General features: G+C 32.7%; 5 protein-coding genes and 2 long non-coding RNA genes across 12 annotated transcripts; 5 read left to right on the top strand and 2 right to left on the bottom strand.

Annotated features, from left to right (window-relative positions):
* The first annotated feature begins 18,898 nt into the window (after positions 1-18,898).
* Positions 18,899-20,643, top strand: LOC121119695 (uncharacterized). The gene is made up of 4 exons (XR_005864822.2): positions 18,899-19,034; positions 19,112-19,176; positions 19,237-19,348; positions 19,408-20,643. It is a non-coding gene; the product is annotated as an uncharacterized lncRNA (long non-coding RNA).
* Positions 20,644-85,924: 65,281 nt separating this feature from the next.
* Positions 85,925-112,023, top strand: LOC121119343 (monocyte to macrophage differentiation factor 2). Of its 2 annotated transcripts, XM_040713987.2 has the most exons (7): positions 85,925-86,530; positions 86,654-86,733; positions 86,795-86,930; positions 87,012-87,099; positions 99,498-99,655; positions 102,470-102,722; positions 110,627-112,023. In XM_040713987.2, the coding sequence occupies exons 3-7, from the start codon at positions 86,884-86,886 to the stop codon at positions 110,843-110,845; spliced, it is 765 nt and encodes a 254-aa protein (XP_040569921.1). In that variant the 5' UTR covers positions 85,925-86,530; positions 86,654-86,733; positions 86,795-86,883; the 3' UTR covers positions 110,846-112,023. The 2 variants fall into 2 exon arrangements, with proteins under 2 accessions (XP_040569921.1, XP_071745293.1); XM_071889192.1 differs by lacking the exon at positions 86,654-86,733 and having other exon boundaries at positions 86,200-86,530.
* A 7,750-nt stretch (positions 112,024-119,773) lies between these two features.
* LOC121120156 (uncharacterized) lies at positions 119,774-122,487 on the bottom strand. 5 transcript variants are annotated; one of them, XR_005864921.2, is made up of 3 exons: positions 121,849-122,252; positions 121,548-121,789; positions 119,774-120,274 (listed from the first exon to the last, which is right to left on the bottom strand). XR_005864921.2 is itself a non-coding variant. In XM_040715000.2 (3 exons), the coding sequence occupies exons 2-3, from the start codon at positions 122,131-122,133 to the stop codon at positions 121,661-121,663; spliced, it is 414 nt and encodes a 137-aa protein (XP_040570934.1). In that variant the 5' UTR covers positions 122,134-122,214; positions 122,286-122,487; the 3' UTR covers positions 119,774-121,660. The 5 variants fall into 5 exon arrangements, 2 of the variants coding, with proteins under 2 accessions (XP_040570934.1, XP_071745294.1); XR_011780615.1 differs by having other exon boundaries at positions 119,774-120,265; XR_011780616.1 differs by having other exon boundaries at positions 119,774-120,224.
* Positions 122,488-123,387: 900 nt separating this feature from the next.
* On the top strand, positions 123,388-127,470 carry SMC3 (structural maintenance of chromosomes 3). The gene is made up of 3 exons (XM_040714997.2): positions 123,388-125,194; positions 125,258-125,416; positions 125,489-127,470. Exons 1-3 carry the CDS (start codon positions 123,539-123,541, stop codon positions 127,277-127,279), a joined length of 3,606 nt encoding a protein of 1,201 aa, XP_040570931.1. The 5' UTR covers positions 123,388-123,538; the 3' UTR covers positions 127,280-127,470.
* Positions 127,471-127,549: 79 nt separating this feature from the next.
* LOC139905660 (uncharacterized) lies at positions 127,550-130,814 on the top strand. The gene is made up of 2 exons (XM_071889191.1): positions 127,550-128,027; positions 128,091-130,814. The coding sequence occupies exons 1-2, from the start codon at positions 127,724-127,726 to the stop codon at positions 130,727-130,729; spliced, it is 2,943 nt and encodes a 980-aa protein (XP_071745292.1). The 5' UTR covers positions 127,550-127,723; the 3' UTR covers positions 130,730-130,814.
* A 985-nt stretch (positions 130,815-131,799) lies between these two features.
* LOC121120155 (DNA mismatch repair protein Msh6) lies at positions 131,800-135,079 on the top strand. The gene has a single exon (XM_040714998.2). The coding sequence runs from the start codon at positions 131,942-131,944 to the stop codon at positions 135,017-135,019; it is 3,078 nt and encodes a 1,025-aa protein (XP_040570932.1). The 5' UTR covers positions 131,800-131,941; the 3' UTR covers positions 135,020-135,079.
* Positions 135,080-136,478: 1,399 nt separating this feature from the next.
* On the bottom strand, positions 136,479-138,680 carry LOC139905837 (uncharacterized). The gene is made up of 2 exons (XR_011780913.1): positions 138,559-138,680; positions 136,479-138,430 (listed from the first exon to the last, which is right to left on the bottom strand). It is a non-coding gene; the product is annotated as an uncharacterized lncRNA (long non-coding RNA).
* Positions 138,681-144,179: the final 5,499 nt, after the last annotated feature.

The raw sequence follows: 144,179 nt of genomic DNA, 5'->3' as shown, positions 1-144,179 counted from the left end.
ACTCAAATGCATTATTATATATATATTTGAACTAAAATGTTTTGAAACTATGTTATCACTAGAGATGGAATTTTTGTAAGAGCACGAGAAGAAGGTGGTAGCTAGACATATGGTATTACTGAATTAAGAACCTTGTTAATATTATTATTGTAGGGAAGATATTGTAATTATATTTTTTTTATTATGCATTTTAAGATAATTTACACAAAATATAGGTTAGAATTCTTCAATAGAAGGTGATATTAACACCACAACGACCTATTAAATAATGAAAAAAAAGAGAGTGAGAAAAAAAAAAAGAGCACACGCCTCAACAGTTTTTTCTTTTTTAATTGCAAAACTTAGTCTTTTCTTTACACGAATCCCTTTTTTACTTATTACATCGTTATACAATCTTATTTCCATATTGTAGATAAAGATTAACTATAACAATGGGAAGACAAAAATATTTTTTTATAACTGTTCTATTTTTCTGGTCTCTAATCGATCAAAAAAATTATTATAATGGTATAAATTTATCCATTTTTAGGGATTTTTTATTTAATTTAATTCGAATATCAGTGTTTATTATTTGTATTAAGTAGTATTGAATGAAGATCTTTTTATTTATTCTGAAGCTTTCATCAAGACTAATTGAACATTTATCTATTTTTGGGACTGATATATTTATAGTGAACAATTATAAATCAATAGCTTAAGTTAGGGTGATACCCAGTTGCATTGTTAGGAAGTCCTTCACCCCCCCTCCCTAAAAAATAACATATATATTAAAAAAATAAAACTATTAAGCCCCCAAATAATCAAAACTAGCATCGCTCCTAATGACAATATTGTGAAAAATTAAGGCTATTATATTTTTGAGCGCTTCAACTGTTTTTCTTCTTGTGCAGAATATGAAAAGATAAACGGAATGGGTCTAAATCCACTTCAAACAGTTATAGATCCGTTTATTAGAAGTAAATTCTTATAATCTGTCACTTCTTTTAATAATAGTCACATCAGATAAAAATATATTGTAAAACTATTCTATGGCGTCTGATCTTTTCATTAAAATGTTCAAATCTCTTATAAACAACATTAATGTTATATTATTCTTTAATGTTCCCACCATTAGATTGAATGAATTTTCCACAATAAATATCATTTGTCTGGTAAATTGAAAACCTGCATTTTGCTATATCCATTCTCATATATGATTATTAATATGCCCATATATTTGTCTAGACCAGTAATTCTCAAGCTTTTTAAATTGCAATAATATCCTGATCTCCAGGTAACACCATTATTTAAAACAGTTAAAATTTGACGATTTTAGAGAAAGTTATACAACATTTTGTATAACCTATTTTAAATTAAATACACATTTTTATTTGATCTTCAGAGGTGGGCATTTGCACTCAAATATGTGCAAATCTACATTGACTCCAGACTATATGTTGAAGCTCACAACTCAAATCAATATCACATTGATCACATAATCAAAGAATTGTGTCAAAAGCCTAATCAATTTTTTCAGTGGATATAAAATATCCCAACTCTGATGCTCTTCTTTTAAATAGCTTATTTGCATGATCTTTCTATATGTAAAAACTTCCTCCTTCCTATTGAGGCCTCCTCGTACACCTACATAATTGTTCAAATAAAAATAAGACGGATCCACATTTTGACTCGGTTCGGACCTTGAAACGTTAATATTTGAGTAAATTGGGTTTACTCGAACTTTCGGATTCAGATCACAAAAAACTAAAATTAGACGAATTATTATTTCGAAATTTATTAGCAATTTAAACTTCGGGTACACACACAAAATTAGGTGGAAACTTGTTTTATATTTTATGAGCATTTTAATCAAAGTTCGGACCCAAACAAAATAGAATCGGATCAGGCTTACATTTTCACTGATATCTGATGCCGAAAAAATACATAACTCAATGTTAATACTATTACTATTTAAAAATAATTATTAGAACTTTTTTTTATAATAACCTTTACCATTAACCTTTATTGCATCTTGAAACATTAGAGGATATCCTTCAAAAAGAAACAGAAAAAGATTCAAAAATAGTAGATAGTTTGTCAATTCTTCCAACTATGGAATTATTATTGAATAATTAATAGCTGATAATTGTTCACCGCTTAATATGGAATTATTTGTATTCCGAATTAAAAACATGAAAAATCATTTTTAATTGGTATACATGACACCCTTTTAGTTTCTTTAAAATTAAGTACTAAGCAAATCTATTAGCTTTTTAAAATCTAAAAAATCCATCTGATATTTTGTATGATCCCTAAAAGTTCAAGCACCCGAAGCCAATTTGGATCTTGGATCTTTCCGGTTAATTCAACTTTACTTTTAACCTACCTCGGTACATTGTTTTCGGATCCAGGACCCGTTCTATATCTAGTTCAAGTATCACTAGTAGTACACGTACCACAGTTTATGAGCCACTGGTCTAGACTATGCAATTGAAAAACTGCAAGCTTTAAAAATCATTAATAAAATCTAGGATAAAAGATATAAAACAAACCCATTATATAATTAAAAAAACAAAAACAAGTTTGAAATATATTGTCTGTCAACCTCAATAGTATTACGTCTTTAGGTACTTGATGAAATATATATAATTTAATAGCCTCTGATAATGCTCAATATCTGTAATAAATTGTGACAATTAATTTATCAAATCATTTTTCATAATGTATCGATACATATTAGAACTCGGGAATATTGATTTTTTGAAGACCCATACTAATTATTCGAAGGTTAAAAAATTGATAACGGATTAAAATAACGTCTTTTTTTCAAATTAACCTATGGAATTCCAGGAAAAACAATTAATCAAAAGTTAAACGTCGTACCAAAGTAGATCATAATCATTAAGGTATTTTGTTTATATTTCTTAGAAAAAACTTATACAATTGTGAGAAAATTTGTTAAAAAGTGATCATAAAATCTTCATTATAAAAATAAAATAAAAATAAGCAATAAGCGTAGCATACTATCTTTCACAACTCTGAACATGTTAAATTTCGAGTCAAATACAAGTCGCAACCTTTCAAAAAAGGGATTTTAGTCATGTTCCCAATTTTGCAGAAACTATGGGTGATTTTAGCGTGAACAAAGCCTGCAAGAATGATTAAAGTATAGAGCCTTTTTATTTCCTTTTTTTACCATATTTTTTAGAATCTTTTTCTTAAACAATTTTACCTATTTAAATAAATATATATATATATATTCTTCTCAAACAACCTTTTTATAATAAATTGTGAACATATTTCATAAATGAAGGTTTAAAAAAAAAAAAATTATAGCCTTTTCTAGAATTTTATAGAATTTTCATAAAATTCTTCCTATAATTGTATAAAATATGACCTACCACTACGTAAAAATAAAAGAAACCAAAAAATGACATTCACCCTTTGTTGAATATTTGGTAGAAAAACTACTGAATTGTCATGACGTTTCATTAGATTAGGTTCAAGCCCATAAAACCATTGTAACAGCTTTGAAAATATTAAAACACTTTTTCGATTACAGAATTAAAAAAATCACGCAGACCTAAGGCCCTATTTTATACCAACCCATAAAACCGAAATTTTGAAACCGAATACTAATATTTTATGAGGGAAAAATATAAGTGTATCTAGGGCAAAGTATATCCTAATGTGATCAAAAGAGTCTTTATCCATCACTATCATTATTGTACAGTGCGCGTAAGTAAATCGTACGGCACTGATTAGAGCTCCATAAAGCCATTATTACATGCAATTTTATGCTAGATTAATGATTAGAAATTGTTCCAAAATGAATCAGTTTCATACACTGTATGATTGATTGCGAGACGTCATCAAACTACGACAACAGAGGGAAAAAGGATTTCAGATCTTCTCTTCACCCATCACTCTGTAAAAGAGGTAGCGTGAATTCTAAATTACTCTGTTGACCTTGTCTGTAAGGCCAGAAGGTGCATTAACAGTGGTGAGAGGAAGTGGATGACACAGCAAGATTGTAACTGAAAAATTATTGACTTCAAGGGGATGGGGGTTTGAGATCAAGGAGTACCAGAAGGTTATGAAATAGGTTGTTAAGTTAGATACCAACTACCCAAAAGGGGATTACTTTTGGCAATAATAATAAGCCCCTAACCCGTATCAATTCAAGCTTGGTGAATGAAAAATCTCTCCGATTTTTGGCCTCCTTCATCACAGGACTCCTTGCTACCAGACAATGAGTTTTCGTACAGAGAAATCCCAGCAAAGTCCCCCACTGCAATGTTAATTCTCTGAAGGTACCATTAAGAAGGTGTTGGCTGATATGTCGAATGAATATATCATCAAGGTGTGTAAGGCCTTCAGGCCCATACTGGAGGCCATGTCGGCTGCAGAAAATGGAAATTTTGAGAAACAATTGTTGATACTATAAGGGATAATTATTATAATAAAAATGTTTCTGTACCTCTTGCTCTTGATGAAGTTGATTGAAATCTTATTTTCAAAAACGGTGCGGTTTGCTAATGGACACTTTAGGGTTAGTACAAATTATAAAAGACTATTGGTAAAAAATGGAGGTAGAGTATATGTTCATTGTATATACCTACAGAATATATATCATAAAAATAATCATGAATATTACTTGCTAAGGCATGAAGTTTGCCTGTGTGTGATCCTTTGTATAAATGGTATTGGTCGTGTGTATACTTAGTTAGGTAGACTTATAAGTTATAAACAACATATTATTTTAAATAACAAAAAGACATGTCCATTGAGACTTGATAGTTTGTGTGAAGTACCTACGTACATTCACAGTATATTGATATTTTATGTACAATATACATAGCTATTAGGGACTCTCGTTTCCCGGGAAATTCTTATTTTTCGGGATCTCGTTAGGTCATATCAAATACTTTATATCACTAATAGTACGTAGTTTCGTTTATATAGAACCCCTCCATTCCCACATTTTGAAATTCCGATAATCCGACCCCTGGTTTGGTCGGATCGACCAACAACAAAAAAATTAAATAGTCATTCATGAACGAGCGCACTTATGGTGGACCTGGGCATCGACTAATTCTGAAATACAAAGCCCGACCCTTGGTCTAAAAGACACTTCGCCCATCACTTGAATCCATCTATTTCAATGGATAAACCAAGTGACTCTTCAGTTAATATGATCTTAATTTAATTAAAAATAATAAAATGGCGGATTTTCTTGTTATTTCCTCTATGTGAAACCCTCGCATACATCCCGGACTCTCGGGAGAGAACCCCTAATAGCCATGTAGTATGTTCCTGCCTGTCAATGAAATTTCGTTTTTGTAGTTTTATTTTTGTTATTTATTTTTTTGAAAATTTATGATCAAATAATTTTTCTTTTTCTTTTCTAACTCATAAAATTATTAATTTATTAGCTGTGTGCAGTCTGAAGGCTCTTCATTGACGTGTTTGATTTGAAAAAAAAATGTAATATTATGAAAAACATTTATTTATTAAATTACGATAGACACTCTATGTTTACAAAGCTTTATTGTCGAATGACCAATATAATATTCGTTAAATTTACCCTAAAAAAATAAGCGAGTGAGCTGATTTAGTTTCTCTGATAGTTTATTTACTTTTTATTGCAAAGATAAAACATATGTGGCCCATCAGCACAAAAGCAAGCTCGGAGGATGATTGGTATCATAAGTATAGCTTGGATTTTTGTAAGAACGAAAGGAGAAGGCGAGAGTGAGACATGTGGTACTACTGAATGAAGACCATTGTGAATATCAGCTGCCTCTTATATATATTCAAAAATAATTCACTGTACTATTGCTATTTCTAATTTACAAGTTTCTCTTCTTCATAGCATCAGTTAATTTTCTCACCCAAAAATCATATTTTTTTATATTATTCATTTAAAAATTAAGTTTATACAAAAAAAAAGTTATAATTTTTCTTTCAGAGAGGTTTTAACACTACGACGACCGATAAAATAATGAAAAAAGAACACACACAAAACCATTTTTTCTTTTCTAAACTCTAAAAGTATTTTTTCCATTACACAAATTCCTTCTTTAATCATAGGTGAGTGCTACAAATGAAAAAAAATATTTGCCGAAATTAGCCAATGAAATAATTTGACGTATATTTTTATTGACGGTTTTTAGGTATTTTATTGAAGGAACCCAAGTAGATACGAATAATTGAACTTCTTTGTTGGGTAGAATTGGATATTTTAAAACCCGCAAGTAATCCGTAGATATACGCAATAATTACACAAAACCTTTAGAAATTCAGAATAATGCACTAATTCAACTAAGTTACTACTAATGCATAATGAACATAGACGCTACGTTACAACCAGAGCCCTTACTTTTTGAAATATAATGATGAGGAAAAGTTGCAAGAATATGTTACCGTCCATATTATGACGTTATGTTTATTCAACTTACTCATTAAACTCTTAAATGAGTTATGGAGACCCTGGTCAAAATTGAGAGGGCTGGGAAAAAAAAATCCAATTATTTGTGACGTAATTTCTTGATGAGTTTTCAAGCCAGATGATAACTTCACAAAAACTATGAATGGTTTTTCCCCTCAATCATTACTTTCGTATAACGGCGTTATCATTATTGTATCACACAACCTTACATTTGAAAAGAAACAAGGTGAAAAATGACCAGACTCATTCGTATTTAGCTGTTCAATAATTGTTGAGAATTGTTCACAGATTAAAAAGAGTATATTAGAATTTAATCAATCAACGTTCAAAACACTGATTAGGGAAAAATAAGCAGGAAATCCAGCATCTAACAACAAAATGCAGTGAGATATATGAACAAATATATCTGGGTAAAAACAGGTTTTCACGAATAGTGTTGTGTAGGTCCTTAATGATTCGGTCCAGTTCAGTTTGAGGACTAGTCCTTACGACTGTCAGTATTGGAAATGATTAAAAAAGAATAAATAAAATAAATTGACGTCATCAAGGACCGAAATTCATCAGTTTTAGAACTAATATGCAAGACTGAGCTGGACTGGACGGGTCTGTAGTATTCAGTCGTAAATAATGACAGACGCAACACTACTTACCAATATAAAAAGATCCGAATGTTTGCAGGTAATATACAAGGGTTTTTTAGATATATTTTTGGTGTACAAGCTCACGGCTAAGAATCTTATCCGTACCCATCCCTGTTATGAAGTAATATAATATATTGGACATTTATCATTTTTGGTAAAGATTGGCCACATTTGTATAATTATTATAGGTTTACTGTTTAAATTTACCTGGGCGTCATATTTTCTCTGTCTAACTCGAAATTGGAGACATTGACAGAGTATAGTTGAAATTTAATTATTGAAACGTTTTAATGATAAGGAAATGACTTTGCTTATTGAAACGAAGACACACTTTGCAAAACGAAGGATATATTATTGGAGTCAATCGATCAGAATTACTCGAATAAGTTTCCACGTAGGATTAGACAGTCATAAAAATTTGTACGGTATATTTCTATTCATTTATGTTTATAGTAATTTTCTGTTTGTGGAGTTAATGGATTTGATGATGACAATGAAGTTCTTCTCCATGATACCTATTACGTTCATCCTGTAACACTATAATGGTTCAAGGTAGAAGTAATAAATGGCGTAGTACTTGAGATATGATCTCCTCCGGACTTATCTCTCAGTCCACGGATTTACTCCGAGTCCCTCAAATACTTCATAAGAGACAAACTGACAAGTTTCTCCACATAATGAGACATTCAATTTACTTTCATTATCCTCCCAAGTGCTAACTGTCCCCATATCCTTCAAATCCTATAATATATTCACCAGTTTGCAATGTTATTTCCTTATTATTAAAAGGTTGCAATAATTAAAGTTCAACTATCCGCAGTCGATGTTTCCAATTTCGAGATGGAGCGAGAAAGTATGACGTACGGAAATAAATACAACAATGTACCCATTATTATAATTAATATTTTAAACCAAAAAGAATAAAGCAATTAACCTGCCTTTTTCCAAGTTATTTTTCAATTAATTCGCATGATTTACGTAGTTATTATTCTTTTTATTATTATTATTACTGCCAAAGTTTGGGTGAGCTTTTAAAACGTCATAAAAATGATTCATTGTTAGGTATTTATTTATCTCTTTTTTTTTTAAATAATAATAAAGGTCAGCCTCATTTGTAATGAGTGAAATTCTTATTATTAAACGAAGTGTCTGATTATAAGTGAAAAGCAATCCTACATATTAACATAATGACTTGGCATTTCTAGAAGTGGGAGAGGAAGAGATAAAGAGGTCAATGAGTGACCTTTTTATCTTTCACAAAAAAAAAAAGACACAATCTCTTCTTTTTTTCTGTTTTTTTAATTTTATGAACTCACAAATGTCTTTTTGTCTCGTTGTATTTTATTTTATTTTTTCTTTAAAAACATAAGAAAAATAAATATAGTTTTTTTTATTTTATTTTACGATTTCCATGTACTCCTTGACACTTTTTACAATTTATTTCCACATATTTCACTCCATGGTAGTGGTATAGCCAGTTTTTAGACCTGAGCAGGAGAATTAACTATTCAGAATCAGGATCTTATAACACGACGTGATCTTTATTGTATCTCTCATAACCTTTACTCCAAAAATAAGATAAATAAAAAAATGGACCCAAAATCAGCTAGGGATTAGTAAAGTAACACATTCCCATTACTAGGGCTGTATTGATCCTTAATGTGGGACTTAAAACCCTGTCATTGGTTCCCAATTAACTGCCTCGATTTTAAAACACTTTCTAACAGGCATAATTTTCACTTATATTATAGTAACGAAATATCTAAATTTATCATTTGAATAGTGCATGAGGAAACTAAAAAAAAGATATTATCTGCAGGATGGTATGAATGTTTTTAGCTTGTTGTTTGAACTAGTAGTTAAAAATAAATGGTACATCCCGAGAAGAATTTTCTCAGCGACCTCTATGTGATCAATACTTTTCTCCCGTGTACGGACAGATTAGTATATTATGGAAGCTGCATGAAATACACATAAATTAACAAGTAGATCATCCGTGGAGATTTGGATAGACTCTCGGTGTTGAGAATGGTACAACTCGATGCACTTTGAACAAGAAAATATTAGTTGGAGTATATCATTCATGATACCTGGCCAGAAATCCAGCAATCCTGCAGACCTCAAGTTCTGACTGAGCTCCATATTTCCAACTGGGGCATTTGGAAAACGAATGTTCGTGCACAGATATCGACAATGATATAGTCAGGGCCGTTGCTAGCTTTCATCATTTATCATCACTGTATATGATTACTCATATCAATTGGTTTATTTTTCATATATGTTGTGTACAAGTTGCAACTTGTATAATCAAATTGTACAAGTTGCAATTTCTTCGTCTTAACTGCATTATTTAATTACAATATTGAGCATTCTAATGCCCATACCCAAATTTTCATTTTGGTATATCAAAGGTAAAATGATAGTGGGCAATTTAACATTATAATCCGCTACAGAATACTTATATTTTAGTAATTTGTATATGAATTTGTCAATAATTACAACATTAATATTTCGGTCATCCATGGGATATTCAATATTTGAATTATCCTCATCCAATGTATTGTAAATCCTTTATTTAAATTGTTTATCTCAATTTTTGTTTGCAACTTGTGCAACATAAATATATATATATATGGTAAAAAAAAGTACTGGCGTCGCCGCTAGATATATTATAACAAGTATCTCCTTGTTGATAGATATTTAAAAAAAAAATATTATCATTCCGGCAGTTGTAATATTTTACCGTAAGAAGGCGCCACTCTCAGTCACTTTGTTTCCAAAATAATATAAGTAAACAAATTTCATACTCTATTAGTTTAGTAAAACTTTAAGTACCTTTGAAACACGTTAATATTTTGCCGTTATTCTTAATTTAGGCCTAATTAAAGTCTAAATTAGGCTTATGGAAATTATAAATATTGATTTTTGATTATGTCAATATTATTTATATCTATATTATAGAGTCATTGAACAATAACTGTTCTATGGGACAGTTTTTGCATCCGATTTGGGTATTCAACAATATTTTGGGACCAGTAAATCCCTCTTATTAGACTTGGACTTGCTTAAACTTAATTTTTATATTATTTTACAACCTTTTGTCCAAAAATATAAGGAAGAAATAACTCAAAATCAGTTGGTATTTGTAGGGCAACTTATTTGAACTACTTATTAGCGAAAAAACAAACTTGCCCTCTGACCAGAATAAAATATAGCCTTAGGTACGTAACTCAGAAATCTGAACAACCTTTATCTATATGTCTCCGTTTGTAAAATATATATCCTGTGTATGTGTTTTTATTAGCGGATGGACAGGCATGTACTATGATATTATATTATAGTTGATAAGCGAGTCGGTTTCTTCTAGAGAGATAATAGCAATGTCAAAATATATTTAAAATTATTATAAACTATTATAGGGCCCTATATGAAACAAGTCCTCAATCCCAGTCTTGGTAGGGATAAGGATAATAAATGAGACTAGCATGAGCTGATCCTGGGGCAAAGGTTAATCTAGAGCCCTTAGAACTTTTTCTTTCTATGATTTATTTTTGTAATTGTATTTATAATTATTTTTTTCTATTTGGTGTTGCCTAATGGTAGATACCACTATGACCACATAAGTTGCAGTGTTCTAGAAACATCCCTAGCAAGAGTTTGCCAATTATCGATTATTCTAAAACAAAATTAATAAGGTAGGTTAACGAATAACAGCTTTGATTTTTATTTTACATAACAATCCAACCGCAATGGAATGTGCTTGCAAATGCTTGCATACCCATCCATACCAAGAACCGGATGTGTGAGTCTTGAAGCTTAGAATAGTAAACAATTATACACACACTAGGCTTTGTTTATTCTCCTCTATATATAACTAATACTTCCGTATTTCTCTTTATTTGACTATTAAATTATATCTCGTAAATCAATATGTTATACTTTATACATTAGTATAGGGTGGACCGTCAAAATTAATATGGCTCTTTTTACTGGTCCCAACCAGTCTATTTTGCTCCCTTCATAATTTAAACTTCCATATGCAAAATATTTTTGACTTTAATTCATATTTTATGGTCTTTTCTTATTATTTTACCAAATATTGAAAAATCCCCCCGAAAAAAATTTGGAAATATCCAATATTTTCTAATATCATATAGTCATGTAAAATACCAACTAAGTCTGTAATTATACAAGGTATTTTATGAGTTTCAATAGATAATTTAATATTTATTGTATTTCAAAGTAATTTCTAGCAAAGAAACCATTATTAGGTGAACTCTTATCTTCTCTGAAGGGGATAGTTGAACGGAGCTTATGTTTTAGCCTATGTTTGTTTGTCCGACTGTGTTTGTTTGTCTATTGGTCACCTGGATTATGGTAAAAGTTAAAGATTGATTTTGATCTAACTTGATAGGAGTATTGTATATGGTCAGAGTAAGAGGCCATTAAAGTTTTGAGAGGTCAAGGTCAACGTGACACAAAACCTTAACTAAAAATTCATAATTAAACAAAACTTGGAGCATTTTGAGAGGCAAAGCTCCTTCTGTAGGTTTAATAGAGATGTTTCATATAGCAAATAATACAATTGAGGAAAAATTACGAGTTTTGTGCTAGAGCAAGTGAACATTCTAGTACATTCTACATTTCACATCTGTTTCGTAAAATAAAAACTTGAGCAAATGTTAAAAACTTCAAAATGTAAAAAAAAATCACAAATATTTTTGATCTGAAGAAAACAGTAGTTAAGTTGCTTTTAAACTACATATTCTGTTTGGATAATTCAAAATATATGTTTTTAATCAGATAACTGTGTTTCTATCATTAGATCTACTATTTTGACCGCGTTTCCAGATATGTTTTCACAAATAATAGCACGTTTTATGCTTTTGTAAAAGTTGAAAAGCCATTAAATATATTTTCACGCTTAGAACCGATTGGAGAGAGTAAATAAAATAATGAAGATAAATTATACCTAGAATGAACTTTCGGTAGGACTTAAACCCATTCAATTTTGTTCGTGGAGGTAATAAGTAGACAATAAGAGCCACCCTAATGTATTTACTAAGCTGTTCTGTAGATAATATGTCCTACTTTATTTTTTGGAATGGTAGTCAATGTTACGTGACTATTTCATGAATGGACATTGGACATTGTAGTTCAACGATAAAAGTCATACATGGGTACAAACAAGCAAAGAATTTTATTTTTTTGTCTCGTTCTCTAATTAAAATATCACTATTGTTTATGATGACAGAGGTAGAGACTCGAAGCAGTCTTCCGACCACCCATTGACAGGCATATTTGAATATTATATACATACATGCCTATATATGAATATATGTTGTATTCATAAGCAGAAATTCTCCCTTGTACGATCCAAGATGACTCATTGGATGGATAGCCGCTCTCTTTACAAGACTTTTTATGTTTTTAGGACCTCCATTTACTACATACTATCCTCCTCACTTGTGTTGAGTTTTGGTTCCAAAGTCTTAGATCGATCTGAAACTGTCATAATCAAGGCTCTCACTAAAAATGCCTACATTTCCCTACACTCAAAATCAGCATATATTTACGTATGGACACGTTTCTAGCTTTCAATAATTATTATTATTGGGGGGGGCTTAGCCCAAAAATTATCAACACAGTTATATAATTACTTATATAAATAGGTTAATTTTTATATATATTTCCAGAAGTTGCACGCATTGCAGGGCTGAAAAGAAACAAGGAATGAATGTAGAAGAAAAGAGACAGAGAGAGTGATGTAGAAAGATACAGAAGGATAAGAGATGCGGGGTGAGGCAGAGAGAAGGAGAGAGATATAGAAAGAGAGAAGGGAAATGATGCTTCAATTGGGACAATAAAGGGCTCTTAATGACCTCGGAGGCCATAAAAATATTGTAGGAGCATGCTTGGTTATCTTATAAGTCTCCTTGATAAATTTCAGACTTATTTTTTCGATTAAAACCAATGGGGGGGTCTTTGGAAACTTTTAAAGGGATGAACACTTTTATCCCTTTTGGTTCATAGGTTTATATCACTTCAACAAGAGTTAAACTTTGTTTCATTCCTTGGTAATCTGAGCTGTATTTCTTAATTGTTCAAGCCTCACATCCCTATTATTTAATCCTTGAAGATAGAACATTTAAGTATAAAGTAATTACAAGTGCTTGTGCTCATAAATGACGTAGAGTAACATTGAGGGTTTGTGGGAGAGTTATGAGTGTAAGTCCTTGTTGGGCTGAGAGTAGAATTGAGGATTAACAATGGAGTAATTTAAGAGGTATGAGATGATTTGCAAATTCCTTTTTTAATCAAAGATGAAGAGAAGTAATATTGCAAAAATTAAAGCTGATTAAATGGTTGTTGAAAAAAAAGGGAAGGAAAATGATTTTTGATCAAACAGGGAAACCGCTAATCATTGAGCAGACCTTAGACCCCTTACATTGCAAATTAAAAACAAGGTGCATAATATTTTTGTATGAGAAACCAAATATACAAATGAGAGCTATTATTTAGAACGGTACAAGATGCTTAAAAATGGCCAAATTTGAATTAAAATGACAATCATCTATTTTATTAGCTCTTCCTCCGGTCCATCACTTTCATGTTAAGGTAGTGTTCTGGAAACACTACAATGACATTACATCACAGGTTATTTTAATCCTTCCTAACTATTAAATGATGTAATTATTTCGTTTTGTCGTAGTCAAATTACGCATTTATTATGCGTTTAAGAGTTGTATTATGCGTTTAACTGCGGTCATTTGAATTTTATAATGTCTCACAGACGGAATACTTATAATTAATGAGTAATTTTCAATAAAAAAGACAATAATTACTTGTTCATACAAGTTACAACTTAAACAAAATCATAATTTGTACACGACATAATTATAACTTATAAACCTAAAAAATATGTAAGGTACACAAACAAATAATGTAGACAATGTTTGTGCAAAACTTTTTCACACAATATGGTCCCCTTCATTATAAATCACAGCCTTTACACATTGCCTGAAGGCCATGCAGGAGTTGATGACAAACTCCTCTGACAAGTTGTCCCTTGCAGCCACTTTGTAGGCCTTCAGTGAGTCCACATTTGAGTGTGAGGTCCTATTGGTTTCCCTCAAGTGCCTCATATAGAAAAGTCTAGTGATTTCATTTGGCGTGGAGGGGGGATATATCTCTTTGGACAGGAATCGAACCATGTTATCTGTGCATAATTTTTGGCCACTTGGCAAACGGTTGAAAGGGGGCGCCATCCTGAGCCCATATGTAGTCACCCTCCGCGTAGTTGGTCTTCAGCCATTGCAAAATTGTATACCTAAGCACCTTATAGTAGGCCTCCTGGCCGATTTTCTGTACGCCAAGGACTATTGTTTGGGCTGAATATTTGGTGTCGTAAATCCCTTGGGCATCTTCTTTTTATTCGCTAGCCATGAGTCGTTCCGGCTGTTGTGGAATCTTCACAATTGATCAATAGTGAAAATCTTCCTGTTCCAGGAAATTTTCACAATTTACCTCTTTGTCTTGATCCATTTGAGGATTTTCTTGTACCTTTCGAGCCTCCTGGCTTTCATACCCTCTGTCAGAAGGTGGCGTGGGACCCTTGTGAAAGAAACCTATCCCAAGTTGTGCTTTATAGCCCTCCTAATGGTTCTTGGAGCAATAGAGAAAATTGAGAAATAGAGAAATTGGCGAGGGGATTCATCGACTTAGTGGGATCCTCCTTTATTTTCTTCTTCTTCTTCAAACTTAATAAGAACTTTGTATCACTCTTTAAATTATGCCCTCCACATCCTGACATCCCGGAGAACTCTTCTCCATTTTTTTTCATCTTGACCAACATGAAAACCAGGCTACTAGAACACTTAACAATGTCCGTAATCTTCATCAATTCAACTCCAGCATCTAGGAGATCTGAGACGCGCTGCCTTTTTTCCCAGTTGCTCGCTCACGATGATGAAACAGAATATCAAATAATAATCAATAAACCTTTTCATTGTAATGAGAAAATGAACATAAATTAACAATCCATGTTTTACTTCCCTACCCTGTATGTGCTGGGTCCTTTTCTTTCCATTTTCAAAATTATATATTTTTTTAAATAATTTCACTTTTGTAAAAAAATAAGCGCATATTTTATCGAATGACGAAAAAATCTTTTTTATCTTACTGTTTAAAATGAACTTTTTTTTAGAAAATACATCGTCCAGGGCCTCTATGCACTATTCCCAGCAGAATAGTTTTTTTCTGAGAAAATAAAATATCAGGTGAAAACCAGACAGTTTTACAAACATTTATGAATATATGTGTCCGTCAACACAAAAACAATCTAGAATGATTTATCTGAACATTGGGAATCGATTATATTTGTATTCTTGACGAATTATCGTTAATTTCTATCAAATAAAGGTTTTAAACAAAAGATACAATTCTTGAGTATTTTGACTAACTCAAAATTTGAATAATAAGCCTCTAATGAAATTAAATATGTCTATGAAATATTGGGCTGTAATTATATACTAAATAAAAAAAACATTGGGATTTTCTCTTTTCCTGATTTGTGTTCAAGATGTTTTTTATTTTAACGCACTACATATTTTCATAGGTAGAAACTCTCCCTTTGACGGTGATTGCTGACTCATAGAATACCCCCTCCTTGCAGACTCTTTTGTTATTCCCGACCTCCATTTTATTACTTCTGTCCTTACTCTGTTCATAATAAAGCTTAGAACAAAACAAAACGAAACAAAAAAACAACCCCAAAACTATAAAAATTTAAAAAGTTATAAAAATCTTAACATATTATTCAATAATACCCCCACATAACTGTTATCTTTATGAGTCGTTTTCTTTTCTTCTTTGAGTTTGAAAAAGATGAAAAGAAGGGGAAAAAAGATTTTTGGCTTGACAGAATTTTAATTAATTTAAAGACAAAAAAGTCAAATCTTTTGATTTCCTAATTTCTATTTTCATATTATATAGGTATATTTTTGCATCACCCATAAGCAATATTATTTACCTAAAAAAATTCATGTAAACACAACAACTACATCTAATGGATGACTATTTACGGGTTGATTCAAGGATTTTTTTAAAAGAATAACATGAGGTTTTTTTACAACTTTATGTCACTTAATTCGTTTTGAATAAATTTAATTTAGTTATTGAATAAAATTGGATTGTTAAAATGATTATAGCAAAAAACATCACGCATAAAATTATTTCAAATTTATAAAATGAAGCTTGGATTTTTCACATTCCATGTTTCCAGATATAATTATTATTTAAAACCCAATTAAAGATTGCCCCTAAAATAATAGCGCTGTGTATCTGCAGAAACGTCGTGCCTGACGTTTAACAGTCCTTATAGTTTTTTTAGTGATCTATGTCAGCAGATAAGCTGTCTATCAAAGTTGGCATTGTATATTTGATTCACACTCACGACGATTTAGACCATTTTCATTTCTCTAATATTAATTTTTGATCAACTTTCTACAATCTACTTGTAAGAGATCCGTTTTAATTTATGCGTGACTTTTTTATACATTTAAATCAAATATAGATAATTCATGTAATTTGTTGATAAAATTCTGTTCATTGCTTATACAGAAAATCAATTTTTTTTAATTCAAAATTCATTACCCTACTGGACATACATTTTTATATAGCCATAAACAGAAAGACGTATGAGAACCTTACATATTTCAAGCAAATATAGGTATATATAAAATAATAATGCAGTAGTGAGATCCTGTTAACCGATAATTAATAACAAATTTTATTTTGCTGGTAAATGAGAGGATTGCAAAAACAACAAGAGCTTAAATATGTATGTATTAGTAATGTCGCAAATTGCAGGTCCAACCCACTTCGCAAATCAGTAAACTGAGAAAAGTGGGTTACTTGCTAACCGACTTTAAAAATATGTAAAAGAACCGATTCTGGAAAAATAAATTTTGCCGTGGAATCCTGAATTTGTACTGATCAGCCAAATAGAATCAAGTGTCATAATTCAACTAGTGTTTAATTCCTTCTTTAAGTCACCAGCCAAAAAACCTTTACGTATTGGCGGCCCGAGGATATTTCCAGCTCTAGAGTATAAAATTTACCTTCTAAAAGTTAGAGAAAACAAAAAGTTATCGAATATTTGTTAAAGGCACCCCTTGGGCCTTGGAAAATAACCTGATCTTCAGCTTCATCGGGTATTTCCGTTAAGAACCGAGAATTGTTGGAAAAAATAACTGTATAGAACCTCAAGTTAATGATTCTTTTACATCACTAATATATATGCATTATGCAGTAATCGCTAATTAGGGTTTAAAGCAGACAGGGAGCCATTGATAATTAATAATTAATTAATTCGAACATCGTCGTCAAGGGACATTTCTTATACACCATTTGCTTTGAGGGCACTGATATGTTTGGATTTAATAAAAAATAATATTGGGTATATTCATTGAGTGAATTCCTATTTATCCATTTCTAATATGAGGTAAATTCATGGAGTCACCTTATATTAACCCTAAAACAGCCGCTATATTAATTTGTGGTCAGAATTTTCTGTAATATAATTTTTGCTTTGTTCTAAAAACAAAAACAAAATTTTTTTCTTGTAAATCGGTCAAAATGAAGATTTTTGAGTTATTGTTAGGAAATTGACAATTGTTTTAATATTCAAATAAAGTGACCAACTGTTTTTGTTAATGCTTATTGAAAAAATGAATGACATTTTTGCAACTAAATGTTGTAATTTTTCAAAAAACTCATATGTAAATCTTTTTTTTTTTACGCTTGTAACAGAGAACCAAGTCAAATCAAGGTCTCCAAAACTTATGTATCAAATATGATGTGTATGGCGTTATTAAAGGGTTAACTGATTGATGATATGAGGTCAATTCATGGAGCAACCTCTTATTAATTAATAATTAACTTTGGATAGTTATATAGTGTAAACTTATATTTCTAAATAGTAATAGTATAATAGTCAGTAAATTATGGGGAAAACTCCTATTAATGAATATATAAAATCGGGTAAATTCATCAAGAAACCCCCTGATATCGGGTAAATACATATTAATGATTAAAAAAAGCTTGAAAAGTATTTAGTATTACTTAGAAATTATTTGGTAAATTCTTAAGAGTAAATTGTGATAAATTACTACATAATATCAGGTACATTTATGGAAAAACATTATTAATTAAGGAGTAATATCGGGTAAATTCATGGAGTAAACTCTTATTAAATCGTCTTTATTTGAATGTTTATTTTTGCAAACTTTATTTAAATATATTAATTTATATTATTGTTACTTGGGTCATATTACATATATGATTTTCGTTTTTTCCTCATCTTCTCCATATAAAAAGGATTGAATCAATAAATAAATATAATATGTACTTTGGGATTTACAATTGACATTTAGCATTATTTTTTAAGGTGTCATTCCTAACATATACACATATAATTGGTGAAATATGAGTCATTCTTTTGCTAATTTTATAGCTCTGTAAAAGATTACATCCATTATACGTATTATAGTACGAATCCAGGACTCTAAAAAGCCCTTCTTGCATTATATCCACAATAAAGAAATACGACGTCGTTCCTATCAAATGCGTTAAAGTTTTCGTTTAGCTAGAGCAAAGCCAATAATCAAAATAACAAATGAATTAAGAGTGTGTTGAGAACGTACTTAGGCACCTTCGGAGCTGGGTGTACAAAAAAATTCCGCGGTACTCATGGAGTAAAGGCGTACTCCATGCGTGCGATGCAGAAAAATCCGTCGTGATGCGCGTAAATAATTTAAATACCCGTCCATGGTGTAATTATTGTTTAGTGTTTCCTTGCAACAAGGATCGAGAGGAGGTCCCGGAGCTTCTCCGGCTCCTGCTGTTGTTTTTCGATAGAAAATCTTTAGTTTTTTTTAAAAGAAAAATAACATTTTCGAAGGGTAAGAGAGTCACATTACTATTATCAGTTCGTTAGTAAGGGAATCTTTATATTTAATATAATCCTCGATATTTACAGGATGGAGCCTCTCTGTCCTCTTCAATGGAGCCTTCCACACGATTTCTCACTCTTTTGTGTTTAAGGTACAATATATCCTCTTGCTAAGAGATTCCGTATTTTCTATTTTGCTTTTACCCTCTTAGAAATCGCGGATTTCCATTTGGAAGGATCTCCGATGTGGTGGAGGAGTCTTTGGGATCTCCTCTTTAAACTACAATCTCTCTCTTTCTTTCCCAAATCTTGGGACGTCATGAGGTTTGATCTTTAATATCCTTCATATATACAATTCCTTCACTTAGTTGTAATATTTCCAGAATGATGTCTCTACTTTGGTGTATTGATCGGGAGAGAAGACACATAATTACTACTACTTGAAGGAGGACGAGAGGATCATTCTCTATTTCTTCCTCTCATGATTGATTAATTAATTAATTGATTAAACCCTCTCTACTTTTATTAAAACGGCAACGAAATAGCTCATAGTCTGTGTATTTTTTTTTTTAATTTATGTTATTTCTCCCCATTCAGATTACTTAAGTTGGTTATTTTTTTTAAATATATATGAAGGAGGTGACACAATTGTCGGGCAAGAGTCAGTTTAAGATGTTTTCTGCTTGCTTTTTTACCTATATTTATATGCTGTCCTAACTCAAAAAAATAAAAAATACTTGGAAAGGAGTGACAATAGTAATAAATGCATAACATCAAATAAAATTCATACAAGGCAAAAATAAATAAACAGTACAGTTCAATAATTATAACATCTTCCCCCAAAATCCCTTTCAATTACTTTATATTTTTTTGTAGAAATGAAGCATCTTAAAGGACTAGTTACTTGGCAATCCGTGTCTTTCTCCACACACTTTTTCGTATTTTTTCTAGTTGGAATGATTTTAAATATTTATATTAATATGTGCACTCTTCAACCCCCCCTCCCCCACCATATCTTCTCGCCCTCATCTCTTGATGCCTTTCTTCGACCCCCTTCCCAGATCCATAATGACAAAGAACACATCACTTGTAAGCTCATTCCCCTCCTCGTCGATCAATTTCCACCAAGAGGAGATGAACTATTCCCCCTTAACATCAATTACTTTTCCAATGGGCTTTACTTGTGAGCTTCCGAGTCAATGGACAAAGAGAGTGGGCCGACTAGGGCTTGACTTTTTCAAGTGAGGTCTGGATAGGAATTTAAGGATTGTATATAGTTTTTTATAGAGGTTCTTCCTCAGTCCAGGAGGCGTTCGACATAACCGGCAGTCTCGAATATCTCCTGGATTGACTTTGTAAGGCCTTTCTAAACCCCCCAACTCGTACCCCCTTATATTTATAAATAATATATATATATTATAATTAACCCTGCTGTCAACGTAATTATATTTTATCATTTTATGTATCGTTTTGTTTTGTCTTGAAAAGCATATGGTAATATCGTATCATTATTTTTTATTATTTAATTGTTTCTTATACACACTTATTTATTATTATTATCGTTATTGACGTATCCCTGAGTTAAATTTGTATGAATAATAAAAATTAAACCCTGTAAATCATTTCGTCCATTCACTTCTTGTTTTTATTCCATCCTAAAAAACTATATAGGTACGAGCAAAGTGGTGAAACACATCGTTAGAAGGAGTAAATTCCTTGTCTGTGATAAATATTTCCCTTCCTTGAGATGTCGTTCTTTATCATTTTACATTTGTAGAATTCACTATAATTCAATTTAAGGAGTTAATCCATGAATTAATATTCAAATAGGGTCCTTTATGATGGAACTTAAAATATGTCCGTCGATTGTTATCGGTCCTCATTGGCCTTATAAGGCCAAACTAGATGATCAAAATAATGACGACGCCAGATTGTTGTTTTGATGGACAACTTTTGTGTCTGGTTCAAAAAAGATTAAGATTTAAGAGTACGGGAATTCTAAACTTTGGGACTCAATACCTATAATCAAGTATACACAAAGCTCCCAATCGGTAAAGAAAAAACAGAGTATGGCGATTAGAAAAGGAAAAACAGTTGATGCGGTTGCTCTTTCTTCTTTTTGTTCATTATTTAAAAAAATAAAAGAATTCTAAAAGAAGAATTATTGCCTTTCTTTGGTGTAAATTGCATAAATGTATGGTCAAATAAATGTATATGAATTGAAATATAGTTATAATATTTTCCCTGTCCTAATTTTCAATGTAGAAAGTTATTTTCTTGATAAAAATAATTCATTTTCTATCCTAATATCATATAACAGGCAACTGCATATTTGGACAAATATTGATAACAGCCTCTTGGTTTTATCATTTTTTGTATTATACCTTGGTACGAGCTACGTAGTGCATTAAAATATAGCCTAAATGTGTGTGAGTTTTTTTTTACTTGGCAACCTGACCAGTGTCTTTGTTGTCTTGTTTATTTTTCCAAAGGTTTTTCCATTATTCTTTAATTATTGAAGAGAGAACACTTAAATATAAATTCATTCCGAGTGTGTGTGTTCATGAATGACGAAAATGATTTGAGGATTTGTTGGGGAATTATAACTACTGTAAGTTCTGGTTGGACTCATAGTAGAATTGAAGATCAAGAACGGAGTAATTTATACATATGCCCCTCTTGATACAGAAAGAGATTTGTGTTTATTTCCTTCCTGTCGTAGCTAAAGCTTTAAAAAGAAGTAGTGAAACGTGTAAGTTAGCCTGATGACATATATATACTTTTCCTGCCCAAGGTGTCGCTTATTTTTATAGCAATTATGACTTTACTTAATAATTTTTCTAATTTTCTTTAATTCAACTATTTCTTTCTTTCGCAGAATTTGCCTTGTTAATTTAGGGTTAATTTATGGAGACTCCGTAACATAGAGATAAAATTACCAACCTATATAATAATTGGATCCACAACTTTTTGAATAAAAAGAGAAAAAGAGCGAATCGTCTTTCAGCTGCTGACCACAACATAAATACTTCTTCTACTTTTTTTATTTATTAAATAGATATAACATATAATATCAGTTGATGGTTGACTTTCCTTTTCTTTGCCTATTAAGTATCTAGTTAATGTATAGGTCTGTGGATAAAATGCAATCAGTGAGGATGTGAAAAAGTAGTGGACGCCCTCAAACAAGAAGAAATAGGTGATCAAAACATTTGAATTGTAATAGTTAGGGTTGTAAAAAACATAGAGGGTGCTTCAAATATTTTTTCACAATTATATCAATTTGGAAATGTCAATAGGCTAAAGAAGTGGAGTATTTTTTTTTCAGAGATCCTTTTATGAAGAATTTATTCCATTTTTAAATTTAAATATAATTTAATTCCGTCTTTCAAAATATTAATGATGGATTTGGGAGATAATTATTTATTCTTAAATTGAATAAGATTCGTGAGTATTCTAGGAACATTGATCCTTTGAATCCACTCACTTTCACGTTTTCTTAAATCAAATAATTTTGTGCCTGCATAACATTTTGAAATAGATTTAATTTGTTTGTGAATATATGGTTTGATTCAGGAAATGAATCAAAGACATGCTCATTTGAAGATTGAAAGATCTACCTATTTTTCTTAAAACCGATATTTTAAACAACAGCTAAACTAATACTATAAAACTATTGGAGCTTATACTATATACGGGAAATACTATGTTTTGGTCAACTAACTATATTTTTTCTCTAATCTGCTGTCGCAAGGACAAAGAATTTTCCTTTCTATTGCTCAGTGTCATCATTCTATATATTTTATCTCATTGCTCCGTAATAAGTTATGAGTGGAGGGATATTCAACCATAGATAATTATAGATTGCTTAAGGGCGCTATAGTCGCAGCATTTCATGTCAGCTATTGTCCGAGGCAGTAAATCAATCAAATTTATTATATTAAGGAAAGAAAACATGAAGTGATCCTACAATAATTTATACTTTTATAATAGTACAATAACTTTATGTATGACGTATATGTATATGAGTTATGAAGTATTATAATTTTGAATGAAGATGTCGCGGGGGTAATTATTATTTGTGTGTACTATTATTATCTATTCACTTATTTAATTTTGTATTGTCCAGATATTATAAAAGAAGTCCTTTATCCTTCCATGATTGAATTAAATAATTCAAATTAGTCTCCAAAATGGCTCATAGGTGTGCTGCTGGTCTGATAACTAATAAGCGATAAGTATAAATAGCTAATAAGATTGAATTCATAACTTAACTATACCCCCGACAACAGTTGATTCACTACTGCAGCACCATCAACTAAAACTTTGTCACTCTATATATTCTCTATGTATTCAACCCCCCTAGTGGACAAAAAAAATTATCAATACTACTACCTTGTACAAATGTTGATCACGTGGTCACGTTTCACGTTGTTGTTTTTTTAAATTTTATTTGTAGACAATCTAATAAAATGAGTTGTTGGATTCAGAGGATGAACGTAGAAATAATTATTGCCTATATCTTTGTTTATTTCCTTCTCCCCTCCTTCCTGTCCACAGCTGATTGTAGCTGATTCAATTAAACGTATTGAGAGCTAAGTCTCACTTCTCCAAAAATTTTGGGTATGCATATTATTTGTACATACTCGTAGGTCATATTTTATTCGAACTCTAATGATTTTTTGTTGTGGGCCATAAACGTAACGGTACATTCCTGGTATGTCAATCTGATTAAAAATTCATTTTCTACAAAAGAAAGAAAAGAGAAAGATTACTCTAGCAAAGGAAGAAAATAAATAAAGAGATAAGTCGATTGTTGTAGATACAAAAGTTGTCACCTCATAACTCAAATCCACCATTTCTGGTTCTTCTTCTTATTTTTCTTCATTATTATGTATGTAGATATTATTTGTTGATTCACAGGTATGGCTGTATTATTATACATATGACCTATAAATTGCTTATTTTGAAATAAACACGTAGTAACGATGAACATAGGTAGATTGTAGTGTTGAGACTACTCGCTCCAAAAACGAATTTTTTATTCAATTCAGTCAGAAAGGATTTTTCATAGACCGATATTTTGGAGGTCCAGACAGCAATCTCGGATTGTAGACTCAAATTTGTTCGTTTTCAAATCGTGGATCAATTTCTTTATCTCAATATTCAGGGTGAGGATTTTAAATCCGAAAGCAGTTTAGACTTAAATATCTTAGCAACCCTCAAATATATGTTTATGAAAGTGTGCAATCAGATTCATTCTACAAAAATGTATAAGGAAATATACAAAAACATTGATATGTCCTCCGAATACAAACGCTGTGCAGGCTTATTTTGTGACTCCGAGCCGGGTGCACACCAAAGGAGATTATTTATTTTACAAAGCTTTCCCAAATCAACAGCTCAGGATGTTTTCAAGGCTTTCAATGAGTCTGATAGGCCGGGAATACCTGCAAAAGGACGCATAATCGTTCTGAGAGATAAAAAAATGCACTTCAGACTTCCTGAAGCAAAATGCAAAGGAAATGTGACCTCCTAGATTGCCGGATATGAACCCCTTGGACTACTATGTGTGGGGTTTCCTGGAGAGAGATTCTAATATACATGCACATAGCATTGTTGACTCCTTGTAGGCTTTAATTCTCGAGGCAGTGGCCAACATGGACAAGGAGTTCATCATCAAGAGCTTTGCCAGGTTCAGGGCCAGTTTGTAGCCTGTAGTTGAAGCTGGAGGTGGTTGTTTTGAGTGATTGTCTTCACTAAAGTACCGCTTGAAATAAGAACAAAAGATTTTTGAATTGCTATATTCATTTTGAGATATAAATTGTATTATAAACTATCCTTAAATTTTTCAGATTTAAAATCCCCACCCTGTATAAACCGACTTTTTATAGATAAGGCTGGGCATATAGATTAGTCTGAAGGGAGGGCAGGAGTGAGACATAGGGTACTATTGATTGAAATACAGGGTGGCTGTAAATAAAGTTAAAAAAATTAAAGAAATGGTGCCACAATTATAATTTTATTATTTATAAGACTTTTGTATTGAAAATTGATAAATTGAGAATTCAATAACTAGTATTTTAGTTATTTAGTGTATTTTAGGTAGACTAGCTCTACACTAATAATAGTCCACAAATACTCTGGAGGAGAGGCAAGGTTTTTTCCGTAAAATTGAAAAAGAGAGCCCGGAAATTCTTTTTTTCCAAAATGTAAGAGTACTGAATGGATAGTGAGTCGAGTGTCAGGGATATTGTATGAGAGATACAGAGCTACATTAATGTCAAATCATTTTTGGTTTAAATATATGTGCCCCCATCAAGAAATGATTAATTTTACGATTATAAAAATAGTTAGCCTGCTGATAATTTTAGAAGTACAATGACTCTTTTATCCGGTGATATTTTAGATTGTCTTTATAAGATTTGTTGTATGTATTAAATTCACAATTCCATGCTTAAAAAAAAAAAAAGATAAAGAAGAATAAAGTTGTAACTATCGGCCTTATTAATGGTGAGTCATCCTTAGTCACTCCCTCTCCCCCCTAACAAAACTGTGATTATGACACAGTTTTTGAGATTCTGAAATAGGATAATGGAAGTAAAAAAGTGAAGAACCACTGATCTAAATCAAAGATAAGGAACATTCAGTAAAGATTGCACAAATAAGAGCTCATAATCATTATTACAACGTCCTTGCTTTGGCTTTTGATTATAACGAACTGGAAATGAATTTAAATGTTTATATTTTTTGAAAAAATGTACTTCCATATTAATGACTTTTTTTCATTATTTAATCAGGAAGACTCATAATTTATTATTGCAGAGATAAGTCTTATACACACATACTTAAAAGTTAAATCAAACCCCTCTGAGTCATCATTTGATGGGTTGGATATGATTATAGACATATAATGGAAATCCAAAATTGTTTGTTTATGGTTCCTTGCATCCTATTAATTATAATACATTGAAGAATATACTAGTAATGTTACGGATCCTTACATTGCGGATCTTTGCTCCAAGAGTTCCGGGTTCTTAAAAATCACCAGCAAAGTTTAATCGCTTTCAATCCTTTTCTTATCACAGCATCTATAACAGTTATGATTCGGTTCGGACTAGATTTCTCGATTAAACCGGGCGTTCACATCTTTCTTTGCCTCCATTTTCTGTAATAATAGAATTGATAGCAATTTTATTATTCATTTCAGTTAGAAAAAAATAAAAAAATCACAATTTGGAAAACATGTTTTTATATATCTATGGATGTCATTTTTGTAAGGAAAAAACTACCTTTAGAAATTAGAAGAGGAAAAACGATCGTTGCGTGTGCTCTTTTTTTATCATTATTTAATCGGTTGTGCTGCTGTTAATTACTTCATCTTAAGTAAGCCTTCTCGCCTATATTTGTTGTAAATTGTTCTTAAAATGCATACTAAATATATATATATGAATCTATATATAATTAAGATATTTTCCCTGCACTAACGTTATTTAAAATGTAGAAGGTTTTCCTTTGTATTGCAGTAATTCATTTTTTATATTTTGCATAGAACGGTAAAAAGGCAACGGGTCACAAGGGAGTAGAGGGTATTTGAACTGATTCCCTTCTGTCTAAATGAAAGGAGAGCACCCACTAGATGAATAATGGCCCTTCATTCTTTATGGTTGGTCGGTACAAACTCCTGGTTAAGGTATTTTACGCATTTTGAAAAATGGTTTGCTTTTATTTGTATAGGAATTTGCAAACCGGTTCAGACGTGCAACATCACTAGATATATATATGCATAATGGGTTAATGTTCCTTTTTTCGGGGGGTATTATTTATGGGTTTCCGACTCATTTTTATGACTTTATTAGACTTATTGTTATTAGTATAGTGTCTATTTAAGTTGAGAGAGAGAGGTGGGGGGATGGTCGTATTAAGTAGTCATAGCCTATAATTGATTTCAAAAAAGTTATTAAAAGTGTATGCCCTTTTTTTCTCTTTGAAAGGGCGTGTCACTAATTGCTTCTTTTAAGAAAAGAGATGATATCCTCATTTTTTGAAGAATTTCCTTTGAGTTAAAAAATAAAAACCATTTAAGCAAAACGTAATTGAAAAAAATCTCATTATTTACATACATATACATATACCTAATATGTACTTATGGCAAAGTCAAAAATCGATCAAGAAACGACCTTCCTCCCGGAGAAAATGTAGTTTATTTACGTATGTACGTACATCGTAAAGGACCCGAAATCCGTAGGTAGCAGTGAGTAAATTATTCATGCCAACTATTTAATAATATTGATGAGGCTGTTCATAGCTTAGCAAGAGCATATTCGAATAGAACCAATCAACGTTGTATAGAGCACAAAAAAATAACATGCTAAGAATTTATATTCTGTAGCTGTTATCCTTATTCTGTTATTTGTTAAACGAGAAGTATATGTACTGTAAGCACTAGTGCCCTTGCTCATGAAAGAAACTGAAGATTTGTTGGAAGTGCAAGTCTTTGTTATACTCGAAGTAGAATTGAGGATCGACATTGGAGTAGTTCCTACTTATGCTCTTACTACATATCATGGAGTGGGATTTGTGTTTATTCCGCTCCTCTGAGCTTATCTTTTCCAAAACATTATTCAAATTGTCCGGTTATCCAAGGAATGCTAAAACAAAAGGAAGTGCGTCTTAAAATCGTCCTCTCTTTTTCCCACACACAGAGGCTGTCATTCTTCCTTTTTTAAATTATATCAAAGGAAACCGTGGTTCACGCTAGTTAATTAATTTGTTTAGTTATTATTTAATTAATAATTACTCATGGTGCACAAGTGCTCTGCTTCTGGATGCAAGAAGGGGTATGACGGCATTACAAAGGATCCGGATGTGAGCTTTCACAGATTCCTCATAAGACTCCAAAAACCTACACAAATGGCTTAGGGCTATGCCAAGAGATACGATTGACTAGAAATAAAAGCAAATTCAAGACTTTGCAGTCAGTATTTAAAAAAAACTGATTCTATCACTGAATAGGTAGATCAATCCTGTAATAAAGGAAAATCACACCAATCTAAGCAATGCTCCCCAATACAGAGTATATTCGGAGAATGAAAAACAATAAGTTCTAGAGTTTCCAATGTTTATGGAAGAGACTGTTCTATCAGCATATGATCTTTTCGGAATCATTGCCCTCATGGTTCTTGTTGGTTAATACTCCAAAAGTTGCACTTGTCAAAATCATACATTCAGATAGGAAAGGGATATACATTGCTGCTTGCGTGGTGGAGGAAAAAGACCTCTCCTTCGGAATTTTCTGTAACAACATCAAGCTAAATAAGATCTTAGTATAACATTGCATAAATTCAAAAAATAAAATTAACTCCGTCACTGAAACCATCAACATTGCAGATTTTCTGGACCCTGTGGGTGGTCAAACAAGAGAAAGAGACACTTGACAACATTTTTGAAAGGCTTCTTATTTTTTCCAACTTGGAATAAATGTATCAGATTCAATCTTCCAAGCTCTCATTCATAATGGAGCAAATGTCCCATCTCTTCAAACAACCTAAAGGTAAAAGATATTCTTCTGGACTCCTTTCCGTTGCTTTGATATGTCAATACATCCAATGCTCTGTAACTTCCGTTTCCCAGATGTCTTAGGACCGCATCCATGGTGATTACGGTAGAATCAGGATTACCGTTATCTACGACCATCTGTACAAACCCGAAAAAAGATAAGACCTTAAATCTTATCCTTGAATGTAGATCAATATGATACGCAAATTATAGGTCATTTAAGAGTATTGTGGAAAATCTCTTAATTATAAAACTTTCTTTCCAGGATCTTCAACAACAGAAAGGAATTTGGTTTTCTATTGCTGGATATACTCGTGTATATGATTACAATTATTGTTAATACTCTAATAGAAATTTCTACAGAAAGAAAAATCAAAGTGAATAACAAAAATGACCTGTAGTTACCAAGAAATAGTTAGCATGGAAGATGCATTAATTGAAGATATCTGCCGTTAAAATAAAATAAAAAGATTATAGTTTATTGCAAAAAAAAAAATTATATATATATATATAATTGAATTCGTCATAGTCCTATCAATCTGTGATGCCTAATACCAACAAACATAATTTAGGAAATATAATAAATTGTACTAAAGTGAAAAGTTTTTTTATTGAACAAGCTTTTTACTGGATACTGTTTAAACGTAAATAGTTTCCTTATTTGACACAATTCAAATCATTCAAGTCGATCCATACAAAACCGAAAAAAGAATAATTTCTAAAATCTTATCCCTGAAAGTAGACCGATATGATTTGCAAATTGAGAACATTATTCCAAAATTTCCCCGCTAAATTACTTCCTCGTTTAGCCCAGCAAGGAATAGTATTTTTATTGTTGGATATCCATAACAATCATTATCCAAAAACTTGCTATGTCTGCACATCTCTCAATATATATCTCTATGATATGACCTCAAATCAAGTGATTTGTATAATAGTAAACGTTCAACTACCGTTAGTTATCAAAAGTAATTATTATTCCGTAAACTAGAAATGAACTTTGTTCATAAATAAAGGAAGCTTACGTGGAAGTGAGATACGTTCAAGTCGTTTAACAATGATCAGGGATTCATTTTACGTCGACAAATCTGTTCATACTAAATGTAGTCATTTTCTAGAATCACTTTATTCTTAGTTGAGGGTATTATCTTATGAAATACTTTCAACACCTTGCAAATCTGGTCACTGTTTTTCAACCTATATTCCTAAATTGCAATAAACTATTCAACGTTGTGATGAATAATTTTGCGTTGCTTACTGAATATTTGCCATAACTTCATTCGACCTAACAGATGATTGTACTTCTGTTATTAAATTTTTTAACTACACACGAAATAAAAACTATTTTAAAACTAATTTTAAAAAAAATATGCTAAATGAATATCGAAAGTAATATCTGCAATAATATAACATTATAGTTGATGTTTGTCCGTCTGTCCGTCCGCTAATAAAAAAGCATAATATAGGATATTTATTTCAAAAACGGAGACAGATACAGCCCTAAGACTTAAAAGAACAAGTTGTTCATAATTCTATGTTACGTACCTAAGGCCATGTTTCATTCTGGTCAGACCAGATTCCTGGGCTCTGGAGTACAAGTTTGTTATTTTGTGGATAAGTTATTTTTCTTTGTTCAGAAAACAAGATCGATTACGAGTATCTCAAAGGTGTTTTTTTTAACTATGGGTTGTAGATTCGAAAATTTACCCAAAAAATTAAAAATCCAAAAAATGAATTATTGAACTAATCAATTAGTTACATAAATCATACAAGTAATTTCTTATTTTTTTAGTTACAGGGAAAGAGATTGCCAGCTTTTGTGTGTGAGCGTGATGATTTCTTTCTTTTCCAGTTGTTTTAGTATTCCTTTGGTTAGCATAGAATTGTTTGGTTTATTTTTTCAGTATATTAGCACCTCATCTTTCCGACAATTCTACCAGTAAAGAGAAAAGAAGAACACATATCGACTGCTGCCAAAAAAGTATATATTTTTATGACAGTAAGCTAACACAAAGCTCTAAACCAAGAGGCGAAGGAGCTTCAAAAGATTTATTTCGATACATGAAAACTTTTTTTACACAAACTTTTGAGATACCAGAGATGATGTTACTTTATCATTTTCCATCATGTTGATTGCAACTTTTTCTTCTCTTTGCAAAATTTACTTTGTTAATTCAATTAATAGAGTCAATAAAGGTTGTACAGTAAGCCTCTGGTGGACAAAAAAGTTGTGGCGTAGCCAACTATACCTATTTGGGAAAATATAAATAGGATGAGAAAGGAATTCTATAATGAATCAACAGATATAGCTCAAACAAATATAAACAAAAAAAAACAACCTTCTCCTAGTGAAGCCTTATACCGGAATCACGAAAATGAAAAAAACACTGTTCAGATTCCAAATACAAAAAGTATCACTCCCGTCCGATGAAATATTTTTCACAAGTATACTCACCTATAACTTTTTTTTTGTTGTTGGCAACCTGAAGGGTGAATTTTCTGGTTCTAATGCTGCTGTAATTATTATTTAATTACCGTGGAGTGAACTTCCTTTTCTATGGCATAAAAGCTATCATAGATGGATCCGAAACCTGACTGAACATTTTCGTGTACTTATAAAAGATGAAGAGGAGTCACCCTGAGGATTTGCTACAGAGTTATAATTATAAGTCCTTGTTAGACTCAAAGTAGAATTCAGGATCGACAACAGAGTAATTCTCGTCAATGTCCTGGTTTATTTATTTTTCCCTCTCGTCACAACTGTTTGTAGCTGATCTTACGAAATTTCATGGCAGCTAAGTTGCTCTCCTCTAGAACATTCTTCAAATTGCGTGGGTTAACATTTTCATTTTTTTTTTTTAAATTTTCATTTTGATCTATGTAAACTACGTGTTTATTTATCATACTATTGAAAGTAATATAACTGACGGCAATTGAACTTTATAATGTGCCACAGAATACTTATATATTAGTCATATTTATTAAAATAGTCAAAAAATATTAACCGCTTCCTTCAATTGGCACAAACCATGTTCCCAACTATTGAATTATTTATTCAATAATTGTTAGAAATTGTTCACAACTGAACAAGAGCTAATTTGGTTTCTACCAATCAGGCACATTTAGAACACTGATTAGGGGGAAGAGAAGGATAAATATCGATAGCTGACAACTAAATACACTATATATTTGGTTCCATGGTTCAATTTCACATAAAGTTAAAAAGTTAAAATGTCTTTATTTTTTTGGGTTGTTTGTTTGTTTACTAACGATTAAAATCGAAATCCCTGCGCCATCTGGCGACTTTGCAAGGTTTGTTATACATATAATATTCACCTCATCCTCGTGTCTAAAATTGTGTTGTGTGAGAATATCTCATAATTAATTAATTTGCAAAAATTAAAAGATTATGGAAAAGAATCATGGCAAATCTTGTTTATATACTTACATCTTTTGCTTGTGTTTATGAGAGAAGACATAAGGAAATGATTTAAAAAAGGATTCTTAGATCTATATAATATATATAGTTATAAATTGAATAGAAACAAGTTTGATATTTACAACAGGAAAGTCTAAATTGAGTATAGCTAAATGATATGTGTATGTATGCTTTTAAAAATTATTTATCTTTTAAAAAAAAATGAATTGATATTTATGAGAAAGATTTTTAATTTAGGTTAAAGGTAGAAAAAGAGAGAGATTATTAATTAATATTAATCCCTTTGGTTACTTGGTGTTATAACTTATGTTATACAGGGTCGATTACATAGACAAATCCGGATAATTTTAAACACGCATTTAATACAAGGTGTAGAGAAAATAGTACTCTAAAATTATATATTTATATAATTGGGCATGAGCAAACTAGAAAAAAAGATATTATCATTTAGGTGTTTGTTGTTTAAAACATTGTGTATGCTCGATGTGAGTAAAATGCACATATATTGTATATGAAATAATTCAGGGACTTTTAATATTTTGCTCCAAGACATTGCCACTTACTTTCATTTTCTTTACAAACTAATAAAAGTATACACGGCTAATATCCCATTGAATCACCTTCTGCAAGCAATCATTCTCTTGATAAAAGGTCACAAAAATAATAGGCATTATGCATATCTGCAGAAAATATGGTGTCCCAATATTACTCTCACCGCTCCCATGGATACTTATGACCAATATAAAGACTGGGACTGGTCTTTAGGACTCTCAGTCCTTAACTTTCGGTCCTCGGATTTTTCCCCCTAAGAAAATCGATGGTTTATTAAGCCAAATACGATATACATTCAGAGCATTGATATCTTGCAAAAAATTCATTTTGTCCTTACATTGCAATTCATAACGAACATAAAATATTTAACTTAGTAATATAATTTAATCTATTACATAACAGAATAATTAAAAAATAAGAACCCTCAATGAAGTAAAAAGGGATCAATTTTAATTTCGTCCAGGACTGACAAATGGGTCTGGATTACACTGGATGGGACTGGACAGGACGTCGGTCCTAAATAAGGACCGATACAACACTACTCCCAGCTTCATCACTCGGAGTCCTCCTTTCATCGCTTCTATGAATGTGATGAATTTATCTTGAAATGAATAATTAGGGATTAACTTGGAAAAGAGCTCAATAAAGGAGATTGGTTATTGGTCACCAACGCGACTACTTGGGCTCACCTAAAAGGAGACACAGTTATCACTAAAGCGATGTGTAAATTATACTTTAGGAAAACTATGGGTTTAGTAATAAGGAAGTCAGGACTTGAGGGTTTTGTTGATAGGCAGTTGAGGGTGTTTCTAAATTCTATTCCGAGTTCAACAGGAACTTACCCTCCCGAGCAAACCCTCATTGTTACACTCTGTCTTTCATGAGCACACACAGTAGTATTTACTTTATACTTGGATGTTCCTTCCTCAAAAATTAAATATTATTAATAGCAACTTTAGAAATTAAAAAAGCCCTTTCAGATTGCCAACTAGAAAAAGCCACTCCCACTTTCTAGAGACGTAAGCCTGGTGCAACGTCTCCCGACCTTACTATCTTACCAGGGATAGATGAGAGATAGGCAGACACCATGAGAGCTGGCAGACAAAAGGTACCTCGAAATAAGTAAGGGTCCATTTCACAGTCAATATTGTCCAGTTCTTGTAGGGATTTTCTTCTTAGAAAAATCCATGATGTTTATTCCTTACTTTTTGTAAAAATAAACGTATTTTTCCGGTTAATTGATAAACAATATGCTGTGAACTGCAGTCACGCTAGCGCCGGTAAACTATTGCCATGACACTTTATTTACAATGGGTACTTGAGATAGATTTTTATGGTTAATTTTATATATTTATTTATCTAGAATTAATTTAAAATTTTATCTTTTGATATGTAACATAAAAGCAGTCTCGTTTTTTTTCCGGGAAAATCGATCAGTATGCGAAAATAACCTATAAAGTTATGATCTTTAAACAATATTAACAAATGTTTTTAATTGTTGGGATAAGCTGGGTTTTTAAGTACTTTATTACGTATGACAAAAATTAAATGTTCATACGATGTTAAATATAGAAATAGATAAACTTTGATAATGCAACTTTTAAGGTATTGCATTTTCAGTGATGACCATTATGAAAAAGCCTGAACTATAATAGTTTCATAACAACGAATAATACATTACTCATATAGGGTGCATAATGGCCTAAAAAAATCATATAATACTTTCTTGTGAAGTAAAATAACTAGAAAATCCTCAGCAACTTCTCTGATAGTTAAAAAAATTCTTCATTGCTTCAACATTTCATCTTTGGTTGAGCGAGGCTCCACATTGGCATCTTCCCAACCATCTAGAAAGAGTTTATACCACTTGTAATTTTTTTTTTAAATAGAACAGTTTCATCGTATGCCATTGTTAATATTTGAAGTGTTTTGGAGCAATTAATTTAATTTTGTGCACAAAATTTGTTGCAAATTCTTTGCTCCATGGTTTCCATTAGCAAAAAAACGGCCAAACACGCAAAATACTTCCAACCGTTATGCCTCTCACACACAAACTAAATATACTATATAGATGAAACAATAAATATTTATTCGTGGCGAGTGTACCAACATAAAAATTTGATAAGTATATTGCATTATTCTATTTTGACGATGTATTTTTACTACTTTAAGTGCCATTTTGGAGTCGAGGATAATAATTAGCTTATAGAAATGAACGATAATACGTCGATTTTTGCAAATGTAGTATAGTTTTCTCAATTTTGGGAAAAAATAATTCTAGCTTGCTTTTGTGTTGACGTAACTTAGGGTCCAATTTAAGCACTTTGTTTCACAATGAATGAAAAATTCCATGTCTACATACATAGTAAATACTTTCAAAATGTATTTAAAAAAATACAGCCATAAAACTTGTTTCGACTCCATTTTGTTCTTTCTCCCTCTCTACCTTGTTTGGATATAATTTAAGACAGTATTCGTTCCGGTAGGTTGATCAAAATATAGGTGGTGTATCATAATCATAATTACCTTGATTCACTCATTTGATTCATAATATATATAGTTAATGGATCAGCTTCACGAACGTTCAAAAATTCATTTAAGTAGTTTTCTATTTACGGAAATGTTTGGAACATTGTATGTACGTAAACGTAATGGATTTTTCTACAACTTTATATCCCTGGATGTACTTAATGTAGAGATTGATAAAGTTGTATATATAAGGCAATTAAAGGCAAAAACATTACGCATAAAGTAAGGTCAGATTTATAGTATTAGTTTATGGATTTACAAATACTATTATACTTGTTTGAATAGAAACTAAAAATCACAATACTACGAAATAAAATCAAAATCCTTAAACTGGTAATTTCAGATCCGGGTATTTTTGGATTCTTTTTTTAAATTATTCTAGTAATTTACTTAATTTTTGAACAATATTAAACAATATTATTATTATTATTCTCGATTGGTTCGTTCTTCTTTCAAATTTAATCATATCAAATATCAACAATTTGCCTAGGACTAGACTTGATATACTTTTTTGAAAACTTCACACTTATTCACGAATGAATAGGGTCTTTTTCACAGACAGTTCTTACAGTTTTCTTGTCTGTAATTTTTTAGTTTTAGGTTCTGCTATATATACGATCCTAGCATTGCGGAAAAAAAACTCGATAGGATTTCAAAGGATAATTATGGCTCCAAAAAATAATGAAATATCAAAAATCCAACCTCATATCAAAGTTTATTTCACAATAAATTAATTTCCTATACGTCATTTGAATTTTTCGACGGAAATTTGACTTCCTCTTAGTGTTTACAATTTGAGGTCCTGTCAGGTTTTGATTAGATAGAAGACACCCTAGTGGCTATTCTTACACATCAAACAGTCCCTATAAAGAATTATATAGAGGTAACAAGGAATGCAAAAATCTATTACATTACTTTCAGCTGCTAAATTAATATATTCCATATTTTATTATAGTTCGGTGATTGGAAAGTGTTGAATAGATCTTCCTGTAAATAAAATTAAGATAATGATTCTAATAAAAAAAATATGATCAAGAGAGAAAAACCTCCGCTTAAAATCAAATTGAGTTATTTATCTCACTATATTCCAAAATTTGTTCAAAAATATCTTCGTACCAAGTTTAATCAAAATCAATCATAACTTGTGCCTTAATACTGAGGACTAAACACCAAACAGACATTGAGGGGTAAAAACATAACTTTTTCAAGATTAGAATATGTATTCTGATCTATCAGGCTTTTAGATCAAGCAGCCATGTAAACATCATTGTCACGTCAATATATTTATTCACTATGTATATACCCCTAATCCATCACTAACTTAGACCTTTGATAATCTAAATTTGTTGTGATACAGTCATAGAATAGAATGCATCTCAGTGTTGAGCTATCTTTTTTACAATCGCATCAATACAAATCTTGTATTAATATAACACCTTGAAATATTCACCCCAGGCGGGATAATAAGAGATTATATTTACATTTTTGATCAGCTCTCAACCTATAAAAAGAACCGTGACCCACTTTTAAGTCGCGAACCTTCCATTCAGAAACATTTATTTTCACACTCATTGCTGAGCATAGTAATAATATTTTATATCTATATGAAATATAGATTCAGTCTAACAACCACCTGTTTTAAGAGTATCACCATACTAAGTGGTCATGTCCCTTTTCAAATTTAGAATTGATACAAAACAAGAAGCCTGGCTTAAAAGATTACAAGCACTATGTGTTCACTTTTTTAGTTTTCCTTGAAGACCGTTTAATACAGGTTTGAGTGTATGTGTAGGCTTAGGGCACCTTTATATTTGTACAAGACAATATTTATTTATGAAAAGAGATAAATTAAAAATAAATTTATTTGTCAGGGCTCCCCCAAAAAATTATTACACGCTAAAATATTCATATCAATGACCTTAATAATGAGGAGTTATACGATGTTTTTATACATTTTAACTTAAAAAAAGATATAAGTTCATTTATTGAGATAAAAGGCAAATTAATTTCAAATAAAATAGTCAATAAGTCATTCCCTTAGTATATATTTATACTCATTAAACTTATTTATACATCTAGGTACTAACTAGCTTTTATATATGACCCTGTGACGCACCTTTACATAGCATAAGGTACAATATTTATATCTCTAATGGACAATTTCATGATTTATGAATGGAATTATTTATTGTTGGTCCAGTATCAATACTTTTTTGACTTTTTGAATGCATCTGACGAATATTATTTTAGGGAATGGATATTACCTATATGTAGTGTTGTATTATAGGTCCTTATCTAAGACTGAGGTCCGGTTCAATTCAGTCCCATTTCTTGGTTCTTAAAGAAGGTTCGTGAAGTCATTTTGTTATAGTTCGCCAGTAATATAATTCATTCTAAGTAAAAGTTCGTATTATATTGCATTATAATGAAATCGGGGATATTTTTGCTTGATATTTGCAAGCTCATATCTTATACCGGATTGACAGAAAGTTCTCAGACAGTTTTCAAAATTAATCTGACATTGCTCAAAGTACTTAAATGTGCATATTTATTAAAAAACATTTCAAACAAACTTATTGATTAATCTATCATTTTCCTTTTTATCACTCAAATCTAAAGGCATGGCACGACGTTCTCACGTATTCAGTAGACATCCCCTCTTACACCTTCTAAATGCCTGTCTCATCTCCTTCACATAAATAGTTCGATTTTTACCACCTCAATTCTCGTTCAAATTTCGTAACATAAGAGATTCAAGTCCCGGGTGGAGGGAAGCCACATCTTCTTTATACAGAACCCACCATTCGGAAGATGATTTCCCTACCATATTTGTGTCGTCTTTGCAGTATGGACGATAGACCGATCTTGCTGGAAAAAGAAGTAGTGGTCCCCTAAAACCTGCAGAATCAATGGTATCACCCCTTTATCGAGCCTGGTGGTGTAGTCTTCCGCAAGATGGCGTTCTTGACCACAGAGGTGATGATCAAGGTCAACTTTCTTCAAGGCTTGTCATCCAGTCCATCCCCTTGCTCGAAACGTCCTTTAACTCCTTTGCTCCTTACTGACCCTATGTGTCTTGCAACTTCTGTTAGAGTTAACCTGGTGCGCAAGAGAGTACCAATCTTGATCTATTTTGGCAATATTTTGTAGTCGTTGTTGATTATGGCCAACTTTTTATTTTTTTAAAGTTGTAATTTATAGTAAGTGCTCAAATTTATATTTATTAACAGCTCCCACAATATCCTAATACTTAAAAGATATTGTGCTAAGTTATGCATGTTCGAGAACTTTCTGGCAAGCCGGAAATATCTTATTTGGATTAATAAACCAACAACATTTTTAAGAGAAATTCAGAACGGAAGGTCTTTAAGACTGACAGTCATAAGAATGGAGTTTATTGATTAAATAAAGACCAACATAACGCTATCTATATGTAGATACAATAGACTGTCCCATTGTTTGGGTTCATATCATCCCCCCTGCCCTGCCTTACTGCACAAACCAAATATTCTGGCGGGGAGAATCAAAATACTGTCCTTGACAAATGTTGTCATTATCATTGTATTCTTGAAGAGAGAACATCTAAGTATTAAGTAATGAATTTTACATATTTTCGAGCAACCAAAATGTACATTATTTTTTACTCGCTAGATGACTCTTAAGTTGAATCAATGTTACTTTTTAAGGGTTTCTACAAGTTAGCAATTTTTTTTTTTTGCAAAAGAAAGGAGTGTCAAATTGTGGCTGATAGTCACAAAATGGATTCCTTAATTTATTTAATGGAGCCCCCTTTTACGTTGAAGAAAGCAAGAGTTGATTTTATTATAAATACTACAGAGTGGTGTACAAATACATGTATATTAATCAGATACTAAATTCAAAATTATATACAAACTGGACAAATCCCGGGAAAACGTGATTCTTTGACCCTGGAAGAGAACCCCTAATACATATATATGGTATGTAATAACTTGTGATACGGTATGAAAAAAGTTTGCACGTACTATCTACTGCCTGAGGAATTTCTCAACTCAGACAATTCATGCTGAGTGTCTTCTTTTGATGGATCACCTTTGAGCACACCTTCGGTTAATTAAATACAGAGAACATGCTCAAAGAGTCAACTCAGTGGTATCTGATTAAGAAGTGGGAAAGTCATTTTTATCCATTATATCATCAAAAGAGTAAAGGAAGAGGCCATAATGACATAACTTCTTTTTTTTTTAAATCATATTTACAGTAGAATGACAATAAATCAACTTTTTTGGGAAAGTAAATGGCTTAGGTTAAAAAATGTTTCCTAATTGTACAAAAAATATTTGAGGAAAGTTTGAACAGTTTTGAAAAACGGCCCTAAATTTTTGAAGAAAAAACTGTGTATTTTCTTGAATACTGTCCATATACTTTAAATTATAGCTTTTTTATTTAAACAATAAATTGACCTTACTAAATTTACAATAAAATACATTAAATAATTATTTGAACAAAAATAATATTTATATGTTCAAAATAACGTCAATTGAAGCTCATACCCCTTTTTTTTTATTTCTTTAGCATATTGCAACCCAATTATTTGACTGATAAATATGATAATGTTTAATTACGTTTAAATGACATTAAATTCGAAGAAAAAAAAATTAATTACCACGGCCTTAGTGACCTTTTAATGAGCTTTCCTCAGAAATTAACCCTTTTAATTCTATTTTAACACATAAAACCAGCAATAAAAATCTAAGTAACCCTAGTCGAAGATGGTATCTACAAAAAAAAAAAAAAAAATCATTTGGATAAATTTTATTCATTTTTCATGATGATATATCAAATAAATGAACAAGTACTCACTTTATATATATTTACATATCTAGACACAAGATTAATTCAGTTTTAATTGTTAAATTGTCTATGAAAATTTATTTTCAAACCAGTAACTTAATATTTTTTATAATATCATAGATATAAATAATTTCTTATTGTAAGTTTTAGACAAATGCTAATTACTTTTGGTCAGTATTTTGTTATTGGAGTAGATCCTTCGATTGTCTTCCCCGACTAGTAGAAGATATTGAAGTTGTGAATTTGCTATTAACCCACTATATGTATTCTGTGACAAGAGCCACTCCTCTTTCAGTAAGATCATTCATACGTGGAGAGAATCAACTTTTTCCGATACCTCCATTTAGTCTATTCTACCACTCTTCCTAAGTGCTGCGTCAACTTCTAAAAACTATCAGGCAGCTCCAAAATTTCCTGATTTTTTTTTGACTTTTTCGTAACAAAGTATTAAAAAATTTTATGCTTAAAATCATTGCTTACGTTTTTTGTTTTCCTGTGCTTAACTTTGAGAGAGCTAATCATTTTTCTTTTTGTAGTTAAACTTACTCTATCATCGAAGAAAGTGAGTCGTACGAGTTCTTCCAACAAATACCATAAATGATTAGAAAATTTTAAGAAGCGGATTTGTAAATATGTCTATTAATTGAAGAATATTCGATTAACAACTTCAGTAGATCGTTCAAAGGAGAATTAGAGGCATGAGATGTATTAACTCAAGTTTTGATAAATACTCTTACTATGAAAACACAAACACACCGTAATCTTCGTTCTTCCCTTGGTGTCAATTTGAATTCTAATAATAATATGCAAATTTTGAGACTTTATATCACTTTTGAAAGCCAACAGACACGGTGCATCGCCAAGAAATATAATAAATAGTTTTAATAATTATCTATTTTCGTCTCTTTAATTTTTTTTTCAAGATTTTCTCTTGCAAATTAAATAGTACAATCCCGTATGCCTTCCAAAAGACTGTCCACCTCTTCATCTGCAATTCCAGGTTTATAGTTAGTTTTGTTGATCGATGAACAATTTTGTTTGAATTTATTGAACAAATGAGCATCTGGGGAGTATGTAGAACCCATACACTCTTGGAAAACTGTTTCAATAACTAATTCTATTATATCTCCAAGACCCATCCCAATTTGGATGTTCTGAGAGCTCCACAATTAGGGAATATCACCACATTCCCAAGAAAAATGGCCCGTGCCAACTGTTATACATTGTTCAATACACTCAAGGTTATAATTTCTGCAAAAAGATACTATTTTGAATATTTCTTTGTCATTTATTGCAATGATATTCAGTACTATTTATGGAAAATTTGTATGTTACTAAGCATAGAAAAAAAAAGTTATTTGCAATTATTCATTTTAGAGTAATTAAGGGTCCACCCTACAAATAAGTATTTCGTTTGAGAAAAAGTCAATTTTTATCACCCTGTAATCTGTCTTTGAAAAACACTCCAAATTTTAAAACAACCTCTACGATATATCATTTTCACTAATATCATAGTGAAGTACTTACATACTTTAATTTTAATTTATTAAAAAAGAAAAGGCCTATAACTAACAAGTATAAATTAGCCAAAAATGTTATTCTCTCTACAGTTAAGGCTATAGAGCGTTTGCACTGACGTCACAAATTGCGTCATAATTGAAGACGACGACATCTTGGGAGCTCTTGCTTCATAATTTTACTAGCTAAAATGAACAAATTTCCCATAAATATACATTAAAGTGTATTAAATAGCTATTCGAATAAAAAAAAAAAGCATAAAACTTGATGTAATGAATCCTATTTTATACCTTTTATAGTTAATAATACGTAGACTCAGCTGCTTTCAATAAATTAAGAGCATATATATAAAATACATAGAGTGCTTACGTTGATCGAGAGCAATGCAAATTTCTTGAAGCCGAGAGTTAGTTAATCAAAAATTGTAAATTAGAATAGGCACATAGTACAGGGCAAAACATCACTCAAATTGAGTTATTAATCTCAATTGGCTCCAAAGTTTTGATAGGCAAGTCACTCCAGCCAATCCACTACGGACACCCCAGCACCACCTCCAGATTTTGTAATGAATTATTTTAAACTTATATAAAACCTAAAGAGTTCCATAAAGAAACATATAATCAAATGTAAAATACAGTGAGGGTCGAATATCAAAATATTTAATATGCAATCTATGGTTTTAACATTCTACTATCATTTGAATGTGTTAATCAACTCAAGGAGATAAAATACAAAGAGGGATGATACTGAGCAATAACAAGGGAAATTGTTTGACGTCACGACAGCATACGAGAGAAAAAAGATAAATCCTAGACATAGTATTTCCTGCTATACGCTCCAACAATTTCACAGTATACAGGGTGTTCTCGATAAATTGGAACTATCTTAAAATTCAACCTGCTTGATAAAAATGGAATTTGGAGTGAATTTGTAAATATGAAAAAGTTAGACATGATATTAAACAATAAGTTTATTCAACATGTCCTCCCTCAGCAGCCACCATCTTCTCCGCCCTGTCCCTAAAGGATTTGCATGCTCTGATGTCTTCTGCGGTATCGACAGCATTCGTAATGGAGCCCTTCAGGGCCGTGATGCTCTTGTGGCTGACCTTGCACACCTCCCTCTCCTACTTCCCCTACCAGTAGTAATTACACGGATTGAGGTCGGGTGAGTTGGAGGGCCAGGTGTTGCGATCCTAAAAAGTGATGTCGTGGGAGTTGAAGAGGTTAGTGGTCCTCATGACGATGTGTGCGGGCGCGGAGTCTTGTTGGAATATGAACTGCCTCCCAGCGGCCGTATCCTTGGTCCAGGGAATGACGAACTCCTCCATGACTTCGCAGTACCTTATCGTGTTAACCCTTTCCTTGGGATTGAAGAAGAAAGGAGGCATCACCTCACCGGTGCTGCAGATGACACCCAGGGTCATCACGGAAGCCGGGAACTTTGTGGTGAAGACTGCAGGGACCTCTTCTCTCCTTGGCATACCACCTGTCATTCTGGATGTTGTTGCTTCTGTGGACAGTCCAGTTCTTCTCGTCGGAGAAGAAGATGATTCTTCCTCCATGGCTCTTCAGATCATTGAGGAGACACTTACCATTGGTGAGCCTGGTGACCTTCATGGATACCGTGAAGATGTATTGTAAGGCCATTCGGTATGACCTGTACCCGAGGTCCTTATTCACAGCCTTGGAGACCAGCTGCTTGCTCACTCCACGGTTCTTGGCCAACCTAGACAATGAAGTCCCTGGCGAAGCCTTGATGGAAATCCGGAGGCCTTCAAGGAAGCGGGGTGTGCAGATTCGGTCACTTCTCATGTTGTGGGCCTTGCGGCAGACCTTCCTCTCAACCTCTAACCTTGTAGATAGCAGAGGGCTTGTCTCCTGCGCGAATCAATTCGAGGATGGCGTCTCTCCTTGCTTGTTCCATGATGACTATTGTTTGTTGCCAAAACAATTGTGGTGGAAGTTATAGTGTATTGTTCACGCAACCTTTTATATTAGTATGATTTAACCCCGAATATCCACATTATGGATCTGGATGAAGTTTAAAGTAGTTCCAATTTATCGTGGAAGCCATCTGTATAGCCATTGTTAAAATATCGGTTGGAAGAAAAATAATTAGACCTTTCAATCAATTAATGATCGTTTGTTTTTTGAAGGCGTCCACTGCTTCTTCACATCATCTCTCTATGTTTTTAACTCTATGCTCAAGAGACAATACATGAAAACAGCTGAATGGAGAATACACAAAAAAGCCAAGCCTCCCCCCCACATTTATCTTTGCCTTGAGCTCCACTTATTGTAAAATCGGCGCTGCTTACGACAGTACCAGACTTAATTTTATTTGTGTCCATTTACGTCCCTACTTTTGAAACAAATAATTATCATATTTTAGAATAATAGAACCTTATTTTTTATTGTTATTTTATGACAGCTATTAAATTATGTTTAATTAAATATTTTATTATTTAATGTATGATGATACATAATTAACTATAATTTATGGGTTTTAATATTCAAGCAGTTTAATAGATGTTGTCAATCATTTCTGATGACACATTAAAACAATAACAAAATAGATGTCTTGGAATTTATTATATTTTATTACCTAATTAAGAATTATACTTAGAAATTTGATTTATCTAAATATTTATATATTTATTAAGATGGCGGCAATTTGAGAAAAGAATGATTTAATAGAAGGACTTCCGTGATCAAAGAGTCATTTTTGTTGATGTCTTAAATAAGAATCGCTTTCTGTTTCATTCCATCTTTAATGGACATTGATCGTTCAAAGGCGTGTAACTGAAGGCAATCTAAAAAGTGTAAATTCTTGCTGTTTTGTTTTAGTCTTGGTAGTTATACAGGATCTAACTGATTAATCCGGACAAAGTTTGACTTCATTATGATCAATAACGAAAGTAGTATGATCCAGGTCTACGGCCTTTATTTAACAATCTAAGCCAATAAATAATATTTTTTTCTATTCGTCAGCGCACAATCCTGTACCAGAAACGGATAAATATGTTTCTGACGCAAGAATGTTGTGGTACTCTCTTGGGGACTTTGGGGTATTTAGGGCCTCCAATTGACGTCGCACAACTTGTTCTGGTGCTTTAAAACGTCGTAGACGGTCCTTCTAGGAAACCCGGTGGAATATAGGATAGCCCTGGTGTGGTTTCCTACGCAATCTAATTCACCAAAAGTCGTTCTTCCCGTCGCTTCCATTGTTGTTGTAGAAATTGTGTCTGCAAAATCGGACTATATTTAACAATATAATCATAGAAATAACATATTATTCGATTCAACCACCACCATGTGCTCGATCATGTGGATAAAGCTAGCACAGGCGTTTTTAACGTGAGCAAGATCCAGCTTTTCGGCTTCACCCACAATGATGGCCTTCATAGAAGGTTAGGACTTGATACAGGTCTAGCCTTCTCACTCCTCCTATCCGTATAAGTCGAAGGGGTTCATTTTGGGAAGCTGGGGGCTAGATCACGATGTCCCAGCAAGCTGGGAAATTGGCTTGAAGCCAATCTAGTACAAATTTTGTGCTATGTACCGGTGCATAGTCTTATTACAACAAATACGGTCACCTAATGTTTTCTGGACATGGCGGAAGTAGTCCTCTTTGGTTAACCTTTGCTTTGGCTGGAATAAGAAGAATGGGATGAAGTCATGAGACAATGCCGAAGACCAAGATGGAATCTATGATAGCCTTAACATCTTTTCGTCCTCGAGCTAATTCAGCAATATTCACTCATTGCCTTGCTTTAATGCTTGTTTTCTAACATATTCGCGGCAAAAAGTGGACCCAAATGGTTTTTATTCATGACTCTCATTCTCTCCTCATACCTGGTCGTTAACTCGACCGTAATGCCCTCGTTATTCTGTATATTCAGGGCTCTCAATTTTTTAACATGACAATAGGCATTGCGTGAGATTTATGAGGCAAAATGTTTTTGTGACATAATAAAACATATGACGCCATACTTCAGAAATCAAAGATTAAAGTTTTGTGCCTAACTTTTCTTCGATAATTTAAAATATCCACGAATATTAGTTAAAGATTAAAATGGAGTGACACAGCTCAGTGGAGAACGCCCTCGCGTCAGATGATCCTCTTGAATCTAAGTAAGTTCGATTCATGGTCGCTCCTAGAGGAAAAAATGCACATGGTTAGGCTTGTAAATATTGAGCGTTTTTCGGTATGTAAAAAATGAAACCGAAAATGAACATTGTAACCCTGACAATTAGAATAATGCTTGCGCGGAGAATAGCTTAGCTGTCATGAAGTTTCCTTAAATTAGCTGCATGTAGCTGTGACTAGAAGAAAATAAACATAAGTACAACTCCGTAACAAGTAAGCACATAGGCAAGAATAAAAGAACAATCATAACAGCTTTAAAATCAGAAATCCCTGGATCCGATGTTCTAATCGTAATAGTATGATATTTACTTATACTTACTCGGTGCAACTCCATCTGACGAATTAAAGGAATAAAAAAATAAAAAAAAAGCTATTTTTGTAAACCCTCATTTGATTAATAAAACTTAATTTGGCTCCGATAAGATCTTACAAATAAAATCATATCAATTTATAAATTCTTTCATTGTGGTTTTGCTACTTTAAGTACAATTTATAGCAGTTTGTTGATAGAAATTGACAATAACTAGTCAAAAAGTACAAAATATTTAATCCAGACTCAACTTTAAGATAAATCGTTCTAGCTTGTCTTGACTGGCTACATTTACTAATCAACTTCTGTTTAAATACTAATGCTTCAAAATGGTGAAAATTAGTATAATAAAATCATATGGAGTTAAATGCACTACATAAATCATATTTAAACAACTCATCGATCAGAACAGGTGAGAAAAATGTGTCTATGGTATGAGATAAAAAAAAATGGATTCAAGAATAGGAAACGATTCTGAAATAGTGGTTATGACCCAAATATCAGTCCAAATCACTTAAGTCTGAACCAGGGGAAAATCGATCTTGGAACAAGTCTTAGCACTAGCAAATACCTTGTTATATTCATGGAAAGATTTAAAACAAGGAATGGAAATAAAAGAGTGAAAGTTGTTACTTGATTCTCTCAACTTGAACAATAATTATATTTTCATGTACATATATGTCTCAAGAAAAGTAATTTCTGAAAAATAAAGACCGACATATAAATTCACGCAGATGGATATGGTAATAACCTCTAAGTATTCATGACATTTACTTGTATATCATATGCACATAAGATACCTAACCTTTTGATATGTAGGAAATTATTTGCTTATGAAAATTCCACTGCTTGTACGTCGCTATCTTGAGTGTAACATCGCAGATCCTTTATTTCCATATTTTAAAACAAAAATAAACGTTAAAAATTAGGTCTGATCATCCTTTAAATAATGAAAAACAATAACCAATAGATGGGGCATGAATAGTTCATGCAGGGAGAATATGGTAAAATTATATTTAAACATACAGGGTAGGTCAGCAAAACGTGGACTCGAGAGATGGATTTAGAAATACATCACTAATTTTATTTTTTCAATAATAAGCAAAAAAAAATTCTTACAAAACATGCAGACAAGGTTTTTGCAAAACTTTTTTTCAGTCAATATGGCCACCTTCATTATCAATCACAACCTTTACAGATTGCCTGAAGGCGATGCAGGAGTTAATTACAAACTCGTCTGACAAGTTCTCCCATGCAGCCATTATGGAGGATTTCAGTGAGTCTACATTAGGTGTGAGGTCTGGTTGGTTTCCCTCTCCTAAGTTCCTCATATAGAAAAGTTCAGTGGGTTCAAATCTGTTGTTTAAGGGGGCCATATTTATTTGGACTAGAATCGAGCCATGTTATCTGCGCAGAACTTTTGGGTTTTGGCGGACGTGTGAGAAGGGACACCGTCCTGAGTTCAAACGTAGTTACCCTACGGGTAGTTGGTCTTCATCCATTTTAAGATGGGGTACCCAAGCCCCTAATAGTAGGCCTCCTGGCCGATTTTCTATCCAGTCTTGAAAAATAAAGGAGGCATCTTCTTTTATCAGAGGCCACAACGCCAAGGACCTTTGTTTCGGCCAGATATTTGGTGTGGTAAATCCCTTGGGCCTCTTCTTTTGTTTCTGCAAGCCAACAGGGGGTCCGTGGAATTGATCACCAGTAAAATTGCTATTGTCCAAGAAAATGTTTACAATTGACCCATTTGCCTTGATCCATGTGAGGATTTTCTTGCACCTCTCGAACGTCATGGCTTTCATACCCTCTGTCAGAAGATGGATTGAGGTCCTTATGAAAGAAAATAATCCCAAGTTGTACTCTATAGCCGCCATGATGGTCCTAGGAGCACCAGAGAAGTCCTTGACGAGGGATTCATCCACTTAATGGGATCTTCTTTTATATTATATTCAAATTTAACAAGAGCTTCGTATCCCTCTTTAAATTATCCCCTCCACTTCCTGACATCCTGGAAAGGTATTTTCCATTTTTTTCACCTTGGCCAGCTTTAACACCAAGCTCCTAGAACACTTAACAATGTCGTAATATTCATCATATCAACTCCAGCATCTATGAGATCTGAGATGCACTGCCTTTTTGCTTATTGCCCACTCATGATGATGAAATTACTAAATGATTAGTATAGTTGGTTTATGTAAAAAGGACGGCAAAAACAGAATATTAAAAATAAACACTAAACCTTTTGATAATAATGAGAAAATAAACTTTAATTAACAGTCCACGTTTTGCTACCCTACCCAGCATATTTTATTAATTAACTATGTATTTAAAAAAACCATCATTCAACACCACGAATATCTATTAAAGAATGATCAAAAATGAAACAAAACCGATATTACCTTTCCTTTTTAATCTCAAAACTGCTGTTTTTCTATGTGCTTCGCATTGGGATAGTGATCCAGTACCTAGGGATGGAATTTTCGGAAAAAGCAAGGAGAAGGGGGAAGCAAAATTTATTGTACCTCTGAATTAAGCCCCTTGTTAATATCAGCTGCATACTTTCAGCGGATTATAAAAAAAGTAGCATATGTACGATTAGTACATATAAACTGTGATATTTCATTTATTGATTTAGCTATCTAGTCTCCTTGAGCTCAAAAAAAAAAAATGTGTTTTGGGTATAGACTAAGCACCCCCCTCCCTCAAAAAATAAAATCGATACCTCTGTCTTAGCCTGACCATGTACAAAAGAGGTACCTATGCAAAGTTTCAGCCTTCTAGGTCAGACAGCGTGGGCACTCGAATAGGAGACACACACAAACTGTATTATATGGATGTAGATACGGATTACACACAAAATTAGGTAGGAATGCATCATTGAGAGATAGATGTGAACACCACGGCGATCTATTAAAAAATGAACAAAAGCACCAGCCGGGTTTTTTTTTTCTCCCCTTTTTAAAAAAATATGTGATTTTTCTCTACATTTACCTATCTCTCGGTATGGATAGAGGCGTATGAAATATGACCTAGAACGCTTCTGCGATCTTTCGTAGATGCAACTTGAAGAAGGTTTTTTGTTTGTTTTTTCCAAAGCTGTTTTTATAATTATTTCATTCTTGAAGAGGGAATATTGAAGGATGTATAAAGTAATCACAAGTGTTGGTGCTCATGAATGACCGAGAGTAATGATAAAGATTTGTTGGGGATTATAAGTGCTTGTCCTTATTGGATCCACCTCGGATTAATTCCGGCCTATCATGTCTTTTGCTAGATACAGAGTGGGATTTATGCATATTTGCTTTCTCTTACAGCTGTTATCAGCTAAACTAATAAAAATGTCATTACAGCTAATTTTATTATAACGAGGTGAACGATTTTAAGTTAGCAAAGGAAAATGTACAAACATAACTGATGACGTCATTGGCAGTCCAAATACAGGAATATAACTATAAAGAATAATTGAAAAGCCTAAATATAGCATTAAAAGACAAGGAATGAAAATTTTCTAGATATTCAAAGTTTTTTGTAGTTTGTAGCTATTAAAATAGAGTAGTGAATCTAATTTAATATTGAATAAAAGATAATCAAAAGACATATATTATTTTTGGGATATGAAAAGATAACCTAATTATTAAATAGAATAAATATTTCATTCGAATGAATAAAGTATTGCTTATTCTATTTTGTATATATTAAGGCGTAGAAGACGGAGCAATTGCCCCCCCCAATTTGGAAATCTCCCACACATAAAATATATTCAAAAAAATTTAATTATAATTAAAGAAAAAATATTTAATTTTATTTAATACGAAAACATCTTGCTGAGACTTGAATACATCTATTCCAAATTACTTTTATAATTTAGAATTTATCAACAAACATAATGTCCTAGTGTTCATTGAAAAACTATTTTCTGGTTCCTAGATGAACAACTTTAAGACTTCATATGAAACTGAAATAAATCATTCAGAAGAGATAATCTTAGTTCAAATAATTATTCAGCGAACATCAAAATATAGACTAATTAATTATAAGGAATGAGTGAAACCCAAAGTGTACTTCTTTGGGTAAGTAGTCTGTATTGACTCAACACATAAATTTCTTGTGGAGAAAAAATAAAAGTTATTTAAATATGTAAAGTTTGACTGCATATTTGGCATCCTCAGTTTTAAAGAGGTAATACAAAAAATATGGCGGTTTTCAGCTCTAAATCAAATCGCTCGATTTCCTTCCATGTAGAATTATATCATTCAAAAATGATACTAGTAACATCTTAATGGAATTAGTTGAAATACAAATAATATGTACAATAATTGATGCTGCTAATTCATTGGATATTATTTTTTATAATTATGTATTTGTAAAGTAATGTGAAGGATAGTTCATCTAAACGTAGAAAAAAAAGTAAAACGCTTTTATGACATTATTTCTAAACCGATTTTATTAAAATTTTCACAAAAATCAAAATAATAGCCTAAATATGACATTGAATTAATAAAATCGCTATTAATTTGGTCCAAACGCTCAAAACGTCCCAATACCTTCTTGACCGTCCCATATGGTAAGGTCCGGTATACCCTCTTTATCTTAACTCCTAGGGATCTTGTGGTGCTGGGGAGACCTTCATTAGAAATCTGTTCAACATTGCCTCCAACAAAATAGTATAAAGGGTTCAATTCCGGCGAGTTAGGAGTCCAAGAAATCGGTGAGACGTTCATCACATTATCAATATCAAGAAAATCAAGTGTTTTCTTACTGGTGTGACAGGGTGCCCCATCTTGCAGCCAGAAGGTAATAGTGTAATATCTTAAATGAAGGATTTAAGAAGTTATTTACTAATTGATATATTCTAATGTTAATAAATTCATCATTATAAGGCTGGATATGGTTAATGTGTGTAATATTCAGCAATAAGTCCCTGATTATCGTTTTTATTTGGAAGTATAATATACAATATACTAATATAAATAATATATCTAGAGCAAGAGGTAACTAAACTATCCACTCATATCCGCTAAATGGCGTAAAGATCCTTTGCAAATATAATATAATTTAGCTAATTTATTGTCTACGCTTTATAAACAAGAATGTATAATGATGTAATAACATATTTTAATACCTGAATATTAGGGTTTGATATCATTCAATAAAGCTGGACGTTAGAGATGTAAATTTTTAACAGAGAATAAAAGTTACATTCCATTTATTTGTTTGTCTCATACGGCTGGTATGGTTATCATTTTATTGAATCTTAATGAAATCTTAAATAAATTTGATTGTTGCTGACGTCATATAAAACCGAGAGCGTGAACATATTAAACAAAACAATTCGACCCAACTTCAGTTGATATTAATTGCCCAATTTTTCACAACTTTGAAATGGTAATTCAATAATAACTGTGAGTAAAAATGATTTTTAAAGAATAGGAAAATTTGCGATGTTTCACGCAATATTCAAGCTGCAATGGACTCAGGGGAATGTACGAAGAAGTTTGGACCAATAATAGCAATAGACTTTTGCAAAGCATTCCACTTTATTTCAGATAGGCAAATTCTTAGATCTGTAAAAAGTTTTTTTTTTAACTACGTACGTGCCTTCCTATATAACGCCACTTTAACGATATCATTGGATGGACTAGAAAGCCAGCCAATCATCTTAGAAAAGAGCTGTCGTCAGGGATGCCCCTCGCCTCGACTTCTTTTCATAGCTACAATCGAAGAACTCGTTTTAGGTGTTTCAAAGAGGTACAGAGTCTTTGGGATTAACATTGAGGGATCTCAGCATATTATTGATTTGTATGCAGATGATGCAACTTTAACCGTTGAGGCGAATTCTGAGGTCCATAAATTCCCAGAATAAAAGTCTTACTGAATTATTTTCGGAGGTTAAAAAAAACAACAGGATTGACTGTGAATGAAAATAAGACCTTCATTTTACCTTTAGGCTCCTGGAATCCTGAAGAGAATCTTAAAGTCGGAAGTTGTAAATTTAGAAGAGTGGTGGAATTTTGGTTATAAAATGGAATGGATGTGGTATTCATGAAGTCAACTGGAACGAAATTTGGACCTCCGTCAACAAAGGATTTTTTTTTTTAAAAGATTCTTCCTTCAAAAAAAGTCAACTTGAATAACAATTTGGTAATACCTTTAATTTTATAGGTGTAAGGCTACAACAAGTCCACAACTAGCTGAAAAAGCTAGTTTAGGAGAAGACATATGACTTCATGGTTTGTTTAATAATAATTATATTGAAGCCATGAAAAGACCTAAATACCATATAGGCTGGTCGAGTAGCCCAACTATCTCGAAATTGTTCGGAAAATTTACTCCAAATTTTTTGTTGATATTTCAAGAAATCCAGCATTAGAATGGAGTAGAAGTTTAACGAAGCGAGAACTGTACATTTGGCTTATGATGGGAACTAATCTGACCAACAAAACTAAATCTTTAATCTCTCCAGTTTGGGGCTCTCCTCAGAGAATAATTTGGATGGTCACCCTTGCATTTAGAAATGACTCAATCATTGATATAATTCGACAAAATATAAATAAAAAGTTATTTTTTTGAAATTTAAAGGACTCCTCAATTTTAGAAGAACACGCAAACACACGAGATGTTTTAACTGTTCATAAGTTAAATTCGGAGAAATTGCGCAACGATGTTAGAATAAGATTTCCACTTGTTAATTTTTCAAAATATCATTTAATGCCATGCCTGTGGCACGTTAAGATGGTCCTCCTAAACTTTGATGTAGCTATGAATGGACTCTGGGAGCTGCATAGTAAGCGTTTGGGCCTCCCTTTGGGTTGGAAAAGAAAAATAATGTCTTCTCTGAGAGGACTAAATGATGATAAAAAGTAACTATCAGCCTATTCGGGAGGATGAGTTGAGAGGTATCATCTTGGCAGCTTCATCTCGCTATGCCTCTCTCACAATGAAAATTCCTAAATCAGGATTTGAGTGATAGGATGTTGTAGGAAAATAAATCCGGTAACTTCCAATGACTTCACGTAATCATAGAAATGTTGGAAAAAAAAAATATTGTTACAAAAACTAAATTGAGTTAAATCAAGCAAAGTTCAGAACTCTAACAACTAGGACTGATTCAGTCCTACCATAGGACTAAAATCAAATCCGGTGCACGTCTTGTCCAGTCCTTGAAAAACGTCACAAATTTCAAAACGCCCTATAACAAATTTCACTAATGTTATTGTAAAATACTATAATTATATCTTTGGTTCACGAGTTATAGTTTGTATTACTCTTACTAATTTATGATGATGGCGTCATGGAGCAAAGATTGTTTAATAGAATGACTTTTACGTCCGATTCAGACGCGTCTTTAAGATTAAGGACGAGACTGAACGGCACGTCAAAATTTTGGGAGAGTTACATCCCTAACATTTTTTATAATCAAAGCCTCCTAATCAGTGGTTCTCGTATAGAATGTTATCCATCACTTTGTTAGTCGATGTTTCTGCATTTTTTCTCCTAATCAGTGTTATGAACGTTAATTGGTTGAATATGAATTATCCCTTTTTAAGCTTTGAACAATACCCAACAATTATTTTATAATTGGAAAAGATAGACAAACTACCAACTGATTTTGGGCCTTTTTGTCTGCTTCTTTTCAGAGGAGAGGCTGTGATAGATTAATAAAAAATAAGGGTAACGACGTGTTATTCACAAGAAGGAAAAAAAAATTGTCAATGGAGTCATGAGCATTGGTTGTGCCCTATTAAACCTTGAAAAATGAAATTTTTTATCGAAGGTTAAATCGGAGGGAATGACTTTATCAGGGCCGTAATGACCTGGGGTCCTGGGCTCCTTAATATTTTTTTCAGTAGTCTTATCTAAAATTTCATAACAGTTAAATATTTTGCAATTATTCTTAATTTAGATCTAACTAAAATCTAAATAAGGACTATTAAAATTATACAAGATGCTGGTTGCACTGTTAGATATCTATGTTGACGTCGTTTCGCAAGAATGATTCTATGGAAAGGTTTTTTCTTCCCATTTGAAAAAGTCCCTAAGATTTAGGATGGTACAGAACGTCAAATTTTTTGGACTGATACATCTCTACAATCTACTATAGCACTGTTACGAATACTTCCGTTCCCTGGTACCTGGTTTTTTTAAATTTCAATTACATATCAGCAAAATGATCAAACTTCTTTTACATGGAGTCAACGGTGCTCATGTCCTATTTATTGATTGATAAATTGATATTGACTCCCAACCCATCCACACATCACATTGATAAGACTATCTACATTTTCAATCTTTTGAAAGATTGGTTCCTTTAGTCAGTCATATATGGACAAAAATTAGTGATAAATTAGTACAAAAATGTATGGACAGATAGAAATATATGCATATTTAACAAAACAAAAAATAATAAGGCTTCTTGCTATTGTACAAATATGATCTTTTGCTATAACCAAATATGGTTCTTATTTCTTAGCATACCAAATATTTATGGCCTTCATTTCAAACCATAACATTTTTTGTTTTGTTTGTTTGACTTTACAAAGGCACATGATATGTATGTTAACAATATAGGCATAAGATCCGGTCAGGAAATAAAGGGATTTACATGCGTGGAAGACGTACGTACATATTAGTGGGAGAACGGCATTAGTTGGGCCTCTTTTCACTATATTTCTTATATGATGTTAAAGACTTGAGTTATTTTCAACAAGTTCAAATCAATAAGCGGCTTTTGGTCCCAACTTCATAGAATGTTTAACGGTGCCCCATCCATTTATGAGAAGTGATATTGAGATCTGAGTTGTTGTTTTTTTTCCTTGGAAGTTTATAACAATATGCTTCTTTTGGCACTAATTTCATAATATAGTTAATGTTAATTTTGACTGTTGGTAATTTTTTTAGCCTATCTAGATATATCTAATGAGAATTTTTATTATTAGTAGAAAATAATCGTATTTATCGCTATAAGTGAATATATTTCAAATAATTGGGAAAGTGCCTTAGGTCCTGAATAACCGCTCAAATATAATAATCGTCTTATAACTGTGGATAAATATGATAAAGAACATAATCTTACATCAACAGGCGACCTGAGAAGATTCAATGGGTACATTGCTGATATGATTCTTCACTTTCTTTACTCTTTCTTATAAATTCCTACAACAAGCTCACCCTCCCCTTTGTATCCCCTTTTTATAAGAATTGGTACAATAGAAAAAACATAATAGTAAAATTTTTGCAAAAGTGGTTTCGGCACAAGTTGAGCACATCTTCGATATACACCAAAAAATAGAGTAAAACGAAGTGTAAATGTTCTTTTTCTCTGAAAAGAATATGAATTTCTAAACTATATTACTATTTATTTTTATTATATGAAGGAGACTTCTCTCCGTCTTTTAACAACTCATGAATCCTCTATTAATATTTTAGGTGATTTTTTGTAAGTTGAAAAGAAATAAAATTATCTTGATGGCACATTGTCCAATAATGTTCCTTTAGATCAAAAATGAAGAAATATAAATTTTAAGGAACATTAATCAATTTTAATAGGCTGTGGTGAACCGTTGAAGTTTTTAAATATAGTTGTTAACTAAAAATAACCAAAATAAAGCAATTTGCAATCAATTACTATTTTAGACGAATAAACAGCTTCCCAAAAGTTTTCGCTTAAAATGATTATTTATTATAACAAAAAGAAAAAACAATATTCAGTTCAATTCCCGGAAAATTCCCATCTGGAAAATTCCCCTCCCGTGATTCCCACCTGGTGAATTTTCCCCCCGTGAATGCCTACTTATTAATAAAGCAATTTCCAATTTCAACTATCACATCTTGTCTATTTAATGGTTTGAGAGTAAGTCATTTCTTTCCCTAACTTTTTGGATATTTCTTCTCATCGTTTCAATTGTAGGAAGATTAGCAGCAACATCATCATTTACGTTTCTTGGTTCTGTGATTATTATTTACTGTGAAGTATCAGCAGTCAAATCCTTCTTGTAGACATGGTGGTAGTCCTAGATTTTCCATCAAATTGTGGAATATGTTCAATCAAATGGACGAAGGATTACCATGGACAAACAATAATGCGAAAGGATGGCACCATCGGTTTTCATCGGAAGTTGTTTCATGCCATCCAGTTCTCTGGAAGTTTCTTGAACTTTTAAAGGATGAAGAACACTTGATCCGCATAGAGATCATTTAACAACTTACAGGTCGTCCTCCGTCTGTTCAAAGAAGACAATATCGTGATTTTAACCAATGTGTTGTGACTATTTTCATGATTACGAGAATCGTCAAAATTTTGATCATTTAAGAGTTATTGCTCATAATATTGCATTTTAAATATTTATTGCTTATAAAATTGATATATATTGATGTTTTTTTATTATCTCATGTTTATATTGGGTGTTAATTTAGAAAGTATATATAAAAAACAATGTTAATAGAAAATAGATATGCAAAAAAATCGACTTACTTTATTTTTTGTATTTTTATTTAAAATTGGTTTATTAATATAGGCGTGAATTCACCAGGAGGGAATTCACCGGAGGTGAATTTTCCGGATACCATTCGTTTCATGTCAACCAAACCTTTTTTTGTAATCTACAAAGTGCACATTCCTGGGTTCAATCGACTCAATTCGACACAGCACTAGTTTGTAATCTACAAAATGCATATCTCCAGGCCCAATGGACTCAAGATAAAACCCACAAAATGTCTATCCTTATCAATAATGACGCATGAGTAGTGTTGGATCGGTCTAGAAAACCAACAAGACTCAAGTTCCATCAGTCTGGTTCTAATACAATGACCTAGTTACTAACTATGTCCTTTTACCAACTGTTTAACATAACCTCTTTCAAGAGACAAGATAGCTGAAATTTAAAGTAGGAGGTGAGTGGCTAGAACTTATAGAAATTATTAACCGTTCTAGCTATCATTGTTCATTTTCTTCGTTTTTATATTATTCAAGCCTAGCTATGAGTGAAGAATAGCTATAAAGATAGCTAGGACCGTAGGACTGAAGGACGGAGTATCGTTCCTTAGGACCGTTGAATGGTAAAAAAGATCAGACTGATAAAAAAAACCTGAGAGGGGGAGGAGGAAGACGTATTAGGCAATCTGTCCGTAGACTCATCTAACATTACCCATGGGCCATGTGTATGCAGTCAAACATTTTATGTCTACAATCACTTTGTCTCTTTCACATGAAAATGAATTCTAATTAATTGCCGTATTTTCCCCCTCATAGTCATATTATGTACATATGTAAAAACACCCTTCTGAGATCCACACCCCTTTTAATCTTTCTTCATTCAAATTTTGAGTAGGTTGTTTTTGATAAATTGCTCTGCATTAAGCACATTGATGAATGGATTTTTAGAAAAAAGTACATAGATTAAAAATGAATATGTATATATCTAGCTGGTGGATGAGAAGGTGTGTCCCTCGCAGAAGTAAGCAGGCCCATTTTAACAAATATATGGAAAACGCTCGCCCGTATTTATCTCTAAGATTATAAGGAATCTAACACAAAAAATGCAGGTTATAAACTGGGCACGAGCGATTTGTATGAAGACAACTCACTAATTTAAAAGGTCCAGATTGGTTCTATGGCCTGGAGCGTAACGCCCCTGGCAGTTTAGACCTGGGAAGATCTGCGTTGGGAAGTTACATCCTCATACATATATTATAGCATGAACGTATCTTCTGCATATAATTTAATGTTTAAAATAAGTGCCCCCCCACTTGAAGTCACTTGTAATGCATTTTTGCATTCATTAGTGGAAAATGAGTGCCTTTAATTCAATTTTAATATTTTTTAAATAGAAAATATCAAACATTAATGTTGCACCTTTTTATAATGAGTTCGAACTGACTTCCTTATTAACCGTTGTACTTCTGATGAGAGAAAAGAGGAACAAACTATATAAAGAAATAAAACATTATATGATGAAGTCTTATCATATCACCAAGAAGCTTGCTAATGGGAAGCCCTTCAGGAAGAACCCCTACCAATAAGGAGCAAAACAGAGCTGACACTAGGAATTGCATCATGAACTTCTTAGAGAATCAACAGATCGCCATCAGTGAACAGGTCAATGACTCGGGCTAGTACACAGAGCGTTTACAACAGATCCGGTTCTACAATTTCTACGTGTTAAAGTTGAAGCAGGGCTCCTTGAGAGTCTTAAGAACCACTAGTTCAGTAATTCCTTGGGCCTCCTCTTGTCGCCCAAGCAGGCTGTGCCTCTTTTAGGAAAAGAAGATCTCCGTGGAAGCCAATGTCTCACATGAACGACAGGTGGCTTTTTGAGGATCCTGAGGACGTGTGTCTCATAGACAAAACTAAGTAACTGGTATCTGTGCACGTCCTGTTCGTCTTTATCCAGGAGGAGCGAGGGACGTGTCAAGCCACACATAAAGCTCGGAATGTAGAGCCTCTCAACTTCTACATCTGTGGCTTGAATAAGAGGTCCCAACCAGAGTGCTCACCTAACGTGGGCTCCCTGAGAAAATGCAACTAATCTTCCTCTCTATTCAACTATTTCGGACAATCATAAAATGCGTCATGTAGGATTTAAATCCCAAAACATCTTTTCTACTCGAATGCAGTTTTGTTTATTAATAAAATAATTTATTTTTAAATGCTGGTTTTTATTACTTGATACGATTCAGTTATAAAATCGTCTAAATAGAACGCGGGTTATGACCTGAAAAAAGAAAGTCAAAAAGGCTAGATTAGTTAGTTAAAGGTGTAGAGTTGGATTCGAATATTTTTACAGAGATGTTTAAGTTCACGTAGTCGGAGTCACTAAATTATCAATAGCAAGAGACACGGAGCTTAAAATTGTTGCAGAACAGAACAGAACAGAAGAACAGAAAATGGGATTCTCGATCTCGTCAATTACAAGCATTGGGCTAGCGACAGAACTTTCAAATGTTGTCCAAGCATATACTATCAGCTGTTTACAATAAGTACCATATTGCATTACTTCCATCCAAATTGATGTACACATACCAGCGCCTCTTCCAGCGTTGAAGGGACTGAATGAAACTTTGGAACTAGAATTGTTAATGATTGATTTTGGGAAGGCTAAGTTTTCCCCACCACTAACATCACAGGATGCCTCTTCCATTTATCAAAAATGTATTTCGGCAGCATATCGTGAATCTTGGGATGAAAGAACGATATCCCACCGATCCAACTTTTAGTGGAAAAGTTAAATGCTTCACTGCGTTGACATTTTTACCGTTAGAAGATGCCATCGATGGTTTCATTGACTTAACTGATGATATGGCTGAAGAACTTGTCTCATATTTTGAGACAAGTTACATCGGAGGGGAACTAAGTCGATGAGATCATCGAAGGCGAATACTACCTATGTATATTCCCAATTACATAATGGAACGTGCATGAACTAACTCTTCGTGCAGATATTCGTACTAATAATAGTTTAAAAGGGTATCACAATACAATTCGAAGTTCAATCGCATGCACACATCCCAATTTGAGGAAGCTTATAGACTATTTAAAGAAAGAGGAATCACTGGCAAGAATTTAAAAAAATGACTTAGAACGAGGTGACCCGATTTCTATTAAAAAAATGTGCAGGGATATAAATAAAAGGTTCTCAGTATAATCCCAATGGCAAATTAGGGTATTTGAAAAGCATTGTATGGAATAAATAATTTTTAGTTTGATTTTTTGTGCTGTATATAATATATGTTTGTATTTATATGTCCTCTGCACTTGTTTTTTCTTGTATAAAGATTAATTTTTATATTTATTATTATAAATATATTATAGAATATATATACAAATATCCTTCTTGGATGGTGAGAGAGATGGAGTGCCCAACCTAGGTAATTAAAATAACTATGTTTAGGAAGATCAGTATCCTGAAAGAGGGTTGTTTCCATGATCCACCCCCCCCCGCTCTTTTTCGATCTCACATGATACTTCATTTTCAATGGTTATGCAAAAAAAAAAAATTTTTAGATCAGGGATTTTCAGAGGGATTCTGATGATGATCGTTGCAAGTCTCATCCTATTTAATTTAAACATTTCAAGCCAAAAAGTTATGTACAAGCAATAAATTATCACAAATACACACAGGGACTTTTGAACATATCAAAAGTGTAGAGTCATCTTGAATAAAAGCCTAAGAACATGAAAAAATTAAAGTCCTCCCTGTAACAACACTTACTATGTTCATTCAAATTTATTTACCGGTAAAAAAAAAAGAAGTTTGAATTCATTATTATAAGAAACAATATTTATTTCCTATGAATTACTACATCTAAATGGAATTAAAGTGTCATTATTTCATAATTAATTACAAAGGACTTCAAGTAAAGGAAGACCTTAAATTATATGTGGAAGATACATTTATACTATAATATATTTATGAGGGCGTAACTTCCACAGGGCAGAACTTCCTAGGGCTAAACGGCATAGGGAGTAACTTCCGGTTACCGTCCAGACATATAATAATATATCTAAGACATCGTTTTATACAGAGGTCATCTTTGCTAGGAGTATGATTTTAAAATCAAAATTAAATCATATATATGAGCTAATTCAGATAAATAATAGTACAACCGCTTAGTGTGATTAACATTTTTTGCATATTATAAAGAAGAAATTTGAAGTCTCCACTTTTGACAATTTTATTTCTTCCTGGAGTGTGTGAATTTTTTATTTCAGGTCTAGTGTTTCTTCTTTCTCGGAGAACATGTCAAATTCACCACTAACAGTAGAGACTTGAACTTAAGGAATTTCTACCACTTGAGGGATCATTTCACTTGAATCTAGATACTCTGCTGCCGATAAAGGTTGAATCGTTTGGTAGATCTCCCTGTTCTAAGACATTTCTATAGAAGGTATAATTAAACTTCAAATGCTGGAGGTGTATAAATTTGCAGATGGAACAGATCCTTTCTTGGGCAACTTTAGAGATGCTAGTCCAAGTAACTAATTACGGAGATCTTCCACAAAAGTATAGGCTTAAATTGTTTGGATTGGTTTTTGAATTGAACTTGTCTTTTCTTTTGCAGGCCTTTACTCAATTTTGGAGCAATTATTAAAAGTAATTTGAATATTCTGCAGAGTTGCCGTTAGAACTAATCGAGCATAAATATTAACTTCTAATTTATACACTGCTGACCTCAGCTACCCTTGAGAGAGTATTTTCTAAAGAGGATCAATTATTTCAGGATAGATGTCAGAGTTTAAAAGATGAAAACTTTGAGAAAAAAATTGCTTTTGTCAATGAATAAAATATACAATAGTTTAATCATTCGATCAATCATTTTATGGTCTTTTTTTTAAATTTTAGATTTCTTAGTTTTATTTATTTTGAATTTATTAAGAATAAAAATTTTATTTCTGTTTCAGCTGTTGTTTGGTTGCGTAATGTAACCTCACAATAAAAAATAACGGATATAAAACCGTAGTTTAATTTTACAACAAGTTTTGTGTGCCCACTCAGTACATATTTAATGTCTTTACGTGTCCCTAAAATAAATAAGTCTTCCTACGGACGCCTCTGATTTATATATTGTTATTTTATAATTATGATGATTATCACATTGATGATGGTGAATGGGCTGGAAAAAGTGCGGCAAGATCTAGATTGTCCAAAGCACAACGGTATTTTCAACTTTGACGCAAATTAGCAAGACAGCCGATGCCGTCAGTGACGTTCTCAAGAACAAAGCCATCATCAATCTCAACAGAAGTTATAAGTGAAAGTCTTTGTTGGACTCAGAGTAAATTTGAGGATCAACATTAGAGGAATATGGAAAAATAATTTCTACAATTTTACGCATTTTAGTACTGAAAAAGTCCTCGTACAACACGGATATTTCTTGTTCCTAAAAACCACCATAAACCCCTGTCATTTTAAATGGATTGCTAAATATTTATTTCCTGACATCCAAATAATTTTAATATTGTATCCAATAAGTTTTCTCGGGGTCTCATTAGTCTCGTAGTACTTAGTTAGTAAGTTGGATTTGGTATTCTCTCTATTAGTTATTACAACGCTGCTACCATCAAATAGAGTTATGTCTACTATTCTATTCCCTCTATATAAGTTGGGACAACAAAACTTATTTTTTCTTTAAGGCAATAGTATACATTTAAAGTTTTATTTTACAGAGTTTTAAAAATCATATCAGTTATGTGACATTCACCATTGTCCAATTTACACTTAACTTTGGTATTTAAAACATAGTGATCATTACATTTTCTTTTGTTTCTTTTTAAATAACTCTTTTCATAAAGAGGTTTTAGAAGGGGTTAGATATCATTCAAAAAGATGCAAATTAAATTGCCAGCATATTCTATTAAATAAATGTGATGATGAGTAGATTGAATAATTAGTTACTCGCGATTCTGTAAAGGTCTTAAAAATGTTGGGGTTTCCGGATTAAATCTAATTCAATTTTTTTTTTAAACTGCACCAAATTGAAATTTTTTACATGTCACCGGATTTTATTGCACTAATTTAGCACTCCAGCATCGTTATACATGGAGTTGTTTGAAGTCAAATAATTTTACATGTTCCAAATTATGAAAATGAAGAAAAAATTGCTACTAAGTTATTTTTTCTTGACCGATCTGGACTTATTTTTGGACAGTGGGGAAAAAATTTACGTAGACCGGAGTGCAAACCGTGGATCGACATTTCCTTTTCTAAAAAAAAGCTAGGATATGAAATTTATTTTATGGGTTTTCTAAAAAACTGTAACATTTCTCAAATGTTTTTTTTCTTTATTTTTTTACATAGATCCAGAAAAAGGGCTATTTATTTAGATTTCACAACGAAACCAGTTCAGACAGAAGTTGGATTGAATTAGTTAAAGTTATAAGGCTTTCGGACCGGTCCAGGATATTCAGACCGAGCCTCAACACTAGTACGTCGCACCCTTTTCCCAGTCAAACATGGAATTTACAAATTAAAAAACAAAAAAGTTATTATAGATACATTAATTCAACTTCTTCATACGCATGAATTCATCGAATAAAACTCTTGGCATGTGAGTATTTCATAACTAAGAACTTGTGCCCCTCAAAAAAAAGGTAATAAAGTAAACACTTTAATGACCCAATTACAATGTAAGTATTTATGGGTAAATAAAGAACATACTACTCGAGGCAAAAAATACACATTGATGTTTACATCCAGACAAGAAGCATATAATTAATATAAACCCTTGAAGGATTTAAGACCATGTTCTTAAATATGTTAATATTATATTATGTTATTTACATATTATATGATATGTGAAATATTTTTGGTAAAAGGGCAATACCGTGTTTTGTTGTCAGCTGTCAATTTTCAAATTCACACTCCCCCTTATCAGTGTTATGATTGATTCGTTGAATTCGATTTAGCTCTTCTTAAGCTGTGAACAGGGAAACGATAAGGGACATAAATCCTTAGCATTTTGGTAGTTTAAAAAACTCTGGTCGTTTTAAGAATGTTTAAGAGAACAGCAGCTTAGCTGTCATGACATTTCATTAAATTAATTCCGAGCAGCTATGAAATTATGGAAATAAACATAATCAAGCATGAGTTACTCTGAGTCCAATTTCCTGTATCGGAAAGAGTATAAAATATAGGTATTTAGACAATCTATTAAGTACCAGAGATAAAGTAATTCATAGGTCTGACTTCCTGAAAATTACGGTAGCATTGGACAATTATCATATTTGTACAAATACAGGGTCTAACACATAAATTCAGACAAAATTTGACGTCATCGAGATGAATAATGAGGGTATTGAAGTCGTCTTAGCAGCCATATATGAGAGATTGAGAGCCTTAGAAATTATTTGGTTCATATTTAGCAATCTTAGCAATTGTCACTTACATGGTTGTTTTGGTTAACTGGTTGCTAAGATTCTCAAACTCTCATATATATGGTCAATAACTTGACCACAATCTCACTAACATCAGAATTTAGTATATATTTTGTTGTCAGTTGAAAAATTTGCCGTTTTTTTATGCAGATTACTTTTCTGAACCTAAATTCTTGAAATTTGAATTAGCATTTGTTAAGCTGCGAACAATTCTCGACAGTTGTTCAATAATAATTGTCAAATAAACAGTAATAGATTTTCGCAAAATGGCATACATTTCAGCATAGAACCTATAGAACAGGAGTGGTCATTTTTTTTTGTTCGAGGGCCATATGTAGAACATTGAGTTTTTAAAAGGCTGCATTCATGAAAACACATTATTAAACAATCACCAGCAACAACTTATATCCTTTCTATCAGCTATCAATTCTTCATTTTTTCTTATTAGCAGAGGTAAGGGCCTTGGACTTAACTTGATTCCATATTTTTAAGACTTTCAATTAGACCTGATCTCACGATCAAAGACTTGATACTTGAATTGGACACAATAGTTAAGACTCATGACTACAATTTTACTCTAAAGCTAGTTTAAACTTAAGTATAGAAAAACCTTATCACTATGGATTCAATATTATAATTATGGACATGGAATGAAATCCAAAGAAATCCGAGGACTCAACTAATTTCTATATAAATACTCAAGGACTCGAACTAGACTCGATGATAACATTCTAGAACTTGAACTTATGAGTAAAGGCTTGTGCCTAAAACTTGGGCTTACATGGATAGGATTTTTGCCGAGAAACATTATATTTCTATTCTTCTTGTGGCATACAAAAATTTTATTCCTTGTACTTTTTTGATTGAGTGTCTGTGAATGAGTAAGCTTAATTTAAGAACATGGTTTTTGTATACATTAATATTTCAACTGTCTTTTCTCCTCTTTCGTTAGAGTCTCTTTACATCATACAATGTATATAATATATATCCCTAAAATATGTTTAGTACATACACTTCGGAAGGTACTAGCGTTGTTCGGTAACGGAGGACTGATCCATTTAAAACTCGATGTAGGAACTTGCGATTCGACTTAATTTCACAGTCAAAGACTGGGGACTCGACTTGCAAACCAGAGGGTTATAAAATATGACTTAGAAAGTGGGAGCGACTTTTTTTAGTTGGGAATCTGAACAGACTTTATTATTTTCCAAAGCTGTTATCATTATTATTTAATTCTTGAAGGCATAACATCTAAGTAACAAGTGATAACTATTGCCTGTGCTCATGAAAGACAAGGAGTAATTCGGGGGGCTTGTTGTGGAGTTATGAGTGGAAGTCCTTGTTGGACTCGGAGTATAATTGAGGATAAAACAACGGAGTTATTTCCTTTATGTCACTGCTGCCTGCACTGATCTGATGAAACGTCATGAAAGATAAGCTGCTCGCCCCTCAAGACATTCTACAAATTATCACGATTACCATGTTAATTTTCAGTTTCTTTTATTTTTACACAATAGCAGGTCATATTTTATGCATCTCTATACATATTTTCTTTTATTATTAAACCTTACTATTTTAACCCTGATATTTTGTGAATAATAGTCCATGATCATTTTTGGTTTCTTTTATTTTTGTATACTCGCAGGACATATTATATGCATCACTGGCTAAGATACAAGACTTGACCTGGACTCAAATGCTAGTCTATCCTGAAGTCCAGAAAAGCCTTAACACTCTGGGTTCTATATTTACCTCCACCAACAAAGTTGAACATAGGTTATATTTTTACCCCTGTTTCTTCGTTTGTTAGTCATCAGGATGAATTTGATTTGTAGTATAATTATTTTTACTTCTCATCTGGTGGTGTAGTGTTTACAACAAGGTTGAATCCTAGCTATGTAATATATATGAATATTTTTTTTCAAAGGAACCATCATTGAGGATTGTACTTCTATTGTATGTACTTTTTTCGGAATGGATTGAAAAAAGAGGACCCCACCTTAATTTTTGAGTGCTATTATTGTTATTGAATGAGTTGAAATAAGTAACTGTATGTCATAAGTGTATTTATAAACAAAAAAACTGCTGCAATCATTTCCTGACAGTTATTCATTTAGGAAAAATAAATAAATAGGCAAATCCCCTTAGGCCTAATGCAAAAAAGATAATAAATAAATAATAACAATAGTATATAACTTATAACTAAGTAAGAATCATGCAGTAGGCGAAGATGATAAAGAGAAAAAGAGAAGATTCGTGCAGTCATACATTCTATAACTTAGGCATACATACTTAGAGTTGTATAAAATATGACCTGCCAGGTTATAAAAATAAAAGAAATCGAAAATGAACGTAGTCATCTTTACCATTTGAAGAATGTTTGATAGGAGAGCAGCTAAGCCGTCATTCAGTTTTATTAAATCAGCTGTGAGAAGAAGGAAATCAATACAAAACTTACTCTAAGTAAAGACATTAGCTGGAATTATATGTGGAGAGGATATACACTCATGCGGATCCTTATTGTTACTCTCAGTCCTTCACAAATACCCACACACTTGTTATTACATATGTTTCGATGTTCCCTTCTCTATAATTAAATAATAATGATAACAGCTTACGAAAATAAAAATTATGATCAGCTTTCAACTTAGAAAAACCCGCTCCCGCTTTCTAAGACATGTTTTATAGACCTCTGATTGATTAAAATGGAGCATTATGAAACTAAAAAATATAGATGTGGGACAGTTTGTAGTTTGTAACATGAATAAATTGAAAAAAAAAATTATTTCCATGCTCCCAAATACAATTTAGAATTTAAATTGAGAAAATTAGTTCTTTTGATTGTCTGGGAGACGTATTTTTAACAAGTACCTAGCATTAGTAGATATTGCGCAGCACGTCACATATTATGGTCGGTGATGCATAGAAACACATCCCATCTCCTGGCAATTTGAAAAATGTTTGAAAGGAGAGCAGATAAGCTGTCACGACGTATCATTAGATTAGCTAAAATCAGCTATGAGATGAATAATTCTACTCTAAGTAACGACATACAAGGCTAACTGATAATATTTAGTCATCTCTATTATTCAAATTTTGAGAGTTTAACAGTTATTTTTTTTTTTTTTTTTTTACGACGTTCCGATAAGCAATGTTGTAGACGACATAATTAGCTATCGATTGATAAGAAAAGCATTGTTGTAGTCGCGAAAAAAAGATTATCTAAGTATAAAGTAACTACGTGTAAGTGTGCTCATGAAAAGGGAAAGTAATCAGGGCTATAGTAAAGATTTACTGGGAGATGGGTGCAATAAATTTTTATCTATTTATAGAATAACACATTTTTTACTTTTTCAAAATATGTAATATTTGAAATTTTTTTCAAAAAATTTAAATATTTTGGGAGTAGATGTGGGGTTTTGAATTTTTTTTTCAAAAAATTATGATTATGATTAAGTTCTTCTTACAATCTAACATACATTGTGGGATTTGTGTAAATTTTCTTCATTTTAAGGCTGCTTCCAGCTGACCTTATGAAACATTATGACATCTAAGCAGCTCAGAGCTTAGGATTTATAGCTTGACATACGAAAAACTTTAAACTTCATATGATTTCATGAAACTGATGTTGAAAACATGGTAATACACATTACCTCACCAAAAAAGTATTTATAAAATCGGTCAAAGGCGAATTTTAAATGAGACTGAATTGCAATCTTGATAGAATTTTTCTATGAGATCGCTCCAACCTGAAATTCTTTAAAGAAACGAATTACATATTTGAGTCTAAAAAAAATCACTTAGCCATATAGGATTTTTAAACGGAACCCCAAGACTAATAGATATCTATTTTTTAATACACACACTCTACTCGAAATAAAAAGTTTTTTGATTGACCATTTTTATTTTATTTACTACTTTTTATTTTGTATTGTCTTTTTTTTTTTAACCTCATGGTATTATGGATTAGCTTATTATAGTATAGTACTGTAATTATATTATATTAGTAGGTGGGACTGGTTTGAATAAGATATTCCTAAGTTTAACAGAGCATGCATACTAATGTGGATCCGGTTGACCAGTACTATAACAGTAGCAGATACTCACGCATTTAAAACGGTACCGTAGAGCATTTTCTTAAATTACATTGAAAGCGACGCCATCTTGAGAGCCCATCTATATTAATGAAGCATAGTTTGTCCGTTAGTATTTATGAAAATATGACAAAAGTCACGGGGTGCTCTGTATATAGTGATCCCTGATGTATATCATATACATAACTTATACAGGGTGTCCACGATAAATTGGAACTATCTTAAAATTCAACCTGCTTGATAAAAATGGAATTTGGAGTGTAGTTGTTAATATAGACATGATATTAAATAATAAATTTATTCAACATGTCCTCCCTCAGCAGCCACCATCTTCTCCATCCTGCCCCTAAAGGATTTGCATACCCTGATGACTTCTGCTGAATCGACAGTATTCCACTCCCTCGTAATGGAGCCAGCGAACTTTGCAGTGAAGACCGCAGGGACCTCTTCTCTCTCCTTGACAAACCACCTGTCATTCTGGACGTTGTAGCTTCTGCTGACAGTCCAGTTCTTCTCGCCGGAGAAGAATATGATTTTTCCTCCATGGCTCTTCAGGTCATTGAAGAGATGCTTACGCTTTGGTGAGCCTGGTAGCCTTCATGGATGCCGTGAGGATGTGTAGTTTGGCCATTCGGTATGACCTGAACCCGAGGTCCTCATTCCCAGCCTTGGAGACCAGCTGCTTGCTCACTCCATGGTTCTTGGCCAACCTGGACAAGGAAGTCCCCGGCGAAGCCTTGATGGAATTCCGGAGGCCTTCAAGGAAGCGGGGAGTGAGGATTCAGTCACTTCTCATGTTGTGGGCCTTGCGGCAGACCTTCCCCTCAACCTCCTAGGCATTGAAGATCCGGTACACTTGGTCTTGGGCTAGTTAAGAAGCTTGTAGATAGCATAGGGATTGTGTCCTGCGCGAGCCAATTCGAGGATGGCGTCTCTCCTTACTTGTTCCATGATGACTATTGTTTGTTGTCAAAACAATTGTGGTGGAAGTTATACTATATTGTTCACGCAACCTTTTATATTATTATGATTTAACCCCGAATATCCACATTATGGATCTGGATGAAGTTTAAAGTAGTTCCAATTTATCGCAGACACCCTGTACATACAAGAAACAGTAGTGTGGTCGTATTAATGAAATATTGTAGGCCAGTGCATGTATAAAAAGAACATTTTTATTTTGTTTTTTGGGTTTAGTCCCTTGTTCAATAAAATACAAACACTGTTTTGTTTGTATTAGTGAACGCTCTAAAGACTAAAGTACACATCAGTCATCCAAATCAATCTCAAACTCTTATTTATTTTATTTCATTCTTGAGGACAAAACACATATGAATTGATATACAGGGAAGTATTGAGTATTTATGTGTGAGTGGGCTCATGAAAAATTGAAAATACCACTGAGGATTTCTTTGTGTGTTATCTTCCATATTTTTAAAACAAAATTTGTCTTTTAGCAGACACCTAATTACATCGACCACGTTGTTGAACTACTGCTAATATTTGATATTTTTATTAACATAAAATTTACAAATTTCAATCCTATCTTGATGAAACTTCAGCAAATGTCGTTATGAAGGTTTAAAAAGACTTAACAATTGCATTGAATACAATTTAATATGAATGATAACTTGGATGAGTTGAAGATATTCAAAGTAATATATCTTAAAAGGCACAAAAAAGGTAGGACTTTTAGAATTAATTATCCTTTCATCGATTAATAAATAAAAGCTTAAGTTAGAATACTAATAACAATAATCTAAAAAGCAAGTTATGATTGTATCTTGCAATTTTTTTTAATAAACAAAGATGTAGTGTATTTTCCATTCAGCTGTTTCAGTTATTTTTCATGAGGTGACCCTTGTATTATTTAAAGAAACTGACTCTATGTATTATGAACTCAAATATATATTACTAAGGATTTTGATTTTTTTATTAATTTATATCAATCAAGAGCCTTCGTTTAGAGTTCGTTTCATTTCATAATATGTCATTGATACGATTATCAATTCAATAAATATAATTAATAAATAATATTCTATTAATAACAATTGACAGTTGGCAACAAGAGAAATACAGAAGGACAGCTTTAATATGTTTTAAAAAATATTTTCTTTCCTTTTGACAGTCGAGGTTGATAGTGGGTAGAAAAGCTAGTTATAAAAAAAGTAATGACGTGTTACACGTCGTTATCTGTATTTTATCACGCAAATTGTTTCTCCAAAAAGAAAGAGAAAAAACGGTCAAAAACATCTGGTAATACCAATTGCTATTTATATCTTAAGCAATCCCTGACTATCCTTGTCATATTTTTTATCCACTATTTTTAAAATGAATTGCCTATAATTTTAATAATATTAAAATTATTATTAGAGCTGAGTAGTTTTGAATGAAAAAGCTATCTTTAAATATTAGAAAAGGAAAAACGGTTGTTGCTTGTCCTCCCTTTTCTTTTTTAATAGATTGTTAGCATGTTCCTCTGAGAGAAAAAGGATTGTCTCATATCATTGTACATGTTATGTTAAAGATGGCCGATGAAAAATAAAAAAGATTTTACTTATATTTAGTTTGATTATGCTAAAATTCTAAATTAAAACGATCTACTATAAATTATAAATAGATCATTTGTAAATTTCTATTGTAAAACCTTCTTGTATACAATATGTTTTGTTATTTTCTGACCATTTGATATAAATATGATCAAACCTACACCTCCTTTTGACACTCTTGAAAATGCAAAAAATAATTAACCATGTGAAAATACTGATTTTAGTAAATATAAAGCAATTTTTTCAAATATTTGACCTTGTGATTTACTTATTGTCATTGTCATTGCTAACTTGTCATGTTCTTTCATTGACAATAATGAAGATACATACTAAAACTAACTTGCTAATCCTCTTCTTCATTTATCGAATTCCCTTTTTTAATTCATATTTAATATACGTTCTCCCTTTTTCCGTTAGTACAATAGTTAGATTTTTTGTATTTTTAATTTTTTTGGTGCATTTTCGAATGGGCATACCATACCATAAAAATACTTTGAGATATGTGGAATTGATCTTGTTTTATGAAAAAAATCAAGTTATTAGCGAAAAAAGATACTTGCTTTCCAGAGCCCAGGAATCTGGTCTGATGAGAATGTATCATTTCCTTATGTACATAACTCAGAATTTTGACCAACTTTTAGTTTGTCTCTGTATCTGTCTTTGTTTGTGAAATAAATACGTTTTTATCATTGTTTTTCTCAATTGAACTTAAATTACAGGCACACATAAAGAATTTTAATACTATGATGGATTATAAAATAAATAAATATATATATATATATAAATTTATGTATAATGATGATATTTTCCCTGTTTTAAGGGTATTTTAAAAGCAAAAGGTTCTCCTCTCTATAACAGTAATTAATTTTGTCCCCAAAAATCATATAATAGGCAGCTGATACTAGCAAAGGTATGAATTCAGTAATTCCATATGTCACGCTCCTGCCCTCTCCTGACCCTCTTACACAAATCCCATCTCTGAGTATAACTTATTACTTCGTTTATTTATCAAAAAGAGTAAATTATAAAAAAGCCATGACCATACATGAAAATTTCTTAAATTTTTTAGCTGGCCCGTTAATTTCTAATTGGTAGTATAAAGAACGAATCTTATTTTCCTTAGCAGTTGTCATTATTATTTAATTCCTGAGTAGTGAACATCCTTTCCAAAATAGATTAAATTATATTCAAACCCCGTTTGAACGTTCGTGTGTGTGCTCAAAAAAGACGGAGGAGCGTGACTCTGAGGATTTGTTGAGGAGTTATAATTATAAGTCATTTTTCGACTCAGAGTAGAACTGGGGATCGAAATCGTAGTAATTCCAGGGGATGTCCTTATTTATATTCCTTTGTCCTTCCTCTCTTGTCACAGGTGATTTTAGCTGATCTAATCAAACGTCATGATCATTATTCTTTCTCTCCCCAAAATATTCTTAGGGTTACAATGCCCATTCCACACTGGATTTTCAACTTTTTCTATGACGTATCTAGTGAGAAGAGGGAATCAACATCTGGTAACAAAATACAAAAATTTTGGTAGCGAAGTAACGCTATTGACATTCGAGAAAACGGAAGCTTTTTGTCGCCAATTGTCCCTGGTCTTCCCTACCGATAGTTTGTACTTATTAGAGTTTTAATAATCCGGAACGCTTCTAAATATATTCAATGTAATTTATATACCATATAGGAATAATATATAATAAATTTTGACATTTATTATTATAGGATCATGAATTTCTGTAAAGCTATCAAACTTATGCCTTTCTCTTCAGATAAAAAAAAAATTCATTATTATTATTAATGATTATAAAATTGGTACTTATTAGTAAAACAATGGAAGTTTATGTATTTATGGTGCCCATGTTGTTAACTTTGAATGCAAACTAGAGAAGTTGCAATTCCATTCAAAGTAAAGTTTATAATTTATGAATCTACAACTCGTTTTGTTTTTTTAAAAGATATATTATGTTTGTATTTTAGGGCGGCTTGCTTTTTTAACATATTTTGATTACAGCTAATGCAGTTAATTTATTATATGTTAAGAAAATGCCCTATACAAAATTGAATTGGCCTACAAAAAGGTCATCTTTAGGTTGTACATCTCGAAACAAATTATGAATTTACTCAATAAGGATAAAAATAATGAATTAGTTGTTATTTTGCATGTATACATTTTACTAACCTTAAAGTGTTATTAATTAAGTTTATTTCTAAATTGATCTATTGAAGAAAAAAAAAAAAAAGAAGAGACTAACGTTAGGGAATTTTGTACATATATTTTTACCTTTCCATTCTAATCAAAAATTTATTTATTAAGTCAATAAAAATTAAAATATAGCATTATTTGTTATTTTTTATAAGAATATTTATAAAGTTTTTAAAAAAAATTATCCTACTATGTAAAAAAAAAGAAAAATACGTAGGTAATTTCATTTTAGAACAAAATTTCCTTGCTTTGTAAATATTTGATATAGGTAAGAAAAAAGTCTTTCTCAATGATTTAATGAAAAATCTATATTAATTAAGCAAAGTGTGTTTGTCTATAGAGGACTATTTTTTAAGAATGAGCGTGTATGGCTATAGCTCAGCACGACATATTTAAAAAGAAAAGAAAAGGGAATTACTCTGTGCATCTATTTAGGGTTGTAAAGCATTTTGTACCCTACGAGGGTTTTTGCTGTTTGCAACTCGAACAGTGTTTATTTTTATTTTCTGAGTTATCTAAGTATTGAGTAACTACTTGTGTGTGTGTGTGCTCATGAAAGATGGAGAGTGAGACTAAGGATTTCTTAGGGAGTTATTCTCTAAATCAGGGGTAGGCAACCTTTGAGATATGGAGTACCAACTTCAACATTTCTAATCAATGAGTCTGCCACCATCAACAATAATGGTTAAAAACATTCACAAACTACATGAACTTGTCTAAAAGCCGTGTCCTCTCAATCATAAATATAGGACATTCATAAACTAGGTGAAGGGGTTCTTCTTCTCTTAAACCACACCCACGACATAGTGGGTTAACTTCATGGTGCATGAGATGATTTGTCGGCGTAAGAGACAATGCCCAGTGATACACAGAACCAAGGAGTTCATTTTTCCATTCGAAAAATGCAAGAAATGCTTCCACCTCCCAAGTCTAACTCTTGGGAGCATCACACGGCTCTTTGGTAGAGTCTACCATTCGTCTATGTAATGGGCAGAGACCTTTTCCCTTAGAGATTACCCCTTGATTCCAACAATTTAGGTAGGAGGTTTGATTTGTATTCGCTACAGATATATGGGCAGGAATTACTCGGATATTAATCCTCCATTCTACTCCGAGTCCAAAAATGACTTACACTTGTAACTCAAGAGCAAAGACTCAGAGTTACTTTTTGTCTTTCATGAGCACAATCACTAGTTATTACTTTATACTTAGACGTTCTGTCATTAAAAATTAAATAATTATCATAACAGCTTTGAAAATTAAAAAAGCCATTTCCACTTTCTATCACATGCTTCATATACCTCTGAGGAGGGAACATTTAAGTGTTCAGTACATCAATTCATGGATAATGTGGAGTAACACTGAGGGTTGATTTGGGAAGGTAAGTCCTTGTTAAATTTAATTGAGTATCGACTTCGTAGTAATTACAGTTTATATCCTTGCTTGATAAAGAATGGGATTTGAGTTTATTTCCTTCCTTTCATCATTGCAAACAGCTAATCTAATTAAACGTCCCCTCTCAAACATAATTCAAATTGTCAGCGTTACCATGTTGATTTTCGGTTTCTTTTTTAAGCATGTCATATTTTTTACAACTCTAAAAATAATGTATCTTCGATTTAATATGTATTGACAAAATAAATAAATGTATCCAAAAGATGACGTTATTGTAGAACAATGAAATTTTGCATAAGGCATTACCTTACGTCATGAAAACTATTCCGCACTAGCAGATTTCAAAATTCGAAAACTTTTTGAAACACAAACCGCCCTAATGGTTGCACATTGTACACACAGTCTTATAGTATATATTACATTAAGTAATTACTCATAAACAATGCAGCAATGGATACCTACCTACAATTCTTTGTAAGACAAAAAATTAATAGGAATCTTTTAAACAAAATATAATATACTATAATAGAGCTCTATAAATGAATGTTAATGAAATAACAATAATTATTATTATTTTGGATAATTAAGAGTTTTTGATGATGTAGATTAATGAATGTTGTTTTCATAAATGTACCTATACTCCATGTAAGTATGTATTTGATAAAAGTAATGATTAATTAATTACTTATATATGTACATTCAAACCTGATTTAAGCACATTACAGCACATACGTAGAGCTGTATAAAGTATGACCTGAACGCGTGCTTTATAGTTGGCTATATGAAGTGTGCTTTTTTTATAGGGGCGGCACTTGTTCAACAACGAACTTGGAGCACCTGCTGCCAGCCAGAAGTGGTTGGCAAAGTTAAAATAATGTCGCCGATCAACAAAGTATTTATCATACAATAGTAGAAAAGTATGTGTCCTTGTTACAATCCGCGCCGGACAATGTTGAGAATGCAAACTTCTTAAGCCTGGACAAGCCTTTGAATGGAGAGTAAGGAAGGAAGTCGATGAGTCTGGAGGTGATGATGAATCAATGAAAGATCCCCGTATCTCAACCCCATGGGCTTCTTTGTGTGGGGTAAAGGTGAGTGATACATCGACAGATGATCCTCCAACACACAATCTGATCTTAAGTACATGATCGGGGATCCGATTTAAGTGCATTACCTGACTATTGCGTGTTTTATGCATCACTAGGGATGGGCATCGAGTGAGTGTCAGTAAAACGCGGGAGCGAGACATATGGTACCATTGATTAAATTTATGGCTTTGGAGGATAGAACATCACGTGATTCTACAATAAAAATGAAAATATTATATATTTTAAGTAACAATCGAACAATTCAATAAAATAGTAGTCGAAATTTTCCAATTGAGGAATACTGAGTTTACTTTGTGAAAATCATTAATAAAACCTTCACTCAAAAACTAATAGCTAACACTTTAGACGTAGCAGTAGATTACTATTAAAATGATAAATTAAAGTATTTTTACGTATATTTGTGGTATTAAGTTTATAAAGTATGGGTAAAATAAATAAAAAACTGAAATAACGATTAACTATTACAAAAAATACTAATAAGAAATTGTGATAGAAGTTATACATAGAAAATCAAATAAATTAATAACGACAAATTATACGACATAGATGTTAAATACACAAAAAGAAACATATCTATCTTACTCCTGCATTTTTGCTGCCTTGCAACAGTTTTTTTTTTTTTTTTAGTTCTATCTACTCAGAGCCCTATAAGTAGAGTTACGTCAACGGCTATCCGCTTTGACGATAGCTGACTTCCTCATGTGTTGGAGTCACGGCCCAAAACATACAAAATTTGATACTATATTTACATTTGAAGAACTCTACAAAGGCAACATATTTTGTTAAAATACCCCAAGTACGCCCTCTTGTCGAGCGCCGTGGATTGCAAGAATCGTTCTTGAGCTGAGGTGATGACACCTTTTTTCATTTTTAAGAGACAAATGGGTCCTAAAACATTTTGAAAAAATAAGGAATTCCAACTCTCAAGCCATTCCAACATTGTTTAAACATCTAAAACCTAAAGTTCCAAGGCTCACCAAAAACTCCAACAGACCCATTTTCATTCGGGAGAACAATGCTGATGCTTAGAAAATTTAATAATTAAGGAAATCTCAAGCAACTTTTTATTTCGAATTTCAGATCAAAAAAAGATCTCCACATTTTCAGGATCATACATACTTCACTCCTTATTTGGAACCTCCTACTTCCCAGAAATAGATTTAGTGGGCATGAATCTAATTTCATCAGCAATAGAAGATTAAACTTATAAAATAATAATTGTTTGTATTACAGATATTTCTCCTGAGGTAAAACATCTAAAGGAAATAAATACCAGCATACAAATCCAACTTGGAGTCTATGAAGCAGAAATAAAGGAATTAAAGGAGAAAGATGTTAAAATTTGGGACGCAGAATCAAAGTTTAAGTCTTTAAAAATGTGCCTCTCTTCAGTATTAAATTCAAACCATATAAAAATGCTAAGTTACAAGTCTTCACATTCCAAATCGATGGTCTAATAAAACCATCGATAATTCATTTCAGTTAAAATTCGTTGAGGAACTATATGTTGTCCAATTAATCTATTGCGTCAAGAACTGTTTGGATCAATTTGCAAAAATAGAGGCTTTATTCAAATCTTATGTAAATCAATTCAAAAAAATGAAAAAAATTGTAAACTCATTAACTGAAGTAGCGGTTCCATTAATTAAGTCGTCTATAAATATCGCCAAATGTCATATAATTTTATTTTTTACTGTGTCTAAGAATGTTAGTATAAGAATGCTCATAGATTTACGAATGCAAACTGCGATTATCAAAGAAAATAGAATAGTTTCTTCTACTTTTGGAAGACGAAGAATGTGTATGCGAAATTAACTATGTTAAAGAAATTATTATTAAAGTAATTATTCCATTTTTTGATAATAATTAAGCTCAATAAAATTATTTTTTTAGTATTCATTTATTGTATTAAGTTCTTTTTCGGCCATTTAATATCTGTCACAAGGGGCGCTGAAATCTCGTGACGTCAATCTTCTTATAGGGTCTATATCTACTATTAAAAATAAGAAGTGAAGTGAAGATTGAATTAGTCAATTAATTCGTCTTGGATTGCTACAATTCAAATGAGCACTTATGAGCATTCTATTGAAGCATTGGATATTACGCAGGATACTAATTTATTTGGAGATAAAGTAATTTTAAAGTTGTTATGTAGTTGGTGCATGTATTAAGCGATCTTTAGTTTGGGAAAGTTAAGAGTAGGTTATTTTATTCACATGGGGTTGAAAGGGTTTTAATTTATGAAGTTTATGATAATAAACTTTTATTTGTGATAAAAAAACCATTAGCAAAAAAATTATTATTCGTGAATTTGGTTTAGCTACATATTTAGGGGATTGTTCTGTAGCTATTGATTAATTGATATCCTTGCAATTTGCTGGGTTATCTTCAAATTATGCGTAATTGTGGGAGTATTGCTGAACAGAAAACGGTTTAGGAGTAATTCTGTCGAATATAACCTATTTTTTTATTATACCTAGGAGGCTACTAATTTTTTTTTTTTTTTTTCGTTCTTGGGTTTTTTTAAATTATTGTTCTGGAATAAATTAGGTATTTTTACATTCGATTCAGATGGACAAACATAAGTTATGAATAACATCATGTATTTGAACTTTTAAATTATTTTACCACCAGCTTTTTGTGTCCTAATGCGTCCCAGCCCCATGTGTCCATAGATCGGGCAGGATCATACTAGTTAAATATTACAAATGGATTCTATAAATTATTAGCAACAATGATAAATTATTGTATTTTAACAAAAAATAATCAGGTTTTTTTACTCAGAAATAAATATACTAATTATTAATTGAAATAAAATCCATCTTCATCCTATCATACTTAAAATACAATCAAAAGACTTATAATTATCTTAAATAAATTACAAATCTACATGTTCGAATCTATGGAGCATATCCAAGTGTTTATTTGAAGAAATGGATGACAGAAAAACACCTTGCACAACATTTGAAGCGAAAACCTCCTTTGAGACCATTCAGGCACCTGTTCTTTGTTATTCGTAAATCCAGATACAACTTAACTTACAAAATCTGGGCCTACATTTTTGATGATACGGAAACTCTTCAGATAGTTCTCCAAAGGATACAGCCAAATCCACATAGAGGAAATCGAAGAAAGATACTTCTAACTTGATCATCCATCTCAAGAGAGCATATTCGACTCCTTCCTTGCAAAGGAGATTAAAAGATTGCAGCATTGAAGGGATCCATAGATTGTTTTGTTGCAATAGTTAACTTTATAAAGATAATTTATCAAAGTATTATAAGGCATGTTTATAATAGTAAATTAAATAAGTATGGGTAAATTTAAAAAAAAATACAACAAAAAAAAACAATTATATTAATTATATATTTTAATAGAAGTCATAAGCAAGGAATCAGACAAATGATACGATAATGAAGTTATTAATATACAATAAAACAAATAGATACAACAAATTATTAATGACACTATAAATATACAAAATAAAATGAGACATTCTTATAAAGAAATAAATATAATTATTGGCAGAATAGTATATGCATTGGCAATACAGACAAAACTATCGAGAAAAGAGAGGCACAAGTAATAAAGAAATCAAGGGTGCAGGTTATATAATTATCCATATCGATGATACATCATAAATTCCAACTTTTAAATGGAGTTGTGATTGAGATAAGTTATTTCTGCGTTATATACATTAAAGAAACTGAAGGACTCTTATCAATGAAATATTTTTCTTAGAGTAAGAGACGAAACAGAGTTTACTTAAGAAGAAAAGGACTTCAGAATTTCAATGAAGGAGCACTGGATGATGAATGAGAGCTCTTTCTGTTCCTCACATAGGCTTTCAGTGCATTATTCTGTCTTTTTTATGGAACTCACTAGTTCTTATAGCAGTTATAGGATTATTTTGTATCGCAGATTTGGATTTGGAGGAATTCATGTATTTTTAAATATAGAGGCAATGATTCACTATGTCAGGAGTCACTATCACAGACCATGATGGTAAGGGACATCTACACAATGAACGATCCTTCCATTAAAGAAGATGAAATCCACAGAGTCAAAAACCTTTGAACAGAACATGAAGAAAGGACTAAAAGGAGTGTGGCTTGGATATCAAAATGGAAAAATATGTACTCCTAAGTAAAATGGAAGGATGCAGATCTAATGAATTGCAATCCAGGTGGAGAGGGAACTTTTTTTATAGTATTAGACAAATAATATTCAATATTGCACTTAGGTAAGCGGTAAACTATATTCTTTATTAGAGGAAGATGTTCTACAACAATTATTAATAAATAATTAATATAAAAAATAAGAAAGAGAACATGCAACAATCGTTTTCCTTTTCTAATCTCAAAATAGTAATTTATTTGACCAAACGCGCCCAGCCTTTTGCATTATTAAAATGTTTTTCTCTTACTTTTCAGAGGGATGGTTCCGTGATAAAATAAAGTTAAGGACGTGTAAGGGCTGTCAATCCTAAGTATTTTTAGAGTGCGAGTTTTTTTTTTTTTTGGCAACCTGAACATTGTTTTTTTCTTTACATTATTATTATCGAAAACTTTTGTAAAAAAAGAAAAACTTTTGTTCGTTTATAGTATGATGGGAATATAAGCAGAAAATCGACAGAAAAACAACTATTTACTTTTATACTAGTGTAGTTACAATGTATCGTCCATTTTTTTTTAACAAAACGAAGAGCACGTAATCAATTTTTGAGCAAATTCATTTACCTACAAATTTTTTTTTTTTTTTGCACGATGTACTTGCTTTTTATCAAAGATAATGTCAATTTATCATTTTTTTCTCGTGACTTAACGAATTTTTTCTCCATTTATATAATTTTTATTCATTTGTATTAATGGAGGTTGTGTAGGTAGTTATAGAGTAATTCTACTTCTAGTAGTTCAGTACTCCTAGTGGGCAATTAAACTTGGGGAAAATGATCACTTGTCAGTTGATTTTATAGCTATGGTTCTGGGGTTAAATATGTTCAAAGGTTTTTCTGTTCATCTCTCTATTTTTGGCTATTCAGGCGTTCAAAAAATCACTTAGGGAAGATTGGTGACAATTACTCAGAGGTTCAATTTAAAATATATATATATAAGTGCTATAAATACTGAGAGGCTCATTCACACTTTTTATTCCACAATATTTACTCTCAAAAGAGATTTGCATATCCGCAGGCCTAGTAAACAAAAATAATAATGGTAAAACCCTTCTATTCAATTATGACATTTCTGATTAAAATATAATGGCATTCCTTTATAAATTCTTATCATTTAGCACAAACGGTTCGTTAAGGAATAATTACTCATACAAATGGAAGCATCCTTGGGCTCGGGAGGAGAGGTAGAATGGTTTTGTTTTTGTTTTGTATTACAATAGAAATAATACATTGTTTACTTGTGTTCTGTATAAAAATTGGAGAAATGTTTTACTTTACTTTGTTGTCAGCTGTCGATTTTTATGTTTCTTTTTCCATTATCACTTGTGGCAAAATTATACATTAATAATATTATTAAATAAAAAATAACAAATGTATGTCACTCACATCGAAGGGACTGTGAAAATTCTTCTGAGTATACTCCATTTTTTTAAACAACAAGCTACAGAATGTCACACCACCTTACGGGCGATATATACTTCTTTAGTTTGCTCTTCCCTATCAGTTAATAGTCAAGGGATTTCGGGCCTTTGTCCGTTTCTTTTTGGATCTAAGGTTGCGATATACAATAAAGATAACGACGTTCTGAAAGGTTATTTGTTAAATTGGAATGAGCTGTGAACAATTAATTAATTAATAATAATTCCCAGATATAGAGTAGTGCATAGATTGGACTTTTCTAAGATTACAGCATCATGAGCTGAGCACCAAACTTGTTGTTATCCATTATGCTTAGTCATAAATTGAATTTGCTATACATATAAACTAGATAATCATACAACTGATAAAAGAGGTCGAAAAGTGAGGAAACGTGATTAAAATGTATTAAAATTGAATAACTAAGATTTAAGTATCTTGTAGTGTTAGATTGGTCATAGAACTGCAATTCTAACAAGGCTTTTTTTCTTCCCCTTTTAGTCTTTCTTCTAATCGGTCTGGGGTTTTTTTTTCATTCAACAGTCCTAAGAACCGACTCGTCGGTCGTTCAGACTCCACATGGAGTCTCTTTTAAAAGAGAACTCAACTACCTTCAGGATTTATTAACATTCAAATAACCTCTAAGGCTCCCACTTAAAGTTATATAATTATTCATTCCCCTCCCTGATATTTTATGACATTAAAAAACTCATTTTTTTGTAAATGTAAGTCTCACATGCTTTCACCCTGCCATAGGTAAATTCCAGTGTCAGGTTTATAAAATATGTTTTTTTTCTATTTCTCGACGACCTTCTGTTGTCATACTGTTTGTTCGATCACTTTGTGATTCAATATTGATTCCCTTATTCTCATCCCCAGATTCCCTTAATGGGTAGTCAAGTTTCTTTACAAAACGCATGCTCCTTTTTGTCAAGCATTGAGAACCATCAACTTATTGCATATTGATCATGCCTTCCAACTTACACTACTTTACCCAACTGTCCCATCCTGTTGACCAAAGGTTCATGATGGTTCTGGATAATCACACGGGCATGTATTCTGAAGGGTGATCTTCTCTTAGATCCTGCCACTAAGCTTTCATAAACCTTTATTGGCCTCGCTCTCATTGATTTTCCTTTATGTCCCACGCTTCTCGCAATTTGGGGTCGACTTTGGAATTAAATTTGTTTTGTTCTTTTTTGTTCAACCGAAGTTAATAGTGTTTCATATGTGAACCAAAAAAATATTCTTGCTTGAGAAATTCCTATTTCAGGGTCTTCTGTATACCTCACAGTTACGATAGCCTTAACCAATTTATAATTATTCAATGTTCCATCCGACCAATGTTGGCTTGCAGCATTATCTTGACTTTTTTAATTTCTACCTATGCTCTTCTACTAGAATATAAGCAAGGTACGTGCTGTGGGTGATCCACCATTTTCTTAAAAATTCTGCTGTATCATAGGATGCAAATTATGGCCCATTGTGATTTGAAATTTCTTCGGGAACTCTAAAAGTTGGGGAGAAATTCCTCAAGCTTGCCAACAATCCCTTTACTCATTTAGAATTAGATGAACCGGACATCTCTGTCCATTCCGACAATTCATCTGCGGTTACAAGGTACCTGCAACCTCCAATGTAACAAAAGTCAGCAACAATGGCTTCGAATAGTATATCTGGGACATTCAAAATACATGTGGACATCTAGGCTGTGAAGGAGCAATAGAGTTGTATGCCTTACATAAATCCCTTGTACGCCAACGTCGTCTGTAATTCCAGGCCAAAACACACATTATGACGCATGAGATATAACTGCTGAGGTGCCCTGATGAGCCGCGTGTAATAGCTTCAACACTTCCTTTCGATGTGGTTCTGGTACGATCACTTTGTCCTTGTACATAATCGCGCCACGCCTTTGATACAAAGACTTTCAAATATGTTTGTATTTCGCTTTCTCCTTAGATAGATCGTCTATCATAACTCCATCCTCCATCATTATCAGCAGTGTCTGAGAAACAGTGTTCTGTTTCGTTATATCTGTAATTTTTCCCAGATGATTCTTCCCAGCTCAGTTCATATCTTATCAACACCATCAAAAACTCCTTCTCCTCATCGGTAGTAAGATCCCCTCTACTTTCCATTTAATTTCTTGACATTGCGTCAGCAACTGAATTTGTAATGCCAATGGAAAATATCGAACTTCCACATTAACGTTCGCTGTTTAAGTCTAAACAAGTGTATATTTGGAATTTTATCCAGAGTTTGATATCCTAATTGCTTAACGAGTGGCTTATGGTAGGTTACAACCACCAATTTGAGTAAAATATTTTATTTTTTTCCAAAGCCCTGCTGCTCCCAAAATTTATTCCTCTACAGGTACATATCGTTTTTCAGTTTTTTAGATAGAAATGTTGATCCCACAAATGTAATTTTCCATCCATCAGAGCAACATTCTGGTATTTCAGAATGACACTGACAATGTTTTTGATTCAGATAGTATCCTATTCCTTCATTGGACCAGTCTGTTCATAGAAATGTAGCTTTTTTTTGGTCAAAATCCGAACTCCATGTTCTATTTTCTTGATGGGCAGGTCCTTTGGATTCAAAAAAGCATCAATCAGATTATTACTCCATTAAAATATTATTTTAGGACTAAATAATGGTTTAAATGGTTCCATTACATCTTTCATGCGTCCGTAATGGGCCACCTTGTTAACTAACCCGAGCCATGACCAAATATCCATAATTGACAATATCCATTGAGGTGGTCTTTTGTATCGGAATCTTCCTATTGGTGCGATCAAGGTTGCCATATGTCGGTTTTGATCTCGAATTGAAACACTGCAGAAGCCATTCCATGCGTAAGTCACTGTTTTGTAGGTTTCTGCAGGTATATATCTTGCCATGTGGAAAGGAGCCTGTATGGCATGGGTTTCTCTCTTACAATACTTATTGAAAGGATAAAAATCCACTGTGCGTCTAGGATTTCCATCATTTTTCTAGTTACTACCATTGTCAATTGGCACCATACACTTGATTCGCCAATTGGTACGCTTTCTATGATACCCATCCTCTCGTCCTTTTTTAAATTTTCTTCCACTTTATCTTCCCAGTGAATGGGCACTGGTACAGGAGCATGTACATCGTACAGTTCTAGGGATATCATTTGGTTCCAATAGTATTTTAATTGGTGGACTCTCAACATTGGGTAAAGGTTGATGCGTAAATATATCAAAAGTAAATGTTGCATATCTGTCCAATATCCATTTTCTCATTATAGGAACATTCCATTCAACAGCTTCATAAGGGTTTCTTGGTTTCTCTGGAGGCACTGTGCGCCTCAAACAGCCAAATTCGGCCCATTTTTTATGATTTTCCTTCACCATCGCCGCATTGACTGGATATGAAAATGACCTGGCAGTTACCTTCAGATGCTTTAACATGCAATATCCATTGATAAGTATAGACTCCCTAGCTTGCAGACTTACGTAGACCATTCTCCGCTGTTCCTACTGTTATCTTTACACTCTATTGATATGCAAAGTAAAACAGCAAGATCGATATTAATTTTTTCCCTATTCACCGCCATAGCTTGATCTTGAAATTTTATAAGGTCGTAACCCAGTTTTGAAAAAATCTTTTTGTCGCCAATGGCAAAGTTGAGCCCCGTATCAGCTATAACATGGATCATCACTGGACCCATTTTGCAATATTTGTATTATATATATTTGTAGTCTATTTTATGGGTAGATACATTTACTTGTACTCTCGATTGAGCCATGGGTTTTTCATTTATCTATATTTCGTTCCTGAATACCAGGTGGGGGGCTTTTGATGTCTGAGAAGTAGAAATCTCCCATGTAGGAGAATATTCTTTATAATATTGGTTTTGTGAAATTCCCGACACCTCTTGCTTATTTTGGTTTCTAAAAGTGGTTTTTAGACACGGAAAGCAATGATACTCTCGGTAGAGCTAGGATGTTTGATCCGAGAATTTGAGACACCCTCAATTACCACAAAGCAGAAAATCAATGAGATCATCGTTTATGATAAGGATGAAATGCGTTAACGTTTTGGATGATTTTTTCAAAAAAGAAAACAAAAAAACAAACAGCAAAGTAAATAAAGAGAGTCAAAACTACATCAACGAGCCTGAAGTTAATGAATATGAAAATATTATTGAGTGGTGAACCATTCGCAAACGACATATGCCTACTCTTGCATGTGTGGGAATGAAATATCTAATTATTCAGGGGACATCTGTGCCATCAGAACGTCTTTTTTCGACAGCTGGACAGGTTTTAACTGAGCGGAGAAATCGATTAACGGACTCCCATACCCAGCATTTAATCCAACTTAATGCTAATCTGCATTCATCTCTGTTAGATTTAGTTAAAAAATTCTAGAAATAAATATACTAATATATTTTTATTTTAAAGTTAAATACACATTTGAATAATAGATTTATTATTTTACTATGTTTATTTATTTAGATTATTCTTAATTCGTGAAAAAATGTATCTTCTTTTAAATATTAAATTTTAATTGCTAAATGATTAAGAATATAGTCTCGAAAAAAAATTACTGAATAAATTCATATAAAAAATGTAGATATAAATTATTTAAATCAATTTTCCCTCATTAAGGATGAATTTGTATAAAAAATATTAACCTTCTAAAAACTTTTTTTTTCAACATATTATCATATGCATTCACAGTGATGAAAATCCGGTGTATTTTTTGGTTGGACAGTCTTTTTTTTTTTGGAATTGGTAATACAAATAAAAAAAAATTATCTTTTCCTCATTCAATTATTTTCAAAACCTGATTGAGCATTCGTGTGCGTAACCCTGAGGAATTGTTGCCCACTCATAATCGTGAGTCCTTTTTTAACTCAGAGTAGAATTGGGGATCGAAATCGTAGTAATTCTAGCAAATATCCTTGTTAGGTAATTTTTTTCTCCTTCCTCCCTTGTCACAGCTGATTGTTGCTGATCTAACGATACGTCATAACCTTTATTCTACCACACAACCTTTCCTCCAAAAAGAAACAGAAGCAGGGCCCAAAATCATGTGGTAGTTAGCCAAATAAGTCAATCATACCAACTGCTACTATATATCTCTTATTACTCCCAGACCATCACCGTCATATTACATCTTCTCCATTTTTAAAATGTATTATATTATATTGCTTAGTAATATTCTTTTAAAAGCCTAGCAATAAATATGTATTTCTATATGATAGCCAAAATTTATTAATATAAATAATAAAATGGCCAATATATATATACATTATATAGACGACGAGGGATCAACAAGAAGTTGTATTCCTCTACTTTTGGAAACGGAAGATAATTATAATTTATAGAATAAATTATTACTTGGTGTATTTATGAAGAGAAATAAATTATGAAATAGCCATGGCGTATCAAGTGAGACGACGAATCCACATCTGACAACAACAAAAACAATGTTGTTTTTTTTTGTGTTAGCGAGGTAACTTCATGTGACATCAAGGAATTTTAATACTTTAAGTACAATTTGCAATGCCTCTAAAGGCTCTGTCAGAATAATTTGTACATAGAAATGAATTATAATGTATACAACAATACAAAATATGTAATCCAGACTCATTTTTGTGAAAAAAATCCTAGCTAGCTTTTGTGTTGATGGGCCACATATACTACTTCATTTCCTTACCCAATATAAAGAACGACGTAAGAATATGTTTTTAGTCAGGCAAAAATGAGCGAGAAATAAAACGGAGGAGAATAGTAAAAGTGAGGTTGCGTGATAGAAGGTAAGAAGATTCCGTGATTTGCCTCTTACGTGATCAAGACAATAATAATCTTTATTTTTTCATTCTCTCTCTCTATCTCTTCTTATCTCTGTTTCTCTCTCTGTCTCTATTGACAATACACAGTAAGCATCGTATCTTTTTTCTGTCCTTGCTCCTTTTGTGGAAGCCATAGATGTTGATTCCTATCAAGGATTGAGAGAAGAGTGAGTTGACCTTCTTCTTCTTCTATTTTATAGACGTGAATCCTATTTTTCCCTCAAAAAGATACAGAAGAAGGGGTTAGAAGTAACCATTCTAATCCTTGTACACCGACTAGTTTTATCATCAACAGTTATCAGACGTCAACAACATCCATGCGGAAAGTTACGAATTCCTACTTTACCTTGGATTTTCTACAAAGGTAAATATATTAAAAAAGAGAAAATTATATCTCTAGACCCATTATTATTATTCACGCTCCTTTTCGTATTTTTTTTAATAGTATTAAATGGAAAAATGAGAAACCTTTGGATAATCGAGCTTATGTCCCAACCAACGTGGAGCACATTGCCAATATCATCACACACGGAGTAAGACTTACTACATATTCTTCTTTTACAATATATATACATATATGTCGTGTATAAGTTGAGATTTTGTACAAGTTGCAACCATATAATGGGATGAACTATTTTATATGAAGGATTTGCAGTACTTGGGATTAGACTTACGCCATAATTAAATATTCCATGGATAGTCTATATATATTAATGATGTAATTCGATAAAAATTACTTATTAATAGGTATTTAGTCTGTGGCACATTATAAAGTTCAAATGCCCACAGTTATATTACTCATAAATATATTATAACCATGAAGTTATTTTAACAGATCAAAATGAAATTAAAAACAACAATTTTGTTATTTAAATCAGGCAGTTTAAAGGGAAACAATTGCAACTTGTACATTTTGTCGAAGAAAATAAAAAAATCCAAAATATCTTTGCTTAAAGAACAGTAATCAATAATACTTTGTGTGAAATTTTATTAATATTAACCCCCTCTCCCTTAAGCCATGAGTCCTCTGTATTTAAAAATCAAACACTAGAGTGCATGTAATGGCAATAATTGGTTATTCCATGGATGGATGATTTCATTAGGGGGTGGGCAACGGTCCTATTTTGCCTGAACATGTCCCCTTTTTTACATCCTGTTTGAAGAATCGTGGACTTTTATGTATAAATTCTTAAGGTGACCTATTTTTTATGTATATTAAGTCGATTTTCTTTTCTACTTAAAGTAAAACTCAATTTAAAAATAAATATAGTTCAAAATTTAAAAAAAAAAAGACAAGATAAAAACTAAAATTTACCACCTTCCTGTATAACTACCGACCACATGTTCCCTTATCATGTAGTCACCCTAAGAGTCTAGATTGTCTAAAAAGACATCCCGCATCTTTTTTTTTTTTGACTGGGCTCGTTTATCCTAAAAAACAACTAATGTTCTTTTTTTTTTAAATATTTTATAGGATATTAATAATATGTAATTTTTAACTTATTTAATAAAAATGACTGACTAATCATGAGTATTAAGTGGGGCATTTTAAAGTTTAAATGGCCGCAGTAATTATATTACTCTTAAATACATAGTTCATGCGTTGTTTTGATAGATCAAAATGCTATGAAAGCATCAATTAATAGTTGGTAATAATTAACATGACTGATGTAATAATTAGTTATGAGACGTACAAAGTATGACTTGTACACAACATATATGTTTAGTTTTCATTAAATAAATAATAATACCCTTTGAGGCTTTTCTTAGTGAACACTACGACACAAACTTAAGAATTGAAGCCTTTTTTTCCTTCTTTTTAGAAACGTTGTCCTATATTTTTATTATTTCATTTGTAGAGGTCATCTTCTATTCAGGTACTGGTCAATTCCGAGCAAATCATTATGCAAATATGAATTTATATTGCTGTTATTATTAAGATAAGCCTCTATTTTCTGTTCTACTACAAATTAATGGAATAATTATGCAACTGTAAATATCTGTGACTCACTTCTCAGTTGTTGTTTTATTTTATCTTATCATTTATAGATTTTGTTAACCACACTTTGCTTTATTTTTTCTCTACATCTTGTTGTATTATTATGTTTTCAAACTACCCATTTTTATGCATAGTATTAATGGTAATTAGTGTTGGAATTGAGTATTACTGTAACTCGAAAAAAACGTGACTTTCCTCAAGTCGACAATTTTCATTAAATTACTCTAGCTACCCAAAATATTATTTGAAAACCTTGAAATTTTCGAGTATATATTAATATAATATCCAGTTGCTGTTTTTGTACAACTACCTTGTATTGAACCATCGCTGGATCCATTAAAGGAAAAAGGGCATTCCCAAACTTGTTTGAGCCCAGATCCGTCAAGACAAGGTATAAAGAGTGGGGATTTAAAATCCGGAACAAGTTTAAGTATCAATATCTTAGCAACTTGGTTGGTCATCAGATTCAGTTGACAAAACTGTATTAGAAAAAATAAATTTCCTTTAGATTTCCTTGGAATATGAACGCCGTGCGGCCATTATTGTGTGCATTCGTCTCGGGAGCACGGCCAAGGATGCAAATAACTCCTTGAATAATTATACTAGAGAGATCCAATTGATGTTAAAAGATCCGTTGTTATGCTAAAATTTTAAATTGGTGCGGGTAATTGTTCAAATCGGGTAATTGGAACAAGATTTATCGCGGAAAAACCAACACTTTTAAGACCTCAATCTTCTATGCAAAGGAAATGGACTACTATGAAACCCTAATAAACGTTTACTTTAGCTGACGTACAATTCGAGAAAATGACACTTGAATGTGATAGACGAATTTCCATCCGCGCACCCCAAGCAGTTGGCCGTCTCCAGGACCACCTTCTACGCTGTCAGCATGTCCTAAATGTTGGAAAGGAAGAAGGGCTCTAACAAAAAGCCCAAACTGGACCAGGAGGAGTCAAATAAAACAGCACAGGCTAATCCCTTCAAGTCCATGAGGGATCATGCAAGAGATCTCGGAATTTTACAAAAGGCTGTCCAAAGAACTATCATAAAAGTAGGTGAAAAGATCCTTGTGAGAGTGGAGAGGCTACTTTTGACATCAACAAATAAAGAAAACTATCTCCACCATTGCAAGACTGTTTTGAATGAGTTTTTTGATTTCTTTTTTAACACTTTTGCCCCCCTAGAGCCCTGACTACTACACTTTTTGGGTAAATGACTAGTGTTAGGCCTGCAGTGTGTTTCAACAAAACACTAAGGCCTCAAAATCACTGTTAGGCAGCACTGGGACACCATGATTGAGGACTACATCTGCAGTGGGTGCCAGGCCTTCCACCCTCACCAGGAACCCATAATTGCCGCTTAGGGTGGTTACATTAATGATTAAGAGAGCTCAGACAAGCATTAATTTATAGTATTAATTTTGTTGAAATTATATTCTTAATAAATAAATTACTTGGTAGCGCGGCAAAACGTGGACTGTTAATTAATGTTTTTTTTTTCATTACTATGAAAAGGATTATTGTTTATTTTTGATATTCTGTTCTACCGTCCATTTTACCTAAACAAACTATACTAATGATTTAGTCATTTCATCATCATGAGCGAGCAACAAGCAAAAAGGCAGTACATCTCAGATCTCCTAGATACAAGAGTTGATGGGATGAAGTTTACAGCCATTGTTGAGTGTTTTAGGGGCCGGTTTTTGAAATTGGCTAAGATGAGAAAAAAATGGAGAAGACCTCTCCAGGATGTCAGGAAGTGGAGATCATAATTTAAAAAGGGATGCGAAGTTCTTGTTAAGTTTGAAGAAGAATATAGTGGATGATCCCACTAAGTCGATGAGTTACCTCACCAACGACTTTTCTTTGTCTTATATGACCATCAGGAGGGTTATAAAGCCCAATTTGGGACTATTTTCTTTAACAAGGATCCTACGCCACCGTTTGACTGAGGGTATGAAAGTTAGGACGTTCGAGAGGTGCAATACAATCCTCACATGGATCAAGACATAAGGTTAAATTGTGAAAATTTTCTGGAACAGGAAGATTTTCACAGTTGATCAACTACACAACCGCCGGAATGACTGCTGGCTTGCGCCAACAAAAGAAGAGGTCCAAGGGGTTTTCTACACCAAATATTTGGCTTATACAATGGTTTTCGGCATTGTGTCCTCCGATGGAAAGAAGATGCCTCCGTTCTTTTTCAAGGCTGGACAGAAAATCAGTCAGGAGGCGTACGTTAAGGTGATTAGGTACACCACCTTGCCTTGGCTGAAGACTAACTACCTGAAGGATAACTTCGTGTGGACTCAGGATGGCCGCCCCTCTCACACGTCCAACAAGTGCAAAAAGTTCTACGTAGATAACATGGCTCCATTCTTGTCCAAAGAGATATGGCCCCCTTCCGTAGCAGATTTGAACCCACTGGGCTTTTCAATATTTGCTTAGGAGAGGGAAACCAACAGGACCTAACACCTAATGTGGACTCACTGAAGTCCTCCATAGTGGCTGCAGTGGACAACTTGTCAGAGGAGTTTGTCAGTAACTCCTGCATGTCCTTCAGGCGATGTGTAAAGGTTATGATTTATAATAAAGGTGGCCGTATTGACTGAAAAAAGTTTTATATGTTTTGTTAGAATTATTTTTTTACCTATTATTGAAAATATAAAATTATTGATGTATTTCCAAATCCATCTCTCCAATCCACTTTTTGCTGCCCTATCCTGTATATCTTATTGAAGTTTAGAATTCAAAGTGTTCAGATTTTAATGGACCACTCGGTACATGTAAGAGCAAAAGATTCGTGAATTGCTGAATTAATATTGTCAAATTAATAGTAATATAGATATATCTTCAAACTTTTCGAATTTCAAATCCCCACCCTCTATGTTGTTGTTTTTTTCGTGAAAACAGTGTCCTTGATGTACCGTATATCAGAGACACAGTTTTCATAGAAAAAAAGACACGCCCAATTTTGTGACGTAATAAATATCAGCCTTATAAATATAACAGAAGGGATACATAGGGACTGTTTGATGTACAAGAATTACCACTAGGGCGCTCTCTATTCATTCAAAACCTGACAAGATCTCACACAGTTAACACTAGGAGAAAGTCTCTCAAAAGATTCAAATGACCCCGTTGCATAATTTTCTTGTTATATAAACTTTGCTTTAAGTTTGGATTTTTCATATTTCATAATGTTATCAATCATAATGATTTTTTTAAATCCAATTAAACATTCCCGCGATATATGCGCATCGAATCAGCAGACAAGACGTGCTGGACGTTAAACAATCTCTAAATATATTCCCCTATAAAGAACTCAACGTAGGGATAAAGATGAATTAAATTTATCGTTTTTACGTTAAGTCTGTTTGGTATGGTACAAAAAATGTGGTCTAATTTACCTTGATACCTAAGTTTCTTGGTTTGAGCGAGCCACCATGAAATAGTTATCCACTCCAGCAACTTAAGTACCGGGCAAACTGGTGTGTTTTCTACTTCCTTACAATTTTATCGGAAAGAAGAAATGTAATTGTTGGTGATCTTGTGGCTGAAATGATATTAATCACTATATAATATAAGGAAAGCTAAATTAATTTGATTATAAGGGTTATACAAATTTTTGATATAATTTCCTATTATGCAAATATTTTTATTTTTTTTAAGTAAATGTCCTACATTATTTAATTAATAATGATTGACTGCCTTATTAATGAGGTAGTCAGGCAGACTTAATTGTTGAACAGCTTAGATTTTATCACTTCAATTAAAAATGTCAAACTCAAACAAAACTTGCATCAATGCTCAAAAACTTGAACTCAATAGCTATAACTCAAGTCCAACATTAATAATAATTATTCTAAGTAAATATTGAATAAGTATATATATACTTTAGATCTGCTTATATTTATAGGATATCTAAACGATTATTATATTACATTAAGATTGCATTAGAATCTGTTTTTGTTTTACGTGAGTCATAAAAAGAGAAGAAATAGAAAAATACACTTTTAAGGAGGATGTTGAATAGAATTAACAAATCCCTTTAACACGAATGACAGCTCCTAATTTAAATTCCTAGATGCAGAAAATTATTTATTTTCATTTAAAAAAAAAAAAAAAGTTAATGCCAAAAACTAGTTTTTCTTTCCTTTAACCCTTTGATCGATCACCTTCTGATATTATGTGAAAAACCTTACCATTAAATGAATTCTACATTTTAAACATATATCTATGTAGCTCGTACTTAAAATGTGAAGTGAGAACCAAAAGATGAACGGGGAAAAAAAAGGAACTGATTGGTACATAATAAATATTAAGATTTCATTTCTCATTCGATGAGTCGTTTCCTTATCTCTCCCTCTTAATTTATTCCTAACAAGCTCAATTATATATTTTAAACACTTTCTCTGATATGAGGGAATTTATTAACATGTATAGAGTTGTAAAAAATTATGAACTTAGACGAGTGCGATACTCTATGGAGCTACGAGTGGGAGAAGGGAATAAACAAGGAGATAGTCCAGAATTTCTCCGCCGTCGATCTTCAATTCTATTCTGAATCCAACTAGGACTTACAATTATAACTCCGTAACAAATCCTCGGGGTACTCTCCGTCTTTCATGAACACACGCAAATGTACAATATACTTTCGTAATAACAAGGATAGCTTGTACGTAGTAGAAAAATAAGTTTACTGGTTAAAATAATAATGATAGCAGCTTAGGAAAAAGAAAATTCAGTCTTCACAGGTTGGCAACTCAAAATAAAAAAAACCGGACGAGATACAAAAATCCAACTTATTTGCATCACAGGTTAAGAGTATATGTCCTTGTTGGACTCTGACTATAATGGAAAATCGATAAGGGTGTAATTCATGCCTAGATACGTAACTTTGTTTTAAAGCTTTAGGGAACAGAAAGGAATAGGAACTTACATGCTTCGAATACATAAACTTTCCGGTCAAGGAAGGAGGAGTAAGCGAGTGGTTTTGAAAAGTCTTATACTTCCAAAAGGCAACTTTTGAGATGCGTCTGTAATTAGATCCGTGATTTATATCATTTTTATGTTCAAAATTCCTCTTTATGTACCTACTATTAAGAATCAACTTTTTATTGATCTACCTTCATAATGATTTAATTTGTCATTACTTATATACAGAAAAAAAAAAGTTCCAAAAAGGAACCATATACTATTATCCAATGTTATATATTGTAGAAATATTACAAAGGAATTTATTGGTACTATTTAATAGTAGGATGTTTACTGTATGCTATAGATTCAAGGATAGATATAACTTGATATCTATACCTACAGGGGAGTAAAAATATTATTCGATCCCTTTCCGATTTATTAAGTTTGCCCACTAACAAAGATGAGCTAGGCCACTCCATGATCTAAATGTGCTTCTTCTTGAGCTACGCTTGTGCTGTTTTTGCTTAATGTCGTGCTGGCAGACCAATTACACGACCCATTTTCAGTATCCTGCCCTGAGGGAAGGAAGTTGTCAATCGACCGGGAGGATGGATTCTATCCTTCCGAAAATATCGGTCGATAACCGAAGAAAAACCAAACTTGTAACCCTGACAATTACAGGAAAGTAGCTTAGCCGTTATTAGGTTTTATTAGATTTGCTGCGAGTTGCCCTGGGAGGAACGAAATTAGCACAAATCCCATTCCGTACCTTGTAAACACAAATGTAGGAATTATTCTTATTTTGATCCTCAATTCTACTCTGAATTACCCCTATAGCTCCTCAAGAGGCTAGACTGAAATTGACTGCGGTTCTAAATAATGACAGGCACTATGTATGTGATCATTCAAACAATTAGAAATGTGTTCATTTAAATCAAATCATTTTCATTTTTTTTCTTTCGGATTCGGATCAGGGGCATCTGCAGGGTTTGGCTGGAGGGGCTGTATTCCCCCTCCCAATGAAGGATTTTTTGATTTTTACTAGAATATTTAATAATTTTTTTTCCAAAAAATTTAATTATCTGTGAATGGCTTTGGAATTTTGAAATTTCTTTACGAATAGCTGTGGGCTTCTTTTTTTTTTCGTCCTGCATATCCACCATTACACCAAATACCACAGTTGCATTGAACATTAAAATAAAATATTTTTTAAGAATCTTGCTTAAATATTTTTTTTAATACGAGGGCTCGAAATTATTCGATTATCGTTCTACAAAACTTTTTTTTTTCCGGATAATTTATCTTTTTTGAATGAGATAACTAACATATTATAAATACTCTAAAATTCAATTAATATACTGTATATTTACATAAAAAAATATTTTATGCCTGTCCACACATACATTTGTGAAAGATTCAAAATTAATTCATAATGCATTATGTTAGAAGGTGACTTGTTATCGTTGAATATAATATTCATTTGTTGGTTTGTACTTATAGTGTTGCTTTGAGCTGGGACATCACATTTTTGGGGGATGCACAAAGCACATAGTCAATGTCTACCCATTCAAATTTGCATTTATTGAATTAAATAAAGGAATTATGACATCATGGACCCTATGTATTAAATAGGATAAATGTGAGGGGTAAAACCCCGGGAAAACGGGATACCAGAAGAGAAACCCTAGTGTTATGATCATGTCTACAGACTGGGGATCCAAAACTTGCATTTATATTTAATTTCGATTTATCCCCGTTATTTTTAATACGAGGTGTCATTTTGCAACCAAACGACAGCTGAATTAAAATAAATAAGTTTTTTTTTTAAATCCCATGTCACTAAGTGTAGAAACGTCGGAGCAACAACAACAGAGCCACCACCTTTTGCGATCTTCTCCGTACCGGTGTCAGTGCCTAGAACGTTGCATTGGCATCTCCATCAACATCTAGAAGTCTATTACTGGCCCATACACCCTGGAAGAATCAAAAAGTCTTCAGCAACAATATTGCTAATTTCTGGCCTGCCTCCATGTGTCACTCCTCTAGCCCTTACCTCAACCCCCCTGGACTTTGCAGTTTGGACCTTCTTGAATAAGAATGTCAGCCGCATCTTCCATCCAAATTTGGATTAGCTATGAACTCATGACAGCTTGGTACGCCAAAGGTTGTATTATCGTCAGGAGGTCGCAATCTGTTCGCCGGATTATCGAGGCTGTTATTGCTTTTGAAGGAGGAATATTTGAATAAAAATATAGCTAAATATAGTATTTAAACATACCTAGCCGGCAGAATGTCTTGGAATATAATGAACGTTGAACAATTAATTACACCTGGGGGCTTTCAATGAAATTCTAGAGATTTTTTTAAATTGGAACTAGTTGTCTACAGACCTCGCTTTCAATTTGCCACCAGATGCTGTACTCAAGGGGATTCAGGTAGGGGCTCTGCGGTGGCCAGAAGTCCTTCGGTCAGAACTTCACTTTTACTGCATGATTTTTTCCATATGTGCTGGAGCCCCGTCCTGTTGAAAGCAAGAATCGGATTTCTTTGATTGCTTTGTGATCTTGTTAACCTAGGAAAGCACTTTGTTTGTAAAATCATCAAGTAATCCTTGCTAGTCAAACTGTATCCAACGGGGAACCAAATTCGTTTCAAATTGTGACTTTCAGATTAAACCATGCCGAGCATCATTACTGAGGCCTAATGTTTGGTGGTGGACACTTCATGGAGGTTGCAGCTAACTTCTCCAAAACATACGACCCCATCATTTTGCCTATTATATACGGGATCCACTGTAAATGTCTTCTCGCCCGAGAAGAACAAAATTCTGTTTCCGTGATAACTCGGCTATTAAATCCTTTTGCACCGATCAAATCGTAATTTTTGTTGTTGTTGAGTGAGCAAGGGCCGTTCAATATGTCAGAAAGACTTGCCACCAGCTTTTTTTTACGGTATTGGACACTACTCCCCGAGTGCTTCTTCGCCAAGTCCGTCATCTTCATCGTTGGATTTTTCAAAAAACCTTTTTTGCTGTTTCAGCCTTTAATTTGATTGGGCGTCCTCTTCTATGACGATCATTGATGTCTTCACCATTGTTGACCTTATCCCTGACCCTCCAGACATTAAGGGTCTTTACAATATCAGAATTGCTAAGTCCCGTGTTGACTAAACTTCCCACTTCTTACTACATTTTCGTTAATATTTATTCTAGAAACTTGCTAAAAAGGGCGTTCAAAAGGTAGACTAATCAGTTGTTATTTTTTGTTAACGCAACTTTTATATAAAATTAATGGAAACGTATTAAAACGCAATTAAAGTCATCTTTCAAAACTTTTTTAACGATCCGGTGTCACAAATTCGTTTTAAGGGGACTTTTCTCGATTCCATAATCATCATGTTTTTTGTAATTAAGTCCTGATATTACAAGTCTTGTGTCCCAACTGGGTTTGTTGTACATCCTTAGTATTGCTCGTCATGCGAGTTTTTGTGTTGTTGCCAACCTGAACAGTGTTTTTTTATTGTATATAATTATTCTTGAGGAAATAACATATGATTAAGTAGAAAGGATAATCTCAAATGTGTGTACTCATAAATAATAGAGAGTGATACTAAAGATTTGTTATGAAGTAATAAGCAGTGATGCTCATCAGTTTCATCTTTTAACTCGCCCGGGTTTTTTCTTTGTTAGCCTAAAGAGTGATTTTTCTTTTCCTAAGCTGCTATAATCATTATTTAATTCCTGATGAGTGAACTTCCGTTTCTAATACATACAGACTATTATTGATATATAGGAAACCTAATTCAACATTTGCGTGTGTTCATACAAGACAGAGAGTATCCCTCAGGATTTGTTGCGGAGTTAGAATTGTAAGTCCTTTTTAGAATCAGAGTAGAATTGAGGATCACCCTCGGATTAACTCTTGCCTTTGTCCCTATTTTTGTGTGGTTTTTTTTCTCATTTCTCCTACAGCTGTTTGTAACTTATCTAATGAAACGTTATGACAACTAAGCTGCTCTCCTTTCCAACATTCTTCAAATTGTCATGAAGACCACGTTAATTATATATTTGTTTTTACACTTACTGAAAATGCTTACGATATATTACCCTAAATATGACTTATTTTACATATTTAAGCATACAACAAATTTTGCTTCTTTTTTGTATCTCTATGAGTATTAGCAAATATTAAAAAATATATATATTTTTTTTTTCAAATACAACCAACATCATGACATTCTATGCATTAAATTTTTATCATTATTAAATATTTTATCGTTCCTGGTCATATATAATTGATTGCACCATTGTAAAAAAAAGCACATTTTAAACAAGCTTACATACTTGTGAATTCATTTACTGAGTAAGTAATGAATTGATTCCCCGAGGATTTAATTATTACCCACATTCCTCTTCTCTGTAAATCAGTGGTTCTTAACCTTTTTATTTCTATTAGTTAACAACTTTCATAAATTAAATAGCGTCATCAGATTAATATTTTCCACCATAATTTGACACATCAGTGGCGTCCACAAGAAAGGGGCATACTCTGCCCCCCCCCAAAAAAAAAAAAAAACAAGATAGTTTTCACCTGATGGACGTCCCTGCACGGCGTTTTCGTTATTGTATCTCGAACTTTTCTTTCTAAATCACTTGTGGCAATAGCCAATTATTCCTAACTATGGAATTAGTATTTACGAACGGTAGTATATTAGGCGCGTCGACAAACAGATTGACAAACTTAACTTATAGATAATAGGTACTCCTCTTTTCTATTTTATTATGACACGCTGAGTTTAAGCTACACACGCTCGTTGTTACATTATCTCCAGTAGTTACGCAGTTACGAAATATAGGTCTCAACAAACATATAGACAAATGTTACTTTATTTTTATAGATAAGTGTTGGGAAATATTCACAGCTGCTTAACAAGAGCTAATTCAACCAATCAACGTTCCAAACACTGAGTAGGCTAAAATAAGTAAATATATTGACAGATTACAACAACAAAAAAATCGTAATTTTTGTGGCTTTTGTGTTAGTGGGGGTAACGCCGTGATAAGTGACAGTTTTTTTATATATAGAAAATAGATTGTAATTATTTTTATTAACAACTAGATATATGGATGGCGTTCTATAAAGCGTTTCCATTGACGTCATAAACTGCATTATAATTTAAAGAGACGGCATTTTAGAGGCTTAAAGTTCTTGATATATTTACTAAATAAAATAGACACATTTTCAATCTATATCGATGAAACTTCCTCAAATGGCTTAAAGAATAAATAAAAAACTGATCACCTTCATTAAATACTACTTGATGTACACGTACATTTGAATTAAATCAAAGTAATATGTTGTACTCAATATCCTTATGAAATGACTAGATTTGTACAATTTGTTGATCTATTACGGGTCACAAAGGTAGAATAATTGGAGAAAAATATATGATCCCTGCAAATGTAATAGTTAATTTATTGTCTTCACTATGGAAATAAGATTATATGAGGATGTATTAACATATTTTTAATACTTTTTAGATCAGATATATATGAAAATTAGACATTATTTGTTGATCCCATTTTGAGACACAATCGTTCAATTTTTTCCTTCATGAAGAAATTTTACCTCTCATATATAAATAAAAATAGACAGTTACGCTTCTAATAGGATATTACTAAGCAATTTTAGAATAAAGTATCAAATAAATTTCTTTGTAGGGTTTTAATATTATGAAAAATTTATATATATGCAATTCCTTTTAAAATTGAGGAGAAATAATGTAACTATAATAGTCTGAGAGTAATTAATCCGTTGTTATGATTGACTTATTTGGCGAACTACCAAATGATTTCAAGTCTTTTTTCTTTATGTATGAAAGGTTGCGTGGTACAATTAAGGTAACGGCCTGCACTGCATGACCTCAACCCCTCCTGGTTAAGAATCACTGTTTTAAATGAAGTTTCGCAAGACAAATTATTAATTTACTCTATATAATTCCTTTGTTTCAGTTCTTCATTCTCCCAGTAATATGGTTGTCACATAATCTGATAAGTCTATCATCCTCCTCTGCCCAGTATTGGGCTTTCGTTGTCTATGGCGTGGTTTTAGTCGGACTTTTCTCTGTATCAACTCTGTTTCATTTAGTCTCCTTTACATTTCATAATGGGTAAGTCTTTATACAAATAAATGGTGGAACTCTAATTATCTGAGAACTGACAGAACGGTGAGTAGGATTTATCTTTAGGAGAAGGCAGTGTCGGTTTTTTTGGGGAGGAGGGGTCATTAGGTTTAAGTCCCTTTAAGAGGAATTATGGCTATGATACCTTCATAATAATAAATCTAATAGGTATTTCTAATAACATCAACTCTTGCTTCCTTCAATCTTAAATGAAGTTCCATTAAAGGAATTAAGGCATTTCATTATGTGACCATGAGTATTCAGTGAATTGATACAATTTCGCTGAATTGAGTAAATTATCTGTTGTTTTTTTTGCCTTTTGTAGTAAACATGTATTTAAAAAGTAACCTTGATACAATTTAAGAACTATCTTGTTAGTATAGTATATATGTTTGGCTGCTTGAAAATACAATTAATCAGTTATGAACTCCTTTGTTGGCTTTGATGTTACTTCACGATGATATTACCCACAACAATATTGTCTTACAATGATAATGTTCACCAAGATTTTACCGCGCATCGATATTACCCCAACGATTTTACCCGCAACTCCATTGGATAGGTTATTAGAGCACAATTCATACTTTGTTTACTAGCAAAGGAGTTAATAACTGATTTATCAAAGCAAGAAAATCTGGGAAACATCATTTATTCTGTGGAGGCAAGGGAAAAATTGAAAAGCAAGTGGATAATAGGTTTTACAAACAGAGGGCAGAATTCAATTAAGTATTGAGGTAGCTACGTCTCTATGTGCTCTTGAAAAACGGAGAGTAACAGTTTGGATCTTCTATATTATTAAAGCAAAATTTGTCTTTTAGCCGACCCCTAATTACTCAGAGCAATCCCGGGTACTACATCCAGTAAATATATAAATAAAAACCAATTATAAATTTCACAGAAATAAAAAATTGACATCATTCACTTCCTTTTATGACATTTTGTATTGTTTAAATGTATTTTAATTTTGTTGATCTGTCTACAGACCCAAATAGATACAAATGCATTGTCTAGTCTTGAAATATAGATTATAGTCTACATATTTGATGGCTAATGTAATATCAAATATGTAATAAAAAATTAGTAATTTATAGCGTTTCTTCAATGGGAATATGTAAATACCTATTTAACTTTGAGCTCACGTTCTGCAAAAAAATAATTTGTCTAAGCGTATATATATTAATTAAGATCAAAAATGTAAATTTATGAAGTTTGAAATCCTAGCTAGTAGTGATAGATTGCGGGCTCTAATTTTAAATCCAGATAGTTCCAGTTCTTTTTTTCTTTTTCTTTTTTCAAATTGATTTGGTTTACTTGAATAACTAATTGAATTAGACTACACTTGAGTTTGTCTTTTATTTAATGATGGATTTCGGGCCCTTACTTTAGATCTGGGGGGTTTCGATTCTATTTGAAAACTATTTAGGCAATTTACATAATTTTTTGGTTCTCCGTACCAGAACCTAACATTGAAGATTTTTGGGTTATCTTTTCTACTATTAAAAAAATATATATTTTTAATAGTTTTCAAAGTGACTTCTATGGAAAGTCAAAAAATTGACAAGGACCAGCGGCACCAAAATTTAATCCACAGTTTTAAAAAAAAAATTGAGAAAAAAATTTAAAATATTAATTTTTGGGAAAAAACCCAAAATTCCTTAATTAGGGGGCTACATCCCACCCCCTTGGGACGCCCCTGTTAATTTTATGAAGGTCCAAACTTCGGGGAAAAGGCTCATAAAATTCTGGAAAAGTATTCATTTAATTTTGGTTTCGAATCTAGATCCAAAAGTTTGGGTACCCGAAATTTACTCAAATATATACGTTTAAAGATCTTGTACCCGAGAAAATGTAGATATCTCCTATCTTTACTCACCTTAGAAACTTCAACTTAAATCACGATTCTATTATGGTGATCGAGTTTTCGTCTCTGTTTTTTTGTACCCAAGATCCATCACCACAGTGCCTTGTTAAAAAAAATCTTTATATATGCCCACTTATTACTTCTATAATACGAGGATTAATTAATTGACTTCATGATACATATTATTATTTCAATACTTTTTTTCTCTTTCTTTATTCTAAAAAGACTAATTGAGTGTCTGAAAAAACGTTTAATAATAAATCTTTTGCTGTTACACTTATCAGCGTCATCGTGGGTATATAGTTATAAAAGTAATAATAATTAGAATTTTTAATTAATGAATAGTTTATATATATACATTTAGACTGGCCCGTTTTTTGGTTATTTTTTGCTTTTCTCCTGTGTAAAGACATTTTCTACACAGGGCAATCAAAATATTCTTTGTCAAAGCATAATACCTTTCCGCCCATGTTCATTTGAGCCCAAAAACAGTCTGATATATCGTGGCAGGTACTTTTGCTTTAAACTGTTTAATTTAATAAGAAAAACACGATTCAAATGAAAGAATTGTTCATCACTTCTCCGTTATGAGGAATAATTCATAGAGAAAAATACTCATGGAATCAAGCTAGAGCAGTGAGTTCCACTTTGTTATGATCCAGGATATGTCGAAAGAAGAGGCATGCTATTGATTGAATCTATTTAAAGATCCTTCTTTAGTTTAGTTTACTGTTGCAATAGGTAAAAAAATCTACTTTGTTTTAAAAATTGCGAAAATTATACTAGCGAATAAAAAAAAAATAATAATTTAAAAAAGGCAATTTTGAACCGGAAAAAAAAATGTTTTCTTTGTCAAGGCCAGGACTTTTCAGCCCATGCGTGACTCGGATTTTCTATAATATATATATTTTTTTTCCATGTTCATTCGTTTATATGAAAAGGCAACTACGAGACATTCTTCATCGCGGTGATCGTGCCATGATCTACCTCTTTATAGCGGGTTCCTACACACCCTGGCTTAACCTTCGTATCTTCCCTGCTGGAAGTTGGTCAGAGGAGCTGCAATGGTTAACCTGGGTCCTTGCCTTCCTGGGTATCCTATATCAACAATTATTTCATGAAAAGTACAAATTAATTGAAACATTGATGTACGTGTTTGTGGCTCTCACACCATCTTTATCTGTCTTGGAAATGGTGAGTTAGGGATTTAATTAATAAGGGGTTGATTGTTATATTGTGAAAGTGAGTTCCTTTGTCTGTCTTTTTCATCACTTGTATGATAATTAATTATTGTTCTCCATGCTATAGTAATATTTAGTTGTTACTTATTTTTGTTTTTAATGATTAACTTTAACTTTTATTGGTTTTTGAAACAAACAACAAAAAGATCAAAGATAAAAAAATGTATTTAGGGGAGACTGGAGAGAGTTGCAATACTTTACTTTTCTGTTTATTCTGCACCCAAAAATAGTAGATTGACACTCCAAAAATGTAGCATAACATATTCAGGGCCGACCTAAAGCTTTAAAACAAAGTAGAGAAACATGCATGTTAGCTTGAGGAAGTACAGTGTGCTACCTCCATTTAACAACCAATAAGATTTTTTTAAATGGATTTTCTTCACAACTAATCATCCTATTTTAATTTCAATCAATTTTTATTCGTTATAATCGCCTTTGGCGTCAATAAAGGCCTGGACTTGACCTCGGAAATAGGAGCAGATCTTGATGAAAGTATCCTTATGGAGATTCCGGAGTTCTTCCCTGATCCTGGACATCATCTTGGATCTTTTGTTGAAGTAGAATCAGTTGGTTTGTCGCTCAACTGCACCCTTCACAAATAAGTATATCTGTTTGAGGTCCAGTGAGCTTGGAGGCCAAACACTGGGTTCAACAAAGTCAAAAATAAATCAAATATAAAAACCAGATCTACGTTTTCTTTGAAGTGTGGCATGGAGCAGTCTTTTTACCGGACGAATGGTCTCACAGCTGCAACTTCCTCAATCTAGACGAGGTTTTCAATCTCATCATTCTCTCGTCCGGCGTGGATCGCAACAAGAATTGTGGAATAATTATATTGTTGATGAATGCCATTTTTTTAACTGACACCAAACACTTTTAACAGCTGCCAAAACAACAAACATCGTTTTACCTGCGCATGTATGGTCGGATATAAATCTTTTTTGCCAGCATTTTTGTAGCATTTTATAATACCACTACAGATTACGTCACTTAATCACTTTTTCTCATTGGTCCTTATGCCGTTTGCAACTTTTTCTTCCCTTACAGGGGTTACATCGTTAATTTCAGTTAAAAGATTAAATTTGAGGATTAACATAGGAGTAATTCGTGCTTTTAGCTTAGTTTTCATATCATTTCATTAGTTACAAGCAGCTCCGACGAGGAAAGAGCGTGAGATGGCAATATAAAATGACATAGGCAAGAATTACTATGATGTTGATCCTCAATTCTACTGTGAGTCCAACAAGGACTTTCAATTATAAATCCAAATCAAATGTTGTATGTACTAGAAAAGGACAATAAAAAAATAATGACAACAGCTTAGGAAAAGAAAATTCACTCTTCAGTTTGCCAACTCCAAATAAGACGGGCGAGCTAAGAAATGCACTTAGTTTTCATCACTATTGCAGGTTATCACAATTCATTTTTTTATAAAGAGCTATGCTCATGAGGATTTCGATATGTCCTTTAAAATAATAATGAACCAAGAAAAAATATTTACTTAAATTATACATATATATACATATATTTCACATATTTGCAGAATGTGATGATAAAAAAACTATAATATTTGTTATAACAATCTCATTTTTAACATTAACACGAGTAAAAGGTGCTCAAATAGAAGCTTTTATACAGATGAGTAGAGGTGTATAAAATATGTCATAAAAGTGGGGGCTATTTTTGTATTTAGAAATTGAACATTTTTTATTAACTTATAAAGCTGTTATCACTATTATTTAATTCTTTTAGACAGAACATTTAAGTGTAAAGGAAGTAGTGCGTGTGTTCATGAAAGACGTAGAGTAACATTGAGGGTTTGTTCGGGAGTTTTAAGTGTAAGTCCTTTGTCGGACTCGGAGTAGAATTGAAGATCGACATCTCAGTAATTCCAGCCTATATGGCATTGCTATATACGGAGTGTTAAATGTATTTATTTCCTTACTCTCACGACTGCTTGCAGCTGATCTTCAACGCCATGATATTCTTCAAATTGTCATTCTCGTTTATTTATTGTCTTTTTATTTTTATATACGAGTAGGTAATATTTTATACATCTCTAGTCATATCCAGTTCCCATACAAGGATTTCAAAAATAGGCGATAATGCTTACTACAGAGAGAGAAGTTAACGCCACAAAGACCTATGAATAGTGATGTAAATCGTGTGTTTTTCTCAGCTGGTCCGTGTTTGTTTCTTCTCCCCCTCCTCCCTTGTCACAGCTGATTGTAGCTGCTCTCCTCTAAGCATTTTTTAAAATGATAGGATTACTATGTTGATTTTTGGTTTCTTTTTTTAACATGCCCCAAATACACAGAATTTTCATCATTACCTATTAAATAATCTACAAAATAAAATAAAAGGTACACGCAATAACCCTTTTCCTTTTTTTAAATCGTGAAACTTATTTTTTTCTTTACAATGATCCCTTCTTTAATCACACAGTTGTACAATTGTAATGCACATTTTATGACTCAAGTTTTTTTGCTTTTTTGTTTTTTTTAGTAATTCAATATTTTGGTCTTGCTACAATTACTCTGTTCCTAGTAGTAAAAGACACAAAGGAGCAGCAATGAAGAGTCACTTTCTAATTTTACAAAATCAAACCCCCATTTTGTACTTTTTATACGTACCATATTATTCAAATGCTTTATATATATTCATAAAGAAGAAAGGAAGAAAAAAAACATGATTACAAAGAAAGAACAAACCTTATTTATTCCCTCCATTTCTCACTCCTTTATGGATGTAAGTATGTATATTGTATACCCCTTAGGGTGTGTCAATTGTACAGAAGGAGTAAATAGCAAAGAGTAACACGGTGATACCTCAATAACACAAAAAATTACACAGTATTTTGAGTCAGCTGTCGATGTTTCTGTTTTTTTCACTAGTCAGTGTTCTGAACTTTGATTGGTTGAATTATAATTATCTTCTGTTATGCTCTGAACACTTCTCAACAATTCTTCATTAATAACACCATAATTGATTACTACCTACGGATTTTGGCCTGTTTTATCTGTTTCTTTTTATATGAAAGGTTGCGAGATACAATAACGGCAAGGAAGGGGTAAAGCTTTAAAGCAAAGTGTTGAAACGCGACTGTTGGCTTCAGTAGGTTCATTTCCCTACTGATATCTTTTTTTGCTTTTAATTATATCAGTACAGATGACGTCATTTGTTCATTTTCTTTCATTTCCCCTTTTGTAGTATTTAATTTTTTTTTTTTCCCTTCACAGAATTCACCCACTTAGTTTAGTTAAAAGAGTGAATTCATAGTGACTGCGAAGTTGGCACAAGCGTTACCTTCTTAACACAAAAATATACGTTGTCTTCTGTTGTCAGAAGTCGATGTTTCTGTTCCTTTCCCCTAATCAGTATTATGAGCGATGATTGGTTGAATTTGAATTTGCTCTTGTTAAGCTATGAACACTTCTCAACAGTTATTGACCAATAATTTCATTGTTGAGAAGAATTGGCTAACTATCAAACAGTTTTGGCCTTTTTTTGTCTTTTTCGTTTCAAAGGCTGCGTCATACGATAAAGCGAACAACGCGTGGTAAAGCTTTAAACAAATTTGTGAAACGCAACTGTTGGCCTGAGTAGATTCATGGTCATACAGATATCTTTTTTTCGGATCAAGATGTCGCTTTATATAATACCGATACAAATGACGTTATTTTATTATTATTTTTTTCCCATATGCAGTATTCAAATTTTTCTTCCCCTTGAAGCAAAATTTACCTTTTTAATTCAATCAGCCTGCATAGTTAGTTACTGAGTAATATGTAAGTAACATATGGACTGAAAAGTCCCAGGATTAAAACATAGATGGTTCTATTTCTTTATTCGTCTCATTTTTATTTACTAACAACTTCAACAAGACAACTGTCAACATTTCAAACTAAAAAAAAAAAATTAATTTGTGAGTTATTTTGCTAAGTGTTACGACACTACTTTTGTTATTACCAAAACAATGGATCAAAAACATTTTTGTGTTTTAATTTTTCACCACTTTTTGATGGGGGAAAAAATACCGTTCAAGCTAGGCATTGCCTTGAAAAGTGTTTGGGGACTCCGCTCTATTAAGAGACTAAAATATATATATTTTTATAATTTAAAAAAACCAACAAAATAATTTTGAACAAAAAAACAGAAATGTGTTTTCTTTGTTAAGACCAGGACTTTTAAGCCATTGTGTTTTTTTTCTATTCCCCTAACGTACATAAAAAGTCTCACTACAAACACAACTTTATACTAGTATTGAGCACGTGGTGTTCGTTTAGCCACTAGTTTATAGCGTAGTCAAAGATTAAGGAAGTTAGAAGAAAAGCCTGAAGAAAAAATGTCAACTTGACTAAAACATAATTTAAGGATTACGAGAAATGATACATTTTCTTTATCCAGCATCAGGACCTATTTTATCATGAGTGGGCTCAGGGCAAAGATAAAATGTGTGAGGCCCTTTTCTTTCTTTATTTTTATTAATTTTTTTTTTTTTTTTTTTTAATTATTGTCTCTTTTTTATTAAATAAGAAAAATAAATATTTACTCTATTTTTGTAAAAAATAAAGCAAATATTTATCGACTAACGGTTTTTTCTTTTTTAAAGAAGTGATTGATTTATTTCATCTTTAGAATTACCTAAAGGCAAGCATTTTTTAGTCAATTTTGTATACATACATATATTTCGTTTCATAACATTTTTTTTAGAAAAAAATATTTCTTTCAATTTTTAAATATAAAGGCCCTAAACCGGCTTTACCTATCATATATACATCATAATTATAAAATGGTTCTAACCAATGCCTCTCCCTTCTCATGTTTGAGCTTTACAATTTTATTTTTTTTGGCCAATTAATCCATTATAATGTGAAAATAAAAGAGTCATAATACAAAGCAGCTAGGGGAACTTTAGAACAGTGGCGAAGGACACAATTTTCACAAGGAGGTTATTTGTAAATTTAAGCACCTCTACTCCAGAGATTTTTTTTTTTACAGGGAACTTCGTTTCTTGTATTTTTTTAGAAAATACATTTCAGAACGTCTTTCTATTTGAATTTATTATTTTTAAAATTAAATTCGGAATATATTTCTTTACATTTTTTTTTTTTTTTTTTTTTGAGATAAAATGCATCATTATTGAGTCTTAGATCAAAAAAACTTTCCAAAAATATAAATTATTCAACACATTAGTTAAACAGAAACATTTTATCTTTTTTATTCCGATATCAACGCCGTTTAGAGGGTAGGGAAACAAAATGTCGACTCGTGAGATGGATTAAGAAATAATCAATCATTTTATCTTCTCAATAATAGGCAAAAAAAAAACAACTATATGAGCACCTTCATTATCAATCACAGCCTTTACACGTCGCCTGAAGGCCGCCATACAGGAGTTGATGACAAACTCCTCTGACAAGTGATCCCTTGCAGCCACTTTTTAGGACTTCAGTGAGTCCACATTTGGGTGTGAGGTCCTATTGGTTTCCCTCTCCTAAGTGCCTCATATAGAAAAGTCCACTTGGTTCCAATTTGGTGTGGAAGGGGGGCATATCTCTTTGGACTAGAATCGAGGAATAAACATTTTTTCGGATCTGTCTTTATGAGACACCCTAATGTACTTTTATAGATATAATCAAAAAGATATAAAATGAAGGGGCTTCAAATCTTCTTTTTTTTTTTCTTTTTTTTTGTTTGATTGTGAGGTATTATTATTCTTATAAGATATGTTTATATGATGTCGGGTTACAAGCATGATATGCAAGTTTTCAGTTCATTAGTTTGATTAAAATTAATCAATTTTTCAAAAAAATAAAATCACCAAAATGAAGATTTATTTTTTATTGTTATCATTTAGAACGTACGTTTTTGATCACAATCAATGATGTTCATAGTGTACCTACCGATCTCTACATACAAATCATTCTTTAATAAGTATACGTATTACTAAACAATTGGTAATATAACGTCTAAATACTGTTAAAATTAAACTGATATAACTCAAAGAGGTTTTGAGATATCATTCTTAAAAATTTCGTAATAAATAACTAATCCAACGTTTACAATGTTTCTTTAAAACTTTTTTGGGTGATCCTTCTTTTACTATAAAAAAATAGTCAACAGAAGCAATCAATCTCTCAGTTTGTTGAAGTCTGGAACGCCTCCCAATATTGTTTTTAGGGATTGCAAAGTCTTTCTGTGGAGGACATATTCAAATCACAAAATGATGGGATTTTGAACTAAAGAATTTATCATATAGGATCTATTGAAAGGAACATCAGAGTCAGTGATTATATAAGGTACGATTAGCCTGTCTTGTAAGACATCTTTGTGCTCTAGGGGTTCAAAATTAACCATATTGATTATGGGATCGCCATCATTGAGAAATTTATCTAGCCGTGGGCCAATTCCCAGATAAGGGAAGATATTTATACCTTTCAACAAGATGGTGGTCCCTCTTACACGTCCCATATGATGCAAAAATGGTGTGACACTTATTTTCCTAACTTTTGAACAACAACTTTTAGCCTCCATCCAGTCTGTATTTGGATCTGAGGAGTTATGAAATATTTTGGAGGGCAGGATCAACTAAAAGCATCATTCAAATTTTGATGTACTTTAAGCCTGCCTAATTAGGGATTGGGACAAAATCCCCATGGGGGTGGGCATGCCTACAGTTATACCTTACCTAACAGACTCAAGGCTTTAATTTCTGAAAATGAACACCCTTTTGAATAATTTTTTGGTTACGTATTGATATAATATCCAAAGTGTAAAAAAAGAAAAGTTAAATGCAGTATTTAGGGTCACATTTTTAATAATTAAGTCATGCAACTACAAGTTTTGCTCTCCACTCTGTATATGGTGTGTGATGACATGCTCCGTTTGGTCGATTAGGGATGAGTATTTTTTATTTGGGTTAGTTTGTTTGCAAAGCTATCGAGGTTGGTCCCGTTTGCGTCAAAGTTTTGCAAATCCCTATATTTTATTATATTTGTATATTGTATATTTTGTGACGGTACCTATGGAGTTTGGGGATGCGAGAAAAATGGATAAAAATCGAATGTTATTTTAATTTAATTACTTTGGGCCCCAAACTACATACTGTCATATCACCTTGTAGATAATATATATTTTTATTATTTTGTTCATTCCCCATTAAGAAGCGTTGAGTGAATACTCGTATAAAAATGACGAGGTTGTTGAGTACTACCAAAAAGGATTAGAACCGCTGCCCTATTTATTTATTTTTGGGTGGGGGGGGAGCTTTAATTTTGATAGATTATTTTTGTAATTTTTGTATAACTTTCTTTTTTTTAGAAAAAAAAAAAACATTTTTTGGGGATTTCTGATTCCTTTATATATATTGGCAAACACATGTTTCTTATTTCTCCAACAAATTAATTGACTGTATTTCCGCGAAAACTTAACAATTCAGCGTCTAGAATGAAACCACGCTTACCTCGCCAATAATTCGAAGGCTTGTTTACCACGCATTATTAAAAGGAAGTTATGTTGCAGCATCCTGTACCAGTTGCAACTTGAACTCAATAGGAACTTCTATACGATATAATACATCTAGAATAATTTATTCATTTGCATCCACGAATTTAAAAAAAAAAAACCATTTGCTCTAATGTGACATACAGTAATCAACTATTTATAAAACCAGGCCAAACAAATAAATTATCATTATCTTCATCAGGTTTTGAGATATAAAGACAGAGAGGAGCTTTGATGGAAATTTATTATTTTATATTATGTGTATATTATTTATCTTGATGCATTAAAAAATATATTTGACAATCCCTGATTTCATTAAATTCGCATATTTCTTATTTTATTTTTCCTTAGGCTGAGATTGATGGAGTATTCGAACTACAAGTCTGTGGAATTATTTATTTAGTTGGTATTATATTCTTCAAAGCAGATGGCAAAGTTCCAATGGCCCATGCTATATGGCATCTACATGTTGTTTTAGGGACCATTATTCATTTCTACGCAGTGTCAACTTATCTGGCGAGTCCTAATGAGAACTTTAAAAAGGATGAGGAACTAAGGCGGCTTATTTAGTTCTATAGACCTTATGTAGACTGTCCCATTTTTTGGTTAATATTGTTCTTCGCTTCCTACAACTAAACATTGACTGTATGGGACACAATCTAATAACTGACTATGCCAAAATTTGAGGTCTCTCAGTGTACAGATAAGATATAGATAAATCATTTTGCAAAATTTAGGCACAGTTGTTGAGCTAATGGAAAGAAAATAATTATCTTTCATAAAATATAGACATCCCAAATTATTATTGACTCCATCAACTAAGAACCCTGTTGTGGGGGTCATTATTAAGTACTGAAGACTGTTGTTCATTCTCGATCCAGTCCAGTTCAGTCCAAAAACTGAAAGTTTGTTCCTTGATGACGTTACTCGACTTTATTTGTTTTTGTTTTCTTTAAATCAGTTTTAAGGAATTATAGGACCGATATTATTTTTAATCACATAATATTATCATTCAATGAGTTTTAGTATTTTTCCTTAGGGCCGCGCTGTTCTCTGTCCCTTAGATAACAAACGAGTATAAGTAAACAGCGCTCATGCACCATTGAGATAAATTAAATTCAAATTTGATCTCAGTTATTAATTAACCTTATCCTTGGCCAGATTGGGATTTGGATGCCATCAGTTTTGCATATGAGGCTGCTATAAGATAGTCCGGCCCTGTCCCCAGAAAATATTTTTGTACGGAGAAGGGGGATATTAACTCAAAAACGGGACAGTCTAGTTTATATAGAGCCTACATAACTGCCCAATCATAAATTATTCTACTAGGGGTGATTATTAATCAACAATAGGCATTGTTTTATAAAATGTATTCCTGCTGTGTGTTTTTTTTTTTTTTTTTTTGTACAATGATCGTCTTAATATTATTAACAAAGTATGGTTCTATCTATATAGCTATTATAAAGAATAAGTGTCCTTACGATCATGATTTTACAAAAAAAAAATATATATTATTTTTTATCATGCAAATTATTTTTAAGCAAGTACCCAACTCCTTGAAGCAAAAAATTGCAGAGATACGAAATGAAGAATGATGAGGACCAAAAAACAATGTTGTATGCCAAAACTTTAAGTATGTACGCTATTGTAGTTTTTGTTTTTTTGATAGACAGGTGCTACAATGAAAAAAATAATAATCATATGATAATAAGATTATATTTATTAATAAAATGGCTTTTATTCGTAAAGAATTATTTTAATTTGCATATTTATTGTTATTCTTCATATAGTCGACTTGATTTGGCATGATAACTCACTCAGTAATGGTCTTTACATTGTAGTTATGTTATTATTATGGAAATGAGTACATGAAAAGCTTATAATAAAATCTTGGGTTGTATTTTCATATCCAAGATTAGAGTTGTAGAAAATATAAAACTGGACGAGTTCAAGACTTTTTGTAGTTTCCTCATGCATAATGTTTTTCTATTTTATTATCCAAAGCTGTAATCTTTTTTTTTAGATGAAATTCTTGTAAGAGTGTAAGGTATATGGTACTACTAAATTAAGACCCTTGTTTTTAATAGCAACTACCTGTTATATGATTTGCTGCTTTAAATAGGAGAACCTTTTACAATTAAAATAGCATTAAAATTCATATATATCTATTTTATAATGCATTTTTAAATCAAATAATACCAAAGATAGGAGATAATATTTCTTTAAGATATTAACACATTAAATTATTGAATTACTAGTGTTAGTGCCCGGTATTGCCTGGAATAATTAGGTACCGCCTTAAAGACTATTTTTTTCTTTTATAATATGGAAGATAACTCCAGAATAAATCATTATCATACATGTAAATCCGGTGGTTGTTTTATCTGGCCCGTTAATTTGTAATTGGTAGAATAAATAATTAATTTTATTTTAATTAACAGTTGTCATTATTATTTATTTGCTGAGTAGTGAACATCCTTTTCTAAATATATTCAAAACCTGATTGAACGTTCGTGTGTGCTCATAAAAACGGAGCGTAACCTGGGGGTTTATTGCGGAGTGATAATTGTAAGTCCTTGTTGGACTTAGAGAAGAATTGGGGATTAAAATAAAATTAATTCCAGCAAATGTCCTGTTTTATATTCTTTATTCCTTTCTTTCTCCAAATTGTTAGGGTTACCATGTTGATTTTCGGTTTCTTTTTTTTTTAATATGCCCATTCCACACCGGATGGTCACATTATGAAATGACATAATTCCCTTCATGGAACATCCTCCTAGATTGAAGGAAGCAAGAGTTGATACTATTATAAAAACCCTGGAGTGCGACCTAATAAAGAAGATTATCATAAAAGGGTAATGATCACACGTATCAACCCTGTTTCCTTTTCTAACTTTACAACTGTTGCTAAATTGTTTTTATTTACACATTACATGTCCTAAATCTTATTTAAAAAGTGTCATCTTTCAGTTCACAGGCCTCGCACAAATCCACTCTTTCTCACACTTCCATGACACATATTGAATTGATCACATATTTTTCAAACAATATATAAAGGGTAGCCTTGAAGTAAATACATTTTTTTTTTTTTTTGGGGGGAATAACACTGAATTAGGAGTGAGTATTTAAATTGAAGGCCTTCGTAAAAGTAATATTGAATTTGAAGTGAAGGACCTTCTTTTAAAAGATTAACATTGAATTAAAAGTATGTTTCAAGATCTCATGCTGAACAAAAATGAAGATGAGGAAAAATTAAGAAGGACATATTTCGGTCAATTATAGGGTTTGTATTCAAATTTCTGATATGAGCTGAGATACCCAAGAAGAATGTTAACTATATTTTAAAACTTTTTTTAGATTTATGAGACTTCATTTTATATATTGTCACAATGATTTTTTGCTACTTTAAGTACAATTTGCAACGCCAACAAAGGATTAATAACAATAAACCTTGTTGATAGAAATCAAATCATTCTAGCTAGCTTTTGTACTGGCCATAGGCGGCGATGGTAGGAAGGATAGGCTCCCCTGAGCCTCAAGATTGAGTATATGTACATGAATATTTTATATGTTAATTTATACAGTTTGCCCCCCCCCTCCTATAATAAATTTCAAATGACGCCTATGGTATTGACATATTTCAGTGTGAGTGTTTGTTCCTAGACCCATACATACTAGTTACACACTCTTCCGTCTACAATGCAATACTTTTCATCTTCATATTTGGAAAGTTTAATTTATAAATAGAATCAAGTGGTCCCTTGTTTACATGATTTAATTTAAATGTAGCCGTCTTTTGCCTCCCGAAAGCTTCCCCTTAAGGAACCGAATAGTACCGAAGTCCAGGATGGAACAGTTGGAGCTGTGGGGAGGCTATGAGGCTTACTTTTCAAGCTTGTTGAGGAGGATTTTGCACCGGGTCACACGCTTTACTCAATCTAAAAGCTTGAAACTCTGAAAAGGAGTTCTCTTGTAGACATTAAGGTTTAAGTTTTATCTCACAAAGCGGTGCATGGTGGTCTGGCTGGTGTTGAATTCACGAGCAAGGCCATTGACGGTCACCTTGCCTCTTCTATCTTCAATGGTTCCTTTAGCCTCAACCAATTCTTTTGGCCTTGATCTGGACCTTGTGGATGTGTTTGGTGTGCCTCTCGCGGTCATCTGGTGTACAGCGGAACGATTATAGGGCAGCACTTTAGAGATCTCGGAGGGTGATTTTTCACGTGCAGATAGCTCCAGAATTGCAGCTTTGTGTTGCTCAATGTTTTTGGTTAGGACGCTCTTATTTCTCGGTTATCTTTGCTTATTTTTTGTTCACAGTTTCTTGAGAAATTTTTTTACAACGAGTTATTAGGGTTAAGCATCAAAATATAACAAATAGGACAAAGGTGCGCCATTTAAAAAAAGTGTTGCATTTTGGACAGAGGGATCTCCTATTACATTCCTATTAAATAATGCACATTTTGACATTCTAATAAATAAAGAATAAAAAAGTGCTAATTTCAAAAAAATAATGGGAAATAATATTATGTACATCTTTCTATAATACAGTATGTCCAAAAATTGATGGGGTTTAAAAAAAAATCATGATATAACCTAAACAAGTGATTTTTTTTTTTTTTTTTTTTGTGAAAAACTTTATTTACTTCCCAATATACGACCTTTAAGCTTAATACATTTTTTATGCATTTTGGCATCCCTTCATACAGATTATTCCAAGTATCTGGAGAAATTTTTTCCCAAGCTTTTTTAAGTTTTTTTAGTTTATTAATTCATCCTCTGAAGTTGTTGGCCCAGTTTCATTGAGTTCCCTCTGGACCAAGGCTCACAAATTTTCAATGAGAGACAAATCAGGACTGTTGGCAGGAATCCAAGTTGTCTGAACACCACTTTTATCCCTTTTTGGAGTGGTGAGCAGGGGTATCATCCTGCTGGAAAATGGCTCTTGATGTGTCAGACAACATTTTCCTCTTCAAAGGAGGTCCAGTTTCTTCTGTACGACACAGAGCTGACATCAGAGACTTACTGAGGATCTCTGTTACACAGTACTCAGCCGTCACAGTTTGGTTTCGTGGAATCAGGTGAAGATTTGACACTGCCTGGTGGCGGATAACGGTCCAAATCTGAATTTTCAGAGGAAATTTCACAGTTGGAGTGGGTTCCACATCTCCCTTATCTCTTGCCTAAACCCGATCTATTTCGGGATTTGAGGCATGAAATAGCTCAAATGGACTTTCATTACTGAAGAGGATACATTTCCAGTCATCTTTAGTCCAGTGTTTCCGCTCACTACAGAATTGAAGCCGGCCCTTCCTTTGGTTTTCTGAAAGTTTGGGGTGCAGACGAGGTTTGTATGGTAAAACATTCAAAGAGTGCCTGAGCTAGTTTTGGACAGAGGACTTGGATATTGGATAGCCCTTTGAAGTCAATCTGGCTGCAAGTTTTCTTGTGGATTGCCTCTTTTTGGTCAAAGATTTTGAATTCACCAGTTTGGGAACTTTGCTAAAAAAAAAAATCCTATCTCGACCCTTCTGATTTGCATGGGTTTGTCCATCCTTCCTTTTCTTACACCAATTCTTAATGGTCCAGAGAGGAATCTGTAACCTTTGAGCAACATCTCTCTGACTTGATCCACCCTCTATCATGCCAACAGCCATGGCCCTAGTCTCCAAAGAGTGCTCCCTCACCATTTCAGATATTGAATTTCAACTAACATCCTGTAGTGTTTTCTGAGCTCTTTTATACTGATGTATGATGCAATCATCGAAAATTATTGCATCAGAAAAATTAAATATTGCCTAATGATTGTATCAGCTAAATTTCATTTTATTCCGACCCAAAAAAAAAAATTTTACTATAAAACGGATATTTTTAATACCACCATCAATTTTTGTACATACTGTATATTTTCAGAGTTGAAAAGTCAATACAATATAATGGCAAAGAAATAATATGCAAATGAAGAGTAATTATGCAGATTGCAGAACATTAATTTTCACTATTTCTTCTCCAGAAGAAGAATGATCTTCCTTAAATTATTATGAGTTATTAATCTACGATACTCTGCCTTTTTCTTTGAAATAAATACGCTTGTCTATTTACAGTCATGGACCAAGTTCCAGTTTTATCCACTTCTATTCTACTTATATAGTAGTGATGGATTTTGGTTCTTAATTATAGATCCTGGACGTTTCTGTTCTTTTTTTAAATTATTCTGATAATTTGCAAAATTTCTTCAGTTCTCAGTGCCATAACGCAAAAAAAAATACTATTTTTGTTATTATACCCGATTCTATTCTTAGGTCCCCTTTTCAAATTGATTAGGACTAGTTGGGGGAACGTCTTTTATAACTCATGTTTAGTGAGTAGTTTGTAATGAAAAAATACTTTAAAAATTAGAAAAGGAAAAACGGTTAGTGCCTGTGCTCTTTCTTCTTTTTTGTACATTATTCTATGAGTCGTGGGGGTGTTATCATCTAACTCTGAGCTAAGCATTATCACCTATCGTTGGTGTAAATTGTTTTAAAAGTGCATAATAAAATAAATGAATTTAAATATAGTTCCTACAGTAATGCTATTTTAAATTTAGAAGGTTCTCCTGTATAGAGCAGTAGTTCATTTACTCCCTTCAAAATCATATAACAGACAGCTGATATTAACAAGGGTCTTAATTCAGATGTACCATATGTCTCGCTCTCACCTTCTCCTTGTGTTCTTTTTTTCATTACAAGCTACTCAATTATAGTTATGTAGTTAGTAACTACGTCATTTCAGCTGTTTTAGTTACCTTGAAAGTCCGATAAGGACCAATCCTTAGACTGAAAATTTTTATTAGGACGGGATTGATAGGACTACAGTCATTTGAGTTCTTTAAATTGATCCACCGACTCGATACGGGTTTTTTCTTAATAGGGTTCTTACAATTTTTTGGGTCCATATCCGAATATATAGGGTCAAAACAGTGGGTTTGATCTTGCTACAATTATTATCAATTCTACAGAACCCGAACCCAATTTTCGGTTCTGCTATTTACTAACATCTATTACTACTATTTTGTTATTACTTATTTTGTATTCGTTACTCATGTATCGATAATTATTATAATTCCTTCTTCTTCTTCTTTGCGTTAAAGAGTCTGTCGACGTTAATTACCATTAATCCTTCTTCTTTGCTCGCACACATAGGTAGTCTTAATTACCCATCATACCTTCTGGTTGTTGTAGATGTATGTAATGAAGGGGTAGGAAGGAGGGCCTAGCCCTTGTTTTTATCTTAATGGATTACTTCTATTTCTATATACAGTCGAATCTTGTCTAACGACCAACTGTTTTAAGAAGCCATATCCAGTTTGTAGAATTATAACAAAATAAGACCCTGGTTTAAGAAGTCACCTGTAATAAGCAGTCGATTTTTAAACCTCCCTTGTCTTACCGCATAATACAGGTTTGACTGTATTTATATTACAAACTTGTTCTTTGGGGTAAACTCGCATACGGATGTACAAATCAGCCTAAAATATGGCAGTTGAATACTTACCTGCGTCAATGGTAAGCTGGTCAAAAATAGTAACCCCTTTTTTTGGCAATAAACCCTTGAAATAGTAATATAAATGTGTTATAACTTTTTATTTTAAAGTGAACCAATTTTTTTCTTAAATATTAAGAATGAACGAATGGGTAGTTATGAATATAATAAACCCTCTTTCTATATCGGAATAATCCCAGGTAGGCCGTTAGATGGGAAAATATCGAAACAATATTACATTTTTTTTTTTTTTTAAACAGGAAAAATGGAGCCGTGAAGATTTCAAGCAACTTTTGTTTCTGTCAATATTTGATTTGTGGTCTTTTTTGTCTTTCAAATTTTAATTTATAAATTAAAATTACAAAAAAAAAACAGAGGTAAGTGCTAGTTCATAACTCGGAAGTCATTTCAAAGGAGACTCTCGTCATCAATCTTTGAGAGTTTGCTCTTATGGAAGTTATGTATTATTCTTTTGAACTTTTTGCATCAACCTATTAATGGGTTTGAGTCATCCTTCATATATTTTATTATATGTGTCTTCCATGCGCTCAACTACCTTTGCAAAAAATATTAAAAAATGCAAAGGTTTTTCATGATCATCCTTCGGTTCAAATGCCATGTCTATTATTGTTATATGCTATAATAGGAACGTGGAAATGAATTCCTTAAGAGTGGAACCGTATCTCCATATAAATGGGTATGAATATCATAAACTCGGGGAATGATAAGAATAGCAAAAACCTTCAATATAATTATATTAACATCTCTCTAAATATTATTATTTTGGATGCAGTATCATAAATATTCTTTTAACTAACTTGTCCCATTCTAAAACAACTTGAAGAAGTGGACAGTTCATGATATACCTAATACATATAAAGAAAGATAAAAACAAACGGCCTACATCTTCTTGCATGTCCAAATATGATCATATCCATAGGAGGAGTTGATGATAAGTCCAATTAAAAAGTAGAAGTGAGGAATAATATATAAAATCATTAGGAAATTAACTTATGAATGAATAAATAAAAAAACCTTCAAAGAGTTAAATAGTTTTGACACTGCATTGAAATAGCAAGTATATAAAATGTGGTGAATTAATATAAAAAAACTCATAAACAAAAATTAAGAGAAAATAACTATTTTTTCCCCTAGTGCAAGTCCTTGAATATATTTATCGAATTATCGCATATATTTTGAGTTCATTTCCAGTCCATGGAATTATAATATAGGGTTTATAAGTCATGTTACAAGTCTTCAATGTTTGATCAAGTCCAAATCCACAGCTTTGTCATATATACATACAAACAGTCCAATATTTCATAGGCATATTGTGGTCAGTTCTAGGTTTTGTATCAAAGTTTTGGTATGAGTTGAGATACCCAAGAATTATAGCTATAGTTAGAACCTTTATTTGCCCTCAAAACTGCCCTGTCAAACAACATCCATTAATTAATAATTCTAACAAAGTAACGATGTATTTTGCAACCCTAAGTACAATTTGCAACGCCTCCAACAGATTAATTAGAATACAGTAATAGCTGGAGATACTTATTTAACTCCTTCTAGAACAGAGCTCTTTAGTCAAAGCAATTTATCCCATAAGAAATAACTATAAAAAGAAGCTTCAAGTAGCTCTCACACCCTGTTGCTAACTCTCTTATAAAAAGCATAGGATGTTGGGATACTCATATTTCCAGGTATCACTGCAATTTGTTGATAAAAATTGATTATCATTAGTCGTCGAAGAATACAGAATATTAATCTACATAGCACTGACTCCATTTTGGAGAAAAATAAATATAGTAGCTTGGTTTTTTTGTTTACGGGCTACAATAATAATTTTACAAATGCATTTAAAATATTACAATGGAAGATTAGTGGTACCCACAATTGAAGATCATTATTCGCCGAAGAATACAAAATATGTACCATATCCGGATTTAATTTTGAAAAAAAATTATACTAGTTTGCTTTTGTGTTGAAGAGCCGCATAATATATATTATTTATTTAACAATTAGTGATGCTGAAAATAATAAAATATATTTTTAAACATAATTAATATTATCGGGAATGATTATTATGCTTAGAGAAATAATGAAGAGAATCGTAAATTAAGAAAAATAATAATTATGAATTATTGTTGAGATGTATGAATTTAAAAAAATAAATAAACATAATTAACCATAAGACCAATCATAATAATACAAATGTTTGTATAATACACATAACAACATAATGAAAGCGAGCAATGAAGTGTATTTGAGTTTTTATATTTGAAAAACCGAAATACTATTACAAGAATATTTGGTTGAATTCTCATTAATGAAGAAAATTGACTAGAAAATTGGTCCATATATATAAATGATTAAAAAATCATTAAGAAGAGATGGGAAAAATGAGTCACGTTGAGATCATAACACACTATGTAAATAAGTAGACGTATTTCATTGGCCTCCACTCTTCTAAGGAGACTAATAGGTGTAGGAGATAGAGGAACAATTGCCCGGCAAATTAATTTTATTTTTGCTAGACAGAAATGGGAGTGGGGTAATCCAGATAAATTATCAGTTATGAAAAACCGTATGATAAATAAATCATATGTTGTATACTAAATGTGATTTTGTACAAGTTGAAAGCAAAAAATGAAATAAAGAATTTACATAGAGTACATGTTATGCGAATAATGCAGTGATTGTGTTTTCCATCGATAGTCAATATATGTTAGTGATCTAATTTTTTGGTACAACAATACTAATTGATAAGTGATTTAAAGGACATTTTGAAGTTCAAATGACCGCAACTTATATATATGTTGTGTACATGTAAAACTTGTATAAGCAAATTGTACAAGTGGCAATTCCTTCGTCTTAGCATGCATGAACAAAATTGGTCATTCTAATTAATAAGTATACATTTTGACCTATTCAAATTACATGATTTTATGTATTTATGAGTAATATATAGCTCTGGGTATTTGAACTTTAATATATGTCACAGAATACTTATATTTTAGAAATTTGTATTAAAATAGTCAAAACTTACGGTATTAATATATGGATTTAATTATTGCATGATCTTCATCCCAAGTACATTAAAACCTTCATTTAAAATTATTCCCCTCATTTTTAAGTTGCACCTTGTACAAGTTCTAACCAAAAAATAAGATGAAGGTTTTAGTATACTTGGGAGGAGGATAATACAATAATTTAATCGTCAATAAATTAATTATGCATTTTTTGATGAAAAGGTTTAAATGCCCAAAGTTGTATTACTCATAAATACATCATAAATATGTAATTTTAATAGATCAAAACGAGATTAAGTGGAAGAAATTAAATGAGGTTACCTGTATTAATTTCCTATTACACGAGCGAGGTAGATATACAATTGTTATAGTTGTTAATCAGAATGACTTAATATTGTAACCAAATAAGATATTTGAAGAGGAAGAAATTGGAACTTGTATATGTACTACATAATACATCCGTCATTTGTATGGATAAAAAATAAATGGTAGCATCAATACTTGGCTAATAATTAGAATGACTCATGTTGTAATAAATTAATGATAAGTTGTACAATCTACTTAAAATACAAGTTGAAACTTGAACAGAAATCGCAGCTTGTACACAACATTTTTGTTTTTAAATCCTACTCCCAAATTTGTATTTAATTAGTTATTGGGGCAAAATTTTAGTTTTTCCCATCTCCGACACCATTCCTGATGGGCTATTAAATACATACATAATTAAAAGGAAAATCTAATAAATGATTAATTATAGGAACTATGTATGTTAATATATATGAATTATAAACACGGACTAAGAGTAAGAGCTGACACAAATACATAAGAAAAGCTAGATCATGAAGAGTCTGGATGAAAGAGCTGGACTTTTTTCTTCCTTTTCACACTCCTCTAATCCCTTTCGATACTCCTCATTATCGGGACATTTATCAACAGCAACCTTGAAATCCGTGATTGCATCCTGAAAGAATAAAGTAAGGCTTTGTTGAATGAGATGTACTTAATAATTAATGGATGGACCTTAAAATGCCCCATTCTATATTTGATGGTCGCTCTGTTGTAGTAGGCAATTGCCAAGGAAGGACAGAGTTGAATGGCTTGATCATAGTCTTTTAATGCGGACGTAAAGTCCACTTGCATGTACTTTGCATGTCCTCGGTCATTCAATGCTTGACCACGAAGCTTCTCCGGTTCATTTTCGGCCTCTTTCAGGAAAGTTGTAAACATTCCTTCCACTTCCTTAAACTTCTTGTCAGAATAAAGCCTCTCAGAATTTAACTGAAGATCAGCAAGAATGGATTCCATCTTTGGGCCACCTCCTCATGTGATGTAATGACAGACGAGAATCAAAAGCCACGTACTCCAGTCCAACTTCAGATAGAGAAACTGAAAGGGTATCAAAAATAGAAAAAACTGTACTGAGTCACGTGATTAGAAAAACGTCAAAGTAACTTCACTCTTTAATATATATATATACAAATGGCCATTTCAGCCATTTTCTAGATCGACACCTTATGCCTCCGATCATTTCAATCTTGATCGACTCTCTCCCTCCACCGCTCTTTGTTTATTCAGTGACATTTCAGATAAATCCTGGATGCAGCTTCGATAAGACGCACTCCCACAACCTCTACTTCAATTGACTAAACATTAAACACTGTCATATGAGGTGATGAACTTCAAGATATGGTACACCATAAGAAAATGTAATTTTTAATAAAGATTGTTCGACACCCCAATCCTGCATTGATATGATTTTTAATGGCTTTAATTGAAAAAGGCACCCTATTAATTAACTTGGTTTAGAAATGAAGAATGACAAGGCCGTTGTATGGAGCATGAGGGTCATAATATTTTGTAAGTGTCATCTTTAAGATCACTTTTTCCGAGATCGAGACAAGACCAAGTTCTTTAAAAAATGATATCAAGAACCACATCACTATTTAGCATTGATCTCAATGTAATCAAAAATGTTCTCAATCCAGAGGTGGATTTAATGGAATAGATAACTCCTAACTCTATGCTTATAGATAGGTGTTTTTGTGTTAAAGGGTATACACCCGTGGTTCTGAAACTGTGCACCCGAGCCAACGGTACCCAAGATAAGCAACGTCGTTTAATTAAAAGTGAATCAAGTTATCTATCGAAAAGCATTTTAAAAAATAAGACCCAAACATTTTTTAAAGTCACATGGTATCAGAGTCGGAAAAAATAAGAAATCAGTCGGAAAATTTGAACACCCTTTACGTCGTGCCGACTTGTCTCCAGATGTACTGTGGCAAAACTCAACAAGATTTTAAACGATAATTATGACTGAAAACATTATGAATTTGAATTTTTATAGAAATAAATTTAATTACTCTTAATGTTTAAAATTTGAGTTTCTCTGAGGTTTTGTCGTGATAGTTATAGAGGACGATCTCATTTATTTATATTCTTATATATCCAACAATAGACTAGATCGATCTTCCATGAGACGTGAAAAAACAAAACAAAAAAACAAAAACATGCGAGGTTGCGGTTTATTTATGATACTACGTCCACAATGGAGGTGGCCCTGTAAAGCCATGTGACGTCATGCAGGGAGGGAAAAAAGAACGCAAATAATAAACAGTAAAAATAATATTATAATAAGGAGCGGATCCGTAAGTAAAGAAAAAGGGAGGGAAATCCAATCCTCGGTTCCTAGTCCTTGGCTCATTACTCCGCCATGTATATAAAGCAGGTGATCATTCAGGGGTTCAAGTCCTACCGTGAGCAAACGGTGGTTGAGCCCTTTGATCCGGGTCACAATGTAGTTGTCGGGCGAAACGGCTCCGGCAAATCTAATTTTTTCTACGCCATTCAATTTGTGCTGAGTGACGAGTACTCTCATTTACGACCTGAACAGCGTCAAGCGCTCCTCCACGAAGGAACGGGACCGCGTGTGATGTCTGCCTATGTGGAAATCATTTTCGACAACTCTGACGGACGCCTTCCCATCGACAAGGAAGAAGTGTTTCTCCGGAGAGTCATTGGCTCCAAAAAAGACAACTACTTCCTCAACAAGAAAATGGTTCCACGCTCTGAGGTCATGAATCTACTCGAATCCGCCGGATTCTCACGTGCAAACCCCTACTACATTGTCAAACAAGGGAAAATCAATCAAATGGCAACGGCACCCGACTCGCAGCGTCTCAAGCTTCTTCGAGAAGTCGCTGGCACTCGTGTCTACGATGAAAGACGAGAAGAGTCCAAAGGAATTCTCAAAGAAACTGAGGCGAAGCGAGAAAAGATTGAAGAATTCCTCAAAACAATAGAAGATCGCCTCTCGACTCTGGAAACAGAGAAAGAAGAGCTCAAAGAATATCAAAAACATGACAAGACACGACGAGCTCTCGAATATACTATCCATGATAGAGATCTCCAAGAAACAAGAAGAAAGCTATCGGATATGGAAAACAAGAGGAAAAACTCAGGAGAAGAAGCTGAAAAACTTCGAAGTGCTCTTCAAGAGGCTCAAGAGTCTGCTAAATCCACGTCCAAGGATGTAAAAGAACTTAAACTTAAAGAGAATGCAGCTAAAGAAGAGCGCGATGCTCTTAACGCAGAGAATCAGCAACACACGAAAGAAAAGACGCGATTAGAATTTGTTATCAAGGATCTCAAAGATGAGGTGACTGGGGATAATAAATCAAAAGATCGGGCAGAGCAAGAATTATCCAAATTGAGGGAAACGATTTCGAAAAAAGAAACAGAACTTGAGGGAATTCGACCCGTATATGATGAGATGAAAAAGAAGGAGGATGGTTGTACAAGAGAACTTTCTCTCAAGGAACAAAAGCGGAAAGAGCTCTACGCCAAACAAGGACGTGGCTCTCAATTCACCTCAAAAGATCAAAGAGACAACTGGATAAAAAAAGAACTCAAATCTCTCAATAAACAAATTAAGGATAAGGGGGAACAAATTGAGCGCCTTTCAGAGGATCTCAAAAGGGATGCCAAAAAGAAAGTAGAGCTGGATAAAAGGATCGATGAATGTACTGGGGAACAGGATTCTCATAGGACCAACATTGATGATCATAATAAGGGATTCTATGAACTCAAAAAACGTAAGGATACGTTGCAAAGTGAAAGAAATGATCTTTGTCGAAAGGAAATGAATCTACAACAATCCTTATCTGCACTTAAAGAAGAACTTTCTAAGGCCGATCAAACCTTGCGTTCTATGGCAGGAAAGCCTATTCTCAACGGAAGGGATTCCGTAAGAAAAGTTCTTCAGATTTTTAAGAATAAAGGAGGTCACTTTGAATCCATTGCTGACTCTTATCACGGACTTGTAATCGAAAATTTTGAATGTGAGCAAAGCATTTATACTGCGGTAGAGGTGAGGTAGCTTGAAAAAATATATATATCATACGAATTTTTGAAATTATAAATTATGCATTAGGTTACTGCTGGTAATCGTCTCTTTCATCATATTGTTGACTCAGACAAGGTTGGAACACAAATTTTGAAAGAAATGAATAAACAAAAACTACCAGGTGAGGTCACGTTTATGCCTCTAAATCGTCTTCACGTTCGCAGTATTGACTACCCTCAAACGAAGGTTGTATCTTGAGTTCATTGCATTTTCTTTTTTTCCTAATAACTAACTATTACTATCCTGTTATACTAATAGGATGCAATTGCCATGGTTACCAAACTTGAGTACGAGGATCGTTATGATAAAGCTCTTCGATACATTTTTGGAAGAACTCTAATTTGTAGAAATCTTGAGGTTGCTACTCAATTAGCTCGCACCACAGGTTTAGATTGCGTTACATTAGATGGTGATCAAGTCAGTTCCAAAGGTTCTCTTACTGGTGGTTACTTTAATAAGTCCAGATCTCGCTTGGAAATTCAAAAAACAAGATCTGAGAAAGGTGAAGAGATTGCAAATCAAGAACAAGAAATGGTAAAACTCCGCCAGCAATTAAATGAGATAGAAGCAAATATAAATAAAATAGTTTCTGAAATGCAAAAAATGGAAACAAAGAATTCAAAGGCAAAGGATGTCTTTGATAAAGTTAAAACAGATGTTCGTCTCATGAAGGAAGAACTCAATGGGATTGAAAGAAATCTCCATCCTAAAGATCGTTCCCTTACACAACTCAAATCCTCATTAGAAGCTATGCAAACAACCAAAGAAGGATTGGAGGCTGAGTTGAATCAAGAGTTACTGGCTACTCTTTCCTCTAAGGATCAAGGTGAAGTTGATCAGTTGAATGACGATATTCACCGTTTGAAGCAAGAAAATAAAAAAGCCTTCGCAGAAAGAATGAGACTTGAGGCACAAAAAAACAAACTAGAGAATCTTTTAACAAATAATTTGAATCGTCGTAAAGATGAGTTGGTTCAGGCCCTTCAAGAAATATCTGTTGAAGATCGAAATCGCCAGTTAGAAAATTCCACCTCTGAGCTTGATTCCCTTGATGGTCGTATTAAGTCCACTCAAGAGAATGTCAAAAGTATTGACAAAAAGTTGCAAGACATTCAAAAGAAACGTAAAAAAGGTCAGGCTGAACTCGAGTCTTATCGTCTTCGTGAAAGAGAAATTGCGGAAAAGATAGAGGAGGATGCTAAGGAGCTAGAAAAAATGGCCTCTAAACAGACGGTTTACCAAACAAAGATTCAGGAATGTACAAAGAAAATTCGAGAACTCGGATCACTTCCGACCGACGCTTTTGACAAATACAAAAATGTTTCACAAAAACAATTGTTTAAACATTTAGAACGCTCTCAGACTGAATTGAAAAAATATTCCCATGTCAATAAGAAAGCTCTGGATCAATTTATATCCTTTTCTGAACAAAAAGAAAAGTTAATGAAACGAAAAGAGGAGTTGGATCGTGGAAATAAGAAAATTCAGGATCTCATGGATGTATTGGAACATCGAAAATATGAAGCAATTTTATTTACATTCAAACAGGTTTCAAAATATTTCCAAGAAGTATTTAAGAAATTGGTTCCAACGGGTCAGGGAACATTGAGTATTAAGCGTGAAAAAGACGATGAAGTTGGATCAGACGATCAAGCTCATCGATTAGAGAACGCTACAGGTGTTTCTTGCTCAGTGTCTTTCACAGGTCGCAATGCTGAAATGAAGGAAATGGCTCAATTATCTGGTGGGCAAAAATCCCTTGTGGCTCTGGCACTTATCTTTGCAATTCAAAAATGTGATCCCGCTCCCTTTTATCTTTTTGACGAAATTGACGCAGCTTTGGATGCGATGCATCGGAAGGCTGTTGCCGACATGATTCATGAACTGGCTGATGGTGCTCAATTTATCACAACTACTTTTAGACCTGAACTATTGCAGCATTCTAATAAGTTTTATGGTGTCAAGTTTCGGAATAAAGTATCTCATGTAGAGTGTGTATCTCGAGAAGATGCCTATGATTTTGTTGAGGATGACGCCACACATGGATAATCCTGTTTAAGATTATTAAGATATCAGAAATAATCAAATTTATCATAAAAGAATATTGTTATTTTTTGTTTCAATCATGTGCTTGTAATAAACCGATTTAAAATTATTTTTTATTTCCTTGTAACAACATTTCAGTTTTATATGACATAATAATAATATAATAATATATTCTATTAAAAAAGACACAAAAATTGCAATTATTAAGAGGATTCGTATTCATTTCATATGTTGGTGCTCTATAGATTACTCTGCATAATTTTTTTTAAATAGATTGAGCGGAAAGATAGAACGAGCCCAGAAGGACGGGGGCATGGACTGTTTTTATAACGCAGGTGTTAGCTGTTTTGATAATGAACAAGAAAGTATAAACATTGGGAGGAGTGGAACAACATTCAAAAATATTTACATGATTTGAGAGCTTTGATCAAGCCAGCGTCAATTAACATGGTAAATAAATGTGGAGTCCCTAAATGCCGCTCGGGATATGATGGAAAGATTCCTCCAGGGGTTTCTATGCACTCATTCCCAACAAAGGACCTAGAAATTCGAAAACAATGGGTTACATCCATTGGAAAGCCGCCTTCTTGGGCTCCCTCTCCTAACAGTGTTATTTGTAGTCTTCATTTTCACCCAACAGATTTTACGTTATTAAGTTCTGATTTAAACACCTCTCGTCGTCGAAAACACAAGGACGTACTTCTGAAAAGACGTCGACTCCTCCCCAACGTCGTGCCTAGTGTATTTCAAGGTATTACCCTTCAATGTTGTATTGATTATATTTGCTATTAATCTTGTAAATTTTCTCTTTTAGTTCTTGGAGGCTCAGATATTAAATCCTACCAATCTCTTGAGGACATTCAAGATGAACTCAAAAAACTTGGACACTCCACCTTACCCAAAGATGTATTTGTCATTTCTAAAGAAGGAGAGAGTCTGCATTTCTTGGGGCTCACCTTTGATAAATCATCAATTGCACCTAAAATAAATTATTCCTTGAATGTATTTTCGGATTTGACGTACTCAATGATGGTTGGAGAACAAATGATACAAGAGAATTTATGTAAATCTTCACGGAGTCACATTTCCTCATTTATGGCCCTAAATGATGCATTAAATCTTTTAAAAAACAGTTTTCTTGAGTCCAAACCTCATAAAGGAACAAAAGAGTTGGAAATGACTTTAATTAGAATTAAAAAAAGTGTTTCCCTTCTCCCTGAATCTGATAAACGTCGGAACAAGCTTTTATTTATCTTGGAACAATTGGACTGTATATTACATTCTAGGGAAAAGTACTCCAAAAGTTTAATTATGCTCGGAGTTCTCTGGAATAATGTTGCTCCTAGACTGTATCGATCTTTATCTAACTCTTATGAAAGTGAAATGCTGCTCATGCTTCCTCCAATCCCAGTTATTAGATCACATACTGAATTACCGATACAAAAGTTAAAAGATAGATATTCTCGTTGCTCCTCCGATGCTGAAAAAATGTTGAGTTTACTTATTACAGAAAATGTATCCTCAAGCTACTCTGGAATCTTTAAAAGTGGGAAGTATTCTACACATGGGCATAGGAGAACTCTTTTAGATTTTTGTATCAAGGGAATCCACGAAGGGAATACCAATGACAACAAAGAGCCAGACATTCATAGATTTGTTTCCCTTTCTGATTTAAACTGTATCATTATCAGAGATAAAGTGTTCGAATTAATTGAGACATGTACCAAAATCGGATTCAAAATTGTTTCCTTGGTATTGGATATTGGATCTAATTTCCATGAATTTTACACTCGAGAACTTTTTGAAGAGAGTTCGAACGGATTTAGTGCAAAATCTATGATAATCAACGATGATCATGAGCGTTTCATTGAGAATCCTTATGATGATACGCTTGGAAACAAAATATATGTCATATTTAATCCAAAGCATTGTGTTCAATCTCTATTAGATCACTGGATTGAGCAAAATACATTTGAATGCCCCCCCTTTCAAGGTGTGGAAATGAGTAACCCAGAAATTATGAAAATTGAAGAATTATTTCAGCAAGACTCATCTCAAAACAAGTACAATTATAGAAGATCCGAGCTTAGGAATCCAAATAATATATTCAATGAGTTGATTTTATCTTCCCTAAAGAAAGGACCAACTTATGAGTTTGTCAAAGTTATTTTAAAGTTTAGTAAAATTACCCAGGAACTTAAATTTACTACTCCAATTTGGAATGCAGGGGACTCAAGAATACAATTTTTGAGAGAATTTTACGAATGGATAACGGCGTGGTGGATGTCAAATGGAGAATCTGGCACACCTTCAATCAAAATTATGAGGGAGCTGAGAGTAACTTCTTCGGGAATAGCGGATTTGATGTGCTACTTATTTGAGAATAATGGAAATGTGATTGATATTTCTCCTGGTAGGTTTAGCTGCCAAGTAGAAGAGATCGATTCCTGGAAGGTTTACCCCTTTAATCATAGATCATTGATCGGATTAGTGTCCATACTAACAAACAAAAAACGGATAATAAATATCAAAGGATTGATTTCATTGGTTGGTTCTGAAATGGAAAATCTGGACATTATTTTCAACTACACGGATTCAAGGGAACAAAGGAACTATTCCTGTAATGCCAATAACTATTTGATAGATGAAAAAGTCAGTTCTATTATTTATCCCTTGGAAGAAGAGGATTTATACTTTAAACCAACGCGAGAAAACGATCTGGTATATATTTTAGCAGGGTTTATCGCGGAAAGTCTTTTACAAACTCTTGACTGTGATAGTCCTTGTCAAGGATGTTTTGAGCTTTTAGTCAATATCAAAGATGCTCCAACTCTTATTTTTGAGGATTGTTCAGCACGAAAAGATGTGGAGCTTGCATTTGCAAACACTGTTTCTGAAAAAGGAATGAGTGCTCCTTCCCAATTAGTTTTTGCATGCTGTTTAATTATTCGAAAAATTTACATTGGACTCAACATGTCGGAAAAAATTAGATCCTTACTTGATAATAATTCCCTTAAAACCTCGAGAGATATATTTTTTAGGATCATTGAGACTAAAATGAACATTTTTGAGGAAACCGCCAGGATGATAAATGCCAGTTGTGATTCAACGGAGAAACATCCATTTAAGTCATATTTTAAGTCATTGTGTGATATGCTCTATGATGTCTTTTCTTGTAATAGTTTTCGTAGGAAAAGGAAGATATTGAATTTAATGCCAGTCTGTCCTCCCAAGGACATTAAATTCGAGGAAGAACAATCCTCTTCAAATAAAATGGACTCTTCTAAAATGAAGGAAGTTTCTGAGTGTAAGAGATCAAAGGAAGCAGATATAGAGTCAGACCAGACTAAAATAGTTACCAAACTTAATAATGAAGTTTCTGCATTAGAATTTACAACTCATCACAATAATTCAGAAAATATATTAATTGTTTCAGGTAGTGATAATATATAATTAATTAATAAGACTTTCTCATGATATGCCAAAAAATTCATTCTGTATTTATTTGACCTCATTATAAATAAATTAACTAAAATCATTTTGATATATTTTATCATAATTATCAAGTGTATGTGAATTAAAAGTCGTAACAAGGACAATTTACAAGTGATGTAAAATGTGAAAATCCGTATAATGTACATACAAAACTGTGTCACTTCGCCATCATTACTTAGTAATGAATATTTATGCTTTATCTATGATTGAGGACAAATGCGTATTAAGGGTTCGAATATTAAGGACTACTGAATATCTCAAGGGGGCAATCGAGTTTGTTCCGAAGTAAAAGTGTTATTATTGCTTAACAATATTGAAAATTCCGAGAGGCCGTCCAGCCTACGAGCAAAAGAAAGAACTACCCTAAAATGTTTTAAAGGATACTCAAAAAAATCGTTAACATTTAAATAAAAACCGGGGCCCCTATAGGTGGGAAACTCACTAAATTTTTTATAGCTTATTACTAAAATTGAAAATCATATGATTTGTATGCTAAGAAAAAGAAACGGAAAATGAGCGTGGTCACCCCGACAACTTGATGTTCGAGAGAAGAGCAGCATAGCTGCCGTGACGTTTCAGCAGCTTTGAGATGAAGGAAATAAATAAAATCCCTACTCTCATCTAACAATGATATATGCAGGAAAAACTCTAATGTCGATCTTGAATTCTACTCAGAGTCCAACAAGGACTTAAACTTATAATCCCGTAATAAATCCTAAGTGTTACTTTTCGTCTTTCACGAACGAGTGATTACTTAATACTTTCTTTCTTTAAGAATAATGATAACAGCTTGGGAATATCAAAAATAACTTTCAGGTAGCAACTACAAAAAGCCAAAAGAAAAAATTAGAATACTACTATTTATTTTAAACTCTGCTCATTACTGTCAAAAATCAAGGAGGATTTAAAGTAGGGCTGCAAAGTTTAAGATATATTTTGAACAACGTCGTTTACGCGTAGTTAACTTGTACAATTTGCTTATACAAGTTGTAACTTGTATAAGCAAATTGTACAAATTAAGAGGAGTTACTTTTTACACGCCGAGGTCTAAGCATATTTCTTCCTCGTGTAAGCGCGAAACTTTTTGAATCCCTATAAAAGAAATACAACGTTGTTCTCTTTGTGAATGTGGATTAGATTATTATGGAATGATCAGAGTGAGTGTTTGGAATGTCTAAATCCGGTGGAAATAGTATTTTGAATTACTTTAAGACCATAGAGTCTCCTAAGAATTCTAGGAAACGAGGCCTCTCTCCTCCCGAAGCGGATCTGAAGGAGGATGAAAGATGCAAAAAGACAAAAGTGGACCTGAGTGTGGATAAGAAAGTGGAGAAAGTGGAGAAAGTGGAGAGGATGAATGTGAGGGATAAGGAAAGAGACAAGGAGAGGGACAATGACAAGATATCTTATGAATCTCTTGAGAAGAAATGTTTTTGGAGTGGGAGTGTGGAGTTTGTTCATCTCTCACTCAAGTTCCTTAGAGGAAGTGAAATTCGAGATGGAAAGGGTCGTTCTCCAGAAGATGTGGAGTATGACGGGACTACATTGACTGTTCCCGAGTCTTTCCTTGCGAATCAAACCCCCGCACAACGGCAGTGGTGGGAACTGAAGAGCCAGCACTTTGATAAGTTGCTTTTCTTCAAAATGGGCAAGTTTTATGAATGCTTTCATATGGATGCGGTGGATGTCGTGAAGCACTGTGGAATACAGTTCATGAAAAAGGATTACGCTCATTGTGGTTTTCCTGAGGTGTCTTTCCACCGATTTGCCGACATTCTCATTAGCAATAACTTTCGTATTGCTCGTATAGAACAAACGGAAACTCCTCTATCAATGGAAGCGAGATGCAAAAGTTCCACTAAGAAAATTACTAAATTTGATAAGGTTATTAGGAGAGAAATATGTCAAGTCTACAGTATTGGGACACAGATAACGGAAAGCTCCAGTAGGGACTATAATTACATGGTAGCTCTTATCATAAGAGACTCACGTGTTGGAATTTGTTTCGTTGATACAACTGTTGGAGTTATTCATTTGGGAGAATTTGAAGATGATGGTCAAGAATTGGCCAGAACTCAATTAAACTTATATCATTTGAATCCTGTTGAAATTTTACTTGACAATGTTAGTGTCAATAATTCCAAAGGCCTATTGAAAATGTTGAATTCTAGATTTCCTGGAGTGCGTCGTTCATTTATTAAGTCTCTTAATGAATTTCCGTCTTCTAAAACTATCTTGGATACAATTATAGAAAAAAAATATTACAACCACTTCGATTCTTGGCCTCTTGTTTTAAAATCATATGTGACTTTGGGAAAAGATGATACTCCTATACCATCAGATGGGAGTGACCTAATCTTAAGAGCCTTTGGCGCTGTGTTGTATTATCTCTCAGAGGCGATGATCGATCATGGGATCCTAGTACAGGGAAAAGTTGAAAAGTTTACGCTTATTGATGAAACTTGTCCTGATTTTTCAACCAAGAACCTCATTCTTGATGACTCAAGCATCTTCAATCTGGACATACTTTCCAAAACCAAAAAATGCAAAAGTCTCTTTGGAGTATTGGACTCAACCGTGACACCTTTTGGGAATCGATTACTAAAAAAATGGGTATGTCGTCCTTTATTTCTTCCTTCTGATATCCGTGAAAGACAGGAAGCCGTAATGGAACTTTCAGGTAAGGCTGATATTCCGGAGAACTGCATCGACGATTTGCGAACTTCAATTAAAAGTCTACCTGACCTTGAGCGTCTTATGGGAATCATAGCAGCTAATGGGATAGCCTATCCTTCCGAACATCCTGAGAATCGTGCTGTATACTTCGATGGAGGTCTTATGTCAAAAAAGAAAATAAGGCTTTTTATTAATTGTCTCCAGGGCTTCAATTCTGCTCATGATACTTTGAAAAAAATTAGTAAAAAATATAATTTTAAGTCTGCCATTCTTCATAAAATGATGCACCTTGACTATGAAACTCAAGAAATCGATACTATTTTGAAATATTATGATGAATCCTTGGATAATGAAAAGGCACTTAAAGAAGGCAAAATCCTACCTTGTAAGGGTGTCGATACTCAGTATGATCAAATCGTGATGGAAAAATTGTCTATTGAGAATGATAGCTCAAATTACATTAAGCAAGTGGGAAAGGACCTTGGATCGCGTAATGTGAAATTTACTGGGACGGGAAAAAACGCCTTTCAGATCGAAATTCCAACGAGTAGCTGCACGGAACTTCCGGCAGCGTTTGAGTATACATCTAGAAGAAAAGGTTTTAATCGATATGTTACGAAAGAAAGTAAGGAATTTTTAGATCGATTGGCAAAAGTTAGCGAGAAGGAGTCGGAAGTTCTTAAATCTGTATCAACTCGTATCTTTCATAAATTCTCTACACATTTTGATGCATGGCAAAAAATAGTCAATACTATTAGTGTGTTGGATGCGCTTTTGTCTCTTGCCAGATACAGTTTCTTTTCAATAGATGGTACCTTTCCTACAATACTTCCCACTGATAAAAGCAAAACGCCGTCTCTTAAATATGAGAAGGGATATCATCCTATTATCCATCAGGTAGGAAATGGAAACTACATTCCTAATGATCTTGATATGGATGCTCCTTTATTCATACTGACCGGTGCAAATATGGGAGGGAAGTCGACTTTTATGCGACAGACTGCTCTTTTAGCTATTCTTGCTCAAATAGGATGTAAAGTTCCTGCTCGTTCAATGACCATTACTCCAATAGATAGAATATTTACGCGTATTGGTGCTTCTGACAATATACTTTGTGGAGAGTCAACTTTTATGGTAGAACTCTTAGAAACTTCGAAAATACTTCGTTCCATGACCTTTTGGTCTCTTATCATCGTTGATGAACTTGGTCGAGGTACAACTACTTATGATGGTATGTCATTGGCATCTTCTACGGTGAATTATCTTTCTCAAACAGGGAATAGAGTTTTATTTTCGACTCACTTTCATCGAATCACTGACAATTTCTACAGCGATAAAAAAATAAGCTTGTATCACATGGCTTTTGTTATGGAGAGGGAAAATGAACTTACATTCCTTTATAAACTAGCTCAAGGATCCTGTTCCAAGTCTCATGGGTTTAATACTGCTAGACTTGCTGGTTTGTCTGATGACATTATTTCTAAAGGCTCTAAGGCGTCGGCAAAGTATGAAAGAAAAGAAAAAGTTGTTGACTCCCTATTGAAATTTATAGGAGAAGTGTTAAATATTTAAAGTTGTTGCATTATTGTGGTATTTTCTTCTTTGATAAATAAAGATAATTATTAATATTGAGGCTTAGTTCAAGACCTATTTTTTTTCGGTCCGGTCTTATAGTGATTTTTCTAAATAGATTTCTATCCAGCGGGGCTCACTTTTTTAAATAATCAAAGATGTTGTGTATTTTCCTTTCAGCTGTTTTAATTAATTTTCATGAGTCGACTCTATGATGATTTAAAGCAACTGACTAATATGCAAAACCATTAGTATTATTGTACAAAACGGATATTAATATTAACAGGCTTTTACCTTTTCAGCCTTTTCCGTTCAATCCTTGCTAAAACTTTCCGTTCGCCATTACTTTTCCCGTTCAATCGTTCTTTTTTTAAATTATTTATTTATTATATAAAGCCCAAACTACAAAATACCCGTTAATATTAAAGCCCTTTTTGTTTCTCAATGCATAAAAATGAGCCGCCTCAAGGGTGTAGTTTAATAATATCAAAACAGGCGATCCTAAGGGTCCTGAAATGTCCAGTACTCCAATATACTTGTAAAAATGATGCTTCCAGATTTTTATAAAATGGTGTCCAATTTATTCAAATTGTATTTTTGAACAGCCTCAAAATTGTCTCCACTGGCAGGCAGTTTTTTTGGGCAGCCTCGAAAAGTGTCTAGAGGCAGGAATTTTATTCAAGGCAACCTCAAATATATTTTTAAAAGCCTCCCCCTTTGAAAAACAGCTAAACATGCACATTTTTTCAGAGTAACCTTATTTAATAGCAAGGCCGACCCGTGGCATAGGCAAATGCTGAGGGTGCCGGTCATTCAGGGTGTGCCATAATAGGTGCGTAGAAAAAAAGGTGAGCTCGAACCCAACTCAACTTTTTTTTATATTATCATCGGAACAGCGTTAATCTGAATCAATTTGGGTTGGGCTCAATTTTTCCAACATGATAGTTGGGCGATGAGCTCACAGGAAGAATTTACAGTGTTTTGAAACATCAGCAAAGCCATTAAAAACCAATCAGAGGTCTCCAAAAAAATCAGCCAGAAAATTTAAAAAAAAATGCAACCCGTCAGGGCCTGACAATTAAAATTTAAAGCCCGCCAGGTATTATGGGCCCAACTATCCTGTAGGAAAAATTGAGCCCAACCCGAAAGTAGGTGTAGGTTCGAGCTAAACATTTTTTTCTTCGCACCTATTAATTATTATGGAGAGTTATATTTTTTAATTACTTAATATATTATTAGAGGTTTTTATTGTTTCTCAGAATATAATAAATGTCTAAGGCAAATAATATATTCAGGTTTGTATGGGGGTATAAAATTGAATTTACATATTATTGGCTAATAACTTGCATAGGGCGCCAAATTGATTCAGATTGGCCCTGTTCCAATGATAATATAATAATGATAGTCCATCCTCTCCTCGCAGCGTTTGAAACGCAAAAAAGAAAAAAGCGTTTTGTGACGTCATCGAAACGGCAAATTTCGATCATTTAATATAAATTAATATACATATTTTAAAAAAAATACAACAAACTTACGTACGTTCACAAATGAAAATCAAATAATGAGGGCAAAAGAATTCAATTTTATAGGTTTAACACTGTTTATTACTTTATTAAAAACATCAGAGTTACAACAAAATAGTAGACATATAATGGTATAATAGTATGGACAATTACATACAATAAATAACTTGTCAGATTTAGTTATGTGCTGAGAGAAGAGTTAATTAAATGATATATAAGTATGACTTAGTAATGAGTAAATTTCCTTGTGTTTCTTGCTTTAATCTTACACTCTTTAGTTTTTTTGAGAAAGTTTAAGTACTTTATACGATGAAATGTTCTTGTTCTGATGAATTTCTTAATGATTTAGACATTTTGGTGGGGGTATTTTGTAGATAATAAGTCAGTCAGTCTTTTTATTACAAAAGGATCACAGTCAACTCTAGGATTATGAATTCTTAAAAAGTAACTTTCCATTTCTTTACAAAATTCCAAGAATTCTCCTGAGGGCTGCATGAGACCTCCTTGAGATCTAGAAACAATCCATGGACTTGATTGTATGAGTTGATCAGAATCTAAATATTTTGTCTTTGTACCGAGACTTGAAAATTCTTCATGAAGTTTATTTGCCAAAAATCCAGTGATATAAGTGAATGTTTCTTTTTCATATTCCCTTGATGGATCCAGTAGTTCATCATCTTTGATTTTGTTACCCTCCTCTTCTAAAATATCACAAATGTCCTCAACTTCATCTTCATGGTTACAATTTTCATACTCATAAGTATTAGGGTCTTCAGCTCTCATTTCACCTTCTTCAAGCAGCAATTGTATATCATTTCGTATGTCAATATCATCTTCATCATATTTATTTTCTTCTGGTTCATCTACCAGAGAAATTTCATCAAGGGTACTTTTATCTGATCCAAAATAGAGGAGTCATATGATGCAGTTTCTAATTGACATTTAACAACGGCGGTTGAAACAGCAAATTGTGATGAATCGGATATAACTAGTATACGAAATCAATTCATAAATTCCACAGAGTTAGGATGCTGATGAAATCGACCAATTCCTCGGATACGTGAGAAATTTTTTTCAATGATGTCTTGATTACATCGAGGCGACAAAATATATTCAATGATGGTATTTTGAGAAGTAAGATCACCATGCAAATTTATAAGAAACTTGGATGATATGATAATTCCTTTTTGATACGGTTTTAATTTGGTTTTCTTGTTGCTCGTAACCGGAAGTTGTCTCATGGATGAAATGATCTTGATGGTGTCCACGAGAACCTTTTTTTGCTTTTCAAGGTACTTTCCAAATCCGCTTCCAACGTCATTCTTGGAATCGTTAGGACCATGACTGTTCATAACATCAAACCAAGAATTGATTAAATCCACAAAATTAGCAACATTTTGAGAGTCTTCTTCATGGGGAAATAATAAACAAAGACTCATAGCAGATCTCTTACTAAACAGTGGTGTATCTAAATGGACGTGTTGTCTTTCATTTTTCACTCAATTTAGGGGTCAATTTATCATTCATTCGTAACTCATTATTGTAGAATTATTTTTCGAGAGTCTGGTTTTATGATTGCGCCATCTCGTAGTTTGAAACCATCATCGATGAAGTGACTTCTGATTAAATGAGGAACATCTGCAAAAACGTGAATTGAACGACTGGAATCCGCTGGATTTACGAATGACGTTTGATCAACCGTTATCCCTAACTGTTTCCACAATCTTTGATTTTTCGTTCCCATGTCAGAAACCATTGCGTATATTTTGATTGTTATTTTTCCTAACTTGGAAATAATTTCGAACAATAAATCTTTGGTAATCGCTCTATCGTAATCATACAAAATTGCTTGTTTACAGGATGAAATCAAACCTCGAACCATAATGACCTGAAAGATGAAAAAAAAATTATAACTCAATACAATAAAAGTTTTGCAAAGAGAGCTAATTAAATAGGAAATAGTTTAATAGAAGAGAAGATAAGAAAATACAAAATACAAAAAAAATTTATTATTACCTTATTCTATTGTTTATATGGCTGTAGTAATATTAAAATGGGGGCTGTTATCATGATAAAATAAGTAAACTGTATAATTAAAAAAATCTGCAATGATTAATACATTTGCTGTTTTCATTTAGTGAGATAATTGAGTATCAGAGATTCTACTTTAATATAAAATATTTGCTCATTTCTTTGACAAATAGTCACTTCTTTGGATAATGACATTTAATCAAAACACAGGACACCATATTCATAGTTAGGCTTCTTACTGACTTCAACTTGTTTTTCAATAACTTTTAAGATATCTGTTTGTACTCCAGGAAGTGTTTCAAAATCTTTAATCCACCTTTTGAGGGTTGTCACACTCGGTAAAGGAAATTACTTCTTGTCCCTTATGTACTTATAAGTCCTGCTTGAGAGGCTATTTAAAGTAAGGCCATTAATAATGTCTTAGATATGAGCATGTTTGTTTGAAAAGGTGTGAACCATTTAAGGAGTTCTTTTCTCACGAGTTGTTTAATATTCTTCTTTGACTCGAATTTTACAATTGCCTTCTTATACAGATTGAGGGATTCTGTGGTTCTGCAACACTTTGATTTTGTTTTTCAGCAACTTAGTCTGATTATCCTTCAACACTTTTGGTTTTGTCCAAAATGGAATCTTCTTTGGCTTTAGTTTCAACTTCTCTGACGAGGATTAGGATCTCCATCATCCACCACAGAGTTGAACAGTTTCAAACTTGGAATGACATCCTTCTTTAGTTTTTCCCCAGCGGCCTTTCCCAAGAATTCATTCTTCAAATTTCTCTCATAATTTTCATGAGTAAAACGACTGGAACAGATTTTGGGAAACTGAGGTATATTCTCACTCCTTCTGCAAACTTGTATCCATATATCACGAAAATGAGAATCCTTAGGGAATCCAAAGTAAGTCATTCCATTTGGAGAATTGCACGAAGCAACAAATAGTTTTTTTATTATTCCTTTCCATTTTTACTCCAAAGGCATTGATGATTGATTACATATGTTAATCAAATATGTATTGTGTAACTATTACTGCTATTGAAACGGCCTTGCCGTTTGGATTAAGTAACTGATTTTTACACGAAAAAATGGCCCGAAAATACGAACGACACATGATTAATATATTATCATTGGCCCTGTTCAATTACATAGCTAATCACAATACCCCACAAATGAAATTTAAATACAAGAAGAAAGAGTTTGTAGAAGCGTCTAACATCATCCACTCCCCTTTTTTCATTATTCCACTGGCTTTGGCTGAAGCACACAAATGTGAAATGAGTAACTAAATCTTACTAACTCGAAGATAAATCTATAAAATCGACTGGAATTATGTGTTCAAAGACGCGCAATTGCAAATTATAGTTCAAGACAAATGATTTGAATTTGATATTGTAATAATAATTTCCCCACGGCTTGCTAGGCCCATTCATCAACCATTTTGTCTCCTGTTTCCTTTTTGGTCTCTTTAGCTGTAAATAAAGTCTTGAGTTATTATTAACTACCTCATTTGAGTCTTTAAAGTTTCATTACAATTCATAAGCTCTTTCAAAGAGACAAGATACCTGAAGTTTAAAGTAGGAGTTGTGTGACTAGAACGTATTATAATACGTTCTAGTCACACACAAAATAAAGGTAAAAGCTAGTTAAAATAACAAGATTTTTTGAAATACAACTAAGTCTAGAAGTACTATGTAAACATTAATTCTTATGTACATAGGCTCCATAAGTACTAGTAGTATTTTTACTGGCCATTTCCAATACCTTAACTCATTTTTCATTACTTTGTTTATTCATCTTGTGATGTCTACAAATGATCTCTTCAGACTCAAGGTGACTATATATAAGATGTGTCGATAAGAAACTTATAATCAATGTTACAAAAACAATTTTCTAGTAACATTGATTGCAACGCAGTCTGGTGGACGTTAGCTACAACTTTTTGATGACGTCACAACGGAGCCAAGCTCATACTCATATTATTCCAAGAGTTATGTCTTCTTCTGGAGTTACTTGGCGTATTTGTGTTATGGCAACCTGTACAAATCCATCAAATACCCCCTTATTTTTGTATATTTATTTGAAAATTTATGCTCTGACCTATTTTCAACAACTTATAATTAAAAAAAAAAAATATTTAGTATCATAATCATTGGAGGGTAAAAATTTACACTAATACCATTGTCTGATGAGAAACTGAAATATTATATTGTATATATTTATACAATTTGTTTTATCTAATTTCCTCCTAAACTGACTCCTCTGTGACGTCATCAAAATAGCCAGTAAAAAAAGTAAAGAAATCTCTTATCGGCACACCTTATATATAGTATGGAGAATTATAAACATGGAGAGTGCACTTCTTTTCAGAAAATACATAGGTTCATATAAACAATCATCTTCTACGTATAAACTTTTATCCAATCAAACACCACGTAGATATAATAAGTCCGCTATCGTCAAAGCGTAAATGCTGACTTCCTCATGTGTTTGAGTCACGGGCCAAAACATTCAAAATTTAATACTATATTTAGGTACAAAAATATCTACAAAGGCAATATATTTTATTAAATTCCACAAGTATGTCCTCATGTCGTGCCGTGAATCGTTCTGGAGCTGAGAGGATTACACTTTTTTCATTTCCAAGGGGCGAATTTCTTGGAAGCCATTGGTTTCTAACAATGAAGTGAAATCTTTGGAAACTATCATATAATTCTGGAATTTGCTCTAAACATTTGAAGAAAATCAATTTATAAAGAATTCCAACTCTCAAGCCATTCCAACATTGTTTACACATATTGTTGTTTAAGTGGAGAAATAAATAGTCTTAAATTCAACCTCAAGATAGGCTTTAGTAAACTTATTATAACACAGTCTGATTTATATAGGTAACAAGTTATTTCTCTTAGATTAGAATACAAAACAATACAAAAACATTAAGACTATTATATTTAGGGATGTATCAGTAATAGACTGTGTATAAATTTTATCACATTCTCCCCGGCTACTTTAAAACATAATCTCCGAGATGTTTTGGAGGATTTCGTTCCCTTCCAGATCTTCTCTATAGCGGGACATTCAAAGAAGTAGAACCATTATCCAAACCATTATTATAGAAATGTATTTCTATTAACCTAGAAAATACTTTTTGGAGGGAAAGCCATGTATATGATGCAATCAGGTTTAATAATGCATGGATGAATATGTGAGGAAGCAAGATTCCGAAACCAGCCAATGATAAGAAGGGGAAATTTGGCACAAAATTGATTGTTGAATACTCCCTCTTGAGGCAGAGGATCTCAGACCTTCTGGATGCCAAAATTGAGGTGACAAAGATTATGGACATTGTGAAGAGCTCCAGAGCCTCATTTTCAAGGTGCCTCAGATGAAAAAGGATGGAAAAGACCTCTCAAGGAAAAAAAGAAGTGGCGGACACAACTTGAAAAGGAATTCTGAGTTTCTGGGGGACCTGAAAAAGGTCAAGGAGGACCCCACAAAATCCATGAATCGCCTCTCTAACGAGTTTGACGTAGACGAGGGGGAAATCAGAAGGACTTTTTGAAGGAGGATTTGGGGTTGTCCTCTTACATAAGGATCCCACGTCACCTGTTGACGGATACTCTGAAGGAAAGGAGACTGCAGAGGTGCAAGAAAGTTCGTGCGTGGATCAAGGCAAATGGAACCACAGTAAAAATTTTCTCTGACAAGAAGATTTTCACCGTGGACTAGGTTTCCAACCGTTGAAACGACCGTTGGCTTGGGGGATCACCATAGCAGGTCAAGGGGGTGTTCCGTACAAAACATCCGACCAAAACAATGGTCCTGGGGGTCGTGGCGTCCGACGGCAAGAAGATGCCTCCCTTCTTAAGGCTAGGGACAAAATCGACCAGTAGGCATACTACAAGGTGCTGAGGTTCACCATACTGCCATGGCTCAAGGACACTTACGCAGAGGACAATTATGTGTGAATCCATAATGTTGGACGTTCACACACATCGCCCAAATGCCAGAAGTTCTGCGCCGATAACATGACTGATTTATGGGCCAAGGGCATGTGGTCATCATCTTCGCCGGATTTTAAGGCGTTGGCTAAAGCTAAAGTGTTCTTTCTCGCTTTATACAAAAAAAAAAACCAATATAAGATAGGATTTAAATTCTGAAATTGTGTATGTTTCTAAGTTCTTATTGGAAATGGCATAATCTACCTATCTACATTATGCATACGTATAATATATATATATTTCTGATTTGAACAAAAAAAAATCAATTGATAAAACACATTTTGATAGGAAATTTTGTAAGTATACGGGATGGAAAATTTACGGCATTCAACATGGAGAGGATACACCAACCAAGAGTTTGTAATGTGTTAGGATCAAAAGCTTAACTAACAAATATGAAGACACTATCGCAATGGTACCTTTGACAATATTAGATTCTAAAATTCTGAGAAATTTGGTCACACCTGTTGTGTTCAAGCCAGTTGCATCACTGCTTGATGGATATTCAGCACATAGAAAATTCTATACTCAAGACCTATGCAACAGCACATTGGATGCGCATATTGTCAATCCTTGTCATAGTGAGAAAAAGTTATTTTCGTTATTTTATTCAGTGCGTATATTTAAGTGCATATACACCAACTTATTGGGGAGAAAGTTTTTAAAATGTCCTTCGTTTGAAGGTGAATAAATTACTACTGAATTGATCCATATAAAAAAGTTATTTTATATCGAGCAAACAAAACTTGTGTAGTATGCACACAAATTGAACGACAAACTTCTCAACCCTCATCCAACGCTTATCGCCACTACTCAAACTGAAGACACGGCACATACTCAAGTTGGGTTGATATTTATTTCATTACAAATTGATTCTGATAATTTATTGACAGCAAGTTCAACTTTTACTTTCGGATATTTATGCATTACATTATATTTGGATATGAATGCTATGGATCTTTAATTGGAATAACTCATGATTACATTGACTACTCGATGTAGAGTAATTCACCTATAAAGTAACAAATAAACTTATTTGTTATTCAGTTATATAATTATTAAATTTATTTGAAAATCCTAGCATGTATTGCTCAGAAATAAATGATATTTTTTCATAAGAAATTAATTGAGCTAGATCGGAAATTGGTTGATAGAAGCTGATTATTCTCATAATTGCATCTTCTTTAATAAAGTCCTGATACTTACGTCTTCAAAAAATCAAGTAAATTTAAAACTTTGCAACATGTATTTATTCACTTTGCAACCCCCAATACCTTATTTCATTGATTAAAATCTTATTTGTAGTATTCCAAATTTGATATTTCAAGTCTCTTAGAATTATTACACTCAATCCAATAACTGGACAACCTAAAACTAGTTATCAACCATTAATTAAATAAAAATATAAGTATTAAATCAAAATAAAATACGTTGGTGGTTAGACAATTCTTCAACTATGGAATTATTATGATTCAATAATAGTTGATAATTGTTAACAGCATAATAAGAAGGAATTCGTATCCAACCAGTCAATGTTAAGAACACAGATTAGAGAAAAAAAAAAGAAATGTCGAGAGCTGACAACCAAATACAGTTTATATTTTTGTTTTAG

The sequence above is a fragment of the Lepeophtheirus salmonis genome, chromosome 6 (genome assembly GCF_016086655.4).
Source record: "Lepeophtheirus salmonis chromosome 6, UVic_Lsal_1.4, whole genome shotgun sequence".
In the NCBI taxonomy this organism is placed as follows: domain Eukaryota; kingdom Metazoa; phylum Arthropoda; class Copepoda; order Siphonostomatoida; family Caligidae; genus Lepeophtheirus; species Lepeophtheirus salmonis.
Note: the sequence above shows the minus strand (reverse complement) of the source record. Positions and strands in the feature narration are given on the sequence as shown.

Bases quoted from the DNA above. Each gene is read 5' to 3' on its own strand.
- LOC121120156 (XM_040715000.2), bottom strand. From the start codon at position 122,133: ATGGAATCCATTCTTGCTGATCTTCAGTTAAATTCTGAGAGGCTTTAT. The intron at 121,790-121,848 runs GTCCATCCATTA...TTATTCTTTCAG, and splicing joins ATAGAATGGGGCATTTTAAG to GATGCAATCACGGATTTCAA.
- LOC139905660 (XM_071889191.1), top strand. From the start codon at position 127,724: ATGGTAAATAAATGTGGAGTCCCTAAATGCCGCTCGGGATATGATGGA. The intron at 128,028-128,090 runs GTATTACCCTTC...TTTCTCTTTTAG, and splicing joins CGTGCCTAGTGTATTTCAAG to TTCTTGGAGGCTCAGATATT.
- LOC121120155 (XM_040714998.2), top strand. From the start codon at position 131,942: ATGTCTAAATCCGGTGGAAATAGTATTTTGAATTACTTTAAGACCATA.
- SMC3 (XM_040714997.2), top strand. From the start codon at position 123,539: ATGTATATAAAGCAGGTGATCATTCAGGGGTTCAAGTCCTACCGTGAG. The intron at 125,195-125,257 runs GTGAGGTAGCTT...ATTATGCATTAG, and splicing joins GCATTTATACTGCGGTAGAG to GTTACTGCTGGTAATCGTCT. The intron at 125,417-125,488 runs GTTGTATCTTGA...TTATACTAATAG, and splicing joins TTGACTACCCTCAAACGAAG to GATGCAATTGCCATGGTTAC.
- LOC121119343 (XM_040713987.2), top strand. From the start codon at position 86,884: ATGCGGAAAGTTACGAATTCCTACTTTACCTTGGATTTTCTACAAAG. The intron at 86,931-87,011 runs GTAAATATATTA...TTTTTTTAATAG, and splicing joins ACCTTGGATTTTCTACAAAG to TATTAAATGGAAAAATGAGA. The intron at 102,723-110,626 runs GTGAGTTAGGGA...ATTTTTCCTTAG, and splicing joins CTTTATCTGTCTTGGAAATG to GCTGAGATTGATGGAGTATT.